The following is a 144,179-nucleotide window of genomic DNA, read 5'->3' as shown; positions in this document are numbered from 1 at the left end:
CAGCTCTGCTGCCTACAAGCTGTGTGATCTTAGTTAAGTTACTTAACCTCTCTGAGACTCAGTTTTCACATTTGTAAAACTGGAATAATGCTATATACCTCAGTATTATTGTAGGAACTAAATTATGTAAGATAAAATATGTAGAGCATCTGATATGTACCCAGCACATAACAGTCTCAATAAATGACAATACTGAGTATAACTTCATATTTAATTCAAAAATCAGAATATTATTATTAGTTTGGATTCAACCAGAGATATCATTCAAAATAATGAATATTTTTGATTGGTTGGCTAATAAGTTTAATTATTTAGGCTTTCCAAATGATGAATTCAAATCCCCACATGACAGATATGATTAAATTATTGATTCTCTAAATTTAGTGCCAAAAATATTCACTTTAGTGATTGCCTAGAGTCACCAGGAAAGATACTAATTTTTTTACACTGTTCCACTGTCTTTTTGATGTGATAGCTGATAGAAATACCTAAATACATAATGAGTAATTATGAATGTGAAAAATGTAATGGAAATTTCTGCATATGATATAGTATTATGCAAGCAATTTTTGTGTGAGTGATGAACAAAGAAAAGCATTAAAATTGAACACAAGTTATGCCAAATGAAGCTTACATTTTGTATTTTTGGGTAAGTATTAGAACCTAATCAATGAACACAAGTCAAATGGCTAATATAATTTCTCTCTGAAAAGTTGCACAATTTATGTTCAGAAAAGTTTATTTTGGGGGCTCATTTGCATCTGTAAATAACACTTTGCTCAAGCATGATTTTTCATTACTGAAACCACTAAGTTGTGACAGACTGGAGGCTCCCATATGAAGAAGCCATATTTATGAAACTCCCATTAACATTGCTATCTGATATCACCTCAATGAGAACAGGGCTCTTTTGGTGCGTGGGTACCAGTTTGGCATCTCATTATTTTAAAAATTAGCAAAACCTCATTAAACAGCTGCTTTTCTATTTTTTGTTGACTTGTGTGAGATGCTAAATGACTCCATTCTTTGCCTAGCAGATTAAAATTTTTCAATCTGGTTTATATTGCAGGCTTAATTTTAATGTATAATCATCCATGTAAATAGATCCTAGAGATTGGTGGTGTTAAAAATAATTTAAAATATGCAGAAGGAAATACATTCATACTTAGTACTAGCAATAAAATAGTAGCCCTAAGGAATTTTGTGTTTTTCTGCAATTTATGTTAATTTTAATCTGTCTGTAGTCCATTTTTTTTTGTGGACTAGTTTTAAGCACTTGGCAGTAATATTCAAACATGTTTACATACTCAAATATTTCAGGATCAATGTAAAAATAATGAAAATAGACAGAATTCTCACACTTTCAAACGTATGTATACCAAAATCTTCGTAAATCAGAGTAGCCATAGCCTTTGTACTGAGCCTTTATGAGTGAAATGGTTGTTGGGAATTTAAAGGCATTCAGTAAATGGTAACACTCTTCTCCACCTGAATTGGGAACTATTTAATGACAGACAAGGAGCAGAGCATATGGGAGATCAAAATATCACTGTGTTACTGATAAAGTTCGTTTTGGAGTAGGTTGCCTGTATTTGTGGGATTCTGAGCTTCCCAGATATGAATCTCAGAATTTGGCAGATCTGTCTTTCTAGACAGAGGCAGCATTAAACCACCAGAGGGCAGGAACTTTATTTGTAATTTTACCACACATCTTAGAGCCACCTAGATTACATGAGCTCTGCTGGCAGCCTGGATTACTGGAGAAATGCAAGGGGAAGGAACTGGAATTTGCATGCTCATTTTTTTCCTGCAAACTCACCAGTCAGATAAAGCATGCCATCCCTCTGTGATAGGATTGCATGTGGGAATAGAGCAGAGTCAGGAGTATTATATCCCTATAGGAGGAAGGAAATGTCCAGAAAGGGGGAATGTATGCGTCCTCCACTAACTGTGTTCCCCCAGACCCATTCCTCTTAACACTTTGGGCTTAACCCTTAAGCCCATGGTTAACCTAGATCCATTTCCCTGGAGGAGATCAACAACTGATCAAGGCAGTCCAGCTCCCTGTTAGTGAGGCTGCTTCACAGAACTTTGAGTGCCCTAATAGGACCAACAGGGCACAGTACTCACAGAAGGCACTGAGATGAGTTTCATTAATAAACTCTACTTGAATTTAAATATAAATTCATAGGAAGATTACAATCCAAATATTAAAAATGACCACTTACCTGTGGTCAAAATGGTGTGGAAATGGACAAATTAGGAGTGTAGGATTAACAGATGCAAACTACGGTACATAAAATAGATAAGCAACAAGGATTTACTACACAGGGAATTATATTCAATATCTTGTAATAACCTATAATAGAATATAATCTGAAAAAAATATAACTGAATCACTTTGCTGTGCACCTGAAACTACTACAATATTGTAAATCAACTACACTTCAATTTTTAAAAACTGGCATGGAAAAGCCACCTTGGACTTCGGCGACTACAATGGGAAAATAAATATCATATTTCAAGTCTTGCCAAGGCCTGAAGCCACCTGCTTCAGATGCACCAGAAACCTCAAACACAGGGGGCATCATGCCCCCCAAGTCCATTCCTTGTCTTTATCTTGTGATTCCTGGCCCTCACATCAGGTGAGTGTTTGGGGGTGTCATAAATGATAAGTTTGCCTGAGTTCAGGAGACATTATACAGGGAATTACACGGGGCTTCCACAGATGAGGTGCATCTGTGAACATACACTTGGCCCTCTCTGCTGTGCCATGTGCCACATTCCTACCCCAGGATTGTTCTTCCATTTGAGCACTGGATTCTACCTTGTTCACCAACTCCAACAGTTCTCCTTTTTCTCTTTTGCAACACCAGTTGCCTACTCTCTGTTGGACATCACAATTATTTTTGTTACCTTAAAAAAATCCAGTATTTCTTGATCCTTCCAGCCACTGGCTCATTTCTTTCCTTTCCTTTACAACAAAGTTTCTTGAAATAGTTGTCTGTACCCTCTGTCTCCAATTCCTTTTCTCCAGTACTCTCTTGAACATCTGAGGGATTTTGTCCTCTCTACCCCATCAGAATTGTACTTGTTGAGGTCCTCCTGGCTAATGTATTGCTAAGTCCAACTGCCACATCTTACTTTTCACCTTTTTTGATCTTCTACTAGCATTTGACCCATTTGATTGCTGCTTTTTCGTAAAACGCTTTCTTCAAGAACACCTGATTTTTTCATTTCTCTCTTGCCTCTTCTTCTCAGCTTCTTTTTCTTGTTTCTTCTCAACTTCCTGACCTCTTAATGTTGAAGTAACTCAAGGCACAGACCTTGGACCTCTCCTTTTCCCTATATACATTATTCCTGTGTGGTTGCATCTATTTTCAAGACTTTAATTACCATCTATAAACTGATAATTTTTATTTCCAAGCCAGACCTCTCCTCTGAACTCTGGTCTCATATCCAACTTCTTATTCAACAGTTCCATTGGGAAGTCTTATAAACATCTAGAACTTAACTGTTCCAAACAAACTCTGGCAGCCCTGCAGTCTCCTGTGTCTTGGTTGATCACATCTCCGTTCTTCTAGTGTCTCAGTCTTTAAAACTGTGAAAAAAAAAAAACAAAAAAACAAAACTGTGGAGTCATCCTTAAATCTTGCTTTTCTGCCATACTCCACATCCAATCTGCTAGGAAATCTTTCAGGTCATATCTTGAAATATATATTGAAGATCTAGCCACTTCTTACTACCCTCTCTGCCTCCACCCTTGTGGAAGCCCCCATCAGCTCTCTACTGGATTCCTGCAGGAACTTCCTAATTGGTCTCTTTGCTTTGTACTTTGCCCCAAGCTAGAGGGAATTCTGCAGCAGACTACAGCTGTGACATTGGCTTCTTCCTGGGTCTCCAGCCAGTCATCCCACCCTACATATTTTGGATTTGACAGCCTTCGTAAATGCATGAGCCAATTCTTTAAAATGAATGTCTTTCTCTGTATATACACATCCTCTAGGTCTCCTTTCTCTGAAGAACCTTGACAAAGACACCTATGAAGCATCCACGTGAAGTGAGTAGGCAGTTGGACATAGGAGTCTGGAAATCAAGGAAGAGGTCAGGATGGAGGCATAAATTTGAGTCATCAGTGTATATGTGACATTTAAAGATACGGAGCTAGGGACTTCCCTGGTGGTGCAGTGGTTAAGAATCTGCCTGCCAATGCAGGGGACATGGGTTTGAGCCCTGGTCTGGGAAGATCCCCCATGCCGCAGAGCAACTTAGCCTGTGCGCCACATCTACTGAGCCTGCGCTCTAGAGCCTGCGAGCCACGACTACTGAGCCCACGTGCCCCAACTACTGAGCCTGTGTGCCTAGAGCCCGTGCTCTGCAACAAGGGAAGCCATCACAATGAGAAGCCCGCGCACCGCAACGAAGAGTAGCCCCTCCTCGCGGCAACTAGCGAAAGCCTGCACGCAGCAATGAAGATCCAACGCAACCAAAAATAAACTAAAATAAATAAATATTAAAAAAAATAAAAATAAAAAAATAAAGATATGGAGCTAGATGAGATATTTAGGGAGCAAGACATGGAGAAAAGAAGGGGACCTAGAACTAAGCGAAGAGGCTCATAAAGGAAACTGAGAAGACGCGATAGTCAATAGAAACATAGGGAGAGTACAGCATCTTTAGAGCTAAGTGAGGAAAGCCAGGAAGGAAGTTGGCCAAGAGGCTGGAGGAATATGAAGAGCAAAAACTAACCATTAAATCCAGCAAGATAATCCTTGGCAGCCTTGACCTGAATCCTTCTAGTAAAGTGATTTGGATTAAATAAATGGAGATAATGAGTGTAAGAAAGTAAGATAGCTGTAGAAAGATAGTATAGAAACCCTTATGAGGAGTTTTGCTGAAAAAATGGAGTTGGAGGAGAATTTGGAGTCAGTAAGGGTTGTTTGTTTTTTAATGTGAAAATTAGTGCATTTTTATACTGCGGGAAAGAGCATCAGGTAATTGTAAGAGGAGAAAGCAGGTAATCGCAGGATCAATGTCCTTGAACAGATAAGAGAGTATGCAGTATGCACTTAAATACATAAGGGGAGGTAGTGGCCATCACTAACAATAGGAGGAAGGCAGAGTTTATGGCAACATAAATGGGTAGGTTAGTAGGTTTGCTGGTAGGAAGATGAGGTACTTTGCTTCTGATTGCTTCTACTTCCCCAGTGCAATGAAGGGCAAGGTAATCAGTTGAAATGGAAAAAAGAGAAGAGGAGATTTGAAACAGAGAAAAAAGTATAAAGTTGTCATCTTGGATTGAGAGTGAATTTTCTAGGATTGCTGAGCAATGCTGATGTCCTACTTTAGAGTTTCAGTCATACATTTAACATATGACCAGTCAGCCAATTGTGGTAAGTCATGGAGTAGGGGGACAATTGGGTGAAACTTGAACCTCTGTTTTGTCAGTTGAGAAAGTGTAGAAAGAGAACAAGGAAATGGAGGATGTTTGCAAAAGAGCAATTCTGGTGAGGGACTATGGACTCTAAGCCAGGAAGGAGATATATGAGAACGTGAAGGGGGGAATGGGCAGTGTAAAGTAGTGAGATCAGTGGACTCCAAATGCTGTCAGCCTCATAGAATTGCATGTCTGCACTATAGTACGGAGGCTGGATAAAGAGGAGAGAATGATGTAGTTGGGATCTATAATGCCTGTGCTTCTTTGTATAAGGAAAAATAGTTTACTTTCTTGGGCCTTCTTGCTATTTCATCATAAATAGCAGGGCCATCCAAATGATAAAGAGGTAATTTTATGCAGTGAGTTCTCCTTTCAGGACATGGGCTAATCCATTATTTGGCTTCTCACTGTTTCCCCTTCTTTTTAACTGGTTATTTTGGGATGACCCTTAGAGCAAATTATTCTTTACAATTCTTTGTACAGTTTCTAGTATTTTTGGCATTTACAGTTATCAGTTTACACCCTTTGTTTCCTACACAGATACATACAAATGTGGCTGTATTGGCTGAACCATATGAAATTGCCATTTCTGTAAGTCAGAATGGCCAAAAGTTGGCAATTTCAGGTTTTAATAATGCATTTCTTAGACAAGCATATAAGTATAGAAAAAACAACATCCACGTATACAAAGGCCCCAAATTAAAAAAAAAAAATTTTATTGGAGTATAGTTGATTTACAATGTAGATGTAAATCAACTATATGTAGTTTCAGGTGTACAGCAAAGTGATTTTATGTATATATATATATATTTTTTTTTTCAGATTCTTTTCCATTGTAGGTTATTACAAGATATTGAATATAGTTCCCTGTGCTATACAGCAGCTTCTTGTTTGTCTGTTTTATATATAGTAGTGTGTATCTGTTAATCCCAAACTCCTAATTTGTCCCTTCCCCCTGTTTTCCCCTTTGGTAACCATAAGATTGTTTTCTATGTCCATGAGTCTGTTTTAGTTTTGTAGATAAGTTCATTTGTATCATTTTTTTAATATTCTGCATATAAGCGATATTATATTTGTCTTTCTCTGTCTGAATTACTTCACTTAATATGATAATCTCTAGGTCCATCCATGTTGCTGCGAATGGCATTATTTCATTCTTATTTATGGCTGAGTAATCTTCCATTGTATACATATATACCACATCTTCTTTGTCTATTCCTTTGTTGATGGACAGATTGCCTCCATGTCTTGGCTATTGTAAATAATGCTGCAATGAACATTAGGGTATGTGCACATTTTCCATTAGAGTTTTCATCCAAATTTATTAAAATTAAATTAAAAAATTAACCATGTCCTATTCTTGCCACCTTTCTTTTTATTATAACTATTTTAAAAATATTAACTTTTTCTTTTTGAATGTCATTATAGGCTAATGGTTTTTTACAGATTTAACTTGCTCTGAACACTTATTATGATATTAAATTGTGGTAACAGTCTTCAAGAGCAGCTTTAAGTAGCTGCTTTGTTTAAAAAGTTTAAGCACTTTTTCAAAAGTATTCTTGATTTCCGGAAACAACAATATATTGTAGACCTATCTAGACTTATTCTTGACCCAAGACGTGGATTCACCTACTTTCACAATCGTCTGGTTCCTTTGGATGAAGAGTGGTATTGGAGACTAAAATCTGGGAGGTAGGATGCATGTCAGATTGTTATAAATGAAAACCAGTATTAGGCAAAATACTGCTGTTGTGAGGTCATTACTTAAGTTCTTAAGCCCTTCTATAATCCTTAGACATCTAATTAACCACTTCTTTAGTGACAGTGGAAGGTTTGACAAGATTTCTGTTGTGGCACAGTACCCAGTGATATTACAGCATGAGGCATGAGTCTGGGAAAGTGTGGCTGAGGTGAGTGGAGGGTAAGATCCTTGAGATGGAAGATTTCTATGAATGGAGAGTCCAGGGTGTTGAATAGATGATTTGTGAGACATCAAGATTGATGACAGGTTAGTGGTAGATGGTAAGCCAGGAGACAAAAATTCAGTGAGTTAAAAGGAGTGACTGGTTTTCTGTAGATGACTATAAGAAGATGGAAGAGTGAGTTGTATTGATTTGTATAATGTAAGTCAAAGGATTGGGGATTATTGAGGAAGGAGGGAATAGAATGGAGCTGGGAAGAATACCTACACATCATCATCACCAATATGATGCATGAAAGCTGATATTTAATGGTTGTGCTTATACTCATTTCTTTGATTAATAGCGAAGCTTAAAATATTACTTTGAATTTTTCATCCTTTTGTGAATTGCTGGTTTATCATGTCCTTGGTCACTTATTTTTCTACTATTGATTTTTAAGAACATTTTTGTATATATTAGCATTGTTCAACTTTGTCTGCCATAATAAGTTCAAATATTTTTCTGAATTCTGTGTGTGAGTATGCACAGGAATTTGTTACTGGGATTTGACCTTATGCAATTGTGGGAACTATTTAAACTGTCTCTGTAAAGCGATTGTCTTTGGGTCTGAGGCTGGAGCATGAATATGAGGTGGGACAGAGAAAGAACAAAGTAGAACTCACAAACAAACTCAGGAGCTGGCGGGGACTAACCAAACCTGAGTCAGTTCTAGCTGCATTGTACAGTGCTAGAACTAGGGTGAGGGAAGTAGGGCTCCTAGAGGGTCAACTGAAGCAGGCATGCACTCTCAGTTTTGTGCAATTATAAGGCGGTACTTGCACGAATCTGAGAGTGAGCACCCCTTAACATTGGAGCCCTAGGTGCCTTACTTTCCTCACCCTAGTCCTGTCCATCTCAGATCTTGATGGCATGGTACCATGCAGAAGCTGGAGACCTTGGTCATGGCCAGGAAGTCACACACACCTGGCCCGGGAGTCAGAGAAACTGATGGAGGATCCGGGAGAAGGTGGAACAGTTGCAGGTCCAGCTGCCTCATACCAACAAAGGGAGTCAGCAAAGTAGTTATAAAGTATGTGAGTGTCAAAATGGTGGCTGCTTCACCTCCACCTTCTAAATCTCACCCAAGAAGCTCTCTTGTGACCCGCTCTACTAGGAAACACACAGGAAATGGAATTCTTTTTTTTAAAAAATATCTTTATTGGAGTATAATTGCTTTACAGTGGTGTGTTAGTTTCTGCTTTATAACAAAGTGAATCAGCTATACATATTCATATATCCCCATATCTCTTCCCTCTTGCGTCTCCCTCCCTCCCACCCTCCCTATCCCACCCCTCTAGGTGGTCACAAAGCACCGAGCTGATCTCCCTGTGCTATGCGGCTGCTTCCCCCAGCTATCGGTTTTACATCTGGTAGTGTATATATGTCCATGCCACTCTCTCACTTTGTCCCAGCTTACCCTTCCCCCTCCCCGTGTCCTCAAGTCCATTCTCTAGTAGGTCTGTGTCTTTATTCCTGTCCTGCCCCTAGGCTCTTCATGACCACTTTTTTTTTTTAAGATTCCATAATTCAAAAAGAGTCATGTACCACAATATTTATTGCAGCTTTATTTACAATAGCCAGGACATGGAAGCAACCTAAGTGTCCATCGACAGATGAATGGATAAAGAAGATGTGGCACATATATACAATGGAATATTACTCAGCCATAAAAAGAAACGAAATTGAGTTATTTGTAGTGAGGTGGATGGACCTAGAGTCTGTCATACAGAGTGAAGTAAGTCAGAAAGAGAAAATCAAATACCGTATGATAACACATATATAAGGAAATGGAATTCTTGGATATATAGTTTGACCTACCCAAGTTGACACATCATGAGCAACCACAAAGGGCAACAGTTAATTCTACTTAAATTTATCTACTCATTCAGTTACAAGTCCAAAAATTTTTTTGGAACTTGACTAAATGTATCTATAGTTCATTTAGAAGAATACATGAGAAGAACTAGAAATGTTCTTTAAATATAAGAAAGTGATCTTTCTTCACTAGATAGCAAAACAGATCATAAAACTACAGTAATTAAAACTGATGTTCCTGCTATAGGAAGAGACAGATTAATTAAATTATAGAGAGACTATGGAAAGATAACCATGTATATATGAGAATCTTGTATATAATGAGAGGGTGTTTTAAATAATGGAGCAAGTGAATGATTTTTTTTCACTAAAGGATATTGGGACAATTGTTTAGCCATTTAAATTAAAAAAAACACTTGATCCCAGTCTTTATCCTCATATAGAATTCAATCCCTTCATAGATCCCAAAATTTAAATTCGAAAAGTAAAATCACATAAAATTATTAGGGCTGAGTATTTTTCTAAATATATCATGACATGGAATCCAGAAGCGTAAAGTTGACTATATAAAATTTTGACTATATTGGTTACAAATTTTGTACAGTTAAAAAATACTGTATGCAAAGTCAAAAGACAAACAACAATCCAGGAAAATATTTGAACTAAACATGGTAGACAAAATTGATCATCCCTAATACATAGTTTTAAAAAAAGCTCCTTAAAATCAATACTAGAAAGATAGATGACCAAGGACATAATAAACTGACAATTGACAAAATTAAAAATTCAACTTACTATTTTAAGCTTTGCTATTAATCAAATAAATTAATATAAGCAGCAATTAAACATCATTTTCACCCAGCAAATTGACAATGATAAAAAGTTGATGGAAGTTGCTGTTTGCAACAGTAAGCTTAGTCTTAGAATAATAAATGAACTTGATCATGCATTGTTTTGAGAGTAATTAATAAAGATCTTCTGGAAAGCAGTTAGGTAATATGTACCAAAAACTTAAATGTACAGTCTTTTCATTCCAGGAAATCGACTTCAAATAAATTTTTCTTAAAGACTCAATTGCACAAATCTGCCAACACATATGCTGAAGGTTGCTTATTGAAGTCTTATTTACGATAGCCAAAAATTGAAGATAACTTAAATATCCATCAACCTAAATGTACATATTCAATAGAATTCTCTGCAGCCATTAAAAATGTATTTGATAACATTAAAATATTTATACTCTATTATAGAATGAAAATATATTGCACAATATGATCCCATTTGTGTAAACTTGGACACACAATTTTACATGTACTTATGTATGTAAAGAGATAGAAGGAAGCTTACAAACAAAAAGTAGTTGTCTGAATGAAAGGCTGTCAGTGATTTTTACTTTGTTTTTTGTAATTTTCTTAATGTTTTTATTGAATAGTGAATATGTGTAATTTTTATAATGAGCAAAACAACACATTATTTTCATTTCTAGTGAAAGTGCAGCTACACTGAAGAATTATTGTTGTTATTTTTATTATTGTTGTTGTTATTTAACTTCCTTTGGCAGATATTCAAAGCTATAGATACTGTTTGGGGACTGGTAACATCTCTATTGGGTCATTTATGCCACTTCCTGGGATTGTATATATTCAGTCCCTATGGCTTTCAAAGAAAATATGACCTGTCATAAACACCAAATGTACAAAGGCAGGATAGATTCTCCAGTATCTTCCATGAAAGAGCATCAAAAATAGATTTTGATTTGCCTGTCACTATCATGAAAAGTAAAATGGAAAAATTACTTGGTGTTTAACTTCAGACATCTGATATCAATTGGGCACAATCCATCTCTCAGTTTAGAGTAGTTCTCCCTCAGCCTGCTTTCAGGACTAATCCCTTAAAAAAAAATCTTAACAGTTTCCAGAGTTTGGTCTTTTTTCAATTTTCAGGGCATAAGCCTTTGGGAAAACTTTAGATCTAATCTTCCCTAGTGCCTTTCCTTTTCCAAAAAGAACAGAGAATTTCTTCACATGTGGGATTTTTGTGGTTATCATTTATCACTTTAGGCTTTCAACCACAAATTCATCCATTATTTTGTAAACTTCTTAGTCTTAATAGGAGCATTCTTAAAATAGTTTTCTAGACTGGTGCAACCTAAAAGTCATAGAAAAAGCTCTTGAATTATTAAAAATGATCCAGTGATCCACTCCAATGATGTAAATAAACATAAAGTATTAGTATCAGACATGGTTCTTTGGGCATGAGTCATGTTGTAAAATATGGCATTCGTGCTATGTGAGAGGTGAGCTGCATTTAGACCCAGGAGAAGCAATAGGCATACCCGGACTGATTTTAATAAGGGTTTAGATTCCCCCTCATCACCAACACTTACTCGCCTCCTGACAGTCTTGTCTACAAGCTAAAAAGATTAAGTCTAGACCAAACTACTGTTAGTGAATACAATAATAAGATGAAAGATCACCCATTAGGAATGGCTTCTCAGGAGCCCCTCAAGGGCTCATTGTATTGGATAGCTCTGACCTGGATGAAGAAATTGAGATTTCATCACGTCTGCTCATGATACTAAATTAGCTAGGGCAAATAACACCTCCTAGAGTTTCCTTGATATGTTAGAGAATGGTTTTTAGACCCCATTGCAAAACAGTTCACTTAGGGACTAAAACAAAGTCAGACAGCTCTGGGATGGAGAAAATCCACACAAATATAGCCAAGTTCCAAGGGTCTTATCAATCACAGTGAGCACAAGGCTAGATGTAGCTTTTATGAAAAAATAGAAGGTAATATTTTAATGTATCCAGAAAGTCATTCACCATTGAATCTTGGCACTGGTTTCTGTATTTTCTTTTCAGTGCAGGAATGAGAATGAATCTTGAAAGAGGATTCAAGTTGATTTAAAGATGAGAAAAATAGATTCTCTGAGAAGAAACTAATAATTTTGCTTTACTTGGATTAAAGACTGAGAAGATAATATCTTTGGAAGATATTCATTGTGTCAAGAGAATTTGGCTAGAATTGGCGAAAAGCATTAATCTAAATAAATACTGGAATAGGCCAAAAGGGATGATTTGGAGTATTTCTGTCCTTTGAGATCAATTAAATATGGAGAAGTAGTTATTTGTTTTGAGTAGCTTAGGTACCCCTAAACCGGAAGTCAAAGAGGAAATTGACATTTTTTTCAAGTTCATTGCCTGCTCGGAGATTCTAGCAAATAATTTACTTATGATTGTATGTAAGATGGAAAAAGACAATGAATTTTTGAAAATATAATACATATTAAATTATGTTTATAGATAACATTCTTTTGACAGATCACTGGGTTTGACAGATATCTATTAATTTACAATGATCAAGACACTGTATTATTGGTTTTGTGAGCTAAGAATGTGTTAAATTCATGGTCACTTTCCTACAAGAACTTAAAATTTAGAAGAGAACATAGGGCTTATATACCAATACTAATGTATCAAGGCAGTATGTGACAGATGTGTTTTCACAAGACAATACCTGATGATATTAGAGTATAATGAAAAATAATAACTTCTTAAATGATAATGATGATATTAATAGCAAATGGTTTATAGGTTGTGCCCATTGTTTCTCTAGGGTCTTTGCACAGATTAACTCATATACTCTTCATAACAATCCTACAAGTTAATATTGTTCCCACATGGGACAGTTAAGCAATTTGCCCAACTTCATACAGCTGATAAGTGAAAGAACCAAATGGAAACTCAGACAGCGATTGGTCAACGTGAAAAAAAACTGGCAGGGATTTTGAGGAATAAAGTTGGAGTAAGATAAGGAAGGAAAGAAGGCATTTCTGATAGAGCTCATCAAGAGAAGAGAGTGGTGTTAGGAAGAACGAGTGTTAGGAAATGAGTGGTGCCAGTTGGCGGGGAGTCGTGTTCATGGTGGGCAATAGTGGCAGGTGAGACTAGAAAGAGAGGCCAGGCCAGATGGTGGTGGGTCTTGGATGCCAGAGGAAGGACTTTGAACTTAATTAAGTAGTCTTTGGGGAAGCAATAAGGACTTTTAAACAAACAGGTACCATAATAAAAACAGGGCTTTGGGAAGACAGCATTGCGGTGGAATGTAAGGAGGAGAAAAATCTGAATTACTACTCACCTATGAATAAAACTATAGAAAATTTATTCATTTCTGAGGCACGTAAGTATTTTTTATAATTTGTGTAATTGTTAAGAATTAGGAGAATGGAGCACAACAGAACATTATTCCAGAGATGAAAAAATAGTTTTCCTCTGTCATTCCAAATTCGATTAATTTGTAGTGGATGCGGGGAGGGTTGTGTTGTGAAGGATTCTGAGGCCACATCCAGGAATAGCAGGAAAGAGTGCAGTGTCAGAGTGGAGTAAGCCAGCATAAACGTCAGCTATGTGTCATTCATGCTCTTTGCCTTAATGCCTAGAGATGTGATGGGCATGGAAGATTTATGAGTCATTTTACTCAAGGCTGTGCTCAGGTCAAAGCTAACCCAAAGAGAGTGTAGGACATAGAAAGATGACCACTATAATGAAAATATCACCAAACAGAGCCTCCAAAGTCCTGGATTTGAATTGAACCTTGCTGCTTACTACTTGTGTGTCTCAGCGTAGGTACTTAACCTTCTGAGGTGCAAGAGTTGTTTTGTGAATTATCTCAAATGAGAACTACATAGTTTTTGTAAAATGTAAAGCACTATTGAAGTAAAAGCTTTAGATAATAATTTGCCAGATTAATTTAAATATTGTTATAAAATTTGAATTTGGGTGTTTTTGAGAATTTAGCTACTCAATAGCATGTTAGGCTTCAGCACACAAGAGTCCTCAGCTTTAGACCTCTTTTTGTAGAATTAGGTCATATGAAAGAAAAATCTATCCTTTCCTGACAGGTAAGCCCTACATTTCCATAATTAAAAACTCTGTACCCTTCATAAACCCAATGCCTTGCCTAAGATTAGATGGCAATCTCTAGCTAAATTGCACATAGGTGACATATTATCATTTCTCCAATAGAAATGCCCTTTTTTAGGGTCAAAGTATCCTTTGTTAATAAAACACTTGAAACTATATCTATGTAATACCAATACCATTGGCAGTTCTGCTTGGGTTTAAAAAAAATCAAACTTACTAGGGGGGAAACACAAAATTGATTTGCCAGTTGAACAAACATTTAGACTAGTAGCCCCGATTAGGCAAGTCCTAAGCTTATTCTCTCATTCCCAATATAAACAAAATTGTAGTTGCTTCACTTAGTTCCTTAGCACTTGGGTAGTGATGAAAGGGTCATTTAATATCAGCAGTGACCTAGGACAGTGGAGGGAATTAGCTGTTCCCTGATGCCATATTTGGCTTACTTAATAAAATATAAAGACGTGGTCCAAGTTCTAGGGGCAAATAAGATATTCAACCTGCCAAGCATGACTCATAGCTTCTGCATCTTTAATGTCTATTTGAGACGTTGTTATTAATACTCTATTTTTAGAGACTAACAAATCCTAAATAATTGTGATTTGCCTTATTTTTCTAGAGGTTTGTTACATATCCTCTAATTCTAGTATATTTTACCTGTCTGCACATAACAGGCTTGACAGAATTTAGCCAACGAGCAGAGGCAGAATAGAGCAGGGGCAGTAAGATTCCATCTGTAGGCTTTTTGCCTCTAAGATCCCAACAGTTGAGTAGAGTCTGACTTTTCCCCTGAACTTACTGGATTTGTGCAGGTTTAGTGTGGTATAGGTGCAACCTAAAAAGTATGGAAATTAAACATGATTTTTAAAACTTAGGTAGGCAAAATTTTAAAAAATCTTCTAATATTGCAACAGGATAGAGAGACTGTGATTTTCATTAAAAATGAATTCATTTCAAATATTTTTTTCTCTGTAATCTCTTCGTCACCTAATGATATTCTTTACTTCTTAACAATCTTTCCTTTTGTTAAGTAGCAACCTAATCATCATGTTTAATGACTGAATAATGTTCCATTATATGTAAATTCCATTTTATTATATTCCTTATTGTTGGTTGTTTGTGTCCAACTTTTTTGAGTCGGTAATAGTCCTGTTCCCACAGCTTTACATCAGTTTCTGGGTTGTTTATGCTCCCACTGGTAGGATATGACCTTCCACACGCCAACCCCAAGACTACTTGTAATCATTCTTGTTAATCTTTGCTCTTCTGATAGATCAAAAGTAATATCTTGTTGTTTAAATTTCATTTGTTTCATTACTAATAAGAGTGTGAGCATATATTCCTGAGAATTCATTTCATTCTTGACTATTTGCATATTTGTTTTTTTATATGTTGGGTTGTTGATTATTTTTTCTTTAACAGTTTGTAAGGCTATGAACCCTACTTTTAGAATGTAAACTCCATAATGGTAGAAACCTATCTGTTGCTTCTTTAGATATTCAGTGCCTAAAACAGTGTCCACCACACAGTAGGCATTCAATAAATACTTATTAAACATGTTACAATTTTCCCTAATTTTTATGTTACATTTTATGTAATATTTTATGTTACATTGTTAGTTGGTAACTTTGCAATTTAGAAAAGTTTTAAGTTACTGTTTCTCAACGTCTTCAAACAAAATCTGCTTCTGAAAAACATGAACATCTCATTTCTACCTTTAAGATTATTTGAGAATTTCAACAAAATTTAAACAGCATAACTAATGTTTCTGAGCTCTGGCTCATGGGGGAAGGGGACATAAAGGCAGACTGGTCTCAGCTCCAGGTTGCCACTTACAAACAGGTCAAGTTATTTCACCTCTATGAGCCTGAGATTTCTTACCTGAATATTAGAGTAGTAATAGCTTCTACCTCATAGAATTACTGTGAGAATTAAATGAGACTCTTTATAAGGAACTTAGCACAGTATTCAGAATATGCAAGCTGCTAATCATGTTACTTGGTACTAATAACTTCTCTAAATTTCAGTCTTCATCTGTGAAATGAAAATAGTGATAGTGATGCACACTTCATATGATCATTGCCTGGCACATACTAAACACTCAGTTAATGACAGTTAAAAAAATAAAAGTTACACAAAGTGAGAGTAATTTTAGAATTCACACACACAAAGATTCTGATACGCTTCCATCCATGGGAAAGAGAAGGCTCACCTTCTGATCATCAATGCCTCCTCTCCACTGAAAATGACAGATGATGGTTTTAAAGTTTATATGATGAAACCTACAAATTTTTTTCTTTGGAGGAATCTGCCTTTGAAGTCAAACTTACAAGTCTGTAGTCACACCAAATTAAAAATACTCACCAATCCTTCATTCTAGCTTTATAATCTTATTTTTTATATTTATCTTTAATTCAGCTAAAATACATTTGGTATAAATTATGAGGTGGAGATCTTAATGTTTCCAGTTGATTAGCAAGTTGTCCCAAATGCCTTTTTTGCCAATACTGCTTCAAATTTTCTTAAATGATCTTCAAAAATTATTGTAGTTTTTTTCCATATATTTTCTGCATTTATTAAGTTCAATTTAAGTATTTATTTTTGTGTTATTATGAATAAGGCTTTTACCCATTATATTTTGACTGATTATTTTTGATATTTAAAATATTATTGTTTATTTTTTAATCTGTTGTCTTACCCATAACTTTTAAAAAGTTAGTTCTTAACTAAATTAATTAAACATTAATTTTTTTCAGTTGATTATTTGGTACTTTTTAGGTTTGTAATCATATTACTTGCAAACTACAAACACATTTACAACTGTTTTTCTTAAATGACTTTGACTTGAACTTGTAGCATTTTGTTAAATAATAATGATGATAATAAATTTTCCTGATTCTCTTTTTACTGTCTTATCATTAAGCATGACATTGGCTGTTGATTATAAATGGATTTCCACCCCTCCTCTCCTCTGCATTAAGGAAATATGTCATATTCTTATTTTATTGAAAACTTTAATCATAGATAAATGTTAAATGTCATCAAACATCTTTTTTGAGGTGTATCAAGATCTAATTTTCCCTTTTTGTCCTATATGTATAATGATATATTTTCACTTTGCTAACTAATGCTAATATTAAACAATGTTCACAGAACTATAATATACCTCCTTTGGTGATGCAGTTTTATTATTTTGTTATACTGCAGGATTCTTTGCTAATATTTTGGAATTTTTACATCTATATTTAAAATACATATTTTTTGCCAATTTTTTGGATCGCACATCCTATTCAAAAGTGAGATAGATCTCTATCTGCATCCTCTATTTGTCAGGTTTTGAAATCAAGGTTCTAATAGCTTATTTAAAAAAAAATACTTGAAGTTTCCTTTTCCTCTCTGCTCTGGAAGTATATAAATAGTATGAGAGTTATTGTTCCTTATGGGTTTTAATGAATTTGGACAAAAAAACTATCTGAGCCTAATGCTATGTTTTTAATGTTTTTACTTCAAAACTGTCATTTTACCCTATTATTTGTTAGTGCAAGTTATTTTCTTCTTTTTACGAACAAATTTTTATAATTTATATTTTTCTTGGAAATGTATCCCTTTCATTCAGATTTTCAAATGTAGTTGGAAACAGAATGTTAGTAGTGTGTGTGTTGGTAACTGGTTTCATTTAGCAAGGTTATACAAGAAAGAGAACACCACAGCAAGAATTAAAAGGTTTGAAAGAGAAAGGACAGGGAATAGAGTCAGTCCAGAAATTTGGGATTTAGAGGGATTGGAAATGCCAGCTGCCTGTAGGCCCCTGAGATGGATTGAATATTTGTGCCCCCCAACCCCAAAATCATGTATTGAAATCTAATCCCGAAGGTGATAGTATTTGGAAGTGGGGCCTTTGTGAGGTAATTAGGTCATGAGGGTGGAGCCCTCATGAATGGGATTGGTGTCCATATATGAAGAGACAGGAGAGAGCTTCCTTCTTATTTCCTGTACGAGGAGAAGATAGCCATCTGCAAACCAGGAAGCAGGCTCTCACCAGAACTTGACCTTGCTGGCACCCTGATCTTGGACTTCCAGCCTCGTAGTCTGTGGTACTTTGTAATAGCAGCCTGAACTAAGACAGCCTCAAAGGGAAGAAGTAAAATTTTAAAAGTCTTTAGGTAACAAAAGCCTATTAATACTTAGCCTTGTAGAAAATGTCATATTAAGGATCTGGCCTTTTTTCCGAAGTCTGATGGTCTCAAGAAAGATACTTTAAGTTGAAGGGAAGAAGTGTGAGCACGAAGAAGAAAGAAGAAGAAAAATTGAGCTTGAGAAGTATGTCTAGCAATTGTGTGGGAATTATATGACCTTTCTATTGCTGTATAACAAATTACCACAAACTTAGCAGCTTGAAACTACTTTTATTATGTCACAGTTCCATAGTTGAGAAGTCTGGGCATGGCATAGCTGAATCCTCTGCCCAGGTCTCATGGCTGAAATTAAGGTATTGGCTGGTACTGTGGTCTTATTTGAGGTTCAAGATTCCCATGGGGTGGGAATCTTGAGGACCATCTTAGAATTCTGCCTGCCACAGGAACTGATGAGAATAAACAGGTTTGAAGTCAACTAAAGTTTTGAGGGAATTTTATTGTCAAAGAAACCACAAAACAAAATAAAACAAAAATTAAAAAATAACTTTTGAGCCTACAAATCTGCATAAGCAATCAATGCTGAATGTCTATGTTGAGGACCATGCTGTTGAAGATAGCAGAGCCTCAGTCAACCTAGGTCTCCCAACGTCTGCAGGGAGCTGGTGCACAACCTCCCCCTGCACCCCTCTGGTCACCCTCCAGACTTCATGTGAGTGAGAAATGGTTGTGTGGAGCCACTGAGATGCTTGTTTTATCTTCTAGATGTTAGCAGCACCTTAACCAATACAATACTGTGGGGGACCCTAAGTAGAAGGGGCTTTGGGTCCCCAGATGACCCAGTGGAACCAAAATATATATGTTCTCTGGACTACCTTTTCTCCAAAGTCTATCCTATTTGAGCCTCTGAATTTTTAGGTCTCTCTTTCTTTCTTTTACAGTAGCTTAGTCTATATTCCAACTAATAAGTATATTCTCTCCTAAGTAATTTTTATACTCTTGTATTTGTACCATTCATTCAGGAAATCTTAGGTACTACCTTTATCCCTGCCTTGAACTGTTATTTACATTTTTTATACTTAATTAACTTTCTGAGTGTTTATAGCTTTTCTTTCCAAAATTATAAGCTCTTTAAAGAACTGGGACCATCTCTCATCTCTCTAGTTTCTTATAATTAAAGTTTCTGTCTCAAAGATACTATATTTTCATTTCTTAAAACAGCAAAAGAAAACAACATGTTATTAATTGAAATTTTAAAAAAACCTCATTCTCAGTTCTCTTGGCCTCTTTATGTTATGAAAATAATATTTTTGCCTTAGGTAGTGAATATATTATAAGCTTCTCCAGCCACAAAAGTAGTATTTTGTGAGTAAAGACAATCCTAGAGAAATTCCTAACAGAACAGCACCTAATTATTTTGAAAATATCTTTTCCTAGTCACTCAACAGTGTCTAGTCACTGTATACTGTAAGAGAGGGTGGGGCCTGACAGAGGATGTTTAGGGAGGACAAACTGACCCAGTAAAATAGCACTTTTTTTCTCTCAGATGGACAAAAACAAGCTTACATTTATTCTATGAAGTCTTTGGTCACATGAAATCAAATATTCACAGGAAGTTTTTAAAAATCAATTTTATTTCAATGTTAGGCTTGACTCTGTGGCTTTGGGAGGGAGTTGTCTAAGGCCTCCTGCTTGATATCATATGAGTAGATAGCTCTGAAGGACAGAGGACATGAATTTGGAAACTAACCAAGAGCTCTCTGGATGGTTCTGGGTTCCCGCCAAGGTGGAGACAAATGAATCACTCACTCAGGGGACCAATACCTTCCAGGTACTCTGCCAGCATTCTTCATTTGCAATTGGTTAACAAAGACTATGCATGGTCAATAAAATGCTGCATTTATATATATAAAACTCACTTCAGGCAAAGATTCTAAATTTGTAAGAGGTATAATTTACTGAGCTTATTGGATGTAAATTAGCTATGTGCCTATGATCTAAATAGAAAAAAGCAATAAACCATATACGTAACTTCTCATGTAACTTATTTTTTCATTAAGGGATATTTTGTTTTGTTTTCTGAGAAGAAAAAAATTATTTGTTTGTAAAATTTGGTGGACAAGATGAAACAAATTTAGGCTTTATCTGGAATAATAAAAAAGTTTTGAATAATTATCTCTGGCTTAATGAGATGCTGCCTTCCAGTGAGTACTGGTCTTATTTCAACTGGGGGGAAGAACTTATCTTTCTGATCTATTAGGTTATGTAAGTTAATTTAAAGTTAATTCATTGACTGCATAAGGTTTACTCACTTTATTTAGTAAGCACTAAAAGATTTTGGTATTTAATCTTTTCTTAAATATGGATTTATTATAATCTTTTGGTTTTCTTTTTTCTGTTTTGCCATCTCTCATGAATATCTTAGCTGCCTTTTATCTGAATGTTATTTCAAGCTATAGTGCCACCTAGTGTTTATACACTTCCTTTCTTTCTAGACCTTCCTTTCTACGAAGAAAAGTGATAAAGTCATTGTTACATTGGTGAATATTTTAAAGTAGAAAAGCAGTATCCTTCATTAAATTTTTCATACCAGTGGGCTGTAAATAAATCAAACTTATGTCCTAAATTAAACTAAACTTGTAACTTAAACTAAAGAAGCCAGTCAGTTATTTTTAGTAAGCTTCACATAGGTCATGGCTGAGATGCTTAGTATTCTACAGACTTCACTGAAATGTTTGGAATTCACAGAGCCTCACACAGTGTCAAGTCCAAAGCAGCTGCTTAACAGATGCTTAAAATCATAGACTGCTAGAGCTAGGATGTCCTAGTTGAGTGATTGGGGATAAAGGGCAATGGTGAATAACAAGGATCATTGTAAATACGCTGTAGTTTGTTTTTGTTTCATGAGTTTCCTCATCATTAGTTCACAAGATTTCAGATTCCAGAACCATAGTCAACTATTCAAAAGTTAAGGAGGACAGAATTTAAATAAAACATTTACCTGAAGCCAGGGCTGTGTCTAAGAAAATAATTGACCCTAAAGTTAATTCCTCACACATATCATCCCTTTAGAAAGAGATGCCAGAATATTTGCTCCTGCTTTTTTAGAAGAAAATTTGTCACTTAGAATTGGTAACAACCTTCGGCTCAATTTTAGATGTCATCTAAAGCCATAAGATTATTTTGGAAACGTCTGACTGTAGTTTTGGTAACTCCCACCTTCCTTGAGGTCGATACTTCTTGATATTGTTTCTGTTGGAGTGTTTTTATAGCAAGTGTAGAAAACCCATATAATCTATTGTCCATACGGTAAAAATCCACGGGGTTGGTTTGATCGTGGCTCTGGTTATGTTTCTCTAAATTCTCTCAGCCTTGTTGTAGGCTTTGTCCTGCAACTGGTTTCCCTCATCACCATGAGGTGATGTAATACAATCAATCTATCAGACCTACCGTCGCTGAGTACCCGGGAATCAGAAAGCTTCTCTTTCCTTTTCCTTGAACAAAGCTCAGGCCGGGCTTCATTCTGGTTGGACCAAATCAGGTCATGCCTTTTATTCTGGGACAAGGTCAAGAGAATGGGATTATGCTGAATGGTTTGAGCCAATCAGAAGCTGTCCTTGGAGTAGAACTGGGGTCAATTATAACCAAAATTCATGCCCAAGAGACTCAAGGTTCTGTTGGGAAGAGGGACATGTACTCCACTCCTTTCTAAATCTCTGACAATCCTACTGAACTGTAGATAGCTCACTAGTTCAATCACGGCTTGCTCACTTTATATATATATATATATATATATTGGAGTATAGTTGATTAACAATGTTGTGTTAGTTTCAGGTGTACAGCAAAGTGATTCAGTTATACATATACATATACATGTATCTATTCTTTTTACAGTTTGTTCACTTTGGTAATCCCAACACAGGGCGTCATATAAGGTAGGCATTCAATAAATGTACATTTTAAGGTTAAAGAGAAGTTAAGAATGAATTCAATAATGGCTTATTTATATGATTTTAAATAAACGATAAACATGTTGGTGTGAAAATACCTTCCTAAATTAATGGATTGAGAAAGTGGTCATGTTTGAAATGGAGCACTTGGGGGTTATCTTTGCTATTGATTGTGTCAATGGCTACCATATGTTGTTATTACCCTGTACAACCAAACAGAAAGTTAGAAGGTTGATGCATGGAAGAAGCTGTGCCCTCAATTTGGAGATTAAAGTATAGGAAGTGGAAGACAGCATAAAGTGTTCATGTCATTACTTTTCAAAATTTGTTTCAGATGTCATCACAAGAAGTCAAAACAGTAAATCTGGATATATTCATTGAAAATATGGGACTAAAAACATGTAGTTGACATCATTTAGCTGAGTCAGTGTCAATAAGTAAGATAGGAACCCAGGACTTTTCAGATTTTTGCTGTTAAGTCATTGCCTTTTTGGCAAGCTGCAGTGAATAAAAACAACCACATCTTTTCATTCCAGTCCAATGATAGGGCCACATAAAAGAGACTTTCTGTTAAGTCCCCATCTAAAATATCATACAGTCCATGTCCTCAGACACAAGACATTCTCTTCATCAACTGTTCTCATTCTAACCACCAGCCAACACTTTCCCCACTGAAGTGTCTTTTGGCTGTTGACTGCTTTAAATATGAGGGAAGTACGCACTTGGGTAAAGATCAGAGTTTAGTTTTCTCCAGAAAGGAGATATCCATCTGTGTAGGTGGAGCCCTGAAGTGGTTTCCAAGTTTGTTCTTCAGAGACCCAGGGTTTTGCATGGCCGCAGGGAGAGACATGATGAGGAAGTTACTAGTAAGATGTGTTTCCAATTCCTTACCTCTTTTATCTGTTTATAAATTGGGATTTTTTATATTGAGAGTCTGTGTTTGGTTTTATTTGAAAAAAGAAATTTGTGGCTAAAAAGTTTGGACAGCCCTTGCCGTTAATGGTAGTGGGGTATCCATGCCTGGAGGGCATAGCTGCAAACACTGATGGGACCATGAGGTCTGAGTGACACATGGATGTTACAGTCTCTCTGCATGCTAGCAAAACATCTGACTGAAAGAGCAATTTCAGCTCATTATCTAGATGGGTTATTTACCACTCAGATATATAACTGTATATTACTCTAAATTCTCAAACAAATAGAATATTAAGTGATTTCTAATATGCAAAGCCATATGGAGAAATATATTATTACAGATCTGCCGGTGATTTCTGTGGAGGACAACAGAACTTCTCAAAAGAGCTGAATGTATGGGAAGGTGATTCTCTGTGGCATTGTGATTTAGGAGATTTAAGTTCTCCTAGTGACTTGCGATTGTTACCAGAAATTCTTTCCGTTAAAAATCCACTTTTCTAGATTAGAGCGTTGTCTTCTGTTAAAATGCAAATAATTCCATGTAGAAGATATGATCTTTTACAAAATACACACTACAGTTTCAAAAATATACTTTAAAAATATCTGGAATTACATTCATTTTAGTACACAAGTCCCTCCCTCCTTTCCCTTCAACAGCAGAAAATTGAATTTTGCCAAATCAAGGAAACTCAGTCACTTCTGGTTTTAAACTCAGTCTTTTGAGGAGCTCCCTAGTCAGCCATTCAGGATTCTTCACCCCCTGCTTCTTCCTTTCTCTTTGGAAGAAGCTGGGTTTATGGAGGCTTATTTAAGAAAATAGAGGTGCATTTGAAGGATGCATGTCTGGTCAATGATCTCCGCCCTCAGAGGCCCTCACGGAGGTGTAACCATCTCACCAGGTCTTAAGTATTGACTTCTACCTCTTCTCCATCTGCCGCTGATGCTTGCCATCCTGCCATGTCCTTCACTTGTCTGTTCCGTGCTCAAGGCATCTCCTTGATTTAAGCAGAAGGGTTTTTTAGTCTTTCAGTCTCCTCAAACATTTTCTGCCTTTTAGGGACCAGGAAGCCCTGACTAGTTTCCCCACCCCAAATGAAGCTGAGTAGGACTCTGGATGGCTTACCTCAGGCTTATGGCTTTGACCAATGCTCTAAAAAGTGTGGTATATGGACATGGTAATATACATAAATTATTAAAATTATTTGTAACTAGTTCTCAATGAGATAGGTGCAGAAATTGGGAGTAAGAGTTTAGAAACTTCTTGTAGCCATTTGAATTTGATAATTAAAACTTGGGGCTTTATTTTTCATGTCTTTGGATTTTTTCATTTCGTACATCTGGCCATTCATTTTTATCATTTTACTTTGTTATTTTACGTATAATATTTTATTTTTATTACAAAAGTAACTGCTCCTTCACCACAGAGTTTGAAAAGCCTCGGCCTGGACCATTGCTTTTTCCTGCTCAAGCACCATGTTGAGCCTGACACGGGGCTTCTCTGTGAGACCTGGGAAGCTGTGTCTTCCAACCCAACCCGAGGCTGAGAGTGCCACTGATGCACTAAGGGGAGAGCCGCAAGCAAACCAAGAAAGTATCTTAAAATAGTACCTACCTCACCATCTGGATTTCCCTTGACAGAAACTACCTGAAAGTAGAAAGAGCTACATAACCTTGAAAAGTCATTTTACCTCTAGGGAGCCTCATTTTCCTCAATAGTAAAAAAAGAAAAGGAAATCTCATCTCACTGGTTGTAGTAAGACATAAATGAAGAAACATATGTAAAATTCTTAACTCAGGGCCTGGCACAGAAATGTTAACTCCTTGTAAGTAGAATTTCTAGAACATATTGCATTTCAGCAGTTAAGTTCTCTACCTACGTATAAAACATAAATATCCATTCTTATTAATCTTTATGTTATTAAGAACATTTAAAATTGATTAATTACATAGGGCTATAACTGTAAGACTCACAATGGTCACTAGAATTATATGAACAAAATATGAGAACAAATGTACAGTAGTAGTTAAGCCAAGTGCCTTGTGTATAGTAGGTATTTAATTAATGATAATGCCCCCATACACACACACACCAACACACACACACACACACATTCATTCACCAACACATGTATACACATAATTACACATTCATACACATCTACCATACTCGATATAAGATTCAGAAGCTGTTTATATTCACTCAGCAAAATAAAAATGCAGCAGACCTGGGCATCTACTGTGGATATTTTATTGATATATTTGATTTATGAATTTATTAAGTTGAAACAAGGCAAAAAAAATGACTGCTGCTTCCTGATGATTTTGTTCTTCAGCTTTCAGATAGTGACTCCACAATTGCATCTGTTTTGGTTTTTTCCTGTCTTGCCACAGTGTGATTTTTGCAAAGCAATTATACTAACAAAGGATGGTTTAGACCTGAGAAGTGAAATATTTCTCTTAATGACTGCTGTTTTAATTAAATGTAACCGTAGGAGAACAGTGTTTAGTTGCACAAATGAAATGGGCTGAGCCTTGGAGCACTCTGAATCCAGTAGAGGAAATTGAACAGCAGAGTCAATTGGGCACAAGCTATGAGAAGAGTGAAACAATTTATCAGGCAGGCTGGAAGTTAATTATTTAGTGAAAATATAATACGTCATAGTATGTCAAGTGCCCAAGCCACGTGGGACAAATACGTAAATATGGTGACTATTGATTACTGCCAAATTAATGCTTTGGTTATTTAATCAGTTCTGTATTTGTTTTTAGCACTTTAAAATCAGTTAAATCCACTACAATGAAAAAAAAAGAAGGTTGGAATTAATACAGACCAGAGCCACAATCAAATTTCAAAGTAAAAGATTAAATTTGGGTCATAATGTCCCAGAAAGCATGGATTTACAATTACTATTTGGGCTAAGTTTTTCTCAGTGGCATAAATAAGGTCCACACACAAAGTAACAAGGAGAGTAATCATCTTCCCTTTATACATCTCTGAGCCTCAAATCCAGACGTGGTTCTGGACAAAATATACTTTCACATAATTCTGGGAATAAAGTGTACCAGGAAATGAAAATGATGGAGACATGAGAGTCTTACATTATTAGAAACCTGTTTTAAAATGTTCCCAGGAATTGTTCTAATTTGTTTTATGGTGAGACATGCAGATATGGAGATGACTAGCATGAAGGAACAAGTTTTCTACTTACAGATCCTTAGAAGCAGGAGGCCAGGCATGCCATGCAGGGCCACATGAGGAAGCATCAGGGTCAGTCAGGAGGCAGAGGGAAAGCAAGGAGAAAGTATGGGCAAAAACCTTTGTTGTGGTGTCTATGCAAGGGAATGGGCAAGGCAGGGTAAGCAGGCTTAGGATTGGCTGCTTTGAATAATTTCAGTGATCTCTGGGGTGTATGGGATGTCCTGAGTTGTCTGATGCCTGGTCCTGAGGGGATTAGGGCAGGGAGGGTAGTAGCTTGATATGTGAGAGTCTGGGAAAGGAGGTAGTTGGGGAGCAAGGGCTCTGGATGTTCGTTTGTATATGAAAGTCACGCTTGCAGGCAAGTTCTTTACAATCTCTAGGAATTGGCCATCCCGGGAGGGCAAGTCCCTCCATGGCATGTGAGGCCCCAGAGCATTAAGGAATAGAGAAAATACAAAAATATGGTTAATACAGGACCTTTCATCCTCTGTGTTCTGGGGATATTCAGACTCATAAAAGTATTGAAAACACCAGGACTGGCATCACTCAGTACGTCACTCAACTGTGCTAAGGGCTGTCTTTATTTTTTCTGCTCTGTGAACCATTCAAATATGCTATGAGCTGTGCTGATCCTGACCATGCATTCTTCTAAACTACAGATTATTTTGCAGCACTTCTGCTAATCATGTTTTTTCCGACACCAAGAAGGCTTAAAAAGTTAAATAATGAGAAAATGGCTCTTTAGACACCAGTGATTCTGCTGAAGTTCTCTTGAAAACTCTTCATTTATGGAGAAATGCTTAGGAAGGCTGTCCACTGAGGGTGTCAGTAAAGGTATTAAGAGATCAAGCATTGTTGAGGAAAGATGAACATCCCATTGTGACACAAACAGAATACGTTCTAGAAATTAAGGTCTTCACACTTCAAAGAACTGAAGAAGTAATATCTTTAGATTGAAATAGGTGGAAATGGTTTTCAGATCACTGTTTTATACTTCACACACGGAATAAATTATGAGCCAAACTGTAACTCAATTTATAATATCAGAGGTGTATTTTACTTTCATTTATTTAATGTGATCACTGTAATGCCTATGGTTACATTTGTGCTAAATTTACTGTTATAAAATTTGATTTTCAGCAGATTAAGTTTAGCAATAAAATGTTCTCTGTACCCAAGAATAAAAGGAATGTCCTCAGGCAATAAGGCAATGGTATTTATCCTTAAAATTTGTTTTTTTCAGTTTACTTAAACTAGAAAAAAAACCAAACAGTTTACGTATTTCTTCCACCCCTCAACCCGCACCTGTGGCAACCACCAATCTATTCTCCGTATCTATCGGCTTTTTGAAAAAATGTTTTTAGAGTCCATGTATAAGAGAGAAAATACAGTATTGTCGTCTTCTCTCTGACTTATTTAGCATAATGCCCTCAAGCTCCACTCATGTTGCTACAAATGGCAAGATTTCATCCTTTTTTTAAGGATGAATAATACCCCATTGTATATCTATATTATCACATCATCTTTGCCATTCATTCACTGATGAGCACTTTGGTTGCTTTCATGTCTTGGTATTGTAAATAATGCTGCAGTGAACATAGGGGTGCATATATCTTTTTAAATTAGTGTTTTCATTTTCTTCAGATAAATACTCAGAAGTGGAATTGCTGAATCGTATGGTAGTTCTATTCTTAATTTTTTGAGAAAGCTCCATACTGTTTTTCATAGTGGCTGTACCAATTTACATTCCCACCAACAGTGCAAGAGGGTTCCCTTTTCTCCACATCCTCACCAACGCTTGTTATTCCTTGTCTTTTTGATGATAGCCGTTCTGACAGGTGTGAGGTGATATTTCATTGTGGTTTTGATTTGAGTTTCCATGATGATTAATGATGTGGAGCATCTTTTCGTGTACCTGTTGGCCGTCTGTATGTCTTCTTTGGAAAAATGTCTATTCAGGTCCTCTGCCCATTTTTAATCAGATTTTTTTTTGTTATTGAGTTGTATGAGATCCTTATATATTTTGGATGTTAGTCCCTTATCAGATACATGATTTGCAAATATTTTCTCCTACTCAGTAGGTTGCCTTTTCATTATGTTGGTGGTTTCCTTGCTGTGCAGAATATAGTGTTTTTTTTGAATCATTGTGTTTTCAAATGCATTTGGTTATAATAAACTCAACCACACATGGTAAAATATGACAACTACTTTTTCATCGTTAGTATTTTCATCTGTAAGTAAGTTTGACATTTAGCCAACAATTGTTCTTGTCAAGATGCCGAGAAGTGAAAAACATCATAAAAATGGTTTCTTTCTCACAGAAAATAACACCGTGTTGATCATGTTTAAACTTCTCTGAAAAAATAACAAAGAACCAGTCTTGTGTTTTCCAAGGGAACAAATACTGGTGCTTCCCTCAAATGGTGGCTATTCCTTGTCCCACCGCTGTGTGGTGCTGCTTACTTTTAAATTGTGTGTGTGTGTGTGTGTGTGTGTGTGTGTGTGTGTGTGTGTGTGTGTGTGTGTGTGTGTGTCTTTGCTTTTTACATTTGAGAAGCCTGATGTTAAAAGCATACCATACATTCTTGTTTGGAAACATCAAGTGCTGGGATTCTACTTACTGAATCTGAGCACTCTGTCTGACTATGGAGATTCAACTTTGCCAAATGATGAATAGTTATCTTAAGTCTGAAATAGCATGTATTTCCTGCTAAACAAATGCCCAGCATGATATGATAGCAGAACTCAAACTAACCATATTGCTAATTCATCTGATTTCACACAGACATAGATTTGTTGTAGAAACATGACAAAAAGAGGCCTTTCAAAATCTGGAAGCATTTAACTTTGTTTCTTCCCAACTGAGACTCCTTATGTTTCACTATTTTACTGAAAGAATGATTAAACAAACAAGTAAGACTCTTCTATATGGGTGATAATGTAGACTTGCTAGTTAGAGTTTGGTTAAAAAGAAAAAAACCCCCACAAGCCTACCTGAACTGGCTTAGGCAAAAAGTGAGGGATTTAAGGGCTACAGGAATAGGTGAAGGAATCAAAGGAAGAAAATACAACCTCCAAGATGGGTGCTGAGAATCAGTCCTCAGGAAACAGTGGAACTGCTATCTCTATTGCTCCGAAGCCATGTAGCCTCTTATCTGTTTTTCTCTCTGAACTTCTTCATTTACTACTCAGTGTGGGTTTTTCCATAACATTCAGCTTGCTTGTGGCTTTCACTTGCTGTGTCACTAAGTCTGGCTCTGCCTCTATCTGACCTTTCAGCTCAACCCTCAACCCCCAGTTTTTTTTAGTGTACCTGTCTGTGGTCAATTTCTTGGTGGAGAGAATCTGGCCAATCAGCAGATTGATAGGCCTATGTGACATGTCCATCCCTGGTCCAGGAGCCTTGGTGGCCGGGGGAGCAACGAGGCCACCTTTCTGTTACATAGTCATCATGAGACTCTTAAAAATGCTAATCAATTAAGCAAAGTTCAACAAAAAGTATTAAGCCGTCAAATTGAAATGAGGAAAAAGACATGAGTAGTATTAGAATACTTTTTAAAAAAAATAAATTTATTTATTTATTTTTGGCTGCGTTGGGTCTTCGTTGCTCCGCACAGACTTTCTCTAGTTGCTGTGAGCGGGAGCTACTCTTCATTGTGGTGCGCGGGCTTGTCATCGCGGTGGCTTCTCTTGTTGCGGAGCACGGGCTCTAGGCGAGTGGGCTTCAACAGTTGTCGTGCGTGGGCTCAGTAGTTGTGGCTCACGGGCTGTAGAGTGCAGGCTCAGTAGTTGTGGTGCATGGGCTTAGTTACTCCACAGCATGTGGGATCTTCCTGGACCAGGGCTCAAACCCGTGTCCCCTGCATTGGCAGATGGATTCCTAACCACTGTGCCAACCAGGGAAGTCCAGTATTAGAAGACTCTTGATAATATAGTTCATCCCCTTGTGCTGGAATAAGATCAATCCCAATATGCATAAATCCAGATAGTCTATTCAGAGTGTGGCATCGCTTAATGTAAAGAAATGTATTAGGGAAACTCTTTAGTTTTTACCTCATGGGATTTTTTATTTTTTTACATTTTATTTATTTTTATTTTTTATTTTATTTATTTATTTATTTAACATCTTTATTGGTGTATAATTGCTTTACAATGTTGTGTTAGTTTCTGCTCTATAACAAAGTGAATCAGCTATATGTATACATATATCCCCATATCTCCTCCCTCTTGCGTCTCCCTCCCACCCTCCCTATCCCACCCCTCTAAGTGGTCACAAGGCACTGAGCTGATCTCCCTGTGCTATGTGGTACTGCTTCCCACTAGCTATCTGTTTTACATTTGGTAGTGTATATATGTCCATGCGACTCTCTCACTTCGTCCCAGCTTACCCTTTCCTCTCCCTGTGTCCTCAAGTCCATTCTCTACATCTGCGTCTTTATTCCTGTCCTGCCCCTAGGTTCGTAAGAACGATTTTTTTTTTTTTAGATTTCATGTATATGTGTTAGCATACAGTATTTGTTTTTCTCTTTCTGACTTACCTCACTCCGTATGACAGACTCTAGGTCTATCCACCTCACTATAAATAACTCACTTTTGTTTCTTTTTATGGCTGTACCTCATGGGATTTTACCTTATTTAAATACAAAAAGAAAGGGAGGGAAGCATTTCTGCAAAGGCAAATAACCTAGAAAGGACTTCATGATAGGGAAGTATTCTTTGGCATCAGAAATTTTATTCCCTATCTTTGGGAAGAGAGCATGGAGGGGGCATCTAATGATTGGAATGATTGGGTTATTTGGCTATTTGCCTTAGGAGTTTGAACTAAGGATTTGGGGACAGAGAGAGTATTTGTTTAAAGAAAGATACCCTACTTTAAAAGAATTTCCAAAGAAGTGCACCATGAGTATGGCTGGGTCCAGATGGTGAATCTGGCGCTGCCTTCTACTCTACATCCCCCCTTCTCCAGGTTCTGCCCTGGTCCCACTGGCCCGGAAGTGGGGATGTGGGGAGGAACTGCTTCCTCAGTGTTGGGATGACAGAAAAGGTCAGGGACTACGGTTGCTAGTTCCTTCTTGACATTTTCTTTACCCTTGAACATTGGTGGTAGAAAGAAAGGAAAATATATACAATGTTATTAAAAATATAAGCCCATTGAGAGAAGCAGGACTATGGCCTTTACTTTAGATACTTTCACTTCCACGAGAGAAGAGGCATTATCCACTTCTAAGAAGAATTCTAAGAAATCAGTGATTCTAATTCTATCCTGTCGCTAACAAACGTCATGAACTCAGGCAGGTCCCCTCCTCAACCTGGGCCTCAGTTTTCTTTCTTATTAAAAAAAAATCAAGTCCCTTCCGGCTCTAATCATCCATGTTTTTATACGTCTTGTTATTCACATGGTGCTCTATTAAAGTGGCTGAACCCATCCCAAAGCAGATGAAAATCATCCATTACCAGCTCAAATCAGGATGGATAAATTCTGAGGAGAATATGCCAACTTTAGATTTATAGGAACCCATAAAACAAACAAACAGCATCCGTCTCTCAAATAAGATGTGCTTTTGTCAAGCATTTGTTTTGAAAAGGGGGAAAGAGAATCCAGGCAATTACTTGCTATTCAATGGAGCCAAACCATTTCATCACCCCCCTTCCCCCACATACACACGATCCCAATCAAATTTTTGCACATCCAAAGCCTATATTTACAGGCAGGAGAGCACAAAGACCCTGGAGCCAGGTTGCCTAATATCAAAGCCAATCTCTGCTATTTGCTACTATATGACCTTGGGCAAATTACTTAACCTCTCTGAGCCACATTTTCCCATCTGTGAAATGGGGATAATAATGGTACTTTCCTCAAATGGTGGTTGTGAGGATGAATAAAAGCACTCAGGATAGTGCCTGGCACATAGCAAGTGCTCAAAAACATTGCTTATGATTGTTATCTATAAGTACGGGTAAAGATGGGGTTAAGAATCAGTGGGCTTTGATATGGTCTGAGAATGCTTTAAAATGAAGAAAAATAAATTATAGACAAACTTTCTTCAGCTTCCTGGAGGCATCTTTTTTTCCATGGTGGCATGCCCCCGAAGTTTGTTCTTGCCACCAAAATATCATCTATGTCATAAGTAGCCTCTCCTCTTCAGTGAGTTCCAAGAACCAAGGATGGAAGTATCTTTGTAGGCAACCCCAGTGATTGCCTATGCAGGTGGGCTGCTCAAGATTTTATGGATCCCCCAGTTTAGCCTCTCGTTTTATAGATGATTACCCACCCACATTGGAGAAAAGGATAGGAAGATGGCTGAAGCAGCCCCTGTGCAGGGCAGGGCAGAGCATGGAGAAGGCTGTCTCAGAAACTCAGAGGCTGGGGGAAGAGAGAATACAGGAGAGAGCACCGTATAAGCAGGGTAGAAGGAAGAGGCAGAGAAACAAAGAAGTTGTAAGAATTTTCGACAGATAGCTCCCACAACAGGTTGTGGTGCAGGTTGTGAGCTGAGAAATGTCTGTGGAGCTGGGGTCTGGCATGTTCTCAGTATTCCCAGCAGCTCAGATGGACGGTGTCCTAGAGACCCAGAGAACCGCCCAACTCATAAGGGCCTCACCAGGAAGATGCCCAAGAAGGCAGAAGATATGGGTTGAGATGGGTTAACGTGTTAACGGGGAAGGAGATGTGAAAAAAAATTGCAGCCGCCAACTGCTGACTCACTTACAGATACTGTAGTTTGTTCGGTGTTTTATTCAGTGTCTAATAAAGCTGGTTATCATTTTGTCCATATCACTTCGGAGTTATTCTCAGACAACATCTTTCTGTTAAAAATCCTGATGGAAGTGCTCTAATTAGTTTTTGAAGGAGAACTACCTGAATGTGGAGGGGTCTCTAATGATCAGCAGCAGCTGGTGGCTCTGCTGGGGCCTGGAGAGAAGGGCTGCCCCTAATTGCATTTACCTGCGTGATTTCGTTATCAGAACAGAAGTAAAGAGCTGTTATCAGATAAATATGTGAAATAAGGGCAGGTACGCGTGCACAAGAGACACAGTCAAACATAAAAGCTTGTGCCATCAGTTGTATTTATAAAGTTATGATTTTAACATGTAAGGCTGGATAGAGTTTTAGTGATCACCTAGCATAAATCCTCATTTTTTATTGAGTTATAATTAACATACAATATTATATTAGTTTCAGGTGTACAACATAATGATTTGATCATCACAATAAGACCAGTTACCATCTGTCACCATACAAAGTTGTTACAAATTTATTGACTATATTCCCTATGTGTATATTACATCCCTGTGACTTATTTTATAGCTGGAAGTTTGTACCTCTTAATCCCCTTCACCTATTTCATCTGTCTCCCCGCAGCCCTCTCCCTTCTGGCAACCACCAGTTTGTTCTCTGTATCTATGAGTCAGTTTCTGTTTTATTTGTTTGTGTGTTTGTTTTGTTTTTTAGATTCCACATATAAGTGGTATCATACAGTATTTGTCTTTCTCTGCCTTATTTCACTTAGCACAATACCCTCCAGGTCTATCCATGTTGGTGCAAATGGCAAGATTTTGTTCTTTTTTATGGCTAAATAATATTCATATATTATATAATATTCATATATATTTGTATATATATAAAATCTTCTTTATCCATTCATCTATCAGTGGACACTTAAGTTGCTTCCACAGAGGTCCAGAGTAGTTCAACGCTTGCTCAACGGAACTGAGTCCAGTAGGCTGTCTGTGTCCTACTCAGGGTCCCTTTCCAGCTTAGCCTGCTGCCTCTCCCGGATGCCATTTAATCAGTGTCTTTGGCGGGAGGGAGTTATCTCTCTTTGTTTTTACTGTGTAGGCTGGAAGACTTCATTTTAGTAAAACATAGTAAGGAAAGTTACTGTTGGCTATTTCCTAAACAACAGTTCTCTTAGAAAGAGGGTTTCAAAGATAATCTGCAGTTTGTAGAGTTCTTTATTATTATGTGTGAGTCAGATGCCCACTTTGAACATCCCAGGAATCATTTCTGATGGAGAACGGAGGCCGTGGGTAAGGAAGCTGAAGCAGAAGTGATGACATTTCGTCAGAAAGGAAATATGTTGATGAACGAGCTGGTGCAAATATATGAGAAAACGCACACTTAAAATCTAGAGAAGAGAAGGTGGGTTTGCTTGTCTAAAAATGGCCAAGTTAAGTGTATGAATAGGCCAAGTTACTTACACTTGTCTGAGAGAAGAGGTAGCTTATCCACCTACTTCCAGGGCAGCAGTGTCCCAGTGCTCTGTGACTCTTCAAGTTTGTTCAGGTTTCTAAACTAGGATTACCAAGGAGTCTGACAGCAGTGGGAATAATGAAGTGCCCCGAATAAGCAGTGAGGTGCCTTAGGTCGTGTTGTATGCAGTGTCGTGGATAAGAGGTGATTTATCCCTTTCATCAGCCGGGCTCTTCACAGGCAAGGAAACGTATTCAAACTGTGGCCACATCCTAGATCATAAATGAAAGTCCCAAGCAACAAAAAGCACCCTTGACCAAATATAACTTAAAATTAGACTGCATTCATCTGACTTTAAAGGTAGGGAAATGATTCAGAAACTTTTTTTATACCTAGTCTATCAATAATATCATGACCTTTACAAGTTTGATAGTTAAAATTCAGTTGACGGAAGTGTCATCAGATTCCCCCAGGGCTTTAGGGGAACGTGAAGAGTATGGTAAACCACTTGAAGCCAAGGAAGCTTGAGAAAGCGTGGGAGAGTTGATGTTTCTCCAGCTTTTGGAGGAAATGTAGGAATGGAGTCACTGTACGACGGAAACAAAGCAATGCATATTTTTAACAAGAAAATGATGTGAGCATTCCTCATTTAAACATCATCTTACTTTTGAAGGGCATCAAGATCCTTTTATTTTTTTTCCTGATGCAAATCTGCTTGTGCATGAAGAGTCTATGCAAGTCTCCCCTTTACTGCCCACGGGGACGAGTAAGAAACACTAAATGGATCATTTTGAGGTGAACAAAAGCCTCATAAATTAGGCTTTTATTATACCGTCACAAAATTCCTAAGAGGCTTTATTTATTATTTATTTTAGTTACAGAAAAATAAAAAGATATTGCATGCCTGTCTTTACCAAGAAAATCTCTTAATAAGATCACTGAAACGACGTCCTAAATCCACTGTGCTTATTTTTTTTAAATAAAATTAAGGGAAACGCTCTCATAGCCACCTCTGCCCTCTGCTGTAAATTGACCTTGCACATGCCTGCCTGGTATGTGAACCGTGAAAGATTGGGGGGAACTCTTTCAACCCTATCTCTTTACCCGCTGTGATAGTTAACGTCTCCAATGAATGATAACTCTGTACAAGGCACACTGCAACGCCGCTGATTCATGAGAACACGTTTTAGAGATTCGTAGGTAGATGGAGGCGATGAGGATCCATAAGGGTAAGTTGAGGACAGCAGGTCTATGTTGCTCCCATTGTTCTTCATATGACAAAATAATAAGGGACATACTGCCACTGCCAATAAAACAGTGTTCTAGGGATCTCTTTTCCTAGCTCAAGGATTAGTTCTAAAGCCAGCTATTCACTGTTGCCAATATTATAAAACTACTAAAAAGTTTAATAATTTATTCCTTAAGCTTTTTTTTTTTGGTAAGATTTTTAATGGAGTAAAAGAATGAATGCATCGTTCAACTGCCAGGTCTTTCTCTCCATCTTTCTTTTTTTTTTTAATTAACTAATTTATTTATTTATTTATGGCTGTGTTGGGTCTTCGTTTCTGTGCGAGGGCTTTCTCCAGTTGCGGCGAGCGGGGGCCACTCTTCATCGCGGTGCGCGGGCCTCTCACTGTCGCGGCCTCTCCCGTTGCGGAGCACAGGCTCCAGACGCGCAGGCTCAGTAGTTGTGGCTCACGGGCCCAGCCACTCCGCGGCATGTGGGATCTTACCGGACCGGGGCACGAACCCGTGTCCCCTGCATTGGCAGGCGGATTCCTAACCACTGCGCCACCAGGGAAGCCCCATCTTTCTTTTTTATACCTAAAAATTAGACTGCCAACTTGGTTTATCTAAAATCAAAGTCTTTTGACTTTTTAGAGATTGTGAGTTTAGATGACTGTTTCCTCATCCACTATAGCTTAGAAAAACACAAAAATAAAACTGAGCAGATTCTTTTAGAACTTCCCTGAAATGAATTTAGGTGCTGTAGACACCAGAAGTCACCACTCAAAGGACAATGTGAACCAAGGTTAATCGTCACCAGAAATAAGAATCTTGAAATGGAACTAGAATAAACAACTGATGCTAACAGGATGCTCTTCCCTCTGTGGTTGCCCGCAGGGTGCTTTCTGGTGTTGGACTCCAGGTGTTTGAATTCTGATCTGCCATTTCCTACTGTATCACTCTGGGCAAGTTGTCCCATCTTATTAAGCGTCAGAGCAAAATGGAATAATAAGAGCAACTTCCTTATAGGGCTGGGAAGACTAAATGGGATGAAGGCTCCAAAGCTTCTAACCCAGTACCTGGTTTACAGTTACCATTATGCTATTATTATCCAAGGTTGGTGATAGAAATTCATATGATGAAGTTAGCTGCTTATCTTGAAATTCTTATTATTCTAACTATCTGTATCATACTTACCTTGTGAGTCATATTTTATTTCTGTTTTCAGATGAAGAAGAGAGGACAAATAACATGTAATTAATTTTATCATTGAGTTAAATCTTAAGATATGTTTTAAAGTGTTTCTACTTTGGGGACATGATAACATGATTTGGAATGTGAATCACAGTATCTGTTATGTCTTGTGACTTAACCTGTTAAGAAGCTCAACAACTGCATTTTCCCCGTCTTTTATTTTTAGCTTTGCAGAGTAAGTTGAACATTTTGCTTTTAGAATTTCATTTGAAAGAAAAATGTCGATACTACGCTTTTTGCGAAGATTTGACCTCTCTCTCGTATGGTAAAATCTATTCAATTCAGCCAATTACTTTATGGCCAAACTATTTCTCCATACTGGCAAAATGCATGTTGAATCAGACATTTATACTGATAATGATAGCTAAGCTAAGTTACAACTGCTAATAGCTAAGAGAGTAGCTAAGTTACAAGGGCTTGGTTCAGGAAGAAGAAACGTAGCCAAAAGAGGAGGTAAAGAAATCCCTGCCAGAATGAAATGGGGGCTTATTGCAGTGGATTTTGCATTCGTTTCATCACTATTTTTGCGTTGCACACATATAGAAATGGAAGTGGTTGATTCTGGGAAATACCACTCTGTGGAAGGGATGAACATGGGCATCCACTGCCTGGCTCCTCCCCAGCGCCTAGAACTCTCTGAGCAATGCCACTGGTCATTACTAGTAGTGCTTAACCACTCTCCAGCAAGTACCTCTCTTTCTCGTCTCCTTTTTTCCCCCTCTCATTCTTCTATGTCATCGATCAATAAGTACCCACTCTCTAAATGGGAGGGTCCAGCTCCCGTCCTCAAAAAGCTTCTTATTGAATTAGATGTTGGGCACCATAGACTCCTCCACGTGGCTGTCATGTCCAATCAAGATAATCTGGGGCTTCTCAAATTAAACTACATTTTATGGGTCTTATAAGTACCCACTGGGGTAGTACCTTTGTAGTATAAGAATATGCAGAAAGAGAACGCATATTTGTCCCATGATTACATTTTCTAAGGGAAAACTAAAAATATGCCATTTTATTTTCTTCTATATAAAACAGTGTTTCCGATGGAAGTGGATTCAGCAGTCCAAGAGGGTGTTTGTAAGTGCCAACAGAGTTCCAGGTTGCTTGGCAATACACATGGAGACCAAAAAACCACATATGGCTGTCATTCCGGGAGATGCTCAGTTCAGAGCAGCCCAGAATAAAGCTTTTGAATGAGGGGTGAAAAATGTGAGGGCGCCACTGTGTTTTATTCTTTAAACAAAAACAAAATAAACAAAAACCGAGCCATAAGTGTATTATTTTCCCTCAAAAGGGGAAACACCAATAATGGGGTTTAGGGTCGTGGTGCCAAGTTCTCTCAAGTTATAAACTACACTGATGCAAAGCAGATGAAATTTCATCTGTGGCTTGCAAATGAAAGCTTTTTAATGGGGGAAAGGGAACCATTTCTGCCCCATAGTTGTGCTGAGGCCTCAGGTTCAATAGAAGTTCAAGTCTTCCTTTTCTCAGCATGCCGGAAGCAGGCATCTTGGTAAACACTATGCTTAGTGAATTCACAGGGAACATACTAAAGGGTTAATGAGAAGGGCTTCTGAAAGCCAAGAAATACAAAAAAATCCTCCAAATGAACAGTCTACTGTATAAGTTTATTTTTTTAAAATACATCAATCTAATGTACATAGAACTAAAGCTCACCAAATGGGGACTAGTCAATAAAGAGTACCTTTAGTAATACATCTCACCGTCTTTTCATTTGTAGATGATAATGAATTTGGCAACCATCCTGCCCCTTTTCATAAATCTAAGAGTGAGATCCCATGCATCCTTAACTCCTCTGTTTTCTGAGCAGGGGATTTTTAGACCACTGTTGTCCTAGTTACAGCTTTCATGCTGAAAGAATTGATAGCATTTGGAAGAGTTGGAAAGGTTAAGTTTTGTCATTCTCTTTCTGTGATTATATCTGCACTTTTAGTTATTTATTAGTTTCATGTCAATTTCAACTTCAGTGAAATAGAGTCCTATCTTCTTTCTCCAATGATTTTCTATGGCTTATGGGAGGTAAAGGTGAGGAAAGAAGAGGGAACTGCATGATAAAGTTCATGTGAATCCAAGCACTCACCAGTGAGGAAAATGTGAAAGACCACCTCAGATCAGTGCTTGTGTCACCTGATTCTGAAACGTATGGCTTAAGGGTGTAAAGTGCCATTAGCCATCAAGATGTATGTCTCCATGTTCTGCAATATCCCAAATGGGAGAACTGTAGTTTACTTCAGTTTCTTTATGGAATAAAAGATACCACTGCCAGGCAACTCTTGCTTGGTACGATAAATCTCCAAACGGAAAGGAAGAATCCTCAAGGTGGCAGCACCTTCATAGCTTTCAAATCCTCCCCTGCTGAGGTTTTTAATGAGAAGTAAAGATACGGTAACTACATAATAACAATGGATCCAGAAATAAACAAGTAAATGACACCACCAACCTGGAACTCTGCAAGAAGTATTAAATTATTAGTGATCTCTTCTAGTCTTGGATTAAATATTACTTGTTTTGGCTTTCCTATGAAAATACTCCCTTCCAAAGAAATATTGCAAGTTTATAGACTTGAAAATAAAACAAAGCATAGAGTTTCAAGAACGAGGCTGTGGCCTGAGACTTCCACGCTAACGTAACACTGTGTGTCGGCCTGTTTCTCATCACCGCCTGGCCTTTCCCGTCCTTTACACCAGCCATGCTGTTCTGCTGTGACCATTGCTCTGATTTCCATGTCCCTGTGCTTAAGAAAGAAGCTACTATGGGAGCTTTGAGCCAAAGCAATAACAGTAAAGAAATGATTTAAAACCAGGAGCAGGAAAAGAGAAGGAGTGACAGCTCTCCAGAAGGCTATGAAGGTGAGCAGAACTCCCCTGATGGAAACAGCTTATTATGTTCAGGCAAAACCGCATGCTGTTCAGTGAAAAGCTCTCTTTATTTTTGGCATTTGCAAATGAGCCCATGGAAAATATTTACTCACTGAAAACATAGTTCAATCAAGTATCTTTTCTGTAAAAGAAGAATACAGAGGAAAGGTTAGTATGTCTCACAACCCCTAATATGGCTCCATCTTTCCAAGTTCATGAACCTAGGTCGCTACAACATCAAAGCCAACTAGGCAAGAAGGGACATTTTTTTTTTTTTATAAGTTTCTTGGTGGCTTTAGAGGAAACATCTGAATTATTGCATTAATGAAACATTTTACTTTTTTAAAAAAATTAATTAATTTATTTATTTAGTTTTGGCTGTGTTGGGTCTTTGTTTCTATGTGAGGGCTTTCTCTAGTTGCGGCAAGCGGGGGCCACTCTTCATCGCGGTGCCCGGGCCTCTCACGATTGCGGCCTCTCTTGTTGCGGAGCACAGGCTCCAGACGTGCAGGCTCAGTAGTTGTGGCTCACGGGCCTAGTTGCTCTGCGGCATGTGGGATCTTCCCAGACCAGGGCTCGAACCCGTGTCCCCTGTATTGGCAGGCAGATTCTCAACCGCTGCGCACCAGGGAAGCCCAAGAAGGGAAATATTTAAAAGCTAGCTGTCTCTCCTATGTACCACTAAACTAACGCGTATGATTTTTTAAAAACTGGTTTTACTGAATTAAATGAACTGACCTTGAGAGACCATAATTTCAATTTTGGGTCATCTCCGAGACAGCTAAGCCACTTTGTGGGTGACACTACTGTCTGTCATTTACTGTCTATCAATGTCTCAGTGACCCAGGCTCAGAATCTGAGCTTTACATATTGGCCATCCATTCAAACACCATCCACTGAAAAACCATTATCTGTCAGACACTGTCCTAGGGCCTGATCTGCAGCACCTTATTTTCCTTTGAACCCTATCATAAATCAGTCCTTCCCTCATGTTCTCAGTTTTGTTTTTCCTGTCTAGTCCTATGGACTCCACCATCTACTCCAATCCCTTAATGAATCTATTACTGCAAAAGCCCTACCCTAAATTTTCAGGTTTGCATATGGTTAATCTTTGAGTTTATTCTGTGTGCCACTGCCATTTGCTTGCATGATTCATGTTCACTGCCATAACTCCATTGTCTATGAGCTCAATTGAAAAGTTCCTTTTTCTGGGATTGAAACTTTCTTATCATCTAACCCCTCCTCATGGTAATAACTTTATTTCCCAAGGCTCTTCACTATGTTCTATACCCGCCATGCTCTTTTGCCCACTGGCATTTTGCTCAGGTTGGTTTCCCTACCCTCTTGCCAAGCTCCAGACCTCCCCTAACATCCCTTTTCCTTTCATTGCAATCTCTCCTGTAACATTTATTATTTCTACTCCATATTCTACCTTGTCTTACTTTCTAGTTTTTAAACCTTTGTTGTTTTCCCAGAAAAATTATCTTCTTCTGAGAGGCAGATTCTGGATCTTTTATTCATTTTGTCTCACTGTGTTCAGTGCATAGTAGGTGGTCAAGAAATGCTTAGCAAATGGAATGATTTCTCTATAACAACTGGAAATTATTAGATTAGATTTCTCTAATCTCAACTAGAGATGTTCATCATGGTCATTAAATCCCCAAGGGAGCACCTTTTAGAAAGACTAGATGTCATTCTACTCAAGAAAGGAAAGATTCAATTTAAGAATGTTCCTAATATATACTAGAAAATGTTGAATCCTTCATGTTGTAAAAGCCACCTTTAGAAGATTACATGATTGTTAATGTAACAGAAAAAGCTTATACTTGATTTTCATTTGTAACAGGAAGGTCAGGTTACTGCAACATCTTCTGTGTTGTTATGACATGTTAATACTGGACAGCCTGACCTCTTGCTCTAGCTTAATAATTTTATTTTCTCTAATAACACGGTCTCTATAATGGTGAATTATGATATTTAGAAATGTTTTGAAGACTGCCTGGTATAAAGTGTGTAATTCTGACCACCAAGGACACTTCTCTGCACTAACATAAAAGATCGTAAGACAGTTGCCCTTTGCCATCATCGCAGCTGACTTTGGAGAGCACAGTGACACAGCAAACAAGCTTTCCTTCATGGGACTTGTTAAATGTGTATCTTGCCTATATCTGAGTGTCTCCATTACTGATATTGCCTCAGCCTCCTGGGACTCGGGAGAAAGGGGAGAGAGAGGATGATTCGGTTAGTATTTCCAGCTTCACATACAAGTGGTTGCTTTAGAGACGCATTTATTTCTGAAGTCGTATCCTGAAGAAAAAATTGATAGCATAATTAGATATCTTAGGAAAAACATAGGATATTTAGGAACTAACCTTTTTAAGGGTGTTTGTTCTGTTACCACTTGTGTCTATTATATATTTCAAACTTGGTATAACTACCTTTAATTATAGGCAGCCTTCAAATTTACAAAGATTACCTTCCACAGATAAGGAAGTTAACATAGACTGAGCACCTGATACTGCACTGGGATCTACAAAAATGGTCCACAGTGAAAGGTAGGAAAAGCTACGAGCAGAAAAGGCTGAAACTGCCCCAATTCAGTTTTTCTGCCATCTTGACTAGATGGTCTGTTTTGCATAACTAGCATATTCTGTGTTTTCTCAGCGTTAGCAACCAGGAAAATCTTTGCAACCTGCATTTTCTAGCATTCGTGAGAATTATTCCGTTTGGTGAGCTTTAATGACATGCTTGTGCAAGGCTTCAAAGGGTACACAAGATAGGAGGGGGCTTCCTCCCACTCCTGCACCCTCTTCTTGGGGGCGATGGCAGGAGGGGGCTCACCTCTCTCCCTGAGCACTGCCCATGCCAAACTAGAGCAATAGAGGTAGATATTTGACACAACCGAGAAAAGGGACCGTATAATAATGATGTCCTGGCATTATGCTGAAAGAAGTAGTCATATTATAAGAAATACTGGTGTGTCTACCTATAAATATTTTACTGCAAAGTACCTGAAGAACCTGCCCTCAGCCTTCCCAGCTCTTTGAGAAGGAGGTGGGAAGTGAAGACGGAGTAACATAACTGAAATCCAATACCCTGGGGTGGAGAGATGAAAAGAGTGTCTGGTATTTTCGCTATGAACATCTTTGCTGCAAGCTTTTTTCCTGCACAACTAATTGGCCATAAGACAATTTTGCTGTAAAAGATAAAATAATGAAGGACTTCCTGGTGGCGCAGCGGTTAAGAATCGCCTGCCAATGCAGGGGACATGGATTTGAGCCCGGGTCCGGGAAGATCCCACATGCCACAGAGCAACTAAGCCCGTGAGCCACAACTACTGAGCCCGCGTGCCTAGAGCCCATGCTCCGCAACAAGAGAAGCCACTGCAATGAGAAGCCCACGTGCCGCAAGAAGAGTAGCCCCTGCTCGCCACAACTAGAGAAAGCCCACGCATGGGAACGAAGACCCAATGCAGCCAAATAAATAAATTTTTAAAAATATATAAAATAATGAAAATAAAATAGAAGAGAGACATTAAAAAGGACATAAAACATGAAAAATTAATAATGAAAATTTCAAAAGATTTTATTGTGAAAAATGAAAATACAAAAAATATTTGAATACACTTAAAATATATGTAGATTCATGGTTATAGTTGTATTCAAGTATATCTTAGGAAAGCAATGATACTTCCTTTCTCAAAGTTGATCATTAAGGATTCAGGATCTAACGATAGATGTAAGTTCTTTACGATATTAAAAAATCAGCTTTAAGTCTCTTTAGATTTCCCTGAAGTAAAATGAGCAGAGGAGGGACGCTGCTGTTTTTTATCTATATGTAACGTGTATAATTGGTAGTACGTATCTGGACTACATTTAAACGCTCCATCACATGCCCTGTCCCTATATTTCACCAAATCGTCTAAGCCAGATTCTGTGCCAAATACCAAAATTCTGTCTACACGATGGTCTCCACTGTCAAATAGCAAAAAATTTTCACCATTTTCAAGAAACTTGTACTTATCAGGAATCAGTAACCATTTCTTTTTTGGATTATAGGAGGAGCTTGAGTCTTCTTTTGCCCCCAACTTCTAATATTGTGTGATAAATTGGGTAAAGGTGGCATTGGAGGGCAAGCTGCTGTGTCGAAATCAGCCAAAGAATCAGTAATTAATGCTCTTGAAGACTGTTGTGAATTACTAGCTGCCTCTTTTATAGTTTTTATAGTTCTGTAAACTTTTGGTTTTAATGGGTGAGAGGGATTTGCTCACTGAAGGACTTGCAAACTGATATGTTATTTTCTTCTAGTCTAATGGAGTATGCAGGCTGGCTTTACACTATTATCTCACAATTCCAGTAAGTTTTCTTATCACTGTGTTTTTAGTAAGTTGATATAAGTAGTTGTTATCCACCATTTGAAGACTGTCATGTCTCCTCATCACTGTCTTGACCATTGTGAGGCCTAAAATGTATACAATATAAAAAATGGGAGTACTGTATTTATGGAGACATGAAACCAAACTGTCAATCAGTTGCAACCAGATTGTCAAACCAAACTGTCAAACTAGTTATCTTCTCTTTTACAGCAGAATTGCCTTATGGCCAATTGCTTGTGTGGTGAAACTGCTTATGGCAAAGATTCTCACCGTAAGGATACCTAGAACCAGTGAACAGGTGGTCTGGACTATCAGGGGAGATGAACAAGAGGGAAGGAGACAGAGAAGGAGAAAATCCTTGACACTGAGCTGAAATGACATCACTTTGGAGTGATGGGCAATTTAAGAGGAAAAATACAAAGTTGTTTTGCTCCACCCTCCAACTAGATGTAATCTTGTTTATCTAATAGTATCATCTCCTGTCTGGCAATGTATTCTCCATCCCTTCCAAACATCAGGGTATCAAAAATACACACACAAAAAGAGAAACAACTCATAAAGTGGCCGGTCACTGGAAGACACAATCTATGAATGAAACGCATGCATTTTGCACAGATGCACCTGGGTGGTATTTCACTCACAGCACTACCTCTTCTTTCCTTTCCTGATGCCATCGCTCAGAACCCACTCCTCTTCATGACCCCTTTCAGGAGCTCTATACTCTACCTTGCACACTTCCACTATGGCAGTAGTTGTATGCTGAGGGGTCCCAGAGGAGCCGTGTGTGGAGGAGAGTCTACCCATTCTCTCCTAATCGTTTCTACCTTGCTGTTCCTCTGCACCCTCAAAGTCTACAGGTTTTGCAAAGTCTTTAAGACGTAGAAAAGTCATGTATTCTTTCTTCTAAAAATGTTTATTTCAGGAAATGTATGTTTAAAACTCTCTTACCTGCTCTGTAGGCTGCTTGGGGAGATGGGCAAATAAAAAAGTGGAAAACATACCAGAAAAACTCAACAGACAAGGGCAATACCAGCAACAGCTTTGTTCTGCGGAAGCTGCTAGTTGTGAAGTTTTTCGTGGCTCTCTCTCGATGGGGGCCTGAATTGCCTTCTGATGTCTGTCTGAATTAACCCCTGGTTATTGAAAGTCAAGACCCATTTGCATGAGTCAAGAAAGAAGTTCTACTGAAATTGTGGCGGCCTTCAACCATGCAGGAGCTGCCCGGAGTTTCTGGTGAGGTGAGAACACTGATTTTCCTGCTGCTTGTACAGCTCACCTTTTCACACTCCAGAAAACCTGGCAGAAAACATGTTGGTGCTCAGGATCAAGTGACTGAATTAAGGTTTCCATGACTCCCTACCTACTTTTGATGCCATTTTCTATCACTGGTGTAAGTGGAGAAGAAACTATGTGGAGAGAAAGCTGTGTGACAAAGAGGGTGTTCTAGCTTGACTCATATGATGTGAAAAATGACCAAGGATTGCATTTAACTCTGCTCTATAAATCCCATATTAATTTTCAAATGTGTATTCTACCTGAATGACAGTACTTGAAAAATAAAATTTGCCCTCTAAACCATTTTGGAAGCTATTTCCTTCTGATATTAAATGTTGGAAGACAGAATAGACTAGTGGATGACACCCACTTACCTCTGGGCTGGTACCCACTTATCTCTGTGTGACCATGAGCAAGCTATTTAACCACCTTATGCCTCTGTTTTACCATCCATAATATGAAGATAATAATAAATTCTACTTTATATAATTAGTGTAAGGATTAAATTAGTTAATCCATAGCAATCCAGTAAGAACAGTGCTTAGGACATGTAAACATTCAAAAACTATTAATTTATTTAGAGGAAATCTGAGACCCATTGGGGCAGAGGTGGCAACATGATTTTTGGATCTTCCCAGATGCCACATAAAAAAGAAATAGACAACTAGATAACAAGATAAAAAACCCATGAACAAACGAAAAAGGTGACAAAGTATCCCCATTAACTCCAGAATACAAGGAGATGGGAACAGATTACCAATAGCTGCAAGACCTAGATGTTTTCGGCTTCCATGTCGGGGTAAGCAGAGGGAAACAGCAGACGTCTCTCAGACCTGATAACAGGGGAGTCCCCACACCGTCAACAGACATTCGCTACAAGGGCAGAATGCCCATTTGAGAAACTGAGAGAGACTGTGCCCAATCCAATAGGAGTGCAAACAGCCTGCAGATGAAGACTGGAGGCACCAGAACGGACTAGACCCCGTGAGCTCTCAACATGGACTAGTCATGACTCCATTCATAACAGAAGAGAAACAATAAGATATGAATAAAAATTGAGGACCGGGACAATAGAGATGAAGGAAAGAGAAGGTCCAGATAAAAATGGGGGAGGAAAAAGAGCTAGAAAATCTCAACAACAACAAAAAAATCTGCCAATTTTTTTTAACACTACACAAGAACATGAAGAGAATCTGTGTAGTTATTAACTCTGTCTTGAAGCTTACTTCTTTTTAAACATTCAGGAAAACTAAATTTACATTAATATGAGCAATAGTAAGTTAAATACTATATACACATTTAGAAGCAAAAAATTATACTATTTCAAAAAATCTTTTAAAACTTGAGAATATAATACAAGAGATAAATGAACAACATAAGTCAGAATGGGAAAAATTTAGACATGAAGTGACAGAACTCAAAAAATGATTAGAAATAAAAGATAAATTTTTCTTTTTAAAAAAATTTTTGGGGCTTCCCTGGTGGCGCAGTGGTTGAGAATCTGCCTGCCAATGCAGGGGACACGGGTTCGAGCCCTGGTCTGGGAAGATCCCACATGCCGCGGAGCAGCTAGGCCTGTGAGCCACAGTTACTGAGCCTGCGCGTCTGGAGCCTGTGCTCCGCAACAAGAGAGGCCACGATAGTGAGAGGCCCACGCACCGCGATGAAGAGTGGCCCCCGCTTGCCGCAACTAGAGAAAGCCCTCGCACAGAAATGAAGACCCAACACAAGCCATAAATAAATAAACAAATAGATAAAAATTTAAAAAAAAAACTAAAAAAAAATTTTTTTTTGATTTTTAAAATTGAAGTATAGTTGTGTATAGTATTTTACAAGTGTACAACATAGTGATTCACATTTTTAAAGGTTATACTCCATTTATAGTTATTATAAAATATTGGCTATATTTTCTGTGTTGTACAATATGTCCTTGTAGCTTATTTATTTTATACGTAATAGTTTGTACCCTTAATCCTCTACCCCTATATTGCCATTCCCCACCTTTCCTCTCCTCGCTGGTAACCACTAGTTTGTTATCTCTATCTGTGAGTCTGTTTCTTTTTTGTTATATTCAGTAGTTTATTTTTTAGATTCCACATATGTGATATAATCCAGTATTTGTCCTTCTCTGTTTGCCTGTTTTACTTAGCATAATACCCTCCTGTCCATCCATATTGTTGCAAAACACAAATTTCATTCTTCTTTATGTCTGAGTAGTGTTCCACTGTGTGTGTGTATACATATATATACACATACACACATCTTCTTTATTCATTCTCTGTTGATGGACAGTTGGGTGAAAAGCTAAAAGCTTTTCCTCTAAAATTAAGAACAAGACAAGCATGCCCACTCTTGCCACTTCTATTTAACATAGTATTGGAAGTCCTAGCTGCAACAGTCAGACGTAAAAAATAAATAAAAGCTGTCCAAATTGGAACGGAGGAAGTAAAACTGTCACTATTTGCAGGCGACATGATACTATATATAGAAAACCCTAAAAAACACTCCACAGACACACAAAAAACTATTAGAATCAACAAAATGAATTCAGTAAAGTTGCAGGATACAAAATTAATATACAGAAATCTGTTGCTTTTCTATACACTAATAATGAACTATCAGAAAGAGAAGTCAAGAAAACAATCCCATTTACAATTGCATCAAAAAGAATAAAGTACCTTGGAATACACTTAACCAAGAAGGTGAAAGACCTATACTCTGAAAACTATAAGACATTGATAAAGGAAATTCAAGGCAGTGCAAATAAATGGAAAGATATCCCTTGTTCATAGATTGGAAGAATTAATATTGTTAATTTGTCTATACTACCAAAAGCAATCTATTTATTTAATACAATCCCTATCAAAATACCCTTGACATTTTTCATGGAATTATAACAAATAAAGCTAAAATTTACATGCGACCATAAAAGACCCTGAACAGCCAAGGCAATCTATAGAAAAAAGAACAAAACTGGAGGTATCATGCTCCCTGACTTCAGACTACACTGAAAAGCTACAGTAATTAAAACAATATAGTACTGGCACAAAAACAGACACATAATCAGATCAGCTTCTCTTAAATCCATTGTTCACAAAGCTGTGTTACTTGAGCCTCTATTCTGTTTCCTGATGGTCGCTAGCTTGAGCTTGAACCCAAACCAGCATTTCTCCTTAAGGATTCTACCTCTCTTCCTCCACTATGACAACAATAGCAAACACCTCTCAAATTATTCTAGATAAGTTTTCTAGGCTCCACACTATAATAACTCAGAATTAAACTCCCTGGGCTCTTTGGGGGCTGCTCACAGGATCAAAGTCTTTGAATCTTGTGAGACTTGGCCATGAATAATCTAACGGATCCTTTTGCTCAGTAGTTGCCCAACTCACCACTGTGCTGCAGCGTCAAATCCAATGTGGTCACAGAGATCCACCCGGCAGGCCTGGAGGAAGCTGGCCAGCGCTTCATTTTCCAGCTGGATGATTTGGATCCTCATGCATCATATCCCTCCTGCCGGGCAATTTGCACAGCACCATGGAGTTCTGGTTATTTTTTTTAAAGCCTTTTGGATATCCTCAGGAGCTGCTGTGGAAGTTTCAGCTGCACAGGAGATGAGTCTGAAACATCAGAAATAAAAAGTACAGGATGAATGACTAGAAAAATCCAGACTCTAGTTCTTGACCTGGTAATAGTGTAGAGGGAATCGTGAAAGTGTTAAGCAGGGGCAGTGATTCTAATATGAAAGGAAAGCTTTCTTCTTTATTTCCCATGGCCTCGAAGCTGTAGTTAAGGAACAACTTGGAAATGAATTGCTTTGGTTATACGATTTCATTCTTCTTCTGTGCTTGGCCAAGACACCGGCTGGGCATTCAGAGTTCTAGTAGGTGCTGGAGAGGGCACAGAGGAAGGAAGGAAACTAACATTTATTACATGCCCGACACTGTGCTAGACACTTCCCCTTTACAGATGGGGTCACTGGGGCTCAGACAAGTTACCTCATTGCCGTGCTTTATAGTGTCAGAGCCAGGTGCAAGTGCAAAGCCCATATTCTTTCCATAACAGCATTGTCTACTCTTAAGGAATTTTAGAGGCTCATGCTTGACCAGCTCTGCCCAAGCACCCTAAGCCTCCATCTTAAATGTGAGCAAATAACCACAGATCATCAAAAGTTAAGGAAAAGCAACCACAACAAACCATGTGAAAGTGTTAATAAAACTCAGAGGAAAGGTGAAACTCAGAGGCAAATAAAACTTCCCTAAAATTTACCGGTATCCTCAGAAAAATAAGATTCATGCAATGCATGAATAAATGCCATAAAAAGAACTTTCAGAGAACTAACTAGAATTCTTCGAAATTAAAATTGTGACGACAGAAATGAAAGGCTCAGAAGAAGACTTACGAGATAACGTTCAGGCAGCCCCCAGAAAGTAGAACAAAAAGACAGCAATAGGAAAGAAAATACAATAGAATTAGAGGATCATGCAGGAGATCCCCAAATCTTTAAAATACGAGTTCTATAAAGGGAGAGCAAAGAAAATAGAGGAAACTAATTTTTAAAAATGTGTCAAAACTAAAGGTCAGGAGTTTCATAATGGGAAGTGTCCCTGGAGTGCCCAACCCCAGGGGTGGAAACAGACCTTCCCTGAGGCACCTCAAGAACCCACTCTCTGACACAAAATGGAATGTGTTAGATCCGGATAAAGAAGAATGTCTGCAGTTAGCAACACCTACCACAGTGTGCCTATCGTTATTACAGGTGTTGCTGGGTCCTAAAAATAGGTATGAAATGTAATTTTACCCTCAAAGAAGTTTCTCTTGCAACAGAGATGCTAGCAGAGAGCCGGAAGAAACAAGGAGAGACTGGTAATCATCAGGTGGGGAAGGGCGGTGCTAGCAACAAGTGTTTCGTTTCAGTTGCAACAGAACTCCAGCTCCAAACAGAAAGAGCACAAAGGGAAGTTCTGGCCCGTGTGACTGGGAAGTCCGGGGTGGGGGGCGCTGCCATGAGCACAGTATGAGGCAGGAACTCGGGTGCCATCAGGATCTGTCTCTCTTGCTGTATCTCAACTCTGCCTTCTCTGTGTGATAGCTTCATTCCACAGGCAGAGTCTCTTGATATGGTGGAGAGATGGCTGAGGGCATCTATAAGCCTACATTCTCACAACGTATGATTCAAGGTGGAGAGGCCTTCTATGTCCCGGTGTCCTTAGAGCAAATCTCACGGAAGACTGTAATTGGCTCTGCTTCATTCCACTAAATTACTGTGCTGGGCGAGTGGCTAGTCTGATTAACCGTCATAGGTCAAGTGCATCTCACTGTGATGAAGAGACGTCATTGACAGCCCCACTTGGACCACCTGGACAGGGGAAGTCAACTTTGACAAAGAAAAGAATGCTGCTGGGGAAACAGTATATATCTACCAGGGAAGAAGAGGTGAGGCTGCAGACAATATGTAAGGTACAAATGTAAGTAATGACAATGTAAGAGAGATTTGTTTTTATTAACAATTCCCTGCAGCTCTGCTCGATATTTCAATGGAGCACCACAGTGGCTCTAACCTGTTCCCTTCTCTACAGCTTTTAGAAGTTGGGTTCTGTCCCGTATCTCTCTCCATAACTGTGACTGCTCCAACCAGCAGACTGTGGATGAGGACAGAAAGGATAAAGAGTTGCCATGTGGGGAGTTGATGTTGCATAACTGAAAATAGTCTTTCTCAGGTTATCCTTCAGAAGCGTTCAGTTGCTCAGAAAAGAATTAAGTACCCACTCTGTGCTCAGGATGGCCATAGGCACTGAAGATACCAATGAGAGCAAAGGAACAGTTTCTGTCTTCGAAGGTCTTAAACTTTAGTTGGGGGTTGCTATGGACTGAATGTTTGTGCTCCCCAAATTTGTATGCTGAAGCCCTAATCCCTAATGTGACTGTATCTGAAGGTGAGGCCTTTGGGAGTTAATTAGGTCATGAAGGTGAAGCCCTCGTGATCATTCATGAGTAAGAAGAGATACAAGAGAGATTCTCTCTGTCTGTCTCTCTCTCTCTCTGTCTCCCTGAGCGGTTATATCTTCTGCATGTGAAGTTACAATAAACCAGGAGGAGGGCTCTCACCAGACATCGAATCTGCCAGCACCTTGGTCTTGGACTTCCTAGTCTCCAGAATTGTGAGAAGTAAATGTTTGTTGTTTAAGTCACCCATTCTATGGTAATTTTTATTGCAACCCAGACTGACTAAGACAGGCATGAAAAACATGTACACAAAACTAGAAATCAATTTGAAGAAATTTATAGAACTGTGGCCAGTGTTCCATAGCCTATAACTAAGTAAGGGCTCTTGTCAGTGGGAGGACTGAGAGATGTTATGCTTCCTGGGGAGCTGGTGTGCCGAGCATTGCCTGCTACCAGTGCCCAGCTCTGGGGCATCGGTTGAAGTTATGCAGTGTTTGACAACGCCCCTAGAATATTTCGCTTTTATTGCAGATACAGCATATCTGTAAAGCTACAATTCATCTGTGTTTTACTCCTTTCAGTAAAATCTATCCTTCTTCTGAATTTCTACTTTGAAAGCCTGTCAAAAGGGGAAGAGACCATCTCTGCCCTAGTCTTCTTGTATCAAATCTCATGCATGGAGGTTAAGATGGAGACTCTGGGGCTTCCCTGGTGGCGCAGTGGTTGAGAGTCTGCCTGCCAATGCAGGGGACACGGGTTCGAGCCCTGGTCTGGGAGGATCCCACATGCCGCGGAGCAGCTGGACCCGTGAGCCACAATTACTGAGCCTGCGCGTCTGGAGCCTGTGCTCCGCAACAAGAGAGGCCACGATAGTGAGAGGCCCGCGCACCGCGATGAAGAGTGGTCCCCGCTTGCCGCAACTAGAGAAAGCCCTCGCACAGAAACGAAGACCCAACACAGCCATAAATAAATAAATAAATACTTAAAAAAAAAAAAAAAAAGATGGAGACTCTGCAGGCTGAATGCCTGGCTCTAATCCCGGCTTTATCACTCAGTTGCTATGTCAGTCTGAGCAAGACAATAATTTCCCCGTGCCTCACCTGTGAAAGATGGATAATAGTATCTACCCTTAGGGCTGTTATGAATATTAATTAATGTAAATAAAATGACTTAGAATCACACGTGGCTAATAGCTGACACTGTATGTTAGCTAGTATGATGATTTTCCCACTTTTTCCAACAGCACAATGATTCTCTCAGTCTTTTTGAATGACTATATATATATATATTTTATTGAGTTCTGTCATGCCCTCTTTCACAATATCTCTGTCTTGCATTTAATAAACTTTTATTTACCATATAACATGTTCTAGCCAAACTGTGGAGATTAAAAATCAGAACTCTCTTATGAGACACTTCCTCTCCATTCCTATGACTACAGCTATGAAATTTGGACTGCCATAATCAGATCAGCTTCTCTAAAATCCATTGTTTACAAAGCTATCCTACTCAAGTCTGTTATGTTTCCTGATGATCACTAGCTTGAACTTGAACCCAAACCAGCATTTCTCCCTGAGGATTCTACCTCTCTTCCACCACTCTGACAACAATGCTGGTCCGATGCTGTCTCCCAGCCATCAGTAAGCATACCATGCTTCTTTCTTTCTTTTTTTCCCTTTCTCTTCAATTAGATTCTAAAATTCCTTAAGAGTAGACAATGCTGTTATGGAAAGAATATGGGCTTTGCACTTGCACCTGGCTCTGACAGTATAAAGCACGGCAATGAGGTAACTTGTCTGAGCCCCAGCGACCCCATCTGTAAAGGGGAAGTGTCTAGCACAGTGTCGGGCATGTAATAAATGTTAGTTTCCTTCCTTCCTCTGTGCCCTCTCCAGCACCTACTAGAACTCTGAATGACCAGCCGGTGTCTTGGCCAAGCACAGAAGAAGAATGAAATCGTATAACCAAAGCAATTCATTTCAAAGTTGTTCCTTAACTACAGCTTCAAGGCCATGGGAAATAAAGAAGAAAGCTTTCCTTTTATATTAGAATCACTGCCCCCGCTTAACACTTTCACGATTCCCTCTACACTATTACCAGGTCAAGAACTAGAGTCTGGATTTTTCTAGTCATTCATCCTGTATTTTTATTTCTGATGTTTCAGACTCATCTCCTGTGCAGCTGAAACTTCCACAGCAGCTCCTGAGGATATCCAAAAGGCTTTAAAAAAAATAACCAGAACTCCATGGTGCTGTGCAAATTGCCCAGCAGGAGGGATGTGATGCATGAGGATTCAAATCATCCAGCTGGAAAATGAAGCGCTGGCCAGCTTCCTCCGGGCCTGCCGGGTGGATCTCTGTGACCACATTGGATTTGACGCTGCAGCACAATGGTGAGTTGGGCAATTACTGAGCGAAAGGATCCGTTAGATTATTCATGGCCAAGTCTCAGAAGATTCAGAGACTTCGATCCTGTGAGCAGTCCCCAAAGAGCCCAGGGAGTTTAATTCTGAGTTATTATAGTGTGGAGCCTAGAAAACTTATCTAGAAAAATTTGAGGAGTGTTTGCTATTTTATTAATATGAGCCAGAAATGCCAAAAGAAATACCTTTCTGAGATGTATTTTCATGAGCTGAAAAGACCAGATATGAGGCTCAAGGGAGGAATTCTTTGAATCGAATATATTGAGCATCATATTAAAACGTATACACGGTAATTTTAGCATATATTGATGTAAAAATGTATTTTGTATCTTACCTCATGTAACAACCTTGATAGAAAGTATTACAGAATAACAACATGACACATAGATGGACATAACATGTCAGTTACTCTTGAATTAGCCTTACTTGAAGTTACTGAGAATAAATGACACAACATCTGATGTTTTACTCTAGATGTTATTCTACAGAAGAGGTCCTTTCACTTAACATAACCCAAATTCAGGGTCATACCATTCACAGGGAGACTATATAAGAATTTTTTACATATACACACTATTATATATAAAACAGATAACTAATAAGGACTACTGTATAGCACAGGGAACACTTCTCAATACTCTTGTAATGATCTACATGGGAAAAGAATCTAAAAAAGACTGGATATACGTATATGTATAACGGATTCACTTTGCTGTGCAGCAGAAACTAAAACGACACTGTAAATCAACTATACTCCAATAAAAATGAGAAGAATAGATTTTTTTTCATTTAACGATAAATCTATTTTATCGGAAAAGGAGATTCAGGAGTGAATCCTATGAAGGCAGCGTTGAGTGACAAAAGCAAGTGCTAGAGGACATCAGAAGACAGGATATCCTTTCCTAAAAGCAACTAAACTTAAACAATATATCCTTTAGGCCTATGCATGATAAAAGGCCTGGGGGTGACAGATAATGACAAACTTCAGGACAGTAGCTCCTGTGCATTGGAGCCAGGGGCTGGAGCACGCGGGTTGGTCTAAGTCATTAGCAATGTTCCAGGGTTTGTGTGGGGCTGTGCGCTCACAAGGGCTCACTCTGTTATTGGATAAATAAACAAAGGCATTAAAATGAGACTGTGCAGGAGCCCGATAGTGACAAATGCGTTTCAAACTAAGAATTTGGATCAACCCAATTCAGTACACCTGAGGTTCATTTATAAAAAACTTTAATTTTTTTATGAAATAATTCAGGAGGAAGGCACAGGGATTGTATATTTTTTAAGTTCAAAAAAAATTGTCAAAGTTAGCTATGTACATCTCCATCACTAGCTCTGAAATCGTATCAGTGAGGTAGAAGATAATTCTCCTCAAAGCAGCCAGACCTGGACCCACACACTGTAGTGGGGGATGGAGGTGGGGAGGAGCTGGGAGGGAGAAGAGGAGGATAAAGTAAGAGAGAAATGAAGTCTGTCTGTATAGATAGGAAAGTGTCCAGAATACAAAGGCACAAATTGAAAAGATCCATTGGTTGACAGTGGTCTCATCGGCAAGGCCATTGCATAAGACATACATCTAACATGAATATGCAGTTATTTACTGAACACCTATTACGTATGCTAGGAAAGAGATATGGTACCCTCTCAAAGAGGCTTACAGCCTGATGGTAAAAGGCCTAACAGATTATCAGGTTCAAAGAGATCATTACCTTCCCCCGTCCGAGAAAAGAAATAGGGAATAAATGGTGAACATATCAGCAAGTGACTCTCAGCAAGTGATATTTGTTTGGCATAAAGACACCAGACAGATGTCTGGGAAACTTGATTCCATTTCCCAGAGCAAAATAACCACCTTTTCCCCTTGCTGGTCACAGGTCTTTCTCCCCCGTAGTTTGGAGGCACAAACTGAGCCACAAGGCTGATAGAACGCTCTTTGAAACGTGCACTTTCCTCTTCATGTCTATAGGATTTGTGTAGCTCACATCACTGGACACCTGCTCTAGCCAAGGCATAGAGTTGTAGATGAAGGCTTTCCAACAGGCATTGAATGAATATGGAGCCCGTTTTCTTTGTTTCTTTGTTTTTCTGGAGACTACTGTCAACTAAAGCAGTTTTTAAAATCCAGTCTGTCTGATTTCATTCCAGCCAGTCACAGCATACCCCTTGTGAACATTTAGGTTTGATTTTGATTTGTGATGCCTTGCTAGGAGCATCTGTCCTTGCCGCTTGTGGGTACCCTCCCCCTTCGGTTTGTCATATATACTACTTAGGATCGGGCCTGATGGACCTCTGTAACCAGCACTTTTCTGTTCACACACGGCATCTTTACTGGAATCGCAATCTGTTTTGCAATAAAACTTACTTTCTGGTATTTACTGACTTTAGCCTGAAAACCAATTCCAGTAATGAGGCTGAAACCATGGCATGATTGATTTAGAGGGGCTGATGTTAGCTGCTTAGATCGGCACGTTCTAGGGACCTTACATGAAATAATTTTTCTACCAACTGCCATCACTTGATGGAAGGTGAAAAGCAAGGTCCACAGAAGCCCTCTGACATACTTCCAACTTTCGATTATTCATGGTAATGAAGAGCAGGCAGGCTGCTCTGCAATTCCCAGTGGAGCATCAAGTCCTGATGGCCTAGAAATAACAGCAGTCTCTGGGTCCGTGTACCCAGAGGTCAGTTAGGCATTTGTCAGGGGTACTTTCTGCATTTCTCCAGGGTAGTAGGTGGGAGCTTAGAGTAGTAGCCACTGCTGAACTACCCATTCATCCCCACTGGCCTCCAAAGATGTCAAGATTCTAAAGGGCGCTCCAAGAACCACTTGGAGTTCCAGCATGGATGCAACCCAGTTCATCTGCTCTGCGGAAACACCCTGGCATCTTGGATGCCTGGCAGCCCTGGCATCCAATCCTATCCAAGGGAGGCCTTCCTCCATCCTCTTCTGCAGCCTTCCTCTCAAGGGGAGGCAGACCCACTGACGATGGAGGCCCTGACGAGTGGTGGAGCAGCTAGCGGCGGGGAGAACCTGCTGTGTGAGGTGGGGCTCAGAAGGTCAGGAATGCAGCTGGCGAAGGGGGTAGCTGAGCCATCCCAAAGGGAACGAGTCTGCTGGCTGCATCCCTGGGGGAAGATGCGGAGAAAGTACTTTCTCTTCACTTGCTTTTGCTTCTTATTTTGTAGTGTCTCAAAGCACTGTCGTGGCTCAGGACATGGAGCTAGCACACTTATTTAAGGATTCCTATTTTTGTTTTCTTTTGGAAAAACCATGAAAAAGGTTTTGGGTCCCATAGTGTGTTGGATGTTGGGACAGATGCGTAAAAACCACTCAGTGGATTCAGGAAAGACACTGAGCCTGGGAGTGAATAACATGCCAAGAGGTGGTCTTAGATTTCAAATAAAAATTGAGGAAAACACTTTTTCAAGTGAAAGCTTATGGGAAACAGCCTATTAATTAGTGCAAATGAACAAAGTGATCTGGGTCATTGACAGTGAATTAGCAATGCCATCTAAGCTTGCACAGGCATGTTTTCCATTGATCGTTTGATCCTAAAATGACCCTTGTCAAGTACGATCGACAAGGTAACAGAGAGGTCGTGTGACTTGCCCAGGTCACACAGCCAAGGAGAGAGGCCTGGGAAGGCAGTCTACATGGTGAAAGGGCACTGGTTAAGAATTAGAAGATCGGGCTTCCCTGGTGGTGCAGTGGTTGAGAGTCTGCCTGCCAATGCGGGGGACACGGGTTCGAGCCCTGGTCTGGGAAGATCCCACATGCCGCGGAGCAACTAGGCCCGTGAGCCACAAATACTGAGCCTGCGCATCTGGAGCCTGTGCTCCGCAACAAGAGAGGCCGCGATAGTGAGAGGCCCGCGCATTGCGATGAAGAGTGGCCCCTGCTTGCCACAACTAGAGAAAGCCCTCGCACAGAAACGAAGACCCAACACAGCCAAAAATAAATAATAAATAAAATAATAAATAAAAAATTAAAAAAAAAAAAAAAAAAGAATTAGAAGATCTGTTTTCTGATTTGAACGAACTAATTAATTTTGCACAGGAAGCAAGTAAATCACTTAACTGCTCAAGAGTTTCCTCACTCATAAAATGAGGAAGTTTGTGAGAAGATTAGTTGTCCTCAACCCTATCGGCACCTGAGATCTTTCCTCCCCACTAGAGACTTTTTTTAAAATTTTGTATTGGAGTATAGTTGCTTTAGAATGTTGTGTTAGTTTCTGCTGTACACCAAAGTGAATCAGCTATACGTATACATATATCCCCTCTTTTCTGGATTTCCTTCCCATTTAGGTCACTGCAGAGCTCTGAGTAGAGTTTCCTGTGCTATACGGTAGGTTCTCATTAGTTATCTATTTTATACATAGTATCAATAGTGTATATATGTCAATCCCAATTCATCCCAACCCCCCCTTTCCCCCTTGGTATCCATACGTTTGTCCTCTATGTCTGTGGTTCTATTTCTGCTTTGTAAATAAGATCATCTGTACCAATTTTTTCAGATTCCACATATATGCGTTAATATATGATATTTGTTTTTCTTTTTCTGACTTACTTCACTCTGTATGACAGTCTCTAGGTCTATCCACATCTCTACAAATGACCCAATTTTGTTCCTTTTAATGGCTGAGTAATATTCCATTGCATATATGTACCACATCTACTTTATCCATTCCTCTGTTGATGGGCATTTAGGTTGTTTCCATGACCTGGCTATTGTAAATAGTGCTGCAATGAACATTGGGGTGCATGTGTCTTTTTGAATTATGGTTTTCTCTGGGTATATGCCCAGTAATATTTTTAAAAATATTAAATCCCAGACATTAGACTTGACCCTGGATCGATTGAATCTAAATCTTTGTGTGCTGAACCCTTAAACATTGTTTGTTTGTTTGTTTGCTGGTTTGTTTGCTTCCAAGCTGCCCAGGAAAACTCCCGAATTGGATGATTTTTGAGGTGACTTCCAGCTCTTACATTTGACATTAATCTGTTTCCCAAGCCCCCTATTTAGGGCCAGGTATTTTTATTTACTTATTTATTTTTTGGGGGGGTGGTATAGTTGTTTTACAAGACCGTCTTAGTTTCCACTGTACAGCGAAGTGGAGTTCCCTGTGCTATACAGCAGGTTCTCATTAGTTATCTATTTTATACATATTAGTGTATATATGTCAGTCCCAGTCTCCCAAATCATCCTACCCCTCCTTTCCCCCCTTGGTGTTCATATGTTTGTTCTCTACATCTGTGTCTCTATTTCTGCCTTGCAAACTGGTTCATGTGTACCATTTTTCTAGATTCCACATATATGCATTAATATACAATATTTGTTTTTCTCTTTCTGACTTACTTCACTCTGTAAGACAGTCTCTAGGTCCATCCACATCTCTGCAAATGGCCCAATTTCATTCCTTTTTATGGCTGAGCAATATTCCATTGTATATATGTACCACATCTTCTTTATCCATTCATCTGTTGAAGGACATTTAGGTAGCTTCCATGTCCTGGCTATTGTAAATAGTGCTGCAACGAACATTGGGGTGCATGTGTCTTTTTGAATTATGGTTTTCTCTGGGTACATGCCCAGCAGTGGGATTGCTGGGTCATATGGTAATTCTACTTTTAGTTTTTTAAGGAACCTCCATACTATTCTCCATAGTGGCTGTATCAATTTACATTCCCACCAACAGCACAAGAGGGTTCCTTTTTCTCCACACCCTCTCCAGCATTTATTGTTTGTAGATTTTTTTGATGATGGCCCTTCTGACGGGTGTGAGGTGATACCTCATGGTAGTTTTGATTTGCATTTCTCTAATTATTAGGGATGTTGAGCATCTTTTCATGTGCCTCTTAGGGCCAGGTATTTTTAAGTCCGTCTGCTTCTCATTGTGTCAGTTCCTACAATGTGAAAACTTGGTGAGAGACTCAGTGGACTTGTTTACTCACAAAGCAAAAATGGGACAGGAATGCTTGGATGCTGGTGCTTATCCCGTGCTATTATTTCCTCTAATATCCCAAAGGCTTCTGAAAATGTCAATCCCATGTAAAGTAAGAACTCACCTATGTAAGAGGAAAACAGTAAATTTTTGCTGAAACATAATATCAGTTTAAGGAAAAGTCAAAACAGAGCAAGGAACAACTGTCATTTTTTAGTTATAAGTATGTATTGAAAATTTTCTGGCAAGAAGGATGATCTCTAGGAAGAAATAGAACTTAAAATGGTGCCAGCTCATTGAGGGAAGAAATATTAATCCTCACATCCCTAGGAACACTAGTGTTTTCAACAAGAAACTAATAGTAATTTTAAGGATATATAAATTTGATTTATAACTTATTGAAAATGCTAAAAGCCCGGGGAACATTTCATTGTTGTACTTTTTCTCAACACGCGAATTTTAACCGTCTGGCATTATTTGCTAGATATCAACAAGAACATTTTCTGAATGGAAGAATATGCCATTTAATGGGGAATCTACATTGTGTTTTAAAGTTAGCACATAATTTGCTGGTCGGAAGGGAGCTCTTTTTGTGCTCTATTTTTAACATATAGTAATTACACAGATACTGGTAAACGTGCTTTAAGCATTGAAGAAAAAAAAGCAGTGTTTCTTGAAATGTGTTTCTTGGAATACTATTTCCATCGGGGAGGAAAAGTTTTTCTGAGTAGCTGTGGGAAAAACTTGAATAAGTTATACAGGTTACTTTACAGCAAGTCTATTCCGTCTGGAAAATGCTAACGCTCCTTGGACATCTCCAGTGATGAGAATGCAATGCACCGTTTTCTGATCTCAGAACCATTTTTCTTTTGTGAAGTATCCTACAGGCTTGGGATACTTCGAACAACTTTGGAAAACAATGAACTAGAACTAGAAAGATGTATCCCTCATAATACTTATATGGAATTTTTCCATTGTAAAGCATCTATGTTGAATTTTGATATTAAATGTTTGCATAAGGTGACAAAGATTAGAGCAGAATAAGTCATTCTCTCTCTACTTCCAATGTATTGAATGTCTTCCACAGAAACTCTCAGAGGTGATAACCCTAAACACCTGCTTAACAACTGAGATGTCATGAAGATAGTACAAATCGAGAAACAAAAAGAGCACAGTTTCAGAAGGAATAATGGATGCAGTGTAAGTTATCGGTAGGTCACTTAGCAAGGGGCAGATAAGTCAGCCTCTTATCAGTTAAAGTCAGAAATAGTGTATCATCAGAAGACTGAAGGAATACTCAAACCCTCGCTTAATTTAGGGAATGATAATTATCTCTTCAAAGAATGCTCTGCATTTATACTTAGCTGTAAAACAGTTTTGGGTGATGAAAAATATATTTGTAAAACTAAATTGAAACTCAGTTTTGTTTTGATACCATTACCAGTTTAATTAACGACTACATAAGTGATGAAATTATGGGCAGCATATTTAAAATTAAGATTGCCAACCTAAATGTTCGAGAAATAAACACAATTTATGCTTGTTCAGATTTGGCAGGAAGCATTTGAAGCTGGTCTATGTTTTGCATGCAACTTTTCCCCAGCTCACAGAGTTCTTCCCTGGGGTTAGGAATCACAAGGATGAGTGAAATCTTCAGATAATTCAAAAGTTTAATTTTAGTTCACAGTTCCAATTTCCTCCTGTAGTAAATCATATCACTGCTGCTAAAAAGTAGGAAACATGACTAATTTTGGTTTTGTTATTTTTCCTACTCCTGTTCATACATTAATTTAGTGAGCAATGAAAGTCCATAAAGCAGGGGCACAGGGGAGAGAAGTTTACACACACACACACACACACACACACACACACACACACATGAACATCAGGGAAAAAAGTCTACTGGCTGAGCAGTGGTCGCCTGAATTAAACAAAAGAGTACTGGCAAAATTAGAAATCAAAAACAATGTTGACCGACTGAAATGCCCCTTTTGATGGTATTATCGAAATACCTAATGAAAGAATGCCCACTTTTTATTCACAGACCCGGACTCTTAGGAAAACACACGCACACTACTTAAACTAAGAGAATCAATCAGTTTATATGTGTTAGTAACAATATTCTGTGTGGAGGGGGCTCTGGATCATTCTTTACCTTAAATGAAAGGAATTGGAGGATTCCAGAAGAGCACTCTGAACCCAGAATCATATTGCCAAGCACCAAGTAGGTCTATGGCAATTGTCACTGCGTAGACAAAAGGATGACAAATTGATATTTGTCCGAAATGGGGATGTCCGTTTCAGCGTTAGCCTAGTTCTTATTTTTACGGTTGTTCCATTATGCCTGACTTCTTAATTTTGTGAACTTCCAAATACCTCAATCCCTCTAGGACTAGGATCTTTCTTCCCTACCCTCTATCTTGTCTTGCCCCTGCTCCCTACTGATGAAATTCCCTGATGCCAATTGCTTTCCCAACTACCTGGTTTCCGAGTCCTGCCTACTCTTGTATCCCGTGTTACATTCTTTCTTCTATCATCCTCTGACCACCGTGTGTACAGCCGATCAAATCCATAGCCACTGATTTCCTGGACACCCCTCTAATGTTCTCCCACTTCCTGCTGGGTCTGGCCCCATAGTTCATCTCTGTGGCTCCAGCTTCTCTGTACACCCCCAGCGCTGGAGTTAACTGAACACGGGCAGGGGTCCTGTCCCGAGGTGTCGTCATGAATGTGAATTTATTTAAACGCGGTATTTTAAAATAAATACTAACGGGTTGTTCCTCTCCCCCAGCCCCAATGCCATAGCACCAAGACAAGTGCGTGGACATACTCATGGTCCATGAAAAGACTCTTCACGTACACCCAGGCCATATAGCCAAGGGAGGAGCTCTGTGTAATTGCAGGTTCCTAGAGGTTCTAGCTCAGGATATCTGGTGGGAGGATTCTGATGCACAGCCAGGCTCAGGAACTCCAGGGCTATGGGTCATATTCTTCACATTGAATTGGCTTCCAGACACCAGCTGTGATTCATCTGACTGAAGCAGCTTGGATCTCAGAGCTGCAGTTTCCATTATATTTTACTTCAGGTATTCTGTTACATCTTAGACTTTCAGAAAAAATTTTGAAAAGAATCTCACTTTCGAATACAAAATGGTGCAAATGCTGTGGAAAACAGTATGCCATTAAAAATCGAATTACCATATGATCCAGCAATTCCACTTCAGGTATATACTCAAAAGAATTGAAAGCGGGGTCTTGAAGAGATATTTGTACACCCATGTTCGTAGAAGCACTATTCACAATGGTCAAAAGATGGAGGCAACCCAAATGTCCATGGATGGATAACTGGATTAAAGAGAATGTGGCATAATACAAAAGAACATTATTCAGCCTTAAAAAGGAAGGAATTCTGATATATGCTACCACATGGATGAACCTTGGGGACATGATACAAAGTGAAATTAGCCAGTCATAAGAAGACAAATACTGTATGATTCCATTTATATGAGGTACCTAGAGTAACCAAATTCATAAAGACAGAAAGTATCAATAGAATGGTGGTTCCAGGGCCTGAAGGAAGAGGGGCGTGGGGAGTATTGTTTGATGGGTATAGAGTTTCAGTTTTGCAAAATGGAAAGAGTTCTGGAGATGGATGGTGATGATTGTTATGGCAACAATCTGAATGTACTTAGTACTAATGAACTGTATACTTAAAAATGGTTAAGATAGTAAATTTATGATAGTAAATTTAAGATTGTAAAAAATGTTAGTGTGTATTTTACTGTAATTTAAAAAAATTTTAAAGATGCTGCTTGCCAAAAAATATTTTTAAATGAGAGAGAAAAGAAATCCCACTTTCCTGGGTTTTGGTTCCTAATTCCACGATACTGTGTTGCTATATATACAACTTTCAAAGTCAAAATGAACTTTCTAAGCTAAGAGACTATATTGTTGTCAGGTCTTGCTCAAATAGCATGACATTCATTTGAGCGACTGCCATATTCAAGGCACTCTATTGGGTACTGTTGGGGGCAGGGTACTAGACTGTATAGGAAACAGTCTCGGGCATGGGGAAATTTAAAGTCTACTTGAAGGGATAAAATACATACACTAGTAACTACACTGTGGAATTGGAGGCTGTATGAGAGAGAAAATTAAATGCAATGGGAGAACATAGAAGGACGAGGTCACAGTCAATTTGGGGGATAAGAGATGGCTTCATGAAGAAGGTGACAGCTGATTTGAGCCTTAAAGGCTGGGGAAAATATTCCCAGGCAGAAATGGGGGTGGTCTTTCCAAACAGAAGGAGCAGTCAGTGGAAAAGAGTGGGCAGCATTCTGAGGACAGGGAATTGAAGGCAGTCAGGCACGGAGGGTTGGATCCACTTTTGACCGAATTTGAGGCAGTAAGAAACCATTAAAGTTTTTTGAGTTAGAAGAATCACAAAAAAATAAAGCTCTTTAAAATATTTTTAAGATGTAATCTGCAGCTGTTACCTTAGCATGAATTTGAGGAAAGCAGGTGGGATATCAGCCAGGAAGCTATTACAAAGACTGTGAAAATTAAGGCACCCCTGGAATACAGAGTGACTGTAGACATCAAAATAAGGGGAGGGGATGAGCTATCATGAGAGGCATCAGAGATAACCTGGAGGGGTGGAGAGAGCACTAGATTGGGAGTCAGGGGTCCTGGGTGTAATCTCAGTTTTACTAGCCCCTTCTTTGTATAAGCTTGAAAGGTCGCTTCACATCTCAGAGCTTCAGGACCTAGAGATTGTCATACTGAGTGAAGTAAGTCAGACAGAGAAAGACAAATATCATATGATATTGCTTATATGTGGACTCTAAAAAAAGGGTACAAATGAACTTATCTACAAAACAGAAGATAGAGTTACAGATGTAGAAAACAAACTTATGGTTACCAGGGGGTAAGGGACGGGGAGAGGGATAAATTGGGAGATTGGGACTGACATATACACACTACTATATATAAAATAGGTAATTAATAAGGACCTACTGTATAGCACAGGGAACTCTACTCAATACTCTGTAATGGCCTATACGGGAAAAGAATCTAAAAAAGAATGGACATATGTATATGTATAACTGATTCACTTTGCTGTACACCTGAAACTAACACAACATTGTAAATCAACTACACTCCAGTAAAAGTTTTTAAAAAACTTGCGGAGTAGACAGGATAATTTCAATGGTTAGTTCCAGCACCAAAGTTCCAGGATTCTAAATTGAAGTTATGGTTTGGGGGAGTCATCTCAAGACGACTGGTGCCTGCACCCTGATGTCAATAAAATCACCAGGGAGGAGAAAGTCATGGAGGAGATATGAACCATCATTGAAGACTCTTATCTCCCTTCCCTGGATACGGTAAACAGGCTACATCTCAGCACGATTGTGCTGACAAGGGGAAATGACAGATGAAAACAAAGAGAACGGGCATTTGGGTTAGGGATTCCCACGCACGATGCTCTCTAACACTCAGGTTACACTTTTTCTCCCACGGGAAGTTAATGAAACTGTCTGATTGACCCGATTTATTTTGTGTCTCTCGGGAAGGTCTGTCTGTCTCTTGTGATGCTCTTTGTGTCCATACCACAGTTGTGAGGCAAATGGGACTGGCTGTTGGTCTGGCAGGAGGGCAGCTCCAGGGAGAGCAGCTGAGCTAGCAAGGGCGTGTGTCTGTGCTTCATGGCCCTGTTCCTCCTGGCTGGGATGATGGCACTACCATCACGCTGGCAGGTGCAGGACCATTGTTTGCGTCGCCCAGCTCTGCAACAATAAAAGCTGGGCCAGGGAAATGGCAGCTGCTCAGCTGAGCAAGGCCATGGCAAGGGATTGTTTCTAGATGACTTTGCAGCTGACATCAGACACAAATCATTATTGTTTATGAAGAAGCTTTCTCCTGTCATTTAGCATTCCACTGTTGGACAAAAAGATTAAAGGACCAAATGAACACAGTATTTGGTTTGGCGCTGTTTTTACCCAGAGTCTAGAATTTCAAGAAAGTGAAATCTGGAGCCAGCTAATTCGTGCCATGTATTGCTGCTTTTAAGCTTCCGCATTAATGAACTGTCTTCATCCAACTACTAAAGTGGGTCCTACTGGCCAAGACTTCCTTCTTTGAGCTAACAAAGTATTTATATACATTGATTTCACCCCAGTGGCAGTAACACCCTACCTTGTAATAGTTTTTCACTGTTATTAAAATATTGATATGGGCCCTATTTCTTCTCTCAAGTAGGATCTCATGTCTATTCCAGTGTAACAAAAATGTCATTCTTAGTAGATCTCAATAAAAAGTCCGTTTATTTCTGCTATTCCTGAAATCCCTTTCAGAACATTAGACTTAGGAGGTTATGAAACTGGCAGTTTGGGTTAAAGAGGATCTACTATACAGTAAATTCCATAGGACAGGGAATCATTTTCTATTTTGTTCATTAATGCCTAGAACTGGGCCTGACACATAGTAGGTGCTCAATCATTATTTGCTGGATGAATAGAATAGATGGATCGTGATGGTAGCCTGACCTTCACAGCAACCTGATTACAGGTCAGAAACTTTTAGAAATTTATTAATATTGCTAGACTAAATACTCTATTCAGGACATACTGTCTCTTTCAGAGCTAAAGTTCTCTGTCAGCATCCATAGTTGTGGTCCAGCAAAGGCTTGTTTCAAAGGAAGCCCCTAGTAGATCTCCTAACTGTATGTTCGTGATGACAATGATGTAGAAAAACTCAAGGGAGCTCAAAAAGCTTATCATAATATTTATATCTAGGGACAGCTTTCCTGGTGACCTCGCAGAAACACAGTTGAGATGAGGCCTGGCATACTTTTGTGTACTTTATGTCTAAAGATAACAATGTTTATATATACAAAAATATATATAAATATACGTGTTCATATATAAAATAATGTACACCCAAAGAGTTCTAATGTCCATTTGTCCTAATATTACTTAGCTACTTAACATTCTAAATTTAGTTATATAAAAGATAAAAGCTATTAATAAGGTGATTCGTTCTGCCAAAAATGGTTTTTATTGTTTTGTTTTAATATTTACTTAGTTTAATGTTAGCCTATTAAGTTCTATGTCTTCCCAGCACCCAGCAGTCCAGATCCAGAAGGAATATTTTCACTCAAGTATATTTAGCAACTGATTGAAAATCATCTTTTCCAATTTCACTGTTAAGTAGATTAATATTAAATGTATATATCAATTTGAAGACCAGCTTAAATCTGTTCTTCAAAGTCACACTTATACAATTCAGAAAATATTGCAGTGGATGAAGTTTCTTTGATACAATAATTTTTAGTGGGATATACAACCACCCAAAGTCTTTAGTAGAAGTACACAGGTGTCCAGAAAAAAATAACTGGTACTTGATAAATTAGCATACAAGTCTATGCAGAGATGTTTCAGGTGGGATAGAGAGGATCATAGTCTTAGAGGCTAAAATATACATGTTCTTTTCTATTGTGGAGAATCAAAGCACAGGAGATTCCAGACTGTAACAGCACAGTCAGCAAGGTAACCCAAGGAGGAAACCCATTGAATGCTAGTAAGATGGAAGAATTGAATGTGACTTACAGGAAAATATGTGGAGGACAAAGGGTCCTGCCAGTATAACCTCTACAGGATGAGGAGGGACAATATGGCAATGAATAAAGCCAGAGCACTGAGTGGAGTGTCCATGTGTCTGAAAGTTGGATCTGAGGGAAAATGTGACACAAGAGCCATCGTGTGAAGTCATCAAAGGCAAAAAAAATGCTGATGGGTTTCTTATACTACAAATCTCTTCTGTTCAGCTGAGAACCTCTTGATAAATCAGTGTGTGATTTCATCCATATAAAACTGTGAAAATCTTATCCTTGGAGGAAGAGGTAAGAATTATAAGTATTGAGATTTCCAAGAGTGAGGAGTATTCATTAGGCAATGGGCGATGGAAATCAAACCTGGTATTTCTTAGGCAAGTTCTGGGTCATTAAGTCGTCCTTTTACATTTTTCTTATTTCTCTCTGTGTGTGAAACTGCTGAGTTTTTACTTAAATGGTTCATTTGGTACTTTACTTTTTCATTACCACTTGAAAGAAATGGAAAGACTCTTAAATTTCAAGGTAATATACCCCAGCCTAAGTGATTATTAATCATTGCATCAGAAAACAGTGGAGATCCAGATGGATTAAAGAACAACGTAAAAGTAAGTACATACATATATACATAGAACATATAGGTGAGGGACTTCCCTGGTGGTGCAGTGGTTAATAATCCGCCTGCCAATGCAGGGGGCACGGGTTCAATCCCTGGTCCGGGAAGATCCCACATAGCATGAAGCAACTAAGCCCGTGTGCCGCAACTACTGAGCCCGCGTGCTGCAACTACTGAAGCCCGCGCGCCTAGAGCCCATGCTCTGCAACAAGAGAAGCCACCACAATGAGAAGCCCGCGCACTGCAGCGAAGAGTAGCCCCCGCTCGCCGCAACTAGAGAAAGCCCGAGCGCAGCAACAAAGACCCAACACAGCCAAAAATAAAAACAAATAAATAAATAAATAAATACACTGCTTTAAAAAAAAAAAGAACATATAGGTGATATTTTTGTGATCTTGGTTTACAAAATTACTTTCCGTGCTGGGTTGAATAGTGTTCTGCAAAAATTCATGTCTACCCAGAATCTGTGAATGTGACCATATTGGTAAATAAGGCCTTTGCAGATGTTATCAAGTTAAGATGAAGTCATGTTGGATTAAGATAAGCCCTAAATCCAATACGACTGGTGTCTTTATAAGAAGAGGAAAATTTGGACACAGACATCAACATAGCTGGGAGAATACCATGTGGAGATGAAAGCAGAGATTAGAATTCCATATCCACAAGCAAAGGAATGCGACGGGTTGCAGGCAATCACCAGAAGCTAAAGAGAAGAATGGGAACCGACTGGATTTATCCTCAGAGTCTTCAGAAGGAACCAACCATACTGACACCTTGATTTGGACTTCGAGCCTCTAGAACTGTACCAGAATAAATTTGTTAGTTTTAAGCCATCCAGTTTGTGGCAACTCGTTACAGGAACCACAGGAAAATAATATACTTCCTAAATATAAAAGAAAAAAACACAAAGAGTTTGGTTATTTGACTTGATAAAAAATTTAAACATCTGCATGTAAAGAAAGGAATGTGAAAAATTTAAAACGAGAACAGAGAGAAATATTTGAAACAATACATGTCGGATAAAGGGTTAATATCCTTAGTACACAAAGAACATAAAATGAGTAAGAATAATCATGCAACCATTAGAAAGTTGTGCTAAAAATCTGAATAGACAATTAGTGAAAGTAGAAACAAAAATGTGCAATAAATGTATGAAAATGCATTCCATATTACTAATAAATAAATATGAAAGAAAATGAGACACTATTGTAATCTACAAAATTTGCAAATAATAATCGCAAGAATGTGCATGGTATTGCTCTAAGTACTTTACATATTGCTAACTCATTTAATATTTATAGCAACCCTGAGAGGTAATAGGGTTATTGTTAGGTGATATTATTATATTCATGTTATAAAGAAAAAAACTGAGCCGCATGAATCTAGCAAGGATATACTGAAATGGCCATCCACATATATTACAGATTGGAGGGTAATTTGGCAAATTATGTTTTAAAGATAATCATTATCTTTTGATGCAGGAATTCCACTTTTAGGAATTTGTCCTTAAAACGATAAAACTGGAAAAGAACAAAGTATTAAGGGGTATTATCTCTTTGTGATTAAAATTCACCTTATACTTTTCTGTATATTCTTTATATTTGTTCTGTATTTTCCAAATTTTTATTTCTAACATTTAATCTGTGAAATATTATGCCCTAGTTTAGCAGTGGAGAACTTGGCGGCCCTGATGATTTTTAAAAAGCAGATGAGAATTTCTGGCTGTAGATAATTGACAATCTTCCTTGTGTTACTGAGAAATCAGACTTGGCAGATGGGAGGTCTGAGGGGGATGGGACAGAGGTAAGCTTTATGGTATGATGCTTTGTCTTCTCTTTGAAGGAGTCACAGTCATATAAAGAATTATTTGATATTATTTCTCTTTATCCTAGGTTAAGTATCTGGTAAATATTTTTTTTATCAGTTTTTGGTGGGGAAAATGAAGCATAGGTTGTCTGCCCTTCCTAGTATTCAAAACTGAGCTTAGTGTCAAATCAGTGACCTGTTTCTGGTCAGAGTGTGTGCACACATGGCATACATTACCTTACATATCTTTTTCCAACTTATTTCCTTATCTTTACTTTCTCTTTGAGTTTTTCCTTAATTTTTTAAAAATTTATTTTATGATACCATACTGTATGCATCTTTATAGGCTTCTTAAATCTTTTCTTTAGACTATAGCAGAGTATAAATAAAAATGTATCATATTAATTTTTGGAAAACTTGGATCCAATGCTTATTAGTAAAACTGTGGAGGAAAAAAAGAGAAGCCATTTCTTTTTGAACATCTAGAATTTAAAACTAGAAATAACGTAAACATATAAACTAGTTAATAAAATAAAATAAAAACTAGTACAAATGACTTTTAGATAAATGTAAAGTCAATGTTTTAAGTTAAGTGATCACCAAGTACCAACAAAAGGCGAATCGTGTCATATTTCGTGTGCCATTCTGTCGTTAAGCCCTATTAAAATCTGCGTCCCTAGGGTTGCTCCTTTCTTTTAATGGCTACACTTTGGAGACAGGTGATGGTATGCTGAATCTCCATGGCTAAGTGTTTGATGTATTATTGATTTGGGAATATTCTGTGTATGAAGTCAAAAAAGGAACAAATGAAACAATGACATTTGGAAAGCAGTAAAATCTGAGGGTAAGAGTTCAGAAGAAATTAAATATGCCCTGACAGCCACTAAAAACAAATAAAAATTAAAATGCACTTGTGCATTTCAAACAGTTCCAAAAGTAGAGTTTCACATGTCTGAAGAGGAAATAAATCATTTTATTCAATATGGCCTACATCAAGTGGCCCAGGGTATCATATATAATTTTACACTTACCAAAGAGAAACATCAATACCCTGGCTAGAAGCCAAAGGAACCCGAAGAGGGCAACCAAGATGATAAAAGGGTAAGAGGATTGAGTCTGTGAAGAGAGATTAGAGAAAATTAATGTGTAGAACAAAGAGAAAAAGAAGAGAGACAACTGAGAATTGCCCTTAAATATTTGAGAAAATGTACCAGAAATGAACAGTTGGAGCCTCAGACAGGAGCAGGACACTACCTGGGACTGCCTTATCTACTAGGCTCAGTAAGCATTAAGAATGCCTAGGGCCCAAGATACTTTTAGGACCCCTCAAAAATGTTTTAATTTCTTTCAAAATTCAGAAGAAAAATGAATATTATAATAATGAATATATAAAAATGGATCAAGCCTGGATTGTACTCATCTTTATGCCAGCACGTTCATAAAACATACTTTTCAATATGCTTTTACAGAGGAAGGAACCCATGGGGCCCAAAGTGCCCAGGGCTTGTGAAGGTCAGTGTGGAGCCCTGGAGCTAACCCAGGACATTTTAGAGAAATATTGCATCAAAGTAATTTCCATGGAAGGTTGTTAGAGTGTTGAATGATTTGGGGGCTGGCAGAGAGACACCCTGAATTGAGAGGAGGAGGGGGAAGAGGCTCGCTTTCTGCATCTATGAAAATCCGATGGTGCTCTCTTGAGGATGTCTTTCCATGTGTAAAACTCTCAAATAAACAATGGTGACAAGCTCTGATGCAGAATTTGTTATCCCTTTTTGACAGATGAGAAAGTTGAAGCTGAAAAGATGCCACATCTTGCCAATGCTAAACGGTTAGAGACAGAGCTATAGTCACACCTGAATCTGTGACTCTGAGTAGCTTAAATCTTTTTTCTTTTGCCAAGTTAATATGGTGTCACAGTGCACAACTAGAAAATCAAACGGGCGTCATTTCCACCCAACCTGCACCCCCCTTAATCCCCATTCCTCATCACTCCACCAAGGTCCTTCTTAGATTCATAATCCAGTGCTCAGTTAATTTTGTCAGTTACATCTTACATATGTAGTTACACCTTTAACACCCATATTTGCAAGTTCAGCTTTTCTTTGGTATGGTCTGTTACAAGAAGAGAGGATCTTTGAACAAGTTGTTTCACTGGATGAATCTGCTCCTTTTAAAGATTTGGGTCCCATTGATATGAACTTATGAGATATACAATCTTCTGAGACTTTTCTTCTAAACAAAAGTATGTATTCTTGGAGAGTAGAGTGGGGGAATGATGATGGGTGATAAAAGGTCATTTTCAATCAAGGGTATCTACTTAAAATCAGGTCTTCTACATAGACCAAAACATTTGTGGCAATTTATACTTTGAAATTAGAATTTTCTGGAATTTATTCTTGGACAGAACTCTCCAGGGAGTTGATAGATATGTTTGTGGACTGTCACATTCCTTAGCATTTCTTACTGTGTAGTTATAGGCTATTTGGATTGCTGAATCAGGGAAAGTGACTCTTCTACTAAAATAAATAGAGAAATTTATATTCTACAGAATTCCTCTTAGGGAGAACATTGCATATTTTTAGGGAAAAAAAAGCAGTTGGATGGTCTTCTTTGTATGGAAGATGAAATCCTAAAGGGTCAGTAAATTGCCTTATAAAGCAGTAGGTATTGTTACCTGGAGGGCCCTTTGGCTGAATGTCATGCTGCGTTTGAGTGTGCCATGATTGGCATGGAAGATGGGCAGAGTTGAATGGCTCTGCACAAAAGATGGGGAGGGTAATTTGAAATTTCCAGGTGAAGATCCGGAAGGAGAGCAGAAAACCCAGGCAGATGGTTAGAAAAAGAGAAGGGTAGGGGGTGTCCAAGAAGAGGGCCGAGGGGAAGATTTTGTATTAATTTTAAGTTGATTGCTACTGAGTTTGCAAAGCACATCTCCTTTCTTTTCCCTCAAAGTCTTCAATAAAGTCTATATATCTCAATAATGCTTTTGGGAGGGTGGATTCTTTTCAAGGAACTCCAAAAGGTGCTTAGTTATGAATCAGGGTTGGCCTAAGGAAACCCAGAGACCCCAGGACTGGAAACAGAAGTTGGAGGTCTGAGGGCAGAAACATCTGTGTCCCATTTAAGCTTTACTCCAAAGTCAATACCACATGCTGGGAAAAGTGAGAGCATCCACACCCCTGCCCAGCACTGAATACAGAAGGAAATTAGTGTTTCTGACAGGGAAATTGTTTAAAAGGTCAGGATACCTTTTTCTCTAAAATTCTAAGCATGAAAACTTATACTATAGAGATTCACTTTCCATTAGTGTTTTTATTTTTAATCATCAGTGTTATAATCATATAAATCTTGTTAATATCACTTCATTTTGATATATCCAAAGATTTGAACTGTAATAAGATTAATTCAATGATTCAAATCAATATTGTCAATGAATACTGATTTTTCTCTTATTATTATACTGATTTGACCCTTATTGTCATTCGTGTAATAATGATGATGATATGTGTCATTTAACTATCAGTCTCTTGGGGAAATAACTACTCAACTAAATGCCCATATGGCTGGGACGGGTGACATGATAATTTCCCTCTGAGCATCTGAGTTACATTCCTTGCTGCCGTGCACAAATGTTTTCCACACTAGCTTCTATCTTTTAGCAGTGTACTTTCTATACCAACGGTTTCATAAAATTCAAGTTGTTTATTTAGTCCTTTGTGTTTTCCTTAGAAACTCAGCAGATTGCTTAGGAAGCATTGGTAGGACCACTCTAAGTAGGTTTATGCAGGCAAAGTAAACAAATCATAGAGACATATAATCTTGGTAATCCATGTGATCCCAGCGCCTTCTTTTTCTTCCTGTAGCTGGTCTTGATGAGAATTACTTCAGGTTTCCACTTCCTTTATTTTACAAAGCAGTCAAGAAGATAGTTGAGTTTTAGCATGTAATCCCTGGAGCTTTGTTTGCTTTCCTGCAATGACCTAGAACCATGGGGTCACATCTAATTAATATGTTGTTGGCAGAACACACTAAACAGAAGTTGTCAAAACCAAGTGATTAGAGATTGAGATTCAGAGTTGAATTACATGTGCTACTTCTGCATTACTGCAAGTGGAATAGAACTGCTTCGAGCTTACAAGTTCTAAGGCTATTAAAAACACAAAACCAAAAGTTAAGTAGTGGATTTTTAAAAAATCATAGAGTATGTTGCCAGCAACTTTTTCAAATGGAATTCCTTTTAATTTGGTCAAGTAACAAATATTTGATGTTTCACAAATTTGACACCTCTTCCCTTAAAAACCTAGAGGTGTGAGTTGAAATATTTTTCCCAATAATTTTGATGCAAAAGCTTGGATAAGAAAAGTGAACTTTGGGGGCCTATATTATTCAAACTGACTATCATCATTAATGAAGTTCACTGAGTAAGCTGGGCTTTTTCACTTTTCCGATGTAGACATGCTCATTGCCCAATATCTTTGCAAATTTTATACTATATCTGCCAATCATAAAATCTCTGCAAACATTGGACAGGATCGCCTCTTTCTTCCTGGTAACAATGTTTATCAATGTATTTATTCAGATAGGATGGCCAAGTACATCTAAAAATATATTTCTTGAAAGAAAGTTCAGAAATCTTTTTGGCAACCTGAAATCTTCATTCCTTGTTCTGTGTGGGTGCTGCCAATGGCCAGATTTACACAGGAATAATGAAGAGAGGGTCTGAGTCAGTTAGCCATATAATTGTTTATTGTCAAAGTTCATTTCTTCAGAATACTTACATAAGATACTTAAATATAACTGAGTCCAAAATTTTTTTAAGCATCAGTAACTTTCTGATTCACAGAAGGCCTTCAAAGTGTCAACATGATCATTTTGTTTTAATCTCTCACATTTTTCTCTGCCCACTGCCTGAGGGACTCTGAATTCCTCCATTTACTTAAGGTTCATGTGAAGCAATTTTGCTCTTGACTCTGGTGCTGGCTCTGTGGGATGCTCTGATCTCTTAGGTAGTGGAGCTGATTTGGACTCTGTTCTAAGACAATTCCACGAGATTTCACCAGGGACTGAAGTCCTGCTCTTCCACCTGCCTTCTCCCTGGCCTTTAGCCGTTTGAGGTCTGAGCTGGGGGCCAGTCCTATGTGATTTCTCAGAATTGCTCCTCAACCATGTTCTTGTGAGCAACGCTTGAATCCAGGCCTCTTCCCCATATAGAGTGGGTACCTCCGCCTCTTTCCTACATGAGGGGCCACAAGACTCAGAGCTCAGCCCGTGTTCCCGCTCCCTTAACGTGGTCACGGACTGAGCCCTTGGTGACAGATCGAAGTGGGTCCAGTTGAATGCTCTACTGTGAGCTCAGTGCTGCAGGGTATAGATTCTTCCTTTGATTCTGATAATATCCTTCCCTAATCCAGAATCAAGTCAATTGATTCATTCTCTATTTTTACTGGTATTGGAACAAACAAAGAAATAGAAAGCTCCTCTGGTACCCAGTTCAAAGGTTTATAAGTGGTGAAAACGATATGCTTGCCATCATGGAATTCTAAAGTATAATAGGAGAAATGGAAATGAAAAAAGTTTTTAAAGTCCAAACTATTGCTTATGATACATAATAAACATCAGCAACTTTTAGGAACTTGGCAATTCCCAATAAATGACCATAGCAGATGGTTTTATAATTTGGTTAGTCACTTCTGGTAATGTTCATAGTTGGCAGCTAATCTTGTTATTAATTAAATTTAACTTTGCCGTCACGCCATTGTATTACATAAAGAATATGTAAACATATTTACATTTTCTCTAATTCATGACCACATGGCTATAAATATTATATACATATGTAACATTATCAAAAGCCAAAATAATTCAAGCTTAGAAGTAATCAGGCAGAAATCCTACTTAATATAAAACAATGGTTTTGACAATTATTAAAATGATTTCTTCTTGAATTAGACCATATATGTTCACAGAAGTCTTCTCATACAATTTATTGAAGCAGATAACTTCATTATATTAGTCTAGAAGTAAAAAGCAGGAAAAGGGGGGCAAAACTGCCAATTGATGTGTTGTGTGGAAGCATTGCAGAATTTTTGCATGTATTTTTGTCCAGTACAATATTTTGAAGTGTTTTCTTTTTTAAATGCCTTAATTTGTGACAGAGAAATGATGTAAATTGTTTCACATCATGAAATAGTATTTCATACATATTTTTAAAACAGAATCTCTTAGTTGGAAGAAATTATAAATGGCATTCAATTACCTATCCCAACTCGGCCTCCCCTTACTTTTCTTGTTCCTCTCTTCTGAATATATTCTAGTTTGTTTTTGTCTGAAAATGTAGAGACATTGGGCTCAGAACCTAGCCCAATGCTCCAGGTGCAAATTGGCAAATGTAGAGAAGCATTGACCTGTTTCTTCCTTTCTTCTTTCCTCCTTTCTTTCTTTCCACCCTCCTTCCCACCTTCCTTCCTCCCTCCTTTCCACTCTTTCTCTGGTGAATACTGAGGGCCTAATCTATGTCTAGCGCTGTACTGGGTGCTGGAGATAAAAACGAGCAGAAGAAAACATGGTCCCTACTTTCATAGAGCTTACAGTCTAGTGACTGGATACAGAGAGGAATCAAATCATCACACAAATAAATGTAAAATCACATCTGTGACAAGTCCTAAGAAAAGGTATACAGTCTTAGGAGAACCTGTAACAGGAGAATGTGAACTAATCAGGGAGCTCAAAAAGGCTTCTTTTTAGCAGAAGGCTGAAGGAGGGTAGAGGCAATAGGGCAAAGAGAGGACAGAGAAGTTTCTTGGGCACAGAGAAGGGCATGTGCAGTGGGGGTGGTAGAAGAAACCCTCATGAAAGTATGAGGGATAGAAAGAAGGCCAACGTGAATGGAGCAAAACGAGGACGTAAGGCGAGCCAGAGAGTAGAAGTTGCCAGATCAAGCAGGATATTTGAGGCCATGTTTTATCTTCAGCCTAACACAACAAATGGGAAACCACGCAGGAATTTTAAACAGGAGGGAGGTGGGATTTTATTTTTTAAAAGATTACGCAAAGCATGGATTGAGGAGACAGCATATACACCAGTATATGCATGTGGATCAGTAAAAAGACACTGTGGGAACGCGGGTGAGAGAAAATGGCAAGGTGGCCTGGCAGAGCTGCAAGAAAACCATGGAGTAGAGAAATATTTCGAAGAAAAATTGGTAGGGTTTGGTAATGGATCCTGTAAGGTGGAGGAAGGAAGGGGTGATAAGGGTGAGGAAGGACTTACAGCCCCGGTCTCATGTGACTGGAAGGGTGGAGTGCCAGTCACTGAAGTGGGAAGCACTGGAAGAGGGCCAGGTCTGGGGAGAGAGATGATGAGTGCAGTTTTGTAAGAAGAGTTGTTGAAAAGTCCACGAGGAAATATCAAGCAGGAAGTTTATGCGTGTCTGGAGCTCAGAAGCGTGTTCTTGGGTAGTGATGCAAATTTGTGAGGCTTCTGCACATAGATGGTAATTGAATCAGTATAAAAGAGCATCAGATGAAAAGAGGAACGGTCAGAGCACTGAACCTAGAGAAACTCAATAATTAAGATAGCCCTTGAGAAGAGGATGCGAAGAAAGAGAAAGGAGCAGCCGGCAACATAGGAGGAAAACTTAGAGGGTGCTGGGTCACAGAAGCCAAGGGAGATCAGTGTTTCTATTAGGAGGGTAGAGCTGGATGTACATGGGTACTGCCTTGTGGCAGACAGCAGACAGACAAGAAATAAAACATGGGGGTGCCTAGGTCTTGGTAACTTTAGTGTATCAAGAAATTAGGGTTTTGGGACTTTCCTGGTGGCTCAGTGGTTGAGAATCTGCCTGCCAATGCAGGGAGCACAGGTTCGAGCCCTGGTCCAGGAAGATCCCACACGCTGCGGAGCACCTAAGCCCGTGAGCCACAGCTACTGAGCCTCTGCTCTAGAGCCCGTGAGCCACAACTACTGAGCCTGCGTGCCGCAACTACTGAAGCCCACGTGCCTAGAGCCTGTGCTCCACGACGAGAGAAGCCACCACGATGAGAAGCCCTCGCACTGCAATGAAGAGTAGCACCCCCTCGCCGCAACTAGAGAAAGCCTGCGTGCAGCAACGAAGACCCAACACAGCCAAAAATAAATAAATAAATTTATTATAAAAAAAAAAAAAGAAAGAAATTACGGTTTCATAGATATGGAGTTTCGGTTTGGGATGTTGAAAAAATTCTGTAGATAGAGGGCAGTGATGTTTGCAAAACAATGCGAATGTACTTAATGTTACTGAACTGTACATTTAAAGATGATTAAAATCATAAATTTTATGGTATGTATATTTTAAGAAAATTTAAAAAGAAAAGAAATTATTAGCCTGGAGCTCCGATGGTAAGTCCTCACGACATGGCTAACGTGTCCCCTGCCTGTTACCCTCCTTCCCCAGCCCCAAACTGTACGAAGGCAGTGCGCTTAAAGTTCTGGGCTCCTCCAACCTGGCAGAACTCTCACTTACTTCCCATAATCTGCTGAGACCACAGGATGAGCAGAGAAATCCCAGCAGTTCACATCTACTTGTTTCTTCATGAATCCTTGATCCGGGATAACTTTGGCTCTGCTCGCTGGCTGAAGTGATGGCAGACCGATTAAAACTAGACTTGGCTGAGTCCAAAATATCATTCTCACCAGTTCTCACCTAGACTTGCCTTGGTAGTCAGTCTTCCGTACATAGCTCGGGGCTCGCCTGGCTTTAAGCCAATGATAATTAAAAGAATCTAATTCACTCTCTTTGCTCTTATCATAACTACTTTGACTTTATATGATACGCATACAGAATTTAGATATCACTCAGGATTTATAAATCAGCCCAAATAAGAATAATCCACTTTGTAGATCTCATTAGGAATCAATAATTTGATACCTAGGCGGTGATACATGTAGTGATTTGTTTCAAAAACTTGTAAATCTAGCCTTGCTTAATTTGTGCAGATTGTTGAGCAAAGCAAAGTGAAGTTAAAGCCTTTCAGATAGCATGCTTCAACATCTGTCTCATATACTGAATGTAGAGGATGGTTTCTCTCTATGGTAAAGAAATACTATGCCCTGTTCTCTCACTGTGAGGATGATATACTTGTAGTGTGATGGATGTAGTGTGTAGTTTAAACCTGTAATACTGCTAATTCTACAGGTCTCTTATAGGTGCGCTAACATCTCTCTTGGAAAGGCGAATAGCAGTGAAAGTCTTTCAGACTACATGAAAAGGCTTTCTTCCTGTATAATCAGCATATGTGTTTTTGCAAGCTAGGCGAAAAAAATTTTATGCGCAGTGTTCTTTCAGTATATGGAACTTGTACCCCGAATTTGGAGTATGTAGTAAAATGTTTGAAAGACCTGGGCACATACAGTTTCTAAAGTTTATTTTAAAGCTATGCTAGGCTTTGTGTTCTAAGGGTGAATAGGAATGAAAGACTTTCAGACTGCATGCAAGTGCTGGTTCCCATATAAGAAATGTATGTGTATTTTATAAGATAGATGAAAGAAGTTTTTTAGCACAGTGTTCTTTCAGTAAATGGAACTTAAACCCCCCACCCCCCAAAAAAGAAATCAATAATTTGGCAATCTGATTCAGACATCACTCTTGTCAGGGAGAGACCTGAACTTTCAGATGTGCCCGCCATCTGGCGTCTCTGGGCACAAGGACTGATCAGGCTGAGGCCGCTGTGAGGGGCAGCCCTGCACCCAGCTGACCTCCCCAGGGGCCATGCTTGTTCTGTAACCACCACACCTTCCGGCCACCATGTCTCTGTCTTGTCCATTTGATACTGTTGTCAGATGCTTTGTTGAAGTTTGGCCATATCATGTCTCCTAAATTTCCGTAAGCATTTCGAGCAGCTAAACATTTCGAGTAGCTAAATGCTTCCTTGCCATCTTTTTATTCCTCTTTGGCTTCAGTTGCTTTTTTTCCAAGATTTTTTCTACCCCTTGCTCACATTTCCCAACAGCTTTGCAGGGAGGTGAGGCCAACTGACTAGTTTCACCAGTTAAATGTGAACGGAAGTGCACTGTGAGATTTCTGTGCTGAGGCATTTAAGAACTGCTCTGCCAAAGCCACAGCCTCTCTTCTGCCCGAGAAAACTGAGGTCGAGGTCCCTAACTAACTGTGGGGAGCCGAGCTTCCTGCTGACCTGCCTGGGGCATGAAATGTTATTGTGTCATTCTGTTTCCACAACTTAGCCACGCTCAGCAAGTTTCTCTTCTAAGGCAACCATTGTCACATACTTCACAACATGCACACCTGAAAGAGTCTATATTTTGTATTATGACCAGTAGTATACAAAGTGATGGTTTAGCCAAGTGTAGATTCTGGAGTCAGAGTGCTGGTGTTTGAATCTGGACAACACTATTTACTAGCTGTGTGATCTTGGGCAATTTAATAACCTCTCTGAGCTTTGCAAAATGAGGATGAGAATATGCTCTACCTCTGAAGGTAGTTGAGGATCAAATGAGTTAAAATACTCAGAGTGGTGCCTGGCACATAGTAAACATTTGGTAGATGTTTGCTATAACTACTGTAAGTACCAGGACCCTCATGAATATTGCTAAGATTAAACTGGGAAGAATTTTGACAATCTGATCTATGTGAGCATTTTTGTTGCAAGTCAAGATATATATTAAAATTCTGATCATGGATGCTTAATTTTATTTACCCAAAAGAAAAAATATTAGAGCTAATCATGAAAGAGCTTATAAGTAATTTCAAAGAAGTCAGACTCCCGCATCCCAGATAATGAGCGGCTGTTCCCCATCTGTCGTCCTGTTTTGAAGTATGTATGTGTTTAGCAACTCCGCACAATAAACAGTTTTCTCTCTGACTCTTGTCTTCGCTAGATTATGTTAACGGGCAGTCTTTTGAGCTTGTGCATGGACATACATTTCCAGTAAGCATGATTCCATTTGACTTTAAAAGCTGATTTGATTTATGATTTCTCTTATTTTTTTCAAAAGATACACAGTCAATAACCAGCATCTTATTAGCAAGAGTTGAATTTCCATTTCTTTATTTCCTTTATGAAAGGACTAATGAGGAAATGTATAGCCTCATTATATTTTCATCTTTGGCTACTATATTCTACTAAATTTATTGGCTACTAAATCAAAGCTATGGTCCTAATTTGAGGTCTATTGAGTTGCCTTTGCAGAAGTTATTTGCTATACAGAAAAGTGTATGTTAGAACCACAGATTACAAGAAAATATCTACCTTTATAATGCTGATAGAATGTTACATTTCTCTCTTCCAGATACCTACCCCAGTCTGAATGCCTTGCCGGTTGCACACTTGCACCTCAGTTTCTCACCATTGTAGTGGTCACTGTTGGTACCTACCCAGATCCCCTTACATGGCTGGGACACCAGTCCTGCAGTTGCTGTGACTGGCAATGTTTCAAAGATGCACCTTCTCCAGGGAATTACCTGAAGCCAAATGGGAGGCACTTCAACCCAGAGTACACCCCTCCCACAGTCAGTGCTGGATTGACACAAGACTACAGAAGTCTGGTCTCCTTGCCTTTAGGTAGGACCATCTCTGTGGTGCAATTTATGCCACAGAGCTGGCTTCCCATGGGATCAGGCTGACCTGTCCTCCAGCTGAGTCCATATCCTTGTTTGCCTCCTTTCCTTACTCTATCCTGCTTCCCTCTCTCCCTTTCTCCTGACGGCTCCCCCTCAATAAATCAGGGGTACATGAACTTCTGTTTCAGGCTCTGCTTCTAGGGAACCTGACCTAAGACAACCATCATCCTGGGAATTCCTTTCACCTTCCTCTCGAGTTGGCTGTCTCATTTCTGGAACTGTGTCTTTCTCCTTCTTGGTTAAAGGCGTACTTCTGTAATTTCCTAAGAAAGTTGCATGGGAGATACATTTTTAGTTCTTGAATGACTTAAAATATTTTATTCTACCCTCACGCATGATCAATAGTTTAGCTTAGTGTGGAATTTTATATTGGAAAAATATTTTATTCTACTCTCACACATGATCAATAGTTTAGCTTAGTGTAGAATTTTTGTATTGGAAATCATTTTCCATCAGAATGTCAGAGACAGGGCTCCATCACTTCTAATTTCCAGTGCTGCTGCTGAGAAGTCTGGGGACTTTCTGATTCCTGAACCCTCTCTCTGCTACCTTATTTCCTCTTTGGATCCTCTTAAGAAATATTCTCTTCCTGAGTGTTCTGCAGTTTCTCAGTGATGTGGATTGATGGGGGTCTACTTTTATTCACTGTGTTCAGTATACAGTGAGCTCTTTCCATTTGGCAACTGTTGTACTTTAGTTCTGAGAAATGTTCTTGAATTATTTCTTAGAAATTTTTACACTCTTAGTTTTTTCTCTTCTCTCTTTCTGTAATCCCTCTTATTTGGAGGTTGAAATTCTTGGATTGAATATTTAAAAAAAAATCTTTTCTCTCACCGTCTTTTGTTCTATTTTCTGAGAGATTATTTTTCAATGTTATCCTCCAAGTTTCACTGAATTTTTAATTTCTGCAATCGTAGTTTTAATTTTAAGAGCCATATTTGCCTCTGTTCTATTTTTATGGTATCCTTCTCTTGTTTCAGGAACTCAATATATTTATCTTATTTATCTGAAGAATTAATGGTAATTTTTTGATTTTTTTCTTGCACAGTTTCTGCTTTCTCCAGAATTTTCTTGTTGTTACCATTATTATTTTGATTGTTGTCTCTGTCTTTTATGATGTCAAAGATCCTCAGATTTTTGGTGACCTTGGTTGACCTCTTAACTTCAAGAGTGAGGCTCTAAAAAACTGTTTGTTATCTTCATGTGCTTGGGCAAGGCATTCAGACCGGGGCAGGCAGGTCTGAAGGCTCTGGGAGTGATGGCTTCAAGAAGATAAATGGGAGAGAATGCTTAATGTGTTTGAACATATTGAGAGGAAGTTTACACAACTGATTGAAAGTTTGGGGATAAATTAGTGATAGGCATATAGAGAACTTTGCAAACCTAAAACAATAAAATAACTCCAGGGAAAAAGTTGTACAGGAGGAGATATTAATCAAAAGGTACTCTATGGCTCAACCATGAACAGCATTTCAAATGATAATAATGAACACAATAAATGCTGATCTAACCAAAGTGTGAAGTAACTACCAGGAGGATGGGGCAGTGGAGTAACAGAGTACTACAGGGTTGCCTACTGGTGAACCCAGCCATTCTTCCTGGTTACCTGGCAACGAGTTAACGGGGACGCATGCTCCCCTCTGCACAGGGTCTATCAAGACTGGTGTGTGACTTCCCGAGGCAGCTGGCATGGAGCTGCAAGGTGTGGATCTCCACTGCATACCACGTTCATCTGTATAAACCCCATTGTTATGTTCTCCCCACAAGGCCCCTGCACAGAGAGAGCAACAGGGGCAGTGGAGGTGTCCCTCTCCAGCGCACATCCTTGATGTGTCTGGCCACGCCTGCCTCAAGCACACCTCTCCGTGCGCCCTGCCAGTCCTTCCACTTGTGGGTTCTAGCCTGCACTGTTTGACGCTTCTGGCATTGCCTGAGCCCTTTTCCCAACAATTCCATTGCCAAAGTCAATAGATAACACCTAAAACCAAAAACTCAAAGAGTAGTAGTGGGCTTCCCTGGCGGTGCAGTGGTTGAGAATCTGCCTGCCAATGCAGGGGACACGGGTTCGAGCCCTGGTCTGGGAAGATCCCACATGCCGCGGAGCAGCTGGGCCCATGAGCCACAATTACTGAGCCTGCGCATCTGGAGCCTGTGCTCCGCAACAAGAGAGGCCGCGATAGTGAGGGGCCCGTGCACCGCGATGAAGAGTGGCTCCCACTTGCCGCAACTAGAGAAAGCCCTCGCACAGAAACGAAGACCCAACACAGACAAAAATTAAAAAAAAAAAAAAAAAAAAGTAGTAGTACAAGTGGTTGTTTAAGGCTATTTAGAGATATTGAAATAAATACCAAAAGAATCAGTCAGTGCCTCTGGGAAGCAGGAAATGGGAAGCTGGGATGAGGGATTGCTATTTTTCCTAACAAATATAGAACTATGTGCATATATAACTTTCATAAGGATAAAAATATTTTTTGAAATGGTTAAGCAACTTGCTTTATTGCTGTACTTCTCAAATGCTTAGTAAGTGGAAAATTCCTAAGGGCGGAAGAATGTAAGCAGCATTTCCCAAACTTATGTGGCCCTAGAACTTTAAAATTTATTTCTTTAAACAATCACTTATTGACATCTCCAAAGGCACAAATGCTGCCATTTGATAAATACTATCTTACAGTAAAATGCACAAATTTATAGAAAGCAGACTATACTTGAGGTCTATAGGGGAGACATTGATCTGGCACTTGCTGAGCGCCCACTCTGGTCCTGGGCATTGTGCTAGATGTCTCACGTGTGCTTCCTCATCTAACTGGATACTGATCAGATGTGATGCTTTAATTTTGAGCTGGTCTCACAACTCATTCACTCGAGAAATTCAGTGAGTGTTTACTATGTGCCAGGCACTTCTGAGGGGAAAATATATGAGATACATATGGTTCCTGACTTCACCATGAAGATTCCGAGGCACTCTAGAAGAAAAAGAGAATGGGTAGATGTGAGGGATTCATTCCCTCCAACCATTCTGCATTTCATTTATGGGGATCCACTTCTGCATGTTTGAAAGTGACTTCTACGTTGACTCTTCAGCTGCCACATGATTTGCTACAAGCTGGCTCAGTCCAAGAAGTTTAAAGCCAACTGCCCGTCTCTTGATTCAAAAGGCATGCCCATGTTCATCCTTCACCTAGGGCTGCAGCAGTGAGGAGTCTCTGCAATTTAAGCTGTTTTCTCCTGCTTTTGGTCTTCGAAGTACAGGAATCACTGCTATGCAGTAATAATGCAAAGGAACTGATTCTGCAGTGGAAGCGCACCAAGGTAACAATGAGATTTCTTCAGGACATTCGAACTTTACCTTTTCCCAGTGATGGGCCTGGGTCCTGTTTTTGCGTAGACTTGGAAGATAGTTTACTGATAGCTTAAGACACAAACTCTTAGTTTATACTGAACTCCTGAAACCTAATGAGAGGCATGGACTCAGAATATCCAAACCAGAATTCCTTTTGCTTTATGAGATAAAGTTTATTCAATTATTTTTTTTACCTGTAAAGTTATATGTATTCATTTTAGAACATTTTAAAATTATGGCAAATGCAATTTAAAAAATCAACCATAGTCCTTCACCCCAAAACGTCCATCTTACTGTGTTTTCTTACAAGATTTTTAAAAAAGCTTTTACCCTATAGACACTGATCTTAATTTCTAGTATATTAATGGAACCATGGTGGGTAGGAAGCCACTGGTGGAAAACCTGCATGTACACCGACTGCTTCCGCAGGCCCTGACTCACGATGCACTTGAATTCCAGGGAGCAATGCCGGCTCCTTGTGCCTCGTGGCTGTGTCATTAGAGGCTCTGGACCACTTTATCACTCTGAGCATCTTCCTTTTGGATGTAAGTACTGAAGAGAAACAAATCATTTTAAAAAGGGAGAGACAAGGAGATGTGAGTTTTGACTGCTAAAACACACAAAGGACATGGATTGCTGGCGGAGAAAGCCTGCGTCAGCGGTGTGCTTTGCTGTATAGAGAGCCACTCTCCCCCTGGAGCTGATGGACTTCGGGGGCGGAGGCGCGCAGGACTGTCAGCTGTCTGTCAGGTGGGGGAAGGGTGCGAAGCTATATAGATTCCTCAGCTAGGGGTCACTAGGCGCCCTTCATATGCTGCAGGAGAAGACCGTTCAGCAGTTGTAAACAGCTCTACTGAACAAATGCCTTTCCATATACTAGCTTTTTGGCTTTTCTCTTTTGTTTAACGCTCTTAGCTCTTAGCGTGCCTTTTACTGTACTGACTTGTTAAAATCTTATTCTTATTATTCAAACTACAGGTCAAGGGTGTTCATCACAATTTGTGTTAATTTCTTTTCCTTGGCTAAAATAACTCACCAGATTTTTTTTTAAATAAATAAGGGTGATGTTTTGAGTTATTTTTTACATTACACATTTAAAATCATTATAAATGTTTTGTGTCTCCTGCTAGTTTACATTTAAAAAAAAAAAAAAAAACTTAAATAGCCAGGACTGGGAATATAAATATTACTCTGAGAACTACTTTACCATTTAAAAAAAATCAGCGCCAATTTTCACTGAGTACTTGCTGGATGAGTCAGCTCTTCTTAACTCTGGTTATAATATCATTCAGCTAAGTCTTATCCCTCAAATGGTTTCATTTCCTGTACTTCACCTAAAGGTGGTCAGAAAACGAAGACTGAGAAGGACAAATGATTTTGGCTTGGTTACCACAGAGTTGGGAGGGGTACCTGGGAAAATCCCCCTTGTGGGACTGTGCAGCAGGCCCACAACAAATGCTACTTTGTAATAAAATTTATTTTTTTAGTCAGCAAATTATGGCCTCATTAGATGAAGCCTGCAGACCTTGCATATAATCCAGCTAATGCAACTGGATTAAAACCTCGCAGTTTGAATATAGACATCAAGGCCATGCTCAAAATGTAAGAGTGGCTTCTATCAATATAGTGTAAAAGGATTGATGGGTTCCCTTTGCCTCAGTGGCCCGGTTCCTGAATGCTTGGCCACCTCCGCAACATGAATTGGGTGCCCTGAATGGAGAAGAGCCAGTGACCATCTCTCCAGTGCAATCTGAGACAATAGCACACACACATGACTGCATGTACCAAGGTCTATGGCAGAAGGGCTGTTCCTGCACCGGGACCCACAGGTTCTTGGAGCGATGCCCACATCCCTTCTCCACCAGGAGTGGGGTGCGTCCTTGTTCAGAGTCACCAGGTAAAATACAGGGCATCCAAATATTTCATGGGACATACACCCCCCAAAAATTATTCTTTATCTGAAATTCAAATTTAACTGGGTATCCTGTAGTTTTCTTTACTAAATCTGACAACCTTATTATGGTAGTAAAAAGAAATTACTTGCCTCTCTGGATAGGAATCCTTCGTTTTCTTTTTCACTAGGTTTAGGGAAAACAGGAAAAGATATAAAATTTTTGCTTGTGAGTCTGTGTTCTGTACTTGAAGGTTGACTCATGTAAAGAAAAAAAAAAAAAACAACCCTAGAAAATTAGTGTTTGGTCAGACTAGTCCAGAAGTCTCAGAAGTCAAAATAATTGCTGTAGTCTGAAGTCCCAGGGTTATATATTCCTAGCATCTACTGCCATCCATGCAACTGTTACTAAATAAATCAGTATAACGTCTCAGGCGAATGAGAATCAGGAAGGTTCCATCTTTGCTTTGATTGTACTCTTTTAGAAAATAACTTCCCCGTGCTTTCATTTTATCCCTAGGGATTTTAATGGGGGAAGGGATACTATATTGGATAATAGTCTAAGATAGACTTGGTTTTATTTTTAAAATCTGACCATGATTGAGCATCTCAAAGATAGGTAGTCTTAAATAAATATGTAATATTATTCATATTGTAAACGTTTTTCCAAAAATTTTTATTACCTTTTTCAGGTCAGGCATGTTCATAACTGGAAAAGTTGGTTGTTTAAATTATCTGAATTGAAGAATACTTGGAAACTCCTTTTATGTTAAATTATTTTCTCTCCCTAGATGCTATAATACTTAAAAGATCAGCGTGCAATGTTCTTTTTTAGCTGGTCTCTTTTTAAATCTTCAGAAAGGGATTATTAACGCACTAACACTTTAAAATAGACCGCTTTACCGGGAGACTGGGCTTCAGACAGCATACGCAATAGGACTCTGAATTGGAGACACTGGAAAAAGAATGAGGTGGTAGTGGTAGGAAGTGGGGATCATACCCAAGAAAAATGTCAACTCCCCATACATGTGCGTATGGCTGGTCCTGACTCATGCTCTTCCTCTCCTCCCAAGTGTATCTTGTTTTCAGTTGAAGAGAGGGCTGATTTTCTTTAACCAAATCCCCTTCCCTCCTGCTCTCTGAGTGGGACCTATTCACCCCCAGCACCCGTTTGGTCTAGCGTAGGCTGCCAAACAAGCCCAATTCAAATAACACAGTAGGATTCAAAAGAGCTTTTCCTGTTTACCACTAATTTGCTGTGTGACCTTAGGCAAATCACTTAACTTCTCTGGACCTCAAGTTTTATCATTATAAAATGCCAGAGTGGTGTTGGTTGGTCTGTCAGTCTGATGAAAAAAGAAAAAAACTTTTATCACCGAGGCCTCATAATTTATTTAGCAGAGAACATATATTGTCTCATCCATCACTGTTCTACATCTCACTAGCCATATGTTCTTGGGTAATTTACTTCATCTCTCTTTGCCTCTGTTTCTTATTTATAAACAGGGAAAAATAATACCTACTAGGTATTATGATGTTATGATAATAAAATGAGGTAGCACATGTAAAACACTTAGAACAGTTGACGCATAATAAATGCTTGATACATTTTAGCTATTATCATAGTTAACAATAGCCATTAGTCCCTTTAAGAATAAAATTTTTATTTTAAAGAAAACATTTAGATATATCAACACTCCCCAAATATTGCAAGCTCTCAAGTAAATTATTGTTCTAGTTGGCATCTTCATGAAGACATAATTATTTTTGCTTCCCATTAATAATGTCTAACAAAAACCTTCAAAAAGTAAAAGTGCATATTATCAACACCAATTGCTCAGAATTCAGAGTGAATAAAGACATTCTTTTCACATATATTATATTCAACAAACTGGAAAAATAATCTTAATTCCCCCTCCCAGGTGACTCCCATACTTCAATATCTTGCCATAAAGCAGTTCTTAATATATTACAAAATACAAAGGAAATCCACACATCTACAAAGAAATGATTTTCAAATTAAATTTTTGAAATGCCAAATTAAAAATTTTACTTCACTAAACTAACTTTCAGTAGAAACCCATGTTATTTAATGGAATAGATTATAGAGATCTGAACAAGGATTTCAACCAAACGCCCTTCCTTCAACTTCTTTATGAAACCTACCGTCAGCTGAAGGACCCTGTCCTCTCCTGTTACCTCTCATCTCTATCATAGCATTCCTGGTGCAGTTCCTGAATTCATCAGTTACTCAGTTTCTATTCATGCGAGTTTCCCCAGAAGCATATTAAAACATTTCAGTGTTGTTCTTAATAAGAAATGATTAAATCATTTATGACACTAATCCTGTCCTGTGTTGCAATGCATTTTCATTTGTCTTAAACATACATCTCCCTCGACTGTTGCATTTACATTATTTCATGTTATCTTTTTTCTTTTTGGAATGTAAAAAATGTTAGCTCTGGAAGTGGTTAATGTGACGAAAAACACGTTATAAAAAAAAACATCCACCTCAGTCCAAAGTGATGGCATTAAGTGGAATCCAGTGTACCATGGAATGCCTAATGCACACAAGATGTGGAGCGTGTCCCCTGGTCAGAACTTTTAAATACTAAGTAGCAATGAATGGGAGAAATAAATCAGATGGGAGGAGAGCTGGAATAATAAACAATGAAGATGCTTCATACTCACACCCCAGCAAAGCAATATGAAAAAGTGATCCCGGCTGTCATGAGCTATTACTAAGTGAAGAACTTCTTTGTAGCCCATCTAACTTAAAAAAAAAGAGGCAGAAACTATACTGGAAGAAAATAGCTTCCATTCTTTGAGTCTCTCAGATTAGTTGTCAGCGAAACAAACTGCTATGTATCATCTGTTTAGTGACAGAAAAAATATATATTGAGATCAAAGATAATCAAAGTACACCTGGTTATTATTTGTAAAGACTTAACAGTAAGTTTTTAATGATTAATTTATCTGCCACATAACGCCTTAATAGATCATGTGGAACATCAAGGGAGGAATGTGGTACTGCATTTCTAAAGCCTCTTTCTATGTCTCTGAATGATAATAGGCATGGAAGCCGTCATTAGTCTTGTTAGACGATGGTTCCTTTAGGAATCTCCTATGTGTTACCTTTTAGAGGGAAGGTCAACGAAGCTGCCCCCTGGGACTCCTCTGCAGGATACAACCAACACAAGCATAAACTGTATGGAAATGGCTAAATTATCTTTACTGAGACCTTGGTCTTTCGCATCAATCAAGTCCTTCTGAACTAGTAAAACAGATAAGCACCCCACTGGCAAAAGTGTTACTATCCTTGTGCTTGTCATGACTGGCACTACAAATTTAACAATAAACAGGCAGTTATTTGTCTTACTTCTTTAAAAAACAAAATAAGCGTGCCAAAAGACGTACAGTTGCAAGGACGATTCATTTCAACGGGGAGCAGAATGAAGAAAATTATTGCTAAGTGGATTCTGTGTCACCCTTTCTCTCAGTCCCTCCTGAAAAGACCCTTTATCCAGGAATCCAATCATAAGTGCTATGAGAACACATGGAGAAGGTAATACGCATCTGACAGGCCAAAACAAAGCAAACCAGGACCCCAAGGCTGCCATGTGGGAGGGGCGGCAGATTTATCCACCCTCACGTCCCAGCTTCCTGAGAGTGGAGCTGTGTCAATGCCTCATCCTGACACCTAACTCATGGGGGAATTATAAGTCATCAATACCAATGACTGTAAAACACTTTGTAAATAAAAATGGCTTAGAAGTTCCAATTAACAACGGAAAGTAACCCCTCTGGGAGGAACCACAGAGAAATAACTACAGCCATAAATAAGCAATGGTGAGTTTAGTTTCACCTCCTATTTCAATGCCATTAAAGATGGGCCTCCTTCCCATCTCCAATCTGGAGACCTAGCTATGATTTCCTTTCTTATCCACACTACAAAATGTCATGGTTTATGAGAGAAAGGGTTGATGAAACGCAGGATTGAGCATTCCCTGCTGTTTTAATGTGAATTCTCACATATTCGCACACATATACCAACCTCTCCCCATGAGACACAACAACAAAAACCTGGGGTGATATAACTTAACTAAAGTAGCCAACTGATGACCATGACGGATGTGCAGCAAAGAGGGCTCAGAAGCAAGAGTCCCAAGAAGTTGCTATCGGGCATGTCTTTAGTGTACTTTCGTGCTTGCCCCATCTAGAACCTTCATGGGCACGCACAATGGATTATAAGTGTGGTCCAGGAAGTGTCCGTGGAGCCTGCAGTATGTTCCACGCATTGTACAGGTCACTTCCAATATAGCTCACTTGTACCTGTGGGGAAACAGGCTTGGGGAGCAATTTGATATGACCAAATTGAAACTAAATGGATAGCCATACAATACTATGTGTCAGGCATTATTCTGTGCATTATAAACATCACCTCTTTATTACTCAGAATAACCCTGTGAAGCACACACTATTATCATCCACATTTTTTAGATGAAGAAACCCAAACAGAGAGAGGTTGAATAACTTGCCCAAGGTCACAGCGATCTGAGACTTGGCGGTTGGCCTCCCGAGTCCATGCTTTTAACCACTTCTCAAAGCTGGAACAAGAGCTCAAGCTCCCTGCTCCACAACTCGGTGTCTACGGTCTCTGCTTGATTATAAAAATTAAAAAATAAACGAATAAGATAAGACAGGGCTGTGTATCCTGCGGGTGCTCACGTATTTGGGCAATGACAGACAGGCAAGCACTACAAGGTGATGGGAATGATAGGAATGTGAAAATAGTTGGGAAATACAAATAAAGAGCATTTAAATCAGACTGGGGTCTTAAGAGAAGTCTTTTTCAAAACGGTAATAAATTTTGGTTTCCATTTTCTTAGAAAACCTTGTTGTTTGTGCCCCTGTTTTATTGCAAGGCTTCTCGTAACCTTTGGTGTAACTACGCACGGCATGTCTACAAGTGTAACTTCAGATATCAAATGAAACCAAATTAGCACCACCCTTAGCTTCCATTAAGGCTACTGCGAGATCAGAGCGCACAGCAGCAAACGCAGGCTTTCGGAGCTTGTCCAGAAACCAGGGCCAATCCCGGGGGTCCAGTGGCCTCTATGAAATGGCTTTAACTGTCAGGCCCCAGGCATTTCCAAAGCAGCCTCAGGGGGATGGTGGGTTTGGCTGGCTCTACAATCACCGCAGAGGTCCTGGCAGCCAGAGGCACAGACAGAGGCACTGACAGAGGGCAAGGCAGTGCTTACTCCCCTGCAGGGACCACCTCTAGGAATAATGTCACCTCCAACCTAGGAGAAAGGTCCACTCACAGGGAAAGAGAAGCCATTGTAAGTTTACCCCCCAAAATGCAATGGAATCGGGACTTTCCTGGTGGTGCAGTGGTTAAGAATCCGCCTGCCAATGCAGGAGACACGGTTTCGAGCCCTGGTCCGGGAAGATCCCACATGCCCCGGAGCAACTAAGCCTGTAGTACACCGCAACTACTGAAGCCCGCGCACCTAGAGCCCGTGCTCTGCAACAAGAGAAGCCACCCAAATGAGAAACCCGCGCACTGCAACAAAGGGCAGCCCCCGTTCACCACAACTAGAGAAAGCCTGCGTGCAGCAACGAAGACCCAACGCCGCCAAAAATAAATAAATAAATTTTAAAAAATACAATGGAATCTATAGGCGTTTCTAAACTTCATATTTCTCCGTGGAATCCTTTTTTGCAAAAGCATCACATAGGACCAGAGACCAGTAGAACACACTTAAGATAATGCTGTTTTAAAGTAATATTCTAGAAACACCTATAAACACATGTACTGTTCTCCTCGAGATAATTTAGAAATGATTTGGCAAATATAAATGTATTATTTTCACCAACACTAATGTCAAAAGCAGTAACATTAGTGAGGACATTAAATCAATTCCATCAGGTTGCCTCACCAGAAGCACCAGAGTTTCATTCCAGCGAATAAATGTCTGAACTTCAACTAAAACCTGTGAAATCACTTTCAAGTCAATGGGAGCAGTCTGTAAACAAAATAAAATGTACACCTGTTACTGCCATTCATTTAAGTAATCACAGTTTATAAATTTACACACCATGAAAAGCTTTATTCATGTTCATATGGTGTGAAAATTGCAAGAAAAACTTCAAATTAATTACCTTTTTTAAAACAAAGCAATTGAATTTTATCACAGACAGAAAGGGAATTTATTCACATGCCATAAAACTTCTGGAAATACAGTCACGAAATATGACTTAGGAAAAGTGGCTCATGCCCTAACATGTCCCCAAGATGCAGAAGCAAATTCACAGGCCACAACTGCAATCTATGGTCTTACAGCTTTGGATCTGGTCCTCTCCCCAGCTTAGCCTTTGGAAGATCTCAAAGGTAGATTTGACCCAACAATATGTTCTTTTTTTCTGGGTTTACTCAGAAATATCCCCCAGGATCTACATAATCTGGTGACTCTTAGACCAAGAAGTTGAGCAGTTAAGGCAGTTCATCACACGTTTCCCCTCACACAACAGGAGTAGACACCCGTTGAATCACATCTCAGAATCCATTTGGCTGAAGGTGAGAGGGACTTCTGGGACTGAGTCACTTTTTCTTTTTTTTTCTTGGAAGGGTCTTTTTATTTCACACTGAAATAAGCTGATTAGTATGTAGAAAAGCAGCAGTCCCTTGATTTTCACAAATGTGTTTTGATTTTTTTATTCTGGGCTTCAAGTCCCTTCCTGCATACATTTAACTCCAGCCCACTCCGCCAGGGGTACATGTATTGGGTCGACGATTTGGGAGGGAGATGAACTTCTCCCTGGAATCTTGCTTACATTTGCATCTGAAAAAGACAAAAATGCTTTTGAGTAATTAGTCATCTGAAATTCTGCACATGAGGAAAAAATTTGCTTTTGGATATTTATGGGGAGAAAAAAATCCATATGGACAATGAATACAGTATTGATGTGTTGGGGGGCAGGGATGGGGGTGTAGCACATGGTGTTGAATTTCATGCAAACAATGCTAAAAAGTAATATGGCCACTTTCTCATAAATAGTAGCTACTGTGGAAAAATAGCACAAAGCCTTTTTTTCCACAACTTAAATTTCTTATATTAATTCTGTGATTTTAAAAAAGCCCTTTCTTTTTGACCTGATATTTTCATGCCATATTGAAGAAACTCATGATCAATATGTATTGATTTGATCACTAATTGCATTAATTTTGCTTTAGAAATTAGAAAGGCCCTAATGAGAATGTGAAGTCGCTTCAAGATAGTACATTACGGGCGGGCTAATTTAGCTGGACTCTGTGCATCAGATTATTTCATTATGAACTGTCAATTACCATACAAACAGATGAGATAAATAGCTTTTTTTCTGAGCAGATTTACATTTTTGAATGCATCTATAAATTTCAAGAGCTTAAGTTAATTTATATCCTACAACCATATTTAATATACAAATAGTTCAATCATGAATGCATTATCTGCATAAACCTTTACTCCAGGCTTTCAGATTATGCTTTGAACATGGGAAAACAGTTTTTTTTTAAAAAAAGTGTGCTCCTATTGCATTTACTCTCTTAAAGAAAAATACGAAATGAATATTTTTGCTAAAATTTTACATACCATTGCTTAGCAACTGGTACAATAAAACCAAGAGACCAAGATGTATAATGTTATTCAAGATTTATAAAATCATAAGAATATGAAATAGTCAAGCTGATTTTGAAATTGAGCGCAGATGCTAAAATAACATCCCAAGAAACAAGAGACCATGGAGGCTTTTAAATTCTGTGAGTGTATTTCTGCTGTTCTTAGGAACCTACCTGTTCAGTTGAATTAAATGAAAAGACTCCAGAAGGAGAGTTCTCTATGGTAAAATTCTATCTAATTTGGTCTTTGGGAACTTGAGTGGGGTATTGGGGTGTTGGGGTATATGGGAGAAATATGGTGAGAGGCAAAAGTGGAGAAAATTTTAAGATGTCCAGAATTCTGGGGTATTTTGAAGAGAATCAATGCATCAAAATAAAATCCATGAAACATTTCACATATAAATATTTGAAAGCTCATTCTATTCTCAGGATGTGTATCTATCCACACCAAAGAAAATGAAATAGCAAACACTAGTGGATCCTTCACGCAGCCCTATGAAGTTCTGAAGTGGTAGTGATAATGACGATGCTTATCTACTTTGTTGAGATTTAGTATTTGATGATAAAAATCATGGGCACACAGCCTTGGCACCTAATTCCTACATTTATTATTATTTTATAAGTTTTTAAACTTTAGAAAATAGTCCAAGGGCTGAATTTAGTCCTCATTCATTATCTTGTTCACTGGCATTGTAAGACCCTATAACATGATATGCAAAAAAAAAAAAAAAAAATCAATGGATTGTGAATTTATACATAGTTTAGGATAAAGTATATTTCACAAGCAAAGCCCGTATGAGACAATTTCAAGTTGACGGGCTCACTAGAGATCAGCTAGCTCCTGGGTACTCACTATGTGGTCTTGGATCAGCACCTAGGAGCCTATGTGAGCTCTCTGTCCCCACTGTAGCCTTACTGAATCCATATCTGAATTTAATTTGATGCCCAGGAGATTCGTGTGCCCATTAAACTTTGAGAACACACATCTAGTCTTTCATCATCTTCTTACAAACATGGCAACGAAGGCAAGGAAAGCTTAGGAACGTGTGATGCTAAGTAAACCCAGTCATGGATCAGGTCACAGTTCACTTTGTTGATGGTTGGATGCTGGCTGAGCTACCAGGCAGCTCTGGGAATTGCTTGCCGTGGTTATAAAGAGCGTGTTTGGAGTATGTTGATGGATTAGTACTGGGGTAGCACCACGCCAAGTGCAATCATTCTGAATTTCTGCTCCTCAGAATCATTTTATCAGTCCAGCCCATAAGTATCCCCCGAACTCTGAGCCACTTTCTGTGTAGAAAATTCAAAACGGGAGAAAAGTTGCATCCTCAGTTTACCTACTCACAGAACAAAGTGTGACAGACAATTGTGACATATTTGTCAATATGTCACCACGTAGAAATGAGAACAGCAAGGGATGTAATAAGTGGAGGAATTTTTAGTGTGGTTACCTACAGCTGAGTATGTGGAAGGCAAGTCAATAGTGGCCCAGTATAGACACAGCTGAGGGCACTTAATTAGTCACAATTACAACATTGTTCTAAGCTGCCTGCAACCTTGCTCTTTCCCTTTAGATAAACTCTTTTGAGTAAATACAATGTCAAGAAAATGGACAAGCCCTTTGACTTGCTAGAGCACCATGAAAGTGGTGTATTCTTCTTTCAATTGAAACGTGCTTTTTTCAACTGGACTTATTAAGGGGAATTAGACCTAACATTTACTAAAAATGCATACAGCCTACCATCCATACATTATTTATATTAGTTATGGAGTGTTAAATATGCAGCAAATAGTCTTTCTGTAAAAAAATTTATGCTAATAATTATACCAAATCTTACAGTTAGAGCCTTTCAGAGAATAAATACCTATACATATGTTTTGAGAAATACATATTTATGTACATCACTATTTATACCAACTCACTGATGTTTAATCATTTATAAAGGAATAAAACAATCTGGTCTGGCTCACATGGATTAGATATGATGTAGAGATTGTAACAGATTATACATGCATTTTGCATTTAAGGTAGTGTTCCTGTCTGACATGAGAAAATGTATGTTAAAAAATGATACTAACAGGCAATTGAAGTTGTGGGCAGGAAAAAGTGTCTAAATGACTTGGAGATAGGGCAGTCAGTTTCATAAGCTTTACAAAGAAAATTCAAACATTAGGGTTAGCATAACTTTTATTATTTTTTAAAAATTATTTATTTATTTATTTATTTATGGCTGTGTGGGGTCTTCGTTTCTGTGTGAGGGCTTTCTCCAGTTGTGGCAAGCGGGGGCCACTCTTCATCGTGGTGCGCAGGCCTCTCATTGTCGCGGCCTCTCTTGTTGCGGAGCACAAGCTCCAGACGCGCAGGCTCAGTAGTTGTGGCTCACGGGCCCAGTTGCTCCACGGCATGTGGGATCTTCCCAGACCAGGGCTCGAACCCGTGTCCCCTGCATTGGCAGGCAGATTCTCAACCACTGCGCCACCAGGGAAGCCCCAGCATAACTTTTAAATACAAAGGAATAAAAAGTATGTAATTTTAATGAAATTTGGCAGAGAAAGGAAACATCAATATCATAAGTAATTATCTTTAAAAACATTTAAAAACTACTTTTTCCATTCTGCCACCTATGAAGGCTTAAGTCAGTATAAAGACTGTTCTCAAGAAACAGAAGTCATAGCAATTTTCTTTTCTAATTTTGCAGCTCTCATTTATTGCTTCACAGTAGCCAAAAATAAATGCTATAAATTTGCAATTCCACGATTTCCCAGTGACAACCTGATAATTCTGTCTTTCAAAGATGAAGTGGGATGTGTGTTTCCTGTTCCCGTACTGGGGCTGGAGTTGGGTTTGGGATTGGGATGAGGAGATTAATTTGCTCTGATCCATTCACCTGCTCTCACCTAGTTCTTTTGAGACCTGTGGTACAAGAAGGGCTCTAACTCATACTGGTCCTTCTGCAAGGTGTTCTAGCCAACTCCGCTAACCAGTCTCCATCAATCCATCAAAATTTATCAATGCCTTATTTTGCCCTTAACTAAATATTTTATGTTTAGTCGTATGGATTTTTCAGTGAAAAAAAATGTCTGGTTATCTGTTAAAGCACTTAGTAATCTTCACCTGGATTTCTTCACTATTTAAAATATATATATAAGGCATTGCATTCACTGAAGATGATTAAAAGTGTGAACTGAATGGGAAATATAGGGGACACGTGAACTCTTCCCCATGCCATCCCTCCATCACCGTGCCTCCGCTCCCCCACTTCCTCTTAGCTGCCCTTTGAGACACCTCTCAAATGTCCTTTTCCCTGGGAAGGCTGTCTAGATGGGTCTCAGGTAGCACTGGGCGTTGCCTGTTCTAAGCTGCCATGTTGCTTTTTACACACATATAATTAAGCCCTCAACACGCTGGGTTTAATGATTTAATCATTAGAGCTGCGGTATCTCAACCATCTCTGTATCTGCAGTACCTCACAGCAAGACATTTTTATTAAATGAATGAAAATGTTGTAAAGGCCCTACAAAGGCATTCCAGATATTTGGATCTCTGTAAATTCAAAGATATTCATACTCTAATCGCTAATATGGTCCTTGATTGTTCTGTTTTGGAAAGGTGGCTTAAAATACAGTTTCAGCAGAAACAGACTCACAGATATAAAGAACATACTTATGGCTGCCAAGGGAGAGGTGGGGGTGGGGAAGGATGGATTAAGAGTTTGGGATTAGCAGATGCAAACCATTATATAGAGAATGGATAAAAACAAGGTCTTACTGTACAGCACAAGGAACTATACTCAATATCCTGTAATAAACCATAATGAAAAAGAATGTATTTATATGTATAACTGAATCACTTTGCTATACAGCAGAAATTAACACAACATTGTAAATCAACTATACTTCAATAAAATAAATTTTAAAAAATAAAATAAAATACAGTTTCAGGTTAGCAGAATGAGATTCCATTTTCCTGGTACCACTGCCCCTTGTGGCCAAATCATGTCATAAGAGAATAATCAAAGATAATGTAAATAGGTTGGGGCACAGTCCTTAGCCAGGCAACTTTGAACAGTAGTTTAATCATTTTAAGCCTCAGTTTTCTCATCTGTGAAATGGGGATAAATAACTGTGACCTACTTCATCAAGTTGTATAAGTGAGAAGGTATTTGTAAAGCAGAGCACAGTCCATGACACATTATAAATGCTTAATGTACATAGCTAACATTATTAACAATATTTTTATTGGCTAAAGGCAATCCATAGCTTCCTGTATGCTTTGGATAAGTCTCCAGTGAATACCTTTTTTTTTTTTTTAAATGGCACAACTTTTTTTTTTTTTTTAACTTTGGGTTTATTTATTGATTTATTTATGGCTGCGTTGGGTCTTCGTTTCTGTGCGAGGGCTTTCTCTAATTGCGGCAAGTGGGGGCCACTCTTCATCGCGGTGCGCGGGCCTCTCGTTATCGCGGTCTCTCTTGTTGCGGAGCACAGGCTCCAGACGCGCAGGCTCAGTAATTGTGGCTCACGGGCCCCGTTGCTCCGCGGCATGTGGGATCCTCCCAGACCAGGGCTCGAACCCGTGTGCCCTGCATTGGCAGGCAGACTCTCAACCACTGCGCCACCAGGGGAGCCCCCCAGTGAATACCTTTATTCTTTCATTCAACAAACATTTATTCAGAACCTAGTATATAACTCTTCAGTTATTCAACAAATAATTGGTACATACTAGGTGCTCTAAAAAATAGGACATTGTTTCAGTCCTCAGGGAGCTTATAAGCAAAAAGGTCGATATGGAAAGTACACAAATAACTGTCATACAAGGAAGAAGGCAAAACAGACCATGTGACTGACTTACAAGGCTAACTACATCAGTCCTGCAGCCAGCATTGCTCACAAGAGACAAGGGCCAGGCATTTTCTTCTTTCTGCCACCTGCATCAACACAGCACCCATGTCACCCAAGGAAGGGAGGATGGAGACAGCAGCCCCTCCACCTCCCTGCCTCCTGCAAAGATGAGCAGGGATGCAAACACTCTGACCAATGTATGTCTGGTATTTGTTGCCTTTTGCAGGAAATGGGGTGTATGTAAAGTGAATCTGCTTTTATTTGGGGTGTTAGTCATCAGATGTGGGGGAGTAGGAAATGCTTGGCCTATGAAAATAATAAGTATACAGGGACTTCCCTGGTGGTCCAGTGGTTAAGACTCCACACTTCCACTGCAGGGGGCGCAGGTTCGATCCCTCATCGGGGAACTAAGATCCTGCATGCTGCTCGGCGTGGCCCAAAGAAAAAAATAAAATAAAATAGTAAGTATACAAGATAATTCCTTCCCAAACTACTTCCAAGCTTCTTTGATTTAACTTGGCACAGGATCCCAGGTCACACCAGGCACACCCGAGAACTTGAAAATAAATGCTTTGCTGGTGGTGATGACTCCCTCATGGTCTCACAGAAGAAAGGCATTAAAGCCCAAGAAAGGCTTTAGGACTCAGTGTTTATTTTTATGGAACTAGATTCAATCAGGGTAGTCATTTAATGAGTTCAGAGAATAACTGAAATGACTTTAGGCTAGAATGTCACTGCCCTACTATCGTATTAAGAGATGAACATTTTCTGCCTTTTATGGACTGGAGATAAACCCTCTCCCACCAGTTATTAGTTTGAGATTACAATCAGCTGCCAAAAAGCAGTGCTCCAAATAAAGCTACCTAAACTCTTACTTAACGGCACAATCTCACCATCCACGAAGCTTTCATGCTTACGACAAGCCCTGAGAGCACTTCTCGAAGCCCCGATTCGGCCCTAGGTTACCTGTGCACCTGGAGCCAAGCCGGGCCCTGAGTGTCTGGAATTCATCCTCCACATTGCACCTGTACCCCTTGGGGCTGAAGTGCTGATTCCAGAGCTCCATCACGGGCGGAGCAGAGGATGAAACTTTCCCTCCACAGGTTGTCTGCTCGATGCCCAGTACCCGCTTGACCGGCTTCCTCCTCTGACTTAGACGGGAATCTGTAGAACCACGTCTGGCAGGTTGCTCTGGAACTCTCCTAGCAGGGCAGCGTAAGAACGGTGGTTTTTCACATTCCTCACAACCAGCAGAGGGAGTGAAGGTCCACAAGTCAACTGGAACAAAATAGAGACTGTCTTTTAAATTCTCGTTCATCAAAATAAAATCCTCTGGCTGTGTCTGGGTGGAGAAGTGTGACCTGTGTAGTATAGGTGCTTGCGGTCTGTTGATGTTTTGCGGGGTGAAGGTCCAAATTGAAAAGTCACGGGAAAGAGAGAAAGTCCAAGAGGAGGCAAAGGGGCCCGTGGTGGCGGCGAAGAACAGGGGATCGGGGCCGCGGGGAACAGAACTCGGGTCTCCCTCACGGGACCCCTAGTTTATTGTTTCCAGTCATTTCCCGAAAGCAGGCTGGGAGATAATCGATAAGCTTTCAAGCAGAAGAAAAACAGGTTAACCAGCCGTGTTCTAGGTCCACCACCACCACCAATTCATCCCTCCAGCTAGCTCGCCCCCATCCCCGCCACCCACCTGCTCAGCTACTTTCCCGGGAGAGAACGTGCCCGCATCTCAGAGCCAGAGCTGAACCTTTCACGCAGCTTACAGCAGCAGCCCACCGTCACCTCGCTGACCTCCTGATCAGAGGCTCTGTCTTCTCATTCTTCTCCAGCCCCACTGGCTTCCTGGCCATTCCGCAAAGGAGTCAAGTTTGTTCCCACCTCAGGGTCTTTGCACTTGCTGTTCCCTCTGCCTAGAACATCACTCCTTGAGGTACCTGCAAGGCTCATTCCCTTTTCTGTTTGCCCCACCAGTGTTAATTTCCTTGATGACCTTATTTCAATTGCAACCCATCCCGTTTCCACTGTCCCTCCTGCTTTATTGTTCCTCATCTACATACCCTATTGTAGGTCTTACTATTTGGTTCCTGTCCTCCTAAATGCAGGGATTTCTGTCATTTTGCTCACTGCTGCTGGATAAATGAATACGTGAGTGAATGAATGAATAAAAGAGTGAATGTGTTGGAAATTCAGTTATATATGCGGCATTCCAAGAAAGAAATGCAAGTTTTTTCTAATGAAAGAGACATTATGTGCACATTGGGATTCTTTCAGCCTTACCTAAAAATGATTTGCTTCAAACACTAGCATCCGGGTTGCTATATTGATTGAAGTTCTAATTATTTGGCTCTTAGAGCAAGTGGATTCATAATTTTACCATATTGTCACAAATATCAGTTCCTCAGTAAGATAATGCTCTAGTCACCTCCTTCTACCATAACGTCTAATTACCTCTCTTGGGGTCTCACATTCTTTGTGAAAAGCTAACATAGCTGATATATAACACTCACTCACAGTCTTTGTATGTTTGGTATGTGTGACCAAATGCCTTTTAATATGTTCCATACTAATATTACATGAATATTAGTGAATAGTCTAGTATAAACTTCTATGGGACCTCTTAAGTAAATATGTGTTTAGTTGGTTATGTTTTATGCATATTTAGAATTCGTTTGCATTATCCAACTTCACATGTATTATTTACCTAGTGGGAATATTCAGCTTTCTGCCACTCTATTTTACCCTGTGGACAAATTCACATATGTTTTACAATATGCATAACGTTTCCACTAAATCATCCTGATGTCTGGTATATTTATCATTTTTTATGAGGTGCTTATCTACAGCTAGGCGTTTACTTAATCACTCATTTTTTGCTTGTTTTCTTTTTGCTTTTCCTCACTGTAGACAAGTATCTGTTGGAAAAAAAAAAAAAATTTGTGAGAGTCCGCAGAAAGCGAGCAAGCTCCACAAAGAAACTTTCATAGCAGATTTCCTGAAGAAAAACTTAATGTGTCAAAAATAAGTAAAGCATAATTAATTTCTTGAAAGTTTTGTTTCCTTCTCCAGCTCATAAAAAGAAACCTCTCTTGAATAGCGGTCAGAGTGAAATCTAATTGTATACTATTTATTATTTCATTCTCAATTTTAATTGCCGCAATTAAAATTAAGTGTTTAATGGCTTTCCATTTCACATTTTAAAAATCTGGTCATTTATTTGAAAAGGTTAAATCTGAAGAACTAAAATTGAGAATAATTTAGAAGCTAAGGGCAGGGGGGGGTGGATGAATAATTTGGTTACTTTTGTCTGTTCAATCAGCGCCTCATGAGAGTTTAGGAATAATTCTATTTATCTGTCTTTCTTATGTGAAGCTAACATAGGTGACCTACCGCAGGCCCTTATATCCAACTAGTTTGCTGGTTTGTTTGCAGACTATTTGATTATGTTCTTAATTTTTTTCATTAAAACCTTTATGAAGGCTAAGTGGCAATTTCATGTTGGAGAAATAAAGCAGTGAAAATTACTGTCACATATCTATCACCTAAGTGGAGTACTTGGGATGCCATGCTTCAGTACCACAGCTTAGTATGTCAATGCTGCCAAATAATGTAAAAATCTTTTAGTAGACACTTTGGATAGGAATTTCTCTGCTATGTTTAACCTAGAGGAATACATGTGATTGCAATTAAAATCGCAGGAAAAAAAAATTTTTTTTTTGTTTTGGCTGCGCAGTGCAGCTTGAGGGATCTTAGTTCCCTGACCGGGGATCGAACCTGGGCCCGGCAGTGAAAGTGCCAAGTACTAACCACTGGACCACCAGGGAATTCTCCAGAAGATTTTTATATCTGTTTGGAATTCAAAGAAATTTATTTTTATGGATTGATTCTCTGTCTTAGAAGACAGATATTTAGAATGTTTTCAGTTTTATTTAGAAGTTGCCAGAAGAGAGAGGTCTTGTGTACCCTTCACCCAGCTTCTCCCGTGGAAAAATCTTAGATAATTATAATACTTTAATAGATTTTAAAGTGAAGATACTTTTGATAGGCCTGTGCCTTCTGAGGCAGGACAGTTATAATGACACAGAATCAAGCCCACTAATTATCTCTGAGAACCAGAAACCAAATGCCATGATTCTTGGGGCAGCCCCAAGAATTCAGCTGCAATGCTCTGTATTTCCATCTGGTTTACTTAATGAGTCTAGCCTGTAATTTGACCTATTATCAAAAGAGAAAAGCAGAAAGAATAAAGCAGAAAGGAACACATCTTCCCCTTCCCCTTACCACCCATATCTGCTCCCCTTGCCAAAAACAGTATTCCTGGAGAGATGTTTACAAAACCTGTGATTTCTGAGGCTTATTCAGCTTTGTAAGTTTTGGGGTTCTTGTTCTCACTGTCATTTAGAATGGACACTCCAGGAGGATGAGAACCAAGTCTGTCACAGATCTGTCCATCACCTAACCATTGTTTTGAATTTTATAGTCAAGTATTATGTAGCCATTTCTCTATTAAAGACTGCAGATTAAAAAAGAATCTCCTGTTTTTCTTGAATAGAGTAGAAAGAGTTATTCTATCTGAAAAGATGGATTCTACCTTGTCTGATGAATTGCTGGGGGGAAAAATGAAGTTGATTCAAAAGTAGCCTTGCTGCCCTCTTTTATTTTTGCTCTTTGGTTCCGAGTCCAAGAACCTTTAACCTTTCTAGTCTCTGGGAATGAATTTGGTCTCTTGTCTCATTCTGTACGTAATCCCCTTGGGTAGTTCCCTCCAGGCTTCAGCATCCGACATGGTATCAAAACCTTGTGACTAGAGCAATTAAAAACAAGGTAATCTCAAGGAAATATAAATTAAACTACATTCAATATATATCCACCAGAATGGCTAAAATGAAAAAGACAGAAAATGCCAAATATTAGTGAGGAAGTAGAACATTTGGAACTCTCTTATGTTGCTGGTGTGAGTATGAGTACATACAACCACTCTGGAAGCTGGCTTATCTACTAAATCTGAACATAAGCACATCCTATGACCCGGAAAGTCTACTCCCAGCTTTATATCCAACAGGAGTGTGTGTTTGTGTGTGTGTGTACTTTCACCAAAAGAGATGTACTAGAATGTTCATAACAGACTGTTCACAATAGCCCTTACCCCTTCCTCCAAAAAGGAAACTATTCAATTGCCTGTCAGCAGCAGAGTGAATAGATTGAACACGGCACAGCAGCAAGAATGAAGAGACACAGTGTATGATAAATGCGGATGAATCTCATAAACAAGATGAAGAATGAAAGGAGCCAGACCCAAAATAAGACATCGTGTATAATTCCATTTACATAAAGTATAGAAACAAGCAAAACAGGAGAACAGCTATTCTTGGTGAGGAGGGTTAGTGAGAGGAAGGGGCCACAAGGAGACCTTCCAGTGGCTGGTCATGTTCTGTTTTCTGATGTGGGTACCAGTTACACAGGGGTGCTCAGTTTGTAAAAGTTCATCTTCTTATACACTTTACTTCTCCAAGAATATCACCCTTGAATAAAAAGTTAAAAAATAAAAATAAAAACAAGGTGTCGTCTCCTGCTGGCTTCCCCTGGTTTCTAGCCCTCCTTCAGACTGGCGCCCAGCCTTCTCCTACTTCCGTTATGCTCGGAGCAGGTGCAGCTCAGTGCTTGTTTTTTCCTTCCAATTGCTGTTCCCCTGCTCAACGTGACCAGCTGCTGGCCGGAGAAGAGGGCAGGGCCACTGGGAAAGCAACAGGGAAGGGGAGCAGGGACCTTCCCTGCCCAAGTGGGAAGGTCTCCCCCCACCCTCCAGAGAGTTATGCAGACCTGACAAGGAAATAGAAAAGTCCTTCTGCATGTAAGGTTTAAAATATTGTTTATGAGAATCTGCTTCAAAATGAAATTTCCCCCAGTGTAAGTCACTTATCCCAGTTCAAAGGCTAAAAATAATCTTTACTAAAAAAGTCATTTAAAGTCTCCTTAAAATACATCTTTTAACTCTTTAACCATATCAGCAACACCATCTCCCTTTTCCTTTGTTTTCTCCTTCTCTCTTTAAAAATTATACTTTTAAAATGATTTTTCTCCATGTCTTTTTCAGGCATAACAATTTTAAGAAGTCTCCAATTTTCCTTTAAAGCAATGACTGCAGATAGAACAATTGAAACTCTTTTACCCTGGTAGGAAGTAGTGGCTTGTAAAGGATTTTCCAGCTTCATTTGCCTGGGAGAAGCCCCTTCCCCTCCAATTTTGTACCAGTTCTGTATCTTTTCTCTGCGACCTTGGCAGTAATGGCAAGTTTTTAACACATATTCAGCCAATATTTTTTTTCTGAGCACTTCCTTGGGACCAGGCACCATTGTAAGTACTGAGGACATAGTGGTTACAAAAGAGATCATTAAGCAGAGCTTACCATTGTAATTGGAATGAGTGGAAATAAACAGGTAATTGACAAAAAGAAATATACTATCAGAAGGAAATTGGGATCATGAAGAAATGGAATCAGAATGATACTAAAAAGCATATGGGGACAGGGACCAGAGACTCCTTGAAATGGGTGCAGAGGGAAGGCCTCCTTGAGCATGGAATGCCCAAGCTGAGTCCTAGGTGACAAGAAAGAACAGCCATGAGAAGATTATATTTGAGAGAGCATGAGAAACAGGCTGCAAAGAACATCAACTAGCTGCCTCCTTCAGACCAGCCATTTCCTCCAAATACAGACGCTAGAGCATATTGTCTTGTTGACTACTTTCCAAGGAGAGAATTTTGCAATTTTATGTCCATATCTATATTTATATAGATCTATATAAATACAAATATATATGTAAACCCGTGAAAATACTTCTGAGAGACCAAGATTTAAAATAAGTAAAATTTAAGGAAAATATTGGCGTAAGATATGAGATAATAAAAAAGTTAAAATAACCTTATTTGGTTAATACTCTATTCCTATATTAAATGAAGAGAAAACTTGTTTCCATTTATAATTATTAGGTACATATACATAAATACATAGAAAGTTATAAGCTATCTCAGTTCTATTAACTAAGGAGAATTCTTGAGGGCTGTATCTGGATAAAAATACAAATTCATGAACTGGTAATTTTTATAATTCCCCATCACAAGCAATAACTCAGCGGATCTACCTGGGGCATCTGGTAATCAAACTAAACACTCCCAGTTCCAGATGCAAGACATAATTAATTGGTTAACTGCCTTAACATTTTAGGCCTTAATGTTTATTAAAAATAGATGGTGATCCATTTACAATGCTTGGTGTCAGTCTATTTATCTCTTGTAAAAATAAAATACAGTGTGTGTGTGTGAAAAGAAAAATAGATGGTGAAAAAAAGAAAAAAAGTTAAAAAAATTTTTTTTCATTGTTTCTGAAAAATATCTTTATTATCACTATCTTTAGCAAATTTGATTTTAAAATCACTTACTTTCTCTAAGTTTTGAGGTGGAGAAAATACAATACTGTAGTATCATGGGGAGGGGGAGGATTTCAATATTGGCCAAGAGAATTTTGAAGCAGTGAACTGGGATAAGAAAGGAAGTGAGGGGTGAGTGAAGGTCTCAAGTCAAATGGGGCAGAAGAAAGGACCCAGGTAGTTGTGACAAATAGAGGGAGGGCAGCTGCTGACCAGCCTGGTGACCTTATTTATCACATGCAGAGGAGAGCTGGCCAATGACTGAAAGGAAGAAAACCATATCCTCCCTTGGGGACAAGGTATAAAGATCAAGGGATCTGTGAAGTCTTGTGTGTCTCACAATGATGATGACGGTGATAATGACCCAGCAGTCCCTAGAGTGTGACACCACAGTGAAGGGGAGGAAAAACATACCCACAAGGAAATGAGGAGCGTCTTGCAGTAGATGGAAAGGCTGCATTTGATTTCAAACACTTTTGACAAGGAACCCACGCCTCTCCCAGGTTAGAATTGCCTCCCTTCCTGTCACATCCCTTGAGTAGAACAAAATTTAGGGAATGTCCATAGGGTTTTCTTTAAGATTCTTTGTATTAGGGAATGGGGGGGGGGCACCCATGCATTGGCAGCTCTTCCCTTCCTCCTGTGAAAATGTACCATATCCCTCTCTTAATAAAAAAACGGAGGAGGAAAGAAGAAGGTTTAGACAGAGGTTATTACCATAATGCAAAAATTATTCTGAGTAAAAGGAAAGATGACTCTAGAAGTATGCTGTCTCTTAACAATTCAAGGAGTCAGAGGAAACAGATGTTCTGGCTGTTATTCAGTCTTACACACTCACTCTTTCCTCATCACCTTCTCCATCACTTCTCAATCATGAATAAGTTATAGCACTGACCACATTTTACTGTGTTTTGAATTCATTTTCATGGATCTTTCTATCCATTTGAATAAACATGCCCTGATATATATCTCACAAAGAAAAGACCTTCTAAAAATGTAAAACCTTAAGCACAAGATGAAGAAAGGCATAAGGAGAATTTGGGTTTCAGGACTAATGCTATTTTTGTGGATTCTTCCAAAACAAGTTGAAGCATGCACATCACCAGATAAATTTGGATTTCACTCTTTTTGACTATCGCCCAAAAAATTAATCGTGAAACTGCATAAAAATTATTCTCTTATTTTGGAAGCAGTAACACTCAGAAAGCATGCTAAGCGTGGGTGACAGAAGGCCACCCATGCACTGATGTATAATGTGAAATGAGGACCCCACAACAAAGTAGAAACTCTATACACTGAAACCCCACCTCACATGTAAAAGCATAAATAACAACTGCTGAAAAACTCTCTTCTCTGCAAGATTTTTAGGACCCAAGATACTACTGAGATGAAGAGTTAAGAAAAGCGGTCACAGCCAGTGTTAGATTGCACATAGCAGCTGCCACTGAGTCTCTGCCTGTGAAAGGTGTGAAAGCAAAACTCACACATTGGTTCCCACATCTACAGCCTCCCTTAAGGGCAGCCGTTGGCAGCAAGAGTCAACTGTGCAAATGAAGTGACTCACACTGAACAGAAACAGGCAACCAGGGCAGGAAGCCTGTGACATGTCATCACTACCTCTCAGATGCCCTGGTCTCCTTCTTCTTCCTCCCAAGGTAAACCATTTGGAAAACTCTGAATTTTTTCTCAGTATGAATTAATCTAAAAAAAAATAGAAATTTTATTGATATTTCTCGAATCATCATTCCACTTACTCGTATAGACTGTTATTTTGGAGGCTACATTGCTAAAGCAACTGAGAGTCCCCAAATAGAGAATGATTTGGAAATAAGGCTAATTCTGCTTAAGTACCATTTCATTTCAATTGAAGAAGACACAAATAAATGGAAAAATATTCGTTGCTCATGGATTGGAAGAATTAATATTGTTAAAATGTCCATATTACGTAAAACGATCTACATATTCAATGCAATGCTTATCAAAATTCCAATGGCATTTTTCACAGAAATAGAATAAACAATTCTAAAATTTGTATGGAACCACTAAAAACACTGAATAGCCAAAGCAATCTTGAGAAAGAAAGACAAAGCTAGAGACATCATGTTCCCTGATCTGAAGATATACTACAAAGCTATAGTAATCAAAACAGTACAGTATTGGCAGAAAAACAGACACATAAATCAATGGAACAGAATAGAGAGTCCAGAAATAAACCCACGCAAATATGGCCAACTAATTTATGACAAAGGAGGCAAGAATATACAATGGGAAAAGGACAGTCTTCAAAACATGGTGTTGGGAAAACTGGACAGCCACATGCAAAAGAATAAAACTGGGCCATATATCTTACACCATATACAAAAATTAACTCAAAATTAAGTAAAGACTTGAATGTAAAGCCAGAAACCATAAAACTAGAAGAAAAACAATCTCCCTGAGATTGGTCTTAGCATTGTTTTTTTGGATCTGACTCCAAAAACAATTGCAACAAAAGCAAAAATAAAGAAATGGGACTACAGCAAACTAAAAAGCTTCTGCACAGCAAGGAAACTATCAACAAAATAAAAAGACAGTTACTTAATGGAAGCAGATATTTGCCAACCATATATCTGATAAGGGGTTAATATACAAAATATATAAAGAAGTCATACACTCAATAACCACAATGAAAGCAATAACAATAACAACAACAATCTGGTTAAAACATGGACAAGGATCTGAATAGACATTTCCACATCACTAATCATCAGGGAAATGCAAAACAGAAAATGATTATGCTTCTGCCTCAAGGATCTTTGCATTTGCTATTTCCTCTTCCCAGAATCTTCCTCCAGATTTTCGCATAGCTCACATCTTCACTTCCTTCAAAGCTCTGCCAAAGCCTGTATAAACTATCACCCATATATCCCCATTCCTTTCTAGCACTCATCTTTCTTTTTTTCATAACGCATATCACCAACTGTCAAAGTCTACATATTATTTATATATTTATTGCTTGTCTTCTCTCCACAAGAGCAATGTGTGTGTGTGTGTGTGTGTGTGTGTGTGTGTTTGTGTGTGTGTGTGTACAAAGAAACAGACTGCATTCTGTGTTTGGGCCAATGCAATGCCAGGGTGGAGGTAGAGAGAGACAAGCCATGGTGGGGGAATAGGGCAGTGGACGCAGGACATAAAAGCCAAAGTGGACCCTGAGTGAGTGAGCCCCTCAGGAATCAGTAAGAACTTTCTCGAAGACTTTGGGGCCTGACTCACTCCTCCATCCTCCATCGTACTTGTGGGGTAGAGAGGCTTCAGTGGCGCCCTCTGTGTTACTTGACCAAACTTGCCTTGTATATAAAGCCTCTTTTAATGCTAACCTTTACAGAAATGTAGTGACTTGAAGACAAATGTTAAGTTACTTATGAACTATGTCCAGGCTAAAAATAAAAAGGTAATTTCACCATTGTCATCTAGAAAATTATTTCTTCCTTTCTGTTAAAGAAGTTTTCTTTCCCCCTCTGTTTTTGCTTCAGTGCCTTCAGATTTCTTTTATTTCCCTTAAAAACAGAAGAAATCTAGAGTTAAAGTGGGTCTAAAACTGAGTAGTGAGGAATGTTCCTCATTGTCTACATATATTCATTCTATTTAAAACATAATGAACTTTATGTACATTAAACACGGACTTATCTTGCCAGTTCATATGTAACTTTAAAAAAAATTTTTTTTTACCTGGACCATTATTAAAGTCTTCACTGAATTTGTTACAATATTGCTTCTGCTTTTTATGTTTTGTTTTTTTGGCCAAGAAGCATGTGAGATCTTAGCTCCTCAACCAGGGATCAAAGCCGCACCCCCTGCATTGGAAGGTGAAGTCTTAATCACTGCACCGCCAGGGAAGTCCCCATATGTACCTTTTAGTATTACTCTGATTATTAGAATTTCTAAGTTCAAAGAATTATTTTTATAAAAATTTGAAGATGCAAGCCATATTATTCTTGCTACCCAGTCCATAACAATATTTCCTGGTTAGTATCTTCATATAAAGTACATAGGAAATTTATCAGACCTTATTGCAGCAATGTCTAAGTTACTGTTCAAAACTTTTCTGTAGAAATGTGGTAGGAAACATTATTTGAAACAAGCATGGCATTGTCTGGAGCTCAGAAGTCTATTTTGAAACAATAGACTTTCATGTAAAAACAATTTGATACCCTAATGGGTTTGAAGTCATAGTTAAATACACTTAACCCATCACACATCCCAGAATTAGTGTGCGTACACCACGATTATGCTACTGTTGGAAAATACGTAATGCAACTTGCAGATCTGCGAAGGTGGTCTAGAGGAGAGCCCCCTCCCTTTGCACTGCTCATGCTGTTGATCAGCTGCTCCAGTGAACCCAGAAAAGTTGACAATTAATGATAGGGACCCCAGGGTTTCACAAGGGTTTGCAGCTGTGATTCTCCTGGGTTCTGGCAGTGCCAGGCTTAAGGCCTATTGGAGCTGCTGATGCCTGTGCTGTCTTGTCTAGCATCCTGGAAATGAAAAGGAGATAGAAATTGAAGAAAGGAGGGCTTGTCTCAGATAGTAACTCTTACCTCCATCAGTGGAAGTGAGGTATCTTCCCCAGCCCCTTCATTGAAATAACTCATTTCCATGACCACTGCTCCCCACTGCCAACCACTGACCCCTCTCTGCCACTCTCTTTTACATGGTCCTCCAATTCAAGAAATAAAATGTTTAGAACAATGACACAATCCCCCCACTTTCATGAAACTTTCTGCTTCATGTGATGCTACCCACTAGAATACCTTAAACCAAAGAAAGGTGATAGTTTGGATTACTCAGAACAGTATCTAGATTTTTCTCTTTCATCCTTATTCAGTACTTGGATTCTTTTCTGATCTGGTGTTGGATTGAAACTCCTGTCCACCAAATAAGGTTAGATTCAATCACAAAATTATGTGATATCATCATAGAAATAAGCACATTTGTTTCACAGGCAGGCTCTCAAAGATCCAAATCTTAATCTGGCTAAATTGTATCTCTTTAATAAAAGTTTGTTGTTTTGTTTTAAGTTGAACTGAATAGGAAATGAAAATGGTCTTTTACTTATTGTTGCTGTCTACAAACTATTTAGTCTATAACTGAGAGAAAGACAAAAAGACAAAACATACATGCATCATTCTTTTGTCCATTATTTGAGGGGCAGGAACTTTATTCATTATTAACTTTATTATTCTCAAATAGAAACACTTGAGTCATACCATACAAATACATTTAATCCCTCAAATAGACATTAATTAGTAGTGACAAAAGAAAACTCCATAATTTATAGACTCTGAAAATCTTGTAGTTATAAGTTCAAAGAAAATTTTTGTTAAAATAAGAAGCATAAGCAATATTATTTTTGCTGTCTGGCCTTAATTCTTTTAGGGCCACAAAAGGAGGAACAGTCACACCCATAAAAATGGTCAATTTATTTTTGAAATATTTTAAAATGATGAGAGAATGGAGAATATATAATTTTTAAATGGAGTACTTAAAAAAGAGGAATGTAGCTGTAGCAACTCAAGGGTAGTTTTTGCTTGGAAGCAGTTGTCGGGGGCAGTTTCTTCTGAAAATATGCAATGGAGTTTGCCAGAATATGCCAACCTCGGGAATAAAATTAAGAGGTGGCATAACAATAGTAATTATTTTTAAAACTTGTAATAATTTCTATACTTGCCAGCCTCACAAGTGAAATAACTAAAGCTTCAGACCCCCTTTTCCTTTTTCTTGTAAGTAGCTTTCACAATGAGGATCACCTATTATTCACTCTCTGCCCCTTAGATGCTCCAAGAACTGGCAGTGTGGCTTTCCCACTCATCACCTCTTCAGCAGCATCCTCTTCATCCTGTGACATCGCCCTTTGGTCCCTGATATTAATCCATCTCTCCAGGAATGGTCCTAGACACCCTTCCTCTCCACTGGGCACTACGCTGAGGTGAAGACAAGGGCCTTTCCCCAACTAAGGCTGAAAGTCTCTTGACCAGAAAACAGTGAGTAGCTGAGCCTTTCAGTGTCCCAGAGAGGCTCCAGCATTAAAACCCTTTTATTTGATTCATTCTTTCCATTTATGGCAGCAAACCATCTCCCTTGGATATTTATATATTGATAGTTTTCTGCAAGGGTTATATCAGAGGATCATTCATTCATTCATTATTTAGAACCTACTATGTGCCAAAGCTTTGGTCATGTCATTGAATAAGACAAGTACAGCGTCTCCTGTAAAGCTTATTTTCTTTTTAAAAACTTTTTTAAAAAATTGAAGTATAGTTGATTTACAATGTTGTGTTAGTTTCTGGTATACAGCAAAGTGATTCAGTTATATATACATTTTTTTTTCTTTTTCATATTCTTTTTCATTATGGTTTATTACAGTATATTGAATATAGTTCCCTGTGCTATACTGTAGGACCTTGTTGTTTATCTATTTTATATATAGTAGTTTGTATCTGCTAATCCCAAACTCCTAGCTTATCCCTCCCCCATCCTCCTTCCTCTTTGGTAACCCTAAACTTGTTTTCTATGTCTGTGAGTCTGTTTCTGTTTTATAAATAAGTTTCATTTGTATCATATTTTAGATTATACATATAAGTGTTATCATATGGTATTTGTCTTTCTCTGTCTGACTTACTTCACTTAGTATGATAATCTCTAGGTCCATCCATGTTGCTGCAAATGGCATTATTTCATTGTTTTTTATGGCTGAGTAGTATTCCATTTTATATATATGTATCTACCACATCTTTTTTTAATTAATTAATTTATTTATTTATTTTTGGCTGTGCTGGGTCTTCATTGCTGCATGTGGGCTTTCTCTAGTTGCAGTGAGAGGGGGCTACTCTTCGTTGCGGTGCACGGGCTTCTCATTGCAGTGGCTTCTCTTGCTGTGGAGCAAGGCTCTAGGCGTGAGGGCTTCAGTAGTTGTGGCACGTGGGCTGAGTAGCTGTGGCTCACGGGCTTAGTTGTACCGCGGCATGTGGGATCTTCCCAGACCAGGGCTCGAACCCGTGTCCCCCTCTTTGGCAGGCAGATTCTTAACCACTGCACCACCAGGGAAGCTCCTACCATATCTTCTTTATCCATTCATCTGTTGACGGCCATTTAGGTTGTGTAAAGCTTATTTTCTAATAAGGAGAGACAGGTAGGAAACAAATACATTAAACTAATCCCAATAGAGATTATGTGCAATGTAGGAAACGAATCTAAGTACAGATGGAGAATAATGAGGGGGCAGATCTGTAGCATAAGTGGATGGGGAAGGCACCTCTGAGCCCCACTAGAGCTGCATGCTGGGGAAGGGCAGGTGGCAACATGCTTGTTCTGTTTGAAAAACTGAAGGTAGATTCATGTGGCTGGAGAATAATATGGTGGGTAGAGGTGCAAAATGAAGTCAGAGTGGTGGGTCCAGACCAGATCATGTTCAGCCTAGGAGGTCATGGTAGGGAGTTTGGTTCTCAGCTTTTCTCTCTCACTATTGTAAAAGACGAGAAAGGATATCCACTAGAACCTATATACTTATGTCACTAATTCATTTGAAAAGAGAACTTGCTAATAGGTTTATGTACCAATGCATAAATGGAGCTACTGCATTTTTAGTTTTTTATTTTTTATAAATTTATTTATTTATTTTTGGCTGTGTTGGGTCTGCGTTGATGTGTGCAGGCTTTCTCTAGCACGTACTTCTCATTGCAGTGGCTTCTCCTGTTGTGGAGCACAGGCTCTAGGCGCACAGGCTTCAGTAGTTGTGGCGTGCGGGCTCAGTAGTTGTGATGCACGGGCTTAGTTGCTCCGTGATATGTGGGATCTTCCCAGACCAGGGATTGAACCCATGTACCCTGCCTTGGCAGGTGGATTCTTAACAACTGCGCCACCAGGGAAGTCCCTGCATTGTTAAACAAAGAATGTCACTGGGCAAATTTTGTCCCATTAACTACTACTTATGCCTGTATATAAACTATTCTTCAAAAAGTTGGGGATAATTGGGGAAGGGAACCTAAATTTTCAATTAGTATTTCCTCCATGACTTCATTGCCTTTTGGAAAGTCAATAAGTAACAACAAATACTCTGAGGTACCCTACTCTGAGCTTTCCTACAATATTAAACCAATGGGTATTCAGAAGGAGAAATTTAATCCACATGTCCTGATTAACTGACAATTAACTAATCATTTATAATAGCCGTTTTTTTAACTTACAGTATTTTTATATGATGGACTATTACTTAACCATTATAAACAATACAAATAAGTATATACATTATCAGCTCAATTATGTAAAAAAGAAAGTACACAGATGAAAAAAAAGACTGGAAGTACATACAAAACAGTATTAAAAGTACTTAACTTTGGGTGGTAGATTGTGAATGTTGAAATTCAATGTACTTCTTTTTAGTGTTGCCTATTTTGAAAATTTCTACCCTTAATCAGAGTTATTTTTATAACCCTCCCTCTTGAAAAAGCAACACCATCACTACCACCACCACCACAATAAAAGTTATTCAAAATCCACATGCAGGAAAAATGTCTGTAGTGCAGGCATTCTTTGCTATTGATTAAAAGGAGATCCGATCACTTCAGGTTTCAGATTTGCAGGTGGCAAGATGGCACTTAAAGAGCCTGAGATCTATGTTCCCTCCAGTGTGGGAGGGCCTCCTCTGACTCCATGCGGAGAAGGCCTGCAAGAGAGAGTCTGCACACTTTCAATAGTAAATTTAGATTCTCAACTGAAGCCACAGAATTTTGTACTTAAAGCATGGAAGACAGAACCCTGGTTAGACCTTGGGGGCTGTAGTTCCCAATATGCCACATTACCATAAAAAGACCTCAATACGACTATTGGAGAACATTTGATTTTGAACAGGACCATGTGCATATATTTGATCACAAGAGATTTAAATCTGATAACTAAATCAGACAACTTCTCACTCCCTGGTGCTGGCAATAGTTTAACTGTGCTTCTGTATAGCAGGCGCTTTTGTCCTTCAGAGACCACGACTAGGAACGAATGACTGTATTCTGATTCAGACAATGAATTTTCCTCCTGACATTTCACTGCAAGCATGATTTTCCGTGGTCCGTTCCATGGAGACTTTTTCTTTTTGGAGTTCCATTGTTCCTCTAGGTCAGAATTTTAAATAACTATAGGCTCTGTGGCCCTCATCTGATTTGCAGGAAATAATTGAGCAAATTTAGGCCAAACTCAAGAATGACAGGCTGATACCAAATTACCAACGCTTTCTTCGTTCTTGCCTTCTCAGGAGCTACCCATCTCTTCTTCGTTTTTTAGATTTTCTAGGTGAGTCAGTTAATGTTCTGTGTCTGCTTGATTATAGGTGAACATATTAGACTTTCTGACAGTTCTCACTGAAATCACTCTCTCTCTCTCTCTCTTTTTTTTTTATTGGAGTATAACTGCTTTACAATGTCGGTTAATTTCTGCCGCACAGCAAAGTGAAGCAATCAGACACATACACACATCCCCCTCCTCGTGGACCTCCCTCCCTGCCCTATCCCACACAACTAGGTCATCACATAGCACCGAGCCGAGCTCGGTGCTGTACAGCAGGTTCCCAGTAGCTATCTATTTTACGCATGGTAGTGTATTTATGTCAAACCTAATCTCCCAATTCATCCCACTCTCCCCTCCCCCGCTGTGTCCACACGTCCGTTCTCTATGTCTGCCTTTCTATTCCTGCCCTGCAAATAGGTTCATCTGTACCATTTTTCTGGATTCCACATATATGCGTTAATATACAATATTTGTTTTACTCTTCCTGACTTACTTTACTCTGTATGACAGACTCTAGGTCCATCCACATCTCTACAAATGACCCAATTTCATTTCCTTTTATAGCTGAGTAATATTCCCTCATATATATGTACCACATCTTCTTTATCCATTCGTCTGTCGATGGACATTTAGGTTGCTTCCATGTCCTGGCTATTGTAAATAGTGCTGCAGTGAACATTGGGGTACATGTGTCTTTTTGAATTATGATTTTCTCAGGGTATATGCCCAGTAGTGGGATTGCTGCATCATACAGTAGTTCTATTTTTAGTCTTTTAAGGAAACTCCATACTGTTCTCCACAGTGGCTGTATCAACAGTGGCTGTATTTACATTCCCACCGACAGTACGAGGGGTCCCTTTTCTCTGCACCCTCTCCAGCATTTATTGTTTGTAGATTTTCTGATGATGGCAATTCTGACCGATGTGAGGTGATACCTCATTGTAGTTTTGATCTGCATTTCTCTGATAATTGGTGATGTTGAGCATCTTTTCATTTGCCTCTTGGCCATCTGTATGTCTTCTTTGGAGAAATGTCTATTTAGATCTTCTGCCCATTTTTTGATTGTGTTGTTTGATTTTTTGGTATTGAGCTGCATGAGATGTTTGTATATTTTGGAGATTAATCCTTTGCCTCTTGTTTCACTTGCAAATATTTTCTCCCATTCTGTGGGTTGTCTTTTCATCTTGTTTATGGTTTCCTTTGCTGTGCAAAAGCTTTTAAAAGATTAATTAGGTCCCATTCGCTTATTTTTGTTTTTATTTTCATTACTCTAGGAGGTGGTTCATAAAAGATCCTGCTGTGATTTATGTCAAAAAGTGTTTTTCCTATGTTTTCCTCTACGAGTTTTATAGTGTCTGGTCTTACATTTAGGTCTTTAATCCATTTTGAGTTTATTTTTGTGTATGGTGTTAGGTAGTATTATAATTTCATTCTTTTACATGTAGTTGTCCAGTTTTCCCAGCACCCTTTATTGAAGAGGCTGTCTTGTCTCCATTGTATATTCTTTCCTTCTTTGTCATAGATTAGGTGACCATAGGTGTGTACGTTTATCTCTGGGTTTTCTATCCTGTACCATTGATCTATATTTCTGTTTTTGTGCAGTACCATACTGTCTTGATTACTGTAGCTTTGTAGTATAGTCTGAAGTCAGGGAGCCTGATTCCTCCAGCTCCGTTTTTCTTTCTCAAGATTGTTTTGGCTATTTGAGGTCTTTTGTGTTTCCATGCAAATTGTATAATTTTTTGTTCTAATTCTATGAAAAATGCCATTGGCAATTTGATAGAGATTGCATTGAACCTGTAGATTGCTTTGGGTAGTATAGTCATTTTCACAATATTGATTCTTCCAATCCAGGAACATGGTATAACCCTCCATCTGTTTATGTCATTTTTGATTTCTTTCATCAGTGTGTTATAGTTTTCTGGGTACAGGTCTTTTGCCTCCTTAGGTAGGCTTATTCCTAGGTATTTTATTCTTTTTGTTGCGATGGGAAATGGGATTGTTTCCTTAATTTCTCTTTCTGATCTTTCATTACTAGTGTATCGGAATGCAAGAGATTTCTGTGCATTAATTTTGTATCCTGCAACCTTACCAAATTCATTGATTAGTTCTAGTAGTTTTCTGGTGGCATCTTTAGGATTTTCTTTGTATAGTATCATGTCATCTGCAAACAGTGACAGTTTTACTACTTCTTCTCCAATTTGTATTCCTTTTATTTTTTTTTCTTCTCTGATTGCCGTGGCTAGGACTTCCAAAACTATATTGAATAATTGTGATGAGAATGGACAGCCTTGTCTTGTTCCTAGAGGAAATCGTAGAGGAAATGCTTTCAGTTTTTCACCATTGAGAATGATGTTTGCTGTGGGTTTGTCATGTATGGCCTTTATCATGTTGAGGTAGTTTCCCTCTATGCCCACTTTCTGAAGAGTTTTTATCATAAATGTTGAATTTTGTCAAAAGCTTTTTCTGCATCTATTGAGATGATCATATGGTTTTTCTTCTTTAATTTGTTAATATGGTGTATTACATTGATTGTTTTGTGTATATTGAAGAATCCTTGCAACCCTGGGATAAATGTCACTTGATCATGGTGTATGATCTTTTTAATGTGTTGTTGGATTCTGTTTGCTAGTATTTTGTTGAGGATTTTTGTGTCTGTGTTCATCAGTGATATTGGTCTGTAATTCTTTTGTGTGTGTGATATCTCTGTCTGGTTTTGGTATCAGGGTGATGGTGGCCTCGTAGAATGAGTTTGGGAGTGTTCCTCCCTCTGCAGTTTTTTGGAAGAGTTTGAGAAGGATAGGTGTTAACTCTTCTCTAAATGTTTGATAGAATTCACCTGTGAAGCCATCTGGTCCTGGACTTTTGTTTGTTGGAAGATTTTTAATCACAGTTTCAATTTCATTACCTGTGATTGGTCTGTTTATATTTTCTAATTCTTCCTGGTTCAGTCTTGGAAAGTTGTACCTTTCCAAGAATTTGTCCGTTTCTTCCAGGTTGTCCATTTTATTGGCATAGAGTTGCTTGTAGTAGTCTCTTATGATCCTTTGTATTTCTGCAGTGTCCCTTGTAACGTCTCCTTTTTCATTTCTAATTTTATTGATTTGAGTCCTCTCCCTTTTTTTCTTGATGAGTCTGGCTAAAGTTTTACCAATTTTGTTTATCTTCTCAAAGAACCAACTTTTAGTTTTATTGATCTTTGCTATTGTTTCCTTCATTTCTATTTTATTTGTTTCTGCTCTGATCTTTATGATTTCTTTCCTTCTACTAACTTTGGGTTTCCTTTGTTCTGCTTTTTCTAGTTGCTTTAGGTGTAAGGTTAGAATGTTTATTTGAGAATTTTCTTGTTTCCTGAGGTTGGCTTGAATTGCTGTAAACTTCCCTCTTAGGACTGCTTTTGCTGCATCCCATAGGTTTTGGATTGTCGTGTTTTCATTGTCATTTGTTTCTAGGTATTTTTACATTTCTTCTCGGATTTCTTCAGTGATTCTTGGTTATTTAGCAGTGCACTGTTTAGCCTCCATGTGTTTGTGTTTTTTACAGCTTTTTTTTCCCCCTGTAATTGATTTCTAACCTCATAGTGTTGTGGTCGGAAAGATGCTTGATATGATTTCAATTTTCTTAAATTTTCCAAGGCTTGATTTGTGACCCAAGATGTGATCTATTCTGGCAAACGTTCCATGTGCACTTGAGAAGAAAGTGTATTCTTCCACATTTCGGTGGAATGTCCTATAAATATCAGTTAAGTCTATCTGGTCTATTGTATCATTTAAAGCTTGTGTTTCCTTATTTATTTTCTGTCTGGATGATCTGTCTATTGGTGTAAGTGGGGTGTTAAAGTCCTCCACTATTATTGTGTTACTGTCGATTTCCCCTTTTATGGCTGTCAGCATTTGCCTTATGTATTGAGGTGCTCCTATGTTGGGTGCATAAATATTTTAAATTATTATGTTTTCTTCTTAGATTGATCCTTTGATCATAATGTAGTGTCATTCCTTATCTCTTGTAACAGTCTATATTTTAAAGTCTATTTTATCTGATATGAGTATTGCTACTCCATCTTTCTTGTGATTTGCATTTGCATGGAATATCTTTTTCCATCCCCTCACCTTCAGTCTGTATGTGTCCCTATGTCTGAAGTGGGTTTCTTGCAGACAGCATATATAAGGGTCTTATTTTTTTTATCCATTCAGCCAGTCTGTGTCTTTTGGTTGGAGCGTTTAATCCATTTACATTCAAGGTGATTATTGATATGTATGTTCCTATTACCATTTTCTTAATTGATTTGTGTTTCTTTATGTGGGTCTTTTTCTTCTCTTTTGTTTCCCGCTTAGAGAAGTTCCTTTAGCATTTGTTGTAAACCTGGTTTGGTGGTGCTGAATTCTCTTAGCTTTTGCTTGTCTGTAAAGCTTTTGATTTCTCCACTGAATCTGAATGAGATCCTTGCTGGGTAGAGTAATCTTGGTTGTAGGTTTTTCCATTCCATCACTTTAAATATATCCTGCCACTGCCTTCTGGCCTGTAGAGTTTCTGCTGAGAAATCAGCTGATAACCTTATGGGGATTCCCTTGTATGTTATTTGTTGCTTTTCCCCTGCTGCTTTTAATATTTTTTCTCTGAATTTAATTTTTGTTAGTTTGAGTGATATGTGTCTTGGTGTGTTTCTCCTAGGGTTTATCCTATATGGGATTCTCTTCACTTCCTGGACTTGGATGGCTATGACCGTTCCCATGCTAGGGAAGTTTTCAACTATAATCTCTTCAAATATTTTCTCAGACCCTTTCTCTTTCTCTTCTTCTTCTGGAATCCCTATAATTTGAATGTTGGTGCATTTAATGTTGTCCCAGAGGTCTGTGAGACTGTCCTCAATTCTTTTCTTTCTTTTTTCTTTATTCTGCTCTGTGGCAGTTATTTCCACCATTTTATCTTCCTAGCTCACTTATCCATTCTTCTGCTTCAGTTATTCTGCTATTGATTCCTTCTAGTGTATTTTTAATTTCAGTTATTGCATTGTTCATCACTGTTTGTTTGCTCTTTAGTTCTTCTAGGTCCTTGTTAAACGTTTCTTGTATTTTCTCCATTCTATTTCCAAGATTTTGGATCATCTTTACTATCATTATTCTGAATTCTTTTTCAGGTAGGCTGCCTATTTCCTCTTCATTTATTTGGTGTTGTAGGTTTTTACCTTGCTCCTTCACCTGTAACATATTTTTTGGTGATTTCATTTTTTTTTTTTTTTTTTTTGATGAGTGGGGCTGTATTCCTGTCTTACTGGTTGTTTGGCCAGAGGCATCCAGCACTGGAGTTTCCAGGCAATTGGGTAGAGCCGGGTCTTGGAGCTGAGATGAGGACCCCTGGGAGGCCTCACTCCAATTAATATTCCCTGGGGTCTGAGGTTCTCTGTTAGTCCAGCGGTTTGGACTCAGTGCTCCCACCACAGGAGCTCAGCCCTGACCCCCATCCTGGGAACCAAGATCCTGCAAGCCACGTGACATGGCAAAAGAAAAGAAAAAAAAAAGGAGCAGTACAATAACAAATACAAAATAAAATAAAATTAGAAAGATAAAAAATATACTAGGAAAAATAAAAATACAATTGAAACAACTACAACAGGTATAACAGAACCACAACAGAAAAAAGAAATTTAAAAAAAAGGGAACACACCAAAAGGAGCAGAACAATAACAAAGTATAAAGGATAAAATAAAATTAGAAAAATAAAAGATTTATTAGAAAAAATAAAAATATAAATGAATCACCAACAAGGTAAAACAGAACCACAACCTAAAAGAAGAAAAAAGAAAAAAAGAAAAAAGGCCGGAAAAGGCCTTGGCTGTGGGGGGCAGAGCGTAGGCAGGGGTGGGGTTTATGGTGGGGGCGGGGCCTAGGCTTAGGACCTGAGCATCAGGGGAAAGGTAGCACATCCTGAGCCAGGCCTCTGGAGTGTGGAATTCCAGAGTTTGGAGGTAAGGCCCTGGGTGAGGGTGTGTGGGTGGAGTTTAGGCCCAGCACAGTTGGAGGGGGTCTCCGAGTGCCGCCTGTAGAGGTAGGGCCCTGAATGGGGATGTAGGGGCGGGGCTTAGACTCTGCGATGCTGGAGGGAGCCTCCGAGGGCAGAAGATTAGGCCCGGGAGCCCAAGAGGCTCCCCAGTGCCCAAGTGGGCAGAGAAAGCACTGGCCACATTCCCTTCTGTTTCTCTGCTCTCCTGAGCATCTGCCCTGTCACTGCTGAACTGTGGGTGGGTCCCACCAGGTGTGGGAACTCCTCCCTTCTCCCCACCGCCCCCTGTCGGGCTGGCCTTTACTTTTGCTCCCCCTTCCCTCCTTCCCACTCCCTCAGGACCCACACAGCTGGCGGGGACCTTGGTGGGCAGAGGATCAGGCCTGGGATCTCAGCAGGCTCCCCGGGGCCCCAGTGGGCTGGGGAAATGCTGGCCACACTCCCTTCTGATCCTCTGCCCTCCCAATGGTCCCCCCCCTTTCCCACTCTGGGCGTGGGATCCCTTCCCCTCCCCCAGCTGCCCCTCAGGGGGACCGTTCCAGTCCCGCCTCCACTTCTCCTCACTGCTCACTGCTTCCCACATCCTACCTGGTCACTGGGGGTTCCTCCCATCCCCTTAGGTGTCCGTGGTTCCCCCACCAGTGCCTGGTAGGTGCCCTAGTTGTTTGGAGACTCGAATTCTACATCCTCCTAGTCTGCCATCTTGACTCCGCCCACTATAATAGCCATTTGATGTCCAAAATGTTTTTTTCAAGATCAATAATAACTGACATTTATTGAACACTAACTATTGAACACTTAACCACTATTTAAGCATTTTACTTGTATTTACTCATTTAATCCTCCCAGTAACCCAATACTTAGGTATTATTATATTAGGTATTGTTATTCCTATTTCTCAAGTGAGAAACAAAAAGATTAAGTGATTCAACCAAGGTCACACAGAAAGTAGCTGAATAGGAACCGGACAGACTGGTTGCAGATTTGTAAGATTTTGTATAAGCTTTGTTTCTTTGAAAGAAAAAGATGTATAATTGTAAAGAGTAAACAAAACTTAAAGGCACATCTACTTTAACACAAAAACAAACAAACAAAAAACAAAGCGACAAAGGCAAAAGCCATTCAATAGTGTGCTGAACATGTTTTTCACTGTTGAACTCTCTCAAATTGTTCAGAGCACTCCAAAAGGAGACAATATACTCACTCGAGAACTGAACCCGGACCCAGGTATGACTTACTGGGCAATCACATCTCATCCATTCATTTATGATTTGATGGCTAGGACAAGGAACAGAAACATAACAGTTAAATGGCAAACAGCTGCTGTGACTGCCCCTCACCCCCAAACAACTACAGAACTCCTACTCTCACACCTTGCTGTGATCAAAGATCACAGCAATAAGACTAAGATATTTCTGATGGAGTTAAATTTAAATTTCCCAGACAGATATGTAGTAAAAATATAGAGTTCATCTTTCCTTTAAACTATGTGAAACAAAGCAGGACATATTGACTTCACTAAGCATGGGATTTCACCGTGGATAGGCCTAACCAACCCTAAAATGTCATAATCTTCTTCTGACCAGTTTACAAGCGGAAGAACATCTTATAGTTTGGTCCATAAGTGAACTTGGACAAAGAAACAAATACAGGGATATAAAACATATGAGCCAATTGAATCTTCTCAAACATGAAGATATGACTGTTAAATGTTTCATGACTCAACGTTTAGAATCTAATAATTGTATTGGTAAAGGGTGAATGTGAAACTTAACACTATATTTTTTTTTTTTTTGTTAAAGTTTTACTTGATTTTATTTATTTATTTATTTATTTTTGGCTGTGTTGGGTCTTCGGTTCGTGCGAGGGCTTTCTCCAGTTGCGGCAAGCGGGGGCCACTCTTCATCGCGGTGCGGGGACCGCTCTTCATCGCGGTGCGCAGGCCTTTCTCTATCGCGGCCCCTCCCGTCGCGGGGCACAGGCTCCAGACGCGCAGGCTCAGCAATTGTGGCTCACGGGCCCAGCTGCTCCGTGGCATGTGGGATCTTCCCAGACCAGGGCTCGAACCCGTGTCCCCTGCATTAGCAGGCAGATTCTCAACCACTGCGCCACCAGGGAAGCCCTATATTTTTTTTAAAAAGTATATAAAGAGATTTTTTAAGACCAAAATTGTTATTGTACATACTGAAACTATTTGCAATCCATTAGAAATGTAGAAGTACTATCTTTGAAAATTATTATAGGACAAATTCTTATTCACTGTAGAAAAACTAGAAGATAACAAATATATTTAAAGATATAAATTCAGATCACCTGCATTTCTACCTTCCTATAATAATTATTATTTATATGTATATATTTATATATATCTAGATGTTTTTCATGAATATTTATAAATGTATTTTTTCTTATAAGAGTAAGATGCTACTGTAAATGCTCTTTGTAATTTGAATTTCTTAATTTAAATTTTAAAATTTAAAAAATTTTATTTAAAAAATTGTTTCCTTTTGTCTTTCAACAAATGACTGCTGACTACTCCAAGTCAGGCAATGTGCTGGAGAATTGGGTAGATAAGAGTAAATAAAATAGGTATAATACTGTACTGTTGTTGCTTAGAGAATATCACACACACACACACACTCACACATGGAAAATTAATGCAACAATTATAAATTGGACTAACTGGTTTTAAAGAATCAAATAAGGAACTCAGATGGGAAATGCAGGGGCTGGCGCGGAAATGATGAAGAGATCTATTTTAAAAAGAGATGACAGGGTAATAGAAGAACTCTTGTGGGTGAAACCCATACTGTGAACATATTTCCATATCAATAAACATAACTCTACAAGGCTGTTCTTAATGTTGCCCAGTAACTCGTAAAATTGTACAATGCTTTATGTGGTATCAAGGTGTCTCTGGCTTGTTCATTTTTGTAAACACATTTTGTGTGTTTGTCTGATCCTTTCCTTAGGGCAAATTACTTATGCTACAGGGTGGAAATTGCCTTACTACAACTTGGTGTGTAAAAACATACTAACTTTCTTATTTCTTACTCCTTATTAATTTTCTTCTTCTTATTTAATCTAGAATTGATATGATCTTGCTGAGGAATCTGTATTCCCACTCAGTAGTTGAAAAACCTTAAATTAGCTAATTAAAGATAATAACCTAGTCACTAGCTTAACTCAATCCTTTTCAAGCATAAATACACTCAGTTCAAAATTGAAGCCACCTATCTAGGCAATACAGTCTGCCCTCCGTATTCGTGGGTTTCCCAGCCATGGATATGGAGGCTGATTGCCTTCACTGTACTGTGCATTTTATGTAAGGGACTTGAGCATTGGAGGATTTTGGTATCCACAGGGGTCCTGGAACCAATACCCCATGGATACCAAGGGACGACTGTACCTCTTCTCTTTTTAACTTTAAAAAAAATTTTTTTTAACTTTTTATTGTATATTGGAGTATTATAGCTGATTAACAGTGCTGTTAGTTTCAGCAAAATGATTCAGCCAGACATATAAATGTATCTGTTCCTTCTCAAACTCTGTTCCCATTTAGGTTGTTACACAATATTGCGCAGAGTTCCCTGTGCTAAGCAGTAGGTCCTTATTGGTTATCCATTTTAAATATAGTGGTGTGTACGTGTACCTTGTCTCTTGAGGTTTTTAAACTTTGCCTCCTCCTCCCCAGGATGCCATCTGGGTGCAGGGGTAGCTTGTAAATGGGAATAGTTCTGTGGGGGAAGGTCTTATTCTACTGGTCCCTGGGCACCAGCCTGAAGTTCTGTAGCCCCATAAGCGGAGTCTGCGGGAAAATAAATCCCTTGCTCTACTCTCTGGCCTGGGCCATTCCCAGAGACTGGTCTGGGAGCTTATCCATGCCCCACCCTCAGCGCACTGGTGCCCACCTTCAGGTTGCCCCTTCACCGGCTACCATGCTTTAAAGATGCACCACTTTAATTCTCAGTTGTGTACAGAATTCTTCCCCGGGCCTTTGACAATCGCTGCTTTATTTCTAGCTATGTACAGCCCATGGAGACCCGCCCCTTTCTACTTTAAGCTACTCGTGTTGCCATTCCTACTCTCCCACTGGCACAGGACACTCTGCAAGTGTCCTGAAAGGGTAGCAAATGAAAAACAGAGGACATGCTTTGGCTTCCCATTCAAAACACTCCCTTTCTGTGATGTTCAGATGGGAAGGGTGGAAACAAGAACATTTGCCTTTGACTCCTTGCCTTCTCTCCCTTCCTCTCTGGCTTCTTCTCTTTAGCCCCAGGAAAGGCTTACATAATATTCTAGATTTTTCCCTGCTTTATCATCTATTCTGTGGTCAGGCCTTGAAGTTCTGACTCATTGAAATGTACACACTTTTCCCGTTTCTCATTAAAGTCTGGCTTTTGAAAAATCAAAAGAACTCGCTTTTAGGCTATTAATTCACAGTGGATTCAATAGTCTCTGTTTTGAAATTTAAAGTTGGGCAATGATTCCCTTTTTTTGGCAGCCTCCCTCCCCACTTCCCCATGGCAATGAATTCCACTGATCCACTGGGCGGAACAGCTGCCAAACAACTCTAAAAAGGGGCTGCCACAGAGCACATAGGCTTAATGTGTCACAAAATGCATCCCTCATACCACTAGAAGTAGAATTGTTGAGTCAAAGGAAATACATGTTTCATCTATTCCTTATAAACTTGGCAGTATTTTAACTCTAATCATTTTCATCTTCATCTCAGCCATTATTCCTTAAAGACTTTTAATACCTTTACTAAATTATCCTCCAGTAGCATATGATGAATGTCCTTTTAAAATCCAGAATGTGTTAATATAAAAAATGAGTATTAACATGTTTTAATATTTGTCAAATTGATAAGTAATAAATAGTATCTCATTGCTTTAGTTGCTAAAAACTATGAACAAATTGGATGATAATTTGGTGGTTATATCCATTTATTCATTCGATAAAAATGTATAGGATGATATATGTGTGTTAGGCAATGGAAAACATCCACAAGACGTGACTCTATGACCCATATTCAAGAGGCTCACAGTCTAATGGAGACTACTTGTAAATAAACAATTACCGGGCTTCCCTGGTGGCGCAGTGGTTGAGAATCTGCCTGCTAATGCAGGGGACATGGGTTCGAGCCCTGGTCTGGGAAGATCCCACATGCCGCGGAGCAACTGGGCCCGTGAGCCACAATTACTGAGCCTGCGCGTCTGGAGCCTGTGCTCCGCAACAAGAGAGGCCACGATAGTGAGAGGCCCGCGCACCACGATGAAGAGTGGCCCCCACTTGCCGCAACTAGAGAAAGCCCTCGCACAGAAACGAAGACCCAACGCAGCCATAAATAAATAAAATTAAAAAAAAATTAAAAAAAAATAAACAATTACCTTTGAGCATCAAAATGAAGACGGACAAGAATAGGGAATAACACATTAAATATTTTTTGAAAGTTCACAAATGCAAAATGATACTTTAGAACCTTTATTTTTTAAGAGAGAGATGGAGAAAAGGAGAAGCTTTCTTTATTAAAATTTTAAAAAGCCCGCTAATGAATGTAGAAGGAATGATAAAAACAGAAAGTCATCCTTTTTCTAGCACTATAAAAAAAATTTGCTCAGTTAGGATCATCCTTGGATGCTAGAATTATTGGATGAAAGCGTGTTGAGAGCAGTATATGGAGAAATTGAGTTGAGAGACACTATTTACTAGATTACCAAATTTAACAACACTAATAGCAAAGACTGGCATCAGGTGCCTTTGATATGATTCAGTAAAGGATATACAACATCATCTATGTAATATTCTTGCCAAAAATAATTAACCTAAATTAATCATAAAGAAACATTCAAGCTGACAAATTCAAATGGAGGGACATTCTGAAAACAACTGTCCAAGATTCTAAAAAAAGTCAACAACACAAAAGCTCCCTCTTTATCTACCCCCATCCTCCTCAAAAGACTAGGAAACTGTTCTAGATTAAAGAAGAAAAAAGAGATATAACAACTAAATAGAACAAGTGACTGTTGATTGGATCCTGAATCCAAAAAAACCAAAAAAGCCATTTAAGAAATAATTGGGCAATGGGGGAATATTTGTATAGGAGCATGCATATTAGATAACAATGTTGTGTCAATATTAAATTTTCTGGTTGTGGTTGTGAAAGAAAATGTACTTATCATTAGGAGATGCATATTGAAGTATCTAGGGGTGAAACATAGTGATGTTTACCGAGAATTCTCAAATGACAGTTATAAAAATGAGGGTGGAGGGAGACAGAAAGCAAATATGGCAAAGTGCTAACAATCCATGGATCTAGGAGGAGAGTATATGGTTATCCATGAGGCCATTTGGTAAGCTTTTCATAGGTTTGAATTATTTGAAATAAAAACTTGGGAAATTTTTTTAAATGATTGTAAAAAGAAAAATAAATAACTGTCATACCTTATAAAAATGCCATGAGAAAGGTAGTGGTAATGGGCAGTATGGCACAAAGAACAGGGTGGCACCAACAATTCTCCACCAAAAAATCCCTGAATAGTCAAAGCAATCTTGAGAAAGAAGAACAAAGCTGGAGGCATCACTCGTCAGTATTTCAAACTATATTGCAAAGCTATAGTAATAAAAACAGTACGGTATTTACATAAACACATGCACATAGAGCAATGGAACAGAATAGAGAGCCCAGATATAGACCCATGCATATATGTTCAATTAATTCATGACAAAGGAGCCAAGAATACACAATAAGGAAGGGATAGTTTCTTTAACAAATAGTGTTGGGAAAACTGGGCAACCACATGCAAAAGTATGAAACTGGACCCCTATCTTATGCCATATACAAAAATCAACTCAAAATGCATTAAAGACCTGAATGTAAGACCTGAAACCATAAAATTCCTAGAAGAAAAGATAGGTGGTAAGCTCCTTGACATTGGTTTTAACAATGAATTTTTGGATTTGACATCAAAAGCAACACAACAAAAACAAAAATAATCAGGTGGGACTACACCAAACTAAAAATGGGCAAAGGAACTGAATAGACATTTTTGCAAAGAAGACATATAAATGGCCAACAGTTACTTGAAAAGTCCTCAACACCACTAGTCATTATGGAAAAACAAATCAAAACCACCATGAGATACCACCTCACATCTGTTAAGATGGCTATCATAAAAAAGACAAGAAATAACAAGTGTTGACAAGGATGTGGAAAAAGGGAGAATACCTGTGCATTGTTGGTGGGAATGCAATTTGGTACAGCTGCTATGGAAAACAGTATGGGGGTTTCTCAAAAAATTAAAAATAGAATTACCATATGATCCAGCAATTCCACTTCTGAGAATATATTCAAAGGAAATAAAAACAGGATATCAACAAAATATCTGCACTGTTATGTCCACTGCAGCATTAGTCACAAAAGCCAAGTTATGGAAACAACCTAGGTGTCCATTAATGGATGAATGGATAAAGCAGATGTGAGATATATACACAGTATGTGTTTAATATGGGTATCCATATATATAAAATGGAATATTACTCAGCCATGAGAAAAAAGGAAATTCTACCCTTTGCAACTACATGAATGAACCTTGAAGACATTATGCTAAGTGTAATAAGCCAGACCAAGAAAGACAATACTGCATGGTATCACTTCAATGGGGAATTAAAAGAAAAAAATCAGCCTCATGGAAAAAAGAGTAGCAAAGTGATTGCTAGAGGCTGGGGGATGGTGGAAATAAGCAGAGGTTGGTAAATGAGTACAAACTTTCAGCTATAAGGTGAATAAGGTCTGAGGATCTAAAGTAAAATATGGTGACTATAGTTGATAACACTGTATTATACAATTGAAATTTGCTAATAGAGTAGAACTTAAGTGTTCTTAAGCCAAAAAAATAAATAAATAAATAACCAAAAAAATAAATAAATAACTATGTGAGGTTATGGATGTGTGAATTAACTAGATGGCAGAAATCCTCTCACGATGTATAGTTATATCAAATCACCAAGATGTACACTTTAAATATCTTACAATTATACCTCAATAAAGCTGAAAAAAAAAGAAGAACGTGAGGCATGTTGCTACCTACTTGCAAACTTCTCTAGTAAATTGTTGAAGCAGCTGCACACCAGGAAGTGTGGGCCAAAGAAGCAAAATTCAGCACTTCTCTAAATGTGGATGTTTTCAGACAACTTCTTAGCTTCCCGGAACTCATAGACCCCAAAAGTGAGACGATTTGTTGAGCTCATAAGAATAAACAAAGTTTTAGCAGAAATTAGTATCAAAGTTTTTCAAAACACCTGAAACTCCCTTTGTAAAATTCTCACATGTAGACATTTCATAAATAAAAGATGCTAAGGATACCCCCTTGAGTAACTCAAGTTATTATGATAATATAACACAAGGAATATTTCACACTGATTTTAGGTACTTTTTAACCATAGAAGGGATTTCAGAAATTTTTTGCATCAGCGAGAATGCTTGAGTAAATCACTCGTGTGAATTAACATGTCACGGCAGAGAAGCAGACTCCTGATATAACAGATTGAAGGGACAAGGAGGGGGGACAAAATCCTCTGTGGAGGATTTGACATCTTAATTTTTCAGTAGACCCTGTGACTTAGGTGTCCACATTCTACTTGAGGTAATGTAGTTAAATATTGGTAACCGAGCTACTTTGGTTTTCCCATCACCATAACTTCTAGACCATGTCTGATGCAAGAGTCCTGTGTTGTTGCTGCTGCTACTACTAGTACTAACATTTAATGTATATCACAACTTTAGTTTTTAAAGTATGTATGTAAATAATCTCCCTCCCCCCTCAATTCTCCAAAATAGAACTGGAAGTGATATATAAGATAACCAAATCTGGAGATATACACATTTAACACTCATGCTGCCATTTCTCTTCCCACACCAAAGGCAGACATTACTAATCAATCCTTCTTACTAAGCATAGATTCCCCTCAGAGTCTTTCTCAGTTTTCAGTAGATGTGTAGGCATCCACTATCAATCTCTCATAGTTGGCATTATAAGAAGAAGTATATTTGCTATTTGGGATGAGCACAACCTATCTTTTTACAGATAAAGAAATGCTCACAAAGGGATTGTACAGCAAATTTGTGGCAGAGTTCGGGCAACAGTATGTCTCACCTGCCCACTCTCAGCCAGTGCTCTTTCTACAGCTCCACCTGTAGTTTGGCCAGAATATGCCACCCAAATGACTAATCAGATTCTGGTTTCAAAATTTAAGAGCTCACAATGACTTTTAAATGTCATTATTCAGAAAGCTATTCTAACAAAGAGACTTTGGTCCAATATATTTACTACCTCAGCTGGCCACCATTCTTTACACAGCAAGTATAATCAGTTATCCCTGGGGGGAAGATGATGATTTCAGCAGTTGGCGAAATACATGCATTTATAAAGACTGCTAGCACGTTCACACCCTACAAAAGTGCACACAGTCAATCTCAGAACAACACCAGCCCTTCAAATAGAAGGATTCTAGCTACGTGTGAGGGGTAGCTAATCAAAGTCAGCTAAGACTAATAAACATGAATAAGAAGAGCCCAAGAGAAAGACAGATGCTGATGAGTACTTCTTACCATTTTAGACAACTTAGAATTCTAACCATTCTGCTAAAAACAGACAATGGACTCATTGCTGTTGTTTTACTGATGAACTATTCTCTCTGCTTTTTCCCAAAAGACACCCTGGCAAACTTTGCTTAGTAAATATTGACACCTGTAAACCAAGCTGGCTAATGCCGTTGGCTCTCCAGCTATCTTCCCATCTGTTGCCTGAGAATTTTAAGCAACGTATTTTGGGACTCTTGCTCTCCTTCCATTGTAAACTGTAAAAAATGCTACCCAGAAGCTAATCCGAAAGCCACATGGCCCTAGAGGGGCCTGGGGTAAGTTAAGGGAAATGTAGTCTAATATGTAAAATGCGTATCCCACTGGCCTCCTCGGCCACCCCGTCTTTAGTTAACAGCATGCCGGGGTAATCTGCTTAGTTACCAAGTGGGGCTTTTTTCCCTCTTCCCCATGAGATCACCCAGACCACGATCAAAGCCCAAACACACTCTCTGCCAGCTCTATTGTTCCCCAGAGTGGGATTAATGACTAATTATGTCAGGTCACTCATCCAGATGGCCTCTCAGATGTTCCTTTGTCATTGTCTGACCTTCCATATGCCCCTTTGACCTTGAGGTTTATTTCCATGGAAACATGAAGCCTCAGTTTCCTTGCTGAGACTGCCAAGAACTGGCCAAAAGGAGGGATATGGGATAATCTACCCACACTTTGTATTCTGCTTCCATCTCATGCCTTGTTAAATCCAATGAATAGATAAAAAATGCTATCTGGTCCCAGCTGAGTGATGACCATGGTCATGATTCTATGTTACATGCTATGTTTTTTAAATTAGCAGACAGCTTTGTACATGGAAACGTGCATTCAATTTGAAGAACATCAATCGCTATAATGTGATCTTTTTATCTCATTAATGTTAAGCAAGGGTAATAGAATGGAATTACAAAATATCACTGTGAAAGGAATACAATTCAGAGAATTATAGATATCCCCCATTAAAGCCCTAGAGATGTTTGGATAAGTCAACTTGTTCACTTTCATAAATTAAAGATTTCTTTACTTACTACCTTTCTGGGGTTTAAATTCTAGCCTCAGATGTTGATCTTAATCTGGAGAAGGATTTTAAAGTGGTTAGTAAGATGGAGAAATTTCCTCAAAACTACCAAATAAGTAAATAAAAATAGAATAGGAGACTGACTCATGAACTCAATTATATAAAAGAGGTTGAATATGTATTTGCATGGGATGAAATGTATTTCCCTTTGCAGTTTAAAGAAGACGAAAGAATAATTCAACTGTCTAAAATGTGGAGGCTAATTCACCTCTCCTGAGTTCATCCAAGAATGAAATGTCTCTCTGCTCTATGCGTGAATTCATACAAGCACAGAGCTCTCGCGGGGAATGCAAACAGAGTGGGAAGTATTCACACCTGCCCAAGTTTCCCTGGCAGGGTGGCAATTTATTAATCTCCTCTCACTAACGGTCAGGAAGCTGCAGATTCCAGCTGAGAGTTATCAGTTTTCTTAAGAAAATTAGAGAGCTAGGTGAAAGAAAGGATTTTGTTCCTTGCATTGTTGTTTATGGGCCATTTTGCCTCTGAACCCAGAAAGGAAGACTTGGGTCAAAAGGAAGATCTCACCCTTGTTAATGGCATCCAATCCCTTCCAGCCCCCTCTCCCAGAGCTCGAAGGCCCTTTGGAAGCAGCGATGGTGCCTTGCTCACTACTTACTCCGGTATCTCCAGTACTTCCATGCCCAGCACAGTGCCTGGCATAATCTAGGTTTCTAAAACTTTGCTGAATGAATGAACATTAGTGCCAATTTATGTGTGCCGGAAAGCTTGACCTTGCTCTCCTTTTGTTTTCTTCCAATAATACTGTCAGGAATTGTTTATGTAAAACACCTCTCTGTGTATGCAAATTCAGCCTCAAGGAACACAAATTCAATAAACAGTGAAATCCTTTCCTTTCACTGAGAGAGACAATTTTATTTAAAGAATGATAACTACACAGTAGACTTCCACAAAGCATAAAAGGACAGCATGTTCCTAATCATTTGAGAATGTGGCCAGAAAACTCCTGCCACATTTCAGGCAGTGTTCTAGGCCTTTTGCAATGCCTCTGTTCCACATGAGATACTAACTGCATCTTCTGGGTTAGCCACAACACCCGCAGATGAAGATTCTCTCCTTTCTCAAAATGGCATTGCTCAGAGACATGGCAAACTGATAGCCCACAAGGTGGACAAGGAAGGGTGGCAGGTGACCTGTCGACAGTAGTAGCTATAAATCTGCCACCTTCCAGATTTTGCATTAGTGTAATTTAGTGGTTTTTATTATTTCCATTTGCAGAAGACAAATGTTTTCCTAGGAACAAATCTATGTAAATAATCTTTTAAATTTCTAAAAAATGCTTTGTCATTCATAAGATTTACAGACAGAATCATCTTAATTAGCAACATATCCCAAATGTTGGCATTCTATCTCAGTAGAAATGTGAACCAAACATAAATTCAAATCTTCCATTAACCAAGGCTCATCATAACATCGTCTGACACTTGTGTCGGTCCCAGTTTCCTCATCTGCAAATCACAATAATGTGCCCTGTAAGTCCTTGCAATAACAATGAGTTAAAATAATTTTCCCAGCAGGAGGGACTTGGGATTCTCACATGCTGGAACTCAAACTCTCATGGTTGCCTACAAGATTCATGAGAGTCAGCTAGTATATTAGAATATTGCATCAAGGGGGAAATTACTGTATCAGGGAACTGGAGATCAGTGTCATCCAAGTACTGCTTGTTTGATTTTTATGGTCCTTGTAAATTGCCTTGTAAGTAATTTTATACCAATGAAAAAACATTTGTTAAGTGTCTGCAATGTGCTAGGTCCTGGCTTAGTTTCTGGAGATAAAATAATGATGTCCTCTAATTGCTCTTAGCCCAGTAAGGAGACTGAGGAGTAAACCCAGAGTGACTCGGGAAGGCAAAGGACAGCTTCCTGGAGGAGGTGTTATCTAAATAAGGGCAGACCTAGAAAACAGGAGAAGAGTGAAGAAAAGTAGCCAGGTAGAGGGAACAATTTATGCCAGGTCCTCTGGGGAAAAATGGACAGGCCAAATTCAGAGATTTGCAAGTAGTTCAGTATGACCGAGGTTTGGGGTATGAGGGTGAGGCTGGAGAGAGGAGTGGGAGCCCCATCCTCAAAGGCCTCATATACCATGTCAGGGAATCTTCAGCACGGACGCATCCAAACAGACACTGCCAGGAGATCCACTGTGAACTCTATCCTTGGGTGGCTATGCCTTGGACTTCTGGCTGGAGTTCAAGGGAAGGATTCCAGTCCAGAGAAAGGGATGACCAGGACAAGCCAGGGCCCCAGTCCTAGAAGGACTAGATTGCTAGACAATCCAGGCAGAACTTGGGCCCTGGGAACAAGAGGGTGAAAATTATCACAAGGGCACTGGTTTTAGGCACAAGGGAGAAACCCAGAAGTCTCTCGTTCTCCCAGACAAGCATTGGAGGTAACTGGGAGCCAAGTTTCAGAGTGCCATTCTAGAGTATCTTAAATCTCCTCTTTCTAGAGAGAGGGATTGGGTAGGGTTGGAGGGGCCAGGCTGAACCTTTAAGAGGAAGAGGCCTGGGTTGTAGAAAGAGGACAAAGACAGAGGCACAGGCAAGAATTTGGTAGGTCTTTCTCTTGCAGCAATGTGAGACTGTGGATCTGGAGTTGGTTAGCTATGTGGCTTTGAGAAAATTTCCTTCTTATTCTCTCTGAACATTCATTTCCTCAACTATAAAATAAGAACAATGATGTTAACAATCCTCGCTGGATTGTTGAGTAAATTAGAAATAATAGAAGCCAAGTACCTGGCATCTACAAGGCACTTCGTGATGGTAGTAAATAAGTAGTAGCTTTTATTAAGAGGGTGTATGGACCTTAATGTATCTGTGGGAGACGTGCATTAGCCACAACAGGGAATAACTAACAATTATCTTCGCACTTACTTTATCTGGATCTCTTTCATAGTATTTTCATTCCACTTAGCATTAGTAATTACGCAAATATTATGATAATTCAGTTATCAGTATGTTTTATATTATGATTTATCCACTTTAGTATCCCCTGGAGTGGCTATTACAGCTTTACATGGGATGGGTGCCTAGTAAATAATTGTTGAATGACTAAATAGCCCCTTTGGGGATAAAATATGAATCACAGGGCCACTCCTAAAAGTTGCTTAAGTTATTGGTAGTTAAGTATTTCTTCCTCCACTTAATTCAACACTTATTTATTGAGTACAAATTTTGTACCAGGCATTGTTCCAAGCCACCCCATCCATCACCAATCCCTAATTGTTTCAGCAAAGCAGTCAGGATTTGTTTTTATTTTGTTTTGCTTTTCATTAATGCTGTGTTTCCAAGGAAAGATCAGTTTTTGGATTCTGTCAGCGTGCATTTGTCAGAAGCAGCCACAAACGTATCCCTAATCTTAGCTGTTTGAAAGGAAAGAAATAAAGAATGAAAAAGTCTCCCCATGGTGCTGTCATATGAACCCAGATGGCATGAGAAACCAGCAGTGGAGATAACCCATGACAACTCCCAGCCAATGGACCCCTCCCAGTGCACAAGCCATTGACTCTGTGTCAGAGTATTATCTTTGCTTTGGATTCTTTAAATTTGCTCCATTAGAAGCTCAGAACATAGCCCAGAATAATTGTTTAATGAACTGACTTTTCAAAGGGTCAGTACAAGTGCAGGAGGCCCTGTAAGACATTTAGAGACATATATTTCATTCCACTTTAAAATGAAGACATCTTTCTTGAGTAAGGGAAAGAAAGCTTGAAAAAGAATTCTTTTAGATTTAACAAAATTTTATAAACATATTCTCATTAGCCAGGTAAAAATTACATAGGTAAATACTACTTTAACAATAAATTTACTAAGTTAAAGAATAATATGAAGTATCCAGGACGATTTTATGTTTGGTACAGTAAATAAAGTACCAAAGGAAATATAATTACATCTTGCTGAGGTATCACTCTTATTAGTCTATTTTCCCATCTTGGACAGCAGAGTAACTTTCAGCTCTCCTCAGCTACTCAGACTCTTATTTGGCACTTTATTTGATCTGCTGTCTAATCTAAATAAACAGATTAACTCGTACTTGAGAGAAGAGGAGATGGAGAAACAACAGAGAGAATGATTCAAAAGTAAGCTTCAAACATACAAATGGGATAGTTCCTTTATGAAAACATTTCTATTCATAGCTTTGCTAAAGCTCATGTGCAAAAATACTAAAATTCAATATGGTAAGTTTCTAGCTGCTGTGTATGTAATCAACTTACTGACGTGATATCCGTCACAACAATTACAGATACCCAACAAAATCCACTTTAGGCTGGATTTCTGTTTAACAAAGTCTGCCTCTTCGGCATAGAAGTGATTAGCAACCTAATTCTGAGTATTTCTTGACTTCTGAAGTTATTTTTTTCAAGATATCAGGTTTTACTAGTAAAAGAGAAATGCCACGTTTTAATAATAATTATTTTTGTGAAATATAAGCATATGATAGAAAAGAAGAAATGTATGAATGAATGGTAGTCAAAGCCTCAAGTAGAAAAGAATCTGTGAATTTAATATTCTATCCCCCAGAGATAGGTAACACATGACTAGCCTGTTTAAGAGAAGCAGCTTGATAAATTCCACCACAATTAGTGTTGCAGGAAAAAAAATTCTAATGTAAAAAGAAGTGAAATTCCGAAGCAAAAGAATTATAAGCTGGACAAAACTGATTCTTTGGCAAATCTGTTATGGCATCCTTCATTTAAATATGCAAAACTTCCATATAATTTTTTCTTTCAGGAATAAAGATAGCAGACGTAATTAGCTATTGAGCACCAGGAAATTTTACGTACTTACGTACTTTATAACAGGGGTCTCCAACGCCCGAGACCACAGACTGGTACCGCTCCTCATCACTCCCCATCTACGCTCGCATTACTGCCTGAACCATCCCTCCACCCCGCCGCACCCCCGGTCTGTGGAAAAATTGTCTTCCACAGAAAAGGTCCCTGGTGCCAAAAAGGTTGGGGACCGCTGCTTTATAAGACCAAAAAATGTGTTGCAATTTCAGATGTGCTTATGAAAGGATAGCTCTTTCCCTACCACCTCCTTGTCCCTGCTACTTAAGTCACATCTGCTTTTCTTACTAAAGAAATAAGCCCGTGGAACAAGGGAGCTTATGCAGCTGAGGAGGAAAACTGCATTCCTTTTTGTCTGGTGCATCATCAACTAACCTGTCAGCTACATTCCAAACGCAGAATCTTTATTTTGCATGATGATTCTAGGAGGCAGAAAGCACAGCTTGGCTGACTGATCCCAGGTGGAGTCTGAAGTGCTGACAGCAAGAGAACTAATGTTTAGATTTATAAACTGAGTGAAGTTGATGTGGAAATCATTGCAAATGAATAAATATAGAGTCTCGCATTATCATTTTTATCAACTCACTTTGCTCACTATAACCCTTTCTATGTAATTACTTGCAATGAGTGTAAGCTGTACCTACAGCAGACATATGTACCTACAACTGCCACATATGTATGAAATATGTAGCCTCTTGGAGGGAAAGAAACACACCAATTTATTCAGCATACAGATTGCAAATACGAAAGGCAAGCCAGCATCCTATGTAATAGGGAAGAAAGAGTCCGTGGCTTGTATAATTCATATCCTTAAATGAGTCAAGGAGTATTCATACCCAGGAATGAAGATAAAACTGGTATTTTATTGATGACATTATATAAATGTTAAAATGTATATATTTTATATACTAAAAAAGGAAGATAAATAAAAGCTAAATCAAAGAAAAAAATGGGTTGTTGGTAGAGCGCTCTGTCTTTCATATTGACTGGAGTATATAGTAAGCTGAGCTATTGAAATTACATTGAAATAATTATTAAAGGTGAATACATTTGAGCAAAAATATGTATTTACTAATATTAATAGGTTTTATCTATTGATGGCTATTAATCTTACCCTTTATCTATATCTTTTGTTTCCATGAGTTAATATATACTTTATGCATACAAACATTTCCTTATGAATAGTTTTGTATTTTTATGCCTGGATGAAGCCACTGGTGGCCAGATTTCACTAAAAATCCTTTTGGTGTGAAAACAGAATCCAGCTACAGAGGACAACACCACTCAGATGCCTTTGGATCTCTGCCATCCACAATGTGCCCATTTTTGATGCTCTCCCTTGGCAACGGCTGATTTGCAATGTCATGGCCAGAGTGCATGATGGCATGTCGACTGCAGTTAGGGGTGAATGCTAAGCATCCCTAACTTTTCTGAAGAGGCTGGTTTTAGGTTGCTTGAAGGTACATCCAAGGGTACATTTTGCACTATCAACACTAAATGCATACGTAAATGCATGCGTAAAAAATCATTTCTTCCTTCTAATGCATAGAAATAGTAAGCAGTAGGAGTTCCCTGATGGCCTAGTGGTTAGGATTCTGGGCTTTCACTGCCGTGGCCTGGGTTCAATCCCTGGTCAGGGATCTGAGATCCTGCAAGCTGCATGGTATGGCAAGGAAGGAAGGAAGGGAGGGAGTGAGGAAGGAAGGAAGGGAAAGCAGGAAAGCAGTAATATTTATAACATTTTCAATATAAAATTCCATAACTCAGCTAGGATAACATAAAGTTTTATAGATAGATAACACCTTCTATATGAAGTACATATTCTTTTTCCTGGCATATTATCAAAGATTCTTAATAGTTCATGAAAGCTATAAAAGAAATTTATAGCTCTCCCTACTTAACTCTAATTAAGTAAAACAAAATGCAAGTTGTTTTTTGGGGCATCACTTTAGTTTTTTATTTAACTTTTTTATAGGTATTACTATTCTATACTTCAAATATAATGTTTCACCAAAGTTTGTACTTACTAAGAAACTGTAATTACCAACAATGTATTACTATGAATAACATTATAAATTATTTATTTGAAAGTGACACAGTAATTACTATTCACTTTTTTGGATAATGAGAATATTTTTGTAATTTCTCTTCCCTGGTTTTCAAACTATATAACCCTACTGGATTTCATGCTGTTGTGTCAAAAAAAAAAAAAAAAAAGTGATATCTTAAAGGTTTTTTCGATTCCATAAAACCAAGTTGAATGGATCCAACATTTATTTTAGCCAGTTCAATCTGGGGCTAGACCAAATTCTGGAAAGACTACAGAAAAAAAATTGATTCAGTGGGTCATCCCCAGGTTCTGTCTGATTCTACAGAGACATGTCCAAGACAGATTAGGGATGCAGTACATAGTGAAATGTAGTGTGGAAAAAAGCACTGCTACTAGCCCGAGAGGGAAAACATCACAAAATTTTTCTCCAAGTTTATTTAAGAATGTGACTTTTGACAGACACTTAAGCTTTCAGTGTCTTGGTTAAAATATACAAATAAGAAAAATAAATCTTAAAATGTAGGACTACAGGATGGTCAGTTTAAGGTAGTAAGTAAAACTGCTATATAAACTGCAGGTGCTATCTGCTTCAAAGAAACGGTATTTATCACAGTCATTCAATAATATTCATATATTCATGAAACTCTTGCTCCCCTAAAAGGCCATGGCAAAAAGTATAAATGGGATTCAAAAACATTAGAAAACTCGGAACTAACTGACCAATGGCATGTCTTTAAAGGACACTGGTTTGTTGGGATAACAGCCCTAAACCCTGAGACAGACATTAACCATTATCATGGCAGCCTATGTAGATAGTCATTGATCAAGGGCTGAAATAACCACAACTTCTACTGAGGATGTGAGGCTTGGTTTTGAGTAAAATGAGACCAATCATAGAGCCCGGCACATAATTACTCAGTAAACATTTACTGAATTAAGGTTAAAAAGTGAAAGTTGTAATTCCCCTTACTGTGGCCTCCCAATGCAGTAGGAGAAGTTTCTAGTAGGCAGAGTACATCTCTGTGAACTCAGGAAAGCTGACTGAGGTCAGCATGACTAGTTCAAGTTCTTATTCAGCATTTCCTTCAAACCTCACTCCCAGGCAGCCATGGGAAGCATGGGAATGAAAAATAATTTCCTCCAGCCTGACCCCCAAAAGAAGGAGGAAAAATGCAACATGCACTTTGGCCGGTGACTGCTTCCTTCCTCTGCTCAAAAAGCCTGAAGGAGACATACGAAGGTCAGAGATATCTCTGTGGGTTATTCCTTACTTTTTAAGATTGTGGTAAACTCTGGATAACATAAAATTTACCATTTTAACCATTTTTAAGCGTACAGTTCAGTGAAAGTAAGAACATTCACACTGTTGTGCAACCATCACCACCATCCATCTCTAGAACTTCTTTTCATATTCCCAAGAGGAAACTCTGTACCCATTAGACAATAATTCCCCATTTCCCCCTTCTCCCAACCTCAGGCACCACGATTTTACTTTCTGTATCTATGAATTTGCTCCGGACACCTCATATAAGTATTTAGAATCATACAATGTTTGTCCTTTGTGATTGGCTTATTTCACTTAGCATAATGTCCTCAAGGTTCACCCATGTTGCAGCCTGCCTCAGAGTTCCTTTCTTAAGACTGAATAATATCCCATTGTATTATATACCATATTTTGTTTATCCATTCATTCATCGATGGATACTTGAGTTGCTTATACCTTTCGGCTATTGTGAATAACGCTGCTATGAATATGGGTGTACAAATATCTGCTCAAGTCTCTGCTTTCAATTCTTTTGGATCTATACCCAGAAGTGGGATTGCTGGATCATGTGTTAATCCTGTTTTTAATTTTTGAAGAACCATCATCCTATATTCCATAGTGACTATACCATTTTACACCCCCACCAGCAGTGTACAAGGGTTCCAGTTTCTCCACATACTTGCCAACACTTATTTTCTATATTTTTAATAGTAGCCATCCTAATGGATGTGAAGACCCCCACCTAGTATTAATATTTTGTAGTGTTTTTCTTATCAGAGCCACTTCCCTTCCTGTAAGCCACGTCACGCATACGTGCTTCAGCTAACCACTCATTCCTACCTTTTTGTCTTGATTAATCATCAGTCCTGCACAGGATAACACTTGAGCTATCTACTGGAACCAAGTCATAATCCAGCCCACTGGAGCTTTCGAGAATGTAAGCACTTTGGGGAAGATGAATCTTCTCATGAAGATGAAAGCAGACAAAGGAGCATGCCTTTCATGTTCATACTGATGTGGGCCAAATCAGGCTGTATAAGGTTTAGCTAAAGCCAAAGGAAACAGATTCTGAAACACAACTATCTTCAAACTGATGAGAAGTATCACATTAAATCTTCAGTGTTCACTGTCATTCAACCTAACAAGCAAGAGGTGAAGTGAGACAGTTTAGAAAACAAACAGTTATTTTTATTTTAAAGGAAAGTATTACTTAGAAGATATATATACGTTAGATGATGTGCAGGCTGTAATAGATTCTAATGATTACATTTATCAAGTCACTTAAGATGTTGTTTTCTTCCCCAAGCAAAACAATCACAAATTCCCAAACGAATTATTGACCATTGGCAAATTTCTTTTTTTGCCTGTTGTCATTCTCCCTTCATTCTCAGTTCTTCCTGCAAAAGAACATATTACAGAAACAGACACAGTGACAAGCAAGGACCTTGTCCTCCAATGCTTTCTATCTTAAATAATTATAATCATTATCACCCAGAGCCACGCAGCTGGTTCTTCTTAGAGAAATATTTATGACATTACTTAAAGCTTCAAATTAATAACACTACAGAAGGAGAGTAGAATCATGTCAGAGGCGTTAACCAGTAACATCGCAATAAGGGTTTTATAGCACTATAGTCACCTGTCTTACATTTATGAGATGCAGAATATTCTTTAACCCTGTTTAAGGTTTTTGGTGAACATGTGATTAATTAGAGTGGCTTTTACTGCAGGTTCAAAGTACGTTGCTTCTTATCATGAATGTAATCACTGATGACTGAAAGAATTAATCTTGTAGCATAGACTATTATATCATTACACCATGTGCCACTGTAGTTTAGGCTGCATGAGATCCCAAAGATCTGTCATTTATTTACAAAATCTCACCAATGGTAAAGTGGTGGGTAGATTCTACCAACAATAAATGTGATGACTTCGTAGTTTCATGTACTGCCATATTTAAATGGAGTTAAGCTCTTCCACTGTATATTGCTAGCTTCCTGTATGTTATGCTTTGGTAGGCACAGAAAAAAGGTATTTAAAAACACAGACAGGGCTTGTCACACAAGGCACCAGCATAGAGGAATGGGTCTGAGAGGACTGTCATCCCTGTGATCATTGACTATCAGCAGATTTATTCAAAAGGGACAATAGTTCTCATAGAAACATCATTAGGTATTCTTGATGGCATTGAACTTGGGTACAAAAACGAACATAGGAAGGTATAAACATTGAAACTCACCAAACGCAGGGCAAGTGGGAAAATCTGCCTGCAGCACTCCTGAGGTCCTAGGCGTTTCAGCCTCAGGCAAATCAACCTTGGTTCACCTTGGCACTTACAGGGCTCCATCAGATATTACATCCCCTGCCTGTGCTTCTTTTATGCTGATTGACAGCCTCTCCCCTCCCGGCCCCCAGCTCCCTGGGCCAGGCCCCCTGTTTTGTCAGCTGCCGCCTGCCTCACCTCACCAAGGCTCCGCTGCCACTCTGCATCCGGGCCCTGGGAGACCTTTCGAGTCTGCAAATAACACTGGAGAATTCAGACTAATCGGTTCAGCTTCCCTCAGGCAAAGGGAAAAAAAGATTTCTTAAAAGGAAAAGGATTCAGAGAAAGTGAGCAAAGCCTTGCCGGGTCTCCACTTAGGGAATCAGAAAGAGCACAGTCAATTGAATAAATGGTTCACCTAATCATGGGGAAAGCAGGGAGGAGAAAAGCTCTGCTTTGTGGCTTTTTACTCTTGTGAGGTCACTTATAGAATCATGTAATAGAAATAAGTTCTGAAGGGTTAGGAAGTGGAAGTCATTTCCTTCATTCCTCCACGTCCTATGTCATGTAATTTTCTCTCTTTCTTTTTTGAAAGTGCACTTCTGCTGTTGGCCACAATCCTTCACGCTGTGCATTTAGTACATGCACACATGCACACACGCACACAGATGTCTCTTATTACTGACCCATTTTGAGGCTGAATTAGTTAAGATAGTAGCTTACCTTAAAACAAAAATGTAAGTTGGGAAGACATCTATGGTTCTGATAAAGATCAAGCACCCTTAGATTCTGTCATGAAAGAGCTCTATATATCCAAACTAGGAATCCATTTACCAAAATTTTATTGGAGAAATATTAGTGACTATTCTGGCATTCTTCGTGTTTGCCCTTTCTGATATTTACCTGGGTTTTCTTAAAAGTTCTCCAGGCTATTTTTTCTGGACTTCCCAAGCCCTCTTCCTCATGAATGATACTTGCTTGGAAATTGGGTGTCCCAGTGCAACTACTTGCTGATTGTAATTTAATTTGAATCTCACTTAAGAAAGCATTTTCTTTGGCGGGGGAAGAAATCTTCAAGGAAAAAAAATACCTTCAGATCTTGATTTGTATAACTAACCCCTTGCACT

The sequence above is a fragment of the Balaenoptera acutorostrata genome, chromosome 14, assembly GCF_949987535.1.
Source record: "Balaenoptera acutorostrata chromosome 14, mBalAcu1.1, whole genome shotgun sequence".
Lineage (NCBI taxonomy): Eukaryota > Metazoa > Chordata > Mammalia > Artiodactyla > Balaenopteridae > Balaenoptera > Balaenoptera acutorostrata.
The sequence above is the reverse complement of the archived record's forward strand: the minus strand, read 5'-3'. Positions refer to the sequence as shown.